This window comes from Lycium ferocissimum, chromosome 7 (assembly GCF_029784015.1).
Source record: "Lycium ferocissimum isolate CSIRO_LF1 chromosome 7, AGI_CSIRO_Lferr_CH_V1, whole genome shotgun sequence".
Taxonomy (NCBI): Eukaryota; Viridiplantae; Streptophyta; class Magnoliopsida; order Solanales; family Solanaceae; genus Lycium; species Lycium ferocissimum.
In genome coordinates, this window is record NC_081348.1 from 40,675,174 (window position 1) to 40,781,821 (window position 106,648).

General features: G+C 34.4%; 10 protein-coding genes across 12 annotated transcripts; 3 read left to right on the forward strand and 7 right to left on the reverse strand.

Annotated features, from left to right (window-relative positions):
- The first annotated feature begins 4,936 nt into the window (after nt 1-4,936).
- LOC132065039 (BEL1-like homeodomain protein 7) lies at nt 4,937-10,421 on the forward strand. Its single transcript, XM_059458259.1, has 5 exons — nt 4,937-5,248; nt 5,889-6,701; nt 8,204-8,583; nt 8,711-8,771; nt 9,555-10,421. The coding sequence occupies exons 2-5, from the start codon at nt 5,964-5,966 to the stop codon at nt 10,182-10,184; spliced, it is 1,809 nt and encodes a 602-aa protein (XP_059314242.1). The 5' UTR covers nt 4,937-5,248; nt 5,889-5,963; the 3' UTR covers nt 10,185-10,421.
- Nucleotides 10,422-10,742: 321 nt separating this feature from the next.
- LOC132065038 (protein CHROMATIN REMODELING 35) lies at nt 10,743-19,635 on the reverse strand. Of its 2 annotated transcripts, none has more exons than XM_059458257.1 (7): nt 19,423-19,635; nt 19,154-19,237; nt 17,238-17,821; nt 15,170-15,364; nt 13,487-13,645; nt 11,121-12,886; nt 10,743-11,039 (listed from the first exon to the last, which is right to left on the reverse strand). In XM_059458257.1, exons 2-7 carry the CDS (start codon nt 19,230-19,232, stop codon nt 11,036-11,038), a joined length of 2,787 nt encoding a protein of 928 aa, XP_059314240.1. In that variant the 5' UTR covers nt 19,233-19,237; nt 19,423-19,635; the 3' UTR covers nt 10,743-11,035. The 2 variants fall into 2 exon arrangements, with proteins under 2 accessions (XP_059314240.1, XP_059314241.1); XM_059458258.1 differs by having other exon boundaries at nt 19,556-19,597.
- Nucleotides 19,636-33,620: 13,985 nt separating this feature from the next.
- Nucleotides 33,621-42,656, forward strand: LOC132065041 (SUMO-activating enzyme subunit 2). The gene is made up of 11 exons (XM_059458262.1): nt 33,621-33,894; nt 34,000-34,089; nt 35,815-35,898; nt 35,989-36,207; nt 37,160-37,261; nt 37,870-38,328; nt 38,503-38,732; nt 39,310-39,403; nt 39,507-39,689; nt 39,782-39,879; nt 42,039-42,656. The coding sequence occupies exons 1-11, from the start codon at nt 33,862-33,864 to the stop codon at nt 42,400-42,402; spliced, it is 1,956 nt and encodes a 651-aa protein (XP_059314245.1). The 5' UTR covers nt 33,621-33,861; the 3' UTR covers nt 42,403-42,656.
- Nucleotides 42,657-43,217: 561 nt separating this feature from the next.
- Nucleotides 43,218-46,361, reverse strand: LOC132065040 (probable receptor-like protein kinase At4g39110). Its single transcript, XM_059458261.1, has 2 exons — nt 44,423-46,361; nt 43,218-44,083 (listed from the first exon to the last, which is right to left on the reverse strand). The coding sequence occupies exons 1-2, from the start codon at nt 46,359-46,361 to the stop codon at nt 43,371-43,373; spliced, it is 2,652 nt and encodes an 883-aa protein (XP_059314244.1). The 3' UTR covers nt 43,218-43,370.
- Nucleotides 46,362-49,097: 2,736 nt separating this feature from the next.
- LOC132065042 (26S proteasome regulatory subunit S10B homolog B) lies at nt 49,098-55,374 on the forward strand. The gene is made up of 10 exons (XM_059458263.1): nt 49,098-49,315; nt 52,662-52,781; nt 52,947-53,083; nt 53,190-53,351; nt 53,460-53,546; nt 53,630-53,716; nt 53,823-53,960; nt 54,146-54,337; nt 54,417-54,515; nt 55,015-55,374. The coding sequence occupies exons 1-10, from the start codon at nt 49,216-49,218 to the stop codon at nt 55,087-55,089; spliced, it is 1,197 nt and encodes a 398-aa protein (XP_059314246.1). The 5' UTR covers nt 49,098-49,215; the 3' UTR covers nt 55,090-55,374.
- Nucleotides 55,375-56,308: 934 nt separating this feature from the next.
- LOC132065043 (bifunctional phosphatase IMPL2, chloroplastic) lies at nt 56,309-60,510 on the reverse strand. Its single transcript, XM_059458264.1, has 9 exons — nt 60,186-60,510; nt 59,750-59,828; nt 58,768-58,862; nt 58,637-58,686; nt 57,602-57,726; nt 57,388-57,454; nt 57,118-57,207; nt 56,692-56,803; nt 56,309-56,578 (listed from the first exon to the last, which is right to left on the reverse strand). Exons 1-9 carry the CDS (start codon nt 60,508-60,510, stop codon nt 56,508-56,510), a joined length of 1,014 nt encoding a protein of 337 aa, XP_059314247.1. The 3' UTR covers nt 56,309-56,507.
- Nucleotides 60,511-62,126: 1,616 nt separating this feature from the next.
- On the reverse strand, nt 62,127-63,894 carry LOC132065044 (late embryogenesis abundant protein). Its single transcript, XM_059458265.1, has 2 exons — nt 63,296-63,894; nt 62,127-62,553 (listed from the first exon to the last, which is right to left on the reverse strand). The coding sequence occupies exons 1-2, from the start codon at nt 63,824-63,826 to the stop codon at nt 62,323-62,325; spliced, it is 762 nt and encodes a 253-aa protein (XP_059314248.1). The 5' UTR covers nt 63,827-63,894; the 3' UTR covers nt 62,127-62,322.
- A 1,425-nt stretch (nt 63,895-65,319) lies between these two features.
- Nucleotides 65,320-70,875, reverse strand: LOC132065045 (uncharacterized). Its single transcript, XM_059458266.1, has 5 exons — nt 70,780-70,875; nt 69,106-69,534; nt 66,932-66,960; nt 65,884-66,835; nt 65,320-65,697 (listed from the first exon to the last, which is right to left on the reverse strand). The coding sequence occupies exons 2-4, from the start codon at nt 69,431-69,433 to the stop codon at nt 65,903-65,905; spliced, it is 1,290 nt and encodes a 429-aa protein (XP_059314249.1). The 5' UTR covers nt 69,434-69,534; nt 70,780-70,875; the 3' UTR covers nt 65,320-65,697; nt 65,884-65,902.
- Nucleotides 70,876-83,269: 12,394 nt separating this feature from the next.
- On the reverse strand, nt 83,270-84,917 carry LOC132062843 (protein CASPARIAN STRIP INTEGRITY FACTOR 1-like). Its single transcript, XM_059455320.1, has 3 exons — nt 84,725-84,917; nt 83,939-84,000; nt 83,270-83,570 (listed from the first exon to the last, which is right to left on the reverse strand). The coding sequence occupies exons 1-3, from the start codon at nt 84,804-84,806 to the stop codon at nt 83,460-83,462; spliced, it is 255 nt and encodes an 84-aa protein (XP_059311303.1). The 5' UTR covers nt 84,807-84,917; the 3' UTR covers nt 83,270-83,459.
- Nucleotides 84,918-88,062: 3,145 nt separating this feature from the next.
- Nucleotides 88,063-94,644, reverse strand: LOC132065050 (chaperone protein dnaJ 10-like). 2 transcript variants are annotated; one of them, XM_059458274.1, is made up of 10 exons: nt 94,221-94,644; nt 93,810-93,931; nt 92,644-92,703; nt 92,382-92,464; nt 91,231-91,393; nt 91,023-91,152; nt 89,797-89,955; nt 89,506-89,675; nt 88,977-89,057; nt 88,063-88,323 (listed from the first exon to the last, which is right to left on the reverse strand). In XM_059458274.1, the coding sequence occupies exons 2-10, from the start codon at nt 93,894-93,896 to the stop codon at nt 88,240-88,242; spliced, it is 1,017 nt and encodes a 338-aa protein (XP_059314257.1). In that variant the 5' UTR covers nt 93,897-93,931; nt 94,221-94,644; the 3' UTR covers nt 88,063-88,239. The 2 variants fall into 2 exon arrangements, with proteins under 2 accessions (XP_059314257.1, XP_059314256.1); XM_059458273.1 differs by having other exon boundaries at nt 93,810-93,945; nt 94,221-94,643.
- Nucleotides 94,645-106,648: the final 12,004 nt, after the last annotated feature.

The following is a 106,648-nucleotide window of genomic DNA, read 5'->3' on the forward strand; positions in this document are numbered from 1 at the left end:
TTTTTTCCCTTCAAAATCGAACTTATCAGCCTTGAGGAGGGCGGGGGGGAGAAAAATTCTTTAAGAGCGCGGGGCATAATTTATTGAATATTATGATGCGAAAATAAAATTTTATGGCCGCGGAAAAGTTGTTTGTCACGAGGACAAAGTTAAAGAATGACAGAATTGCAAAGGACCCATGTACTTGTGGTTCTGGGTCAATATAAGCCCAAGGCTTAACGAAAGTGGGCTGACATATTGATCGTACTAGCGTTTTCTAACTTCATTTATTTGAATTACATTCTTGAGCAATGAAGTGCAAAAGCCACAAATATATGGTAGGATAGTACATACTACATAAGTGCCGGTAATACTTACATGCACTCAATACTTACACTAAACCAAGCAATGTATACTTGCGGTAAAAAATCAAAGTAAATATATATATATATATATATATATATATATATATCACTTAACCATGATTGAGTGATAAATATTCGTATGAAAAACACATGTCTTGTATTCATTGTTACATATTGACCTAACACAAAACACTTTCAATTACCTGCCTAGTTTTGAAGGACCAAACAAGTAAACCTTGAAATGTGACGCTCGAATGGCTCGATGTCCTAAGTAAATACATACATTGAGATTCTTTTATCTGATGTAATATTTGTATAGTTTGAAAGCTTTGATGTATTATATACCTTATTGTACCGGAAATAACCTTTTTATGGATTTTAAATTTATATGATCATCTATATAAAAGATGTTAAGAACTATGATGTTTAGAAAACTTATACAAGAAGAAAAAAATGTTTGTCTCCAAAAAATCATTTTTTAGTGCTTTATTTTTATTTATTTTTTAGGAATATACCTAAAGGATCTTACAAGTTACAACATCAGTCTTTTCGTTTCTCTTTTCATTTTTCTTTTGGTACGTATTAATTTTGCTCACAGTAGTGATAATATGAACAGTTTCCAATGAGAAAAAAAAAAAACTTTTTAGCAAGATCTACAATCGAAAGTTAATTTTCTTATATAAATGAAAAATGTAAGTAAAATAAAAGAACTTTTTTTTCAAAGAGGAAAAAAAAAGATTCAGTATAATCCAAACATAATTTCAATTTGCAACAAAAACTTCAAGTAAAATTTGCAGACAAAACCAAGAAAATCTGCCTAGACCCTCCGTATATGTCAAAGGCCCTTAACACTGGGGTTGTAAGGTTTATCCACGTCACTGGTTACATCACCCTACGGGTTTTAAGTGTTGATTAAATTGGGATAATTATTAGTACTAATATTATTTTGTGTAGAATTTTAATATTATAGGAGGTGTACGTGTTTGATAATTACAATATAGAGGACGTATCTATAGTTGAATTATATTATAAGGTATGGTATGAATATCCTATTTTAAATCGACGTGACCAATTATTTTCTTGTGCAATAAATTCAAATTTAAAACTTATACATATGTATATATATTTTAATTTTTTTCCAACTATACAGCTATATAATAGTATCATCGAGCTGCCTGCACAGTACTTGCTTTTAATATAACATGAATTCGCCTATATATATTATCTTATTTTAACGCTATGAAGGGGTCCCAATATCTCACCAAGACGTTTGATAATTGAATTATAATTAAGTTACTTCTAATTAAATGAGACAAACTACCCCAGTAGGTAATCAAAACCGCTCTTTCCTATTGACTGCGGCCACGTGTTTAATCAACTAGGTTAAGTTAGGAGTATTCACGTTAAGGTGGCCACGTTTTAAATTTTTTACATATATAATCCCGTTTTAGTTGAAAATCCGACAATCATATCAATAATTTAACGCAAATCTACAAGAAAAAGTCATAGTTGTTTTATTTAATGGTTTTTTTCCTGGATTTACAATAAGCTAAAATGCCGGCCTTTAGGCATATCCTTAAGGTGCGTGAATTTATATAATGTTGTTCAGTGTCAACACTCAACTAACTTTACTAAATTCATTTAATTAATTACTTGTTTTAAACCTTATCTCAATAGATACGTAGATGGTACTTCTATTGGCAATATGCATTTGTGTTTCACGTCATATTGTGGTAGCTAGAGAGGGAATTAATCTATGGATTTAAGTTATATGTACTGACAATGCAAAGATCTTTTATATAATCAATGTAATTTAACACGTAATAACAAATTAAGTTACCATTTTATCAGGTTACCGAATACAATATTACTTATCGTAATTAGAGCTATAACACGCAGAATATAGAATTATTCAAACTGCATCAAATTTCAAGAGTAGCTCGAACCCACGTTATTGCATGAACTTTCCATGTACGTAGCAGAAGTACAGTTTTTGAATCAAAAGGTAGGGCTAAATAGCCTAGCAACTAGCAAGATGCTTTAAAGAGTCCATGTAATTAGTTATCCATTTAAATAAGTTTAGTTAAACCGCTCTACTTAATATTCGAGGAGAATATAGCAAATTTCTTATTCTTTTATCAAATGTGAAATGAGTCAACGACACATGCAGAATAGAGTAATTTATATCTACTAGTCTTTATATACTCTATGGGTACGTGAATTAGTGAAACATGAAATATACAGAGAACTGTAAAACCTGATTTACTTGGTCTAACCCAAAGTTCTATCGTTGGTTAGGATTTAAATAAGGCTGAACTATAGAACTATATACAGGTGAAGTTAATCCTCTATTTGAGTACACACGTTGAATTTCTTGGTTCGTTTGTCTTACTTTTTTTTTTTTAAAAGAAGTGATAGTAAAATTACTATAATGACTCGTTGATTGTAAATATACCTGTAAATAAAAGACAGAATTAATGTACTTTGATGCGGGAAAAAGATAATAATCTAAATAGAAGGAAGCTAGATGGTTATCATCATATGCATGGTTGAACCACGCATGCTACAAGTTAAACATGAAAACTAAAGGGATAAGGCATCATTACCCCCCTCACCTAGTAGCGTTTTTGCTACGACACACCTTACCTAATGTTTGGTCCTATCACCCCCCTAAACTATTTAAAACCGTAATATTTTACCCCCTAAATGCTGATGTGGCAAGGAGAGTGTGTTTCACTCTCTTTGAGAGAGTGAGAAACATAAAAAATCGAAAAACTTAATTTTTTCTTAAAAATTTGTATTTTCTTAAAATATGAATATAAATATAGTTTTTCACATTTTAAAAAAATAATTAATTTTTGCAAAATTTTATAAAAATCAGCTTTTTTTTTCAAATTTTGACAAGAAAAACACTTTTTCCGGATTTTTTTTGAAAAATAAAAGTGTCCTAAGAAAATGAAATCATGAAAATCAAGATCTTTTAAGACATTTTAAAAAAATAATCAAGCTTTCCATATTATTAACAAATCCATTTTTCCATATTTTAAAGAAAAATCGTTTTTTAATTCGCATTTTCGTTTTTTTTTTTTTAAACGGGTTTTAAAAATGAATTTTTTAAAAGAAAAATGAGTTTTTTAATTCGACTTTTCAGTTTTTTTTTTTTTTTTAAAACGGGTTTAAAAATAAATTTTTTAAAAGAAAAATCAGTTTTTTAATTCGCGTTTTCAGTTTTTTTTTTTTTTTTTAAAAAAACGGGTTTTAAAAATAAATTTTTTAAAAGAAAAATCATTTTTTAAATTCTCGTTTTCAGTTTTTTTTTTTTTGTTTTTAAAACAGGTTTTAAAAATAAATTTTTTAAAAGAAAAATCAGTTTTTTAATTCACTTTTTTTTTTTATTTTTAAAAACGGGTTTTAAAAATAAATTTTTTAAAGAAAAATCAATTTTTTATTTTTTTATTCTTAAAAATTGACACGTAAAATTCGAATATTAAAAAAATAAAAATAAATGCACATAGCGTAAGGAGAGGTATGTCACTCCTCCCATACGTAGATGCGTCAGCGTTTAGGAGGTAAAATATTACGATTTTAAATAGTTTAAGGGGGTGATAGGACCAAACATTAGGTAAGGTGTGTCGTAGCAAAAACGCTACCAGGTGAGGGGGGTAATGATGCCTTATCCCAAAACTAAAATTAAAATATTCATCTTCATAGAAAAAAACTTTAAGGTTTAGTACAGGTATTTTAAAACTTATGCTGAAATAATTTCTTTTAACTTGTAAAAGAAAAATATTAAAATAACAATTGAAATATTAATTGCAAAAGTAGCATCATATGTATCAAAAGTTAAAATTTAAATGACCTCACTAGAAATAAAATTTAAATGACCTCACTAGAAAAACATATTTTTCACATATAGACCTTAATTTGTTGAATTTTTTTAAACAAAATACACAACATTAATGCTTAGATAAGATGGATGAGATCATTCCGCCATTAATTAGTGATCCAAGTTAGAGTTTGTGAATAGAAAAAGTCTTGATAGGTATCTTTTAATAATCCTACGCGTCATGAATCTGGAAGCCGATCCAGTGGTTGGAATATAGTTACAAAAAAAAAAAAAAAAAGATTTGTGGGAAGTCATGTATGGTGGATATTGCAACAAAACAAACCTTCCATACATGCTTAAGATGAGAGGAACATAACAGAAGTTGAGGAGTAAGAAAACAGAAACTTATAAAAAATAAGATAAAACAAAGAAGCTAAGGCAGGTTTAGTTTTAGGTCTATGTACCAACTGGTAGTTAGAGATTGCACTCCTTGACCAAACATTAAAAAATAAACTAAATAATTCAAGATACTAAGAATTATCAAGTAACAACAACAACAACTGCAACAACAAAGAAGTTGAAGGATAAAAATCCTATTAAGGAAAAAGATAGAGATTGAAAGTGAAAGCTTATGATTTTTCATGGTAAAGTTCCTTTTCAGTTCTAAAAAGGAAAAAAAAAAAGGACATTTGTTGAGCTTTCATGTAGATATAGAGAGAGAAACAAAGTGGAAAGAGATGTGTACACGTGTGATATTTTGTATGGTTGTGTGCAACTCTCACGTGTGAATAGATAAAATGATGGATAGAGAGTATATGATAAGTAAGTACTTTAGAAAAGTACTACAAGAGTGATGATTTCTTGTACTACTAGTTAGGAGCGTTAAATATTTTTTTAATTTCTTGGGTCTTTGGATTTTCTTATTTCTTGGTCATATTGACTTTGTTATGCCTGAGAACTAGAAAAAGAGTTGATATTTGAGTATAGGGATCAGAGTTTTTGCTTTCTAGAAATCATTTTTTGGTCGATCCAAGCTTTGCTGTTCCCCAGAGAAGACACAAATTTTGCAGGTTTTCAGGTAAAAGATTATTATACTAAATAAATTTCTTTACTTTGACTTTGTTCCTATCTTCTCTAAAACAAATGGATTCTTGTCAGCAGGCAGTAAAGAAGAAAAGAGATGCATAATTTTAAACAGTAATTCCCAGTTTGCTACTTTCATGTGACTATTATTGGGAAGTGGTTGCTGCTGAGTTTTAATATTGAATGGGTTCAGAACAAATTATCTGTTACAGGGTATTGTTTCTTTTAATGGATTCTCAACTTTTTGGTATGCATTTTTTGTTTTGGAAGGTATAAGCACTGGGAAAGATGGTTGCTTCAATAAGTTATTGGTCATTATTAATGTTTGAGTTGATTTTGAGTTTAGGTTGAGTCGAAAACTGAAATCACTTTAATTTTCTTGAAGAGACCATGTAAAAGTGAAACATATATAGATTAAACATGTGCAGCAGTTGCAACAGCTTTTGAAGTTTGATATTCGTCGCGTCTTTGATCATGTTTAGGTATCATCCTCCTAGAGTTTGAAATTTGTGAATTGCACTAAAACTTCGATAAGAGTTCAACCGATATGTTAACTAATTAATTTCATGTTTCTGCATAGTTTAGTGCCACAGTGCTTGTCATTTTCGTGTCAATGATATCTTAACTTTCTGCAGGAGACTGTAATTGGATAGTTGTAACTCAATAATTATTCATCTTCAAGTAAAAAAGTTATCGAGAAATTACCAAGGATGGCAACTTATATTCCTAGTCCAAACAATCAAAGAGATGCTGAAACATTTCAATATTTTAGGCAATCTTTGCCTGCTTCTTATTCAGAAGCTTCAAATGCTCCAGAAAACATGATGGTGTTCATGAACTATTCCTCTTCCGGGGCATATTCAGATATGTTGACCGGTACTTCCCACCAACAAAACGGCTGCATCGATATCCCACCAACATCACAACAGGAAATATTATCGAATCTTGGAGGATCGCGGATGGGAATTCACGATTTTTCCCTCAGTCTTGGCTCCAATATACCATCCGCAATTGGAATTTCACATGTCCAATCTCAGAATCCTAACCAAGGTGGTGGTTTTACTGTGTCATTCATAGATGATGATAGTTCCCAATCAAAACAACAAAGAAATGCAGATTATTTGCCTCCGGACTTTCACAACTCGGATGCTATGAAAGGGTATAATTCTACATATGGTACGTCGAGTATTGGAAGGACCATTCCCAACTCAAAGTATTTGAAAGCAGCTCAATATTTGCTTGATGAGGTTGTTAGCGTCAGAAAGGCTATCAAAGAGCAAAATTCTAAGAAAGAGTTGACAAAGGATTCCAGAGATTCTGATGAGGACTCAAAAAATAAATCATCAGATCCTTCTCATGAGTCGAAAAACAACCAAAGTGAACTTTCAATTACCGAGAAGCAAGAAGTGCAGAACAAACTGACCAAGCTTTTATCAATGCTGGATGAGGTATGACTCATGGAAATTAGTATTTTGTGTATCAATTTTGGGGGTTTTCAAGTGTTCTTGTGGCATGTATTTGCTGATTAGTCTAGGGTTTTAATCCTCTACACCCCAATTTCTTTTTTTTTTTTTAATTGATAATTGCGTAAAAGGAGTCAAAGTAGGCAGCAGGGCATTTAACTTTCCATTGAATAACTTGTCCAAGAGGACCTTTAACTGAATTATAAGTGCTTCTTTTGATATATTACTATGTGACCGAAGAAATTATGATGGATAAAGCTTCTTATCTGATGGAACTTCGACTTCCAGACAGCATTTAGAAAGCTCTTCGTAAATATATTTTCCATGAATTTGGTAATAATAGAGAGTAAACTGTTATAATAGTATCATTACTATGTTTCGAGTGAATGGCTTCTCTACCTTTACAAGGTAAGGGTAAGGTCTGTGTACACTCTACCTTCCCCAAACCCCACCTGGTGGGATTATGCTGGGTATGTTGTTGTTGTTGTTGTTAACTGCAGTAATACAAGATATAATCTTGGTCCTCAGATTCACCTGTCCATGTTGACAATGATGGTTGAAGAAATTTGAACTAATGAACTGTTAATTCAAAAGCAGCTGTAGTCATTTCTTGTCCTCTTTTTGCCTCCCTCTTTTTCATTCTCTTGCTAGAATGCCATTATATGTGTAGCTTGGTAGCTAATATCAGTGGCATAAATTTGTGGAAAGGCCTGAAAAATGTTCAGTTTCTTGAGCACGTGATGGAAACATGAGTGATACCATGGTGTTGTATGTATCTATCTTTGGTAAAAAGTCAGTTCCTAGTGTAGGATAATGATTAGTTGTGTTCAGTTAATGAAGGGCATTTCGAGTACATTGACATCCTTCTTTTTGACTCATCCAATATTGATAGAGTTTCTACTCCCTCCGTCCCATTTTAATTGTTGCCTTAGCTCTTTTCAGCCCATTAAGAAAACAATACATACGAAGTAAGACTGAGTTTTTCCTCTTAAATATTGTGCATACTTCTTATTGTTTAGCGTATAGTTGGAAACAATTGTCAACTTTAGTCTTGAATTCCTAAAGTGACATTATTTTGGGACATATTTTTTTAGCTAAAACGACAGTTAAAATGGGACAGAGGGAGTAGTAATTAACTTTATGAATGATACTGATGTTCATATGAGTTCACAACAAGGATGTAGTTTATACCTTTGTAGCAAGTATTATTCCTGAATGTAGATTCTTCCTTCACTTTTTTCTCGTACGAGTCTAGATTTGTAATTAGGAGCGAATATGTCAAGAAAGTAAGAAAGTTTCGATTGCATATATTTGCACAAAATGATTCTGCTTGTTATCACTCTTGCTTAGCTGCTACGATAAATGGTACCTCTTCTATCTGAGAATAGTGCCTTGAAGACTATGAATTCGGGAACTTAACCAGTTTGTCTCTTCAGCCACCTGTGATTTGAATATAGTGGAAATTGAATTATGGTGTATTGTCACAGATTGATAGACGGTACCGACAATATTATCATCAGATGCAAATAGTGGTCTCATCATTTGATGTGGTAGCTGGAGATGGAGCAGCTAAGCCATACACAGCTCTTGCTCTCCAGACAATTTCCCGTCACTTCCGTTGCTTGCGCGATGCAATCTGTGATCAGATTCGAGCATCACGAAGAAGTCTTGGAGAGCAAGATGGTTCAGAAAACAGCAAAGCGGTTGGAATATCACGCCTGCGTTTTGTGGATCAGCATATTAGACAGCAGAGAGCCCTGCAGCAACTTGGTATGATGCAACAACATGCCTGGAGGCCTCAAAGGGGTTTGCCTGAAAACTCTGTTTCAATTTTGCGTGCTTGGCTTTTTGAGCACTTTCTTCATCCGTAAGTTGATTAATTCATACAGCATTTCGTAGGCGCTGTTAAACTTTTATTAGGAGACTTCAGTCATCCAATTTATCCCCGAAAGAGAACTTTGGTTATCTAATTTGTAATTGTTTCTCTTTTCCAGCTACCCGAAAGATTCTGACAAAATTATGCTAGCAAGGCAAACTGGTTTAACGAGAAGTCAGGTATAAGATCTTTCTAACTGTATATGCTAAGATATATTAGTCTTTGTTGAAGCCAAAAAATGGCTGCTTTTGTTTCTTCAAAAGTATTATTCTAAACCTATAACAATGAGCAAAATCGATCTGTGCAGACTCTCTAAGACAGTGCCTCTAGGCTTATTATTGATCTTCAGATGGCATTTTTCCTTCAGCACGTGTATTTTTGCATCTGGAACATTTTCCGTTAGTCTTACTTTAGTGAATACATTTATACTATTTGGGACCTACAGAACTTAGGTACATGTATTATCGCATACATGGGGTTAACTTTAAGGATGTTCAGGAAACTGGAGCCATATATTTTGTTCATGAAAAGTGTTTATTCTCTAGAGATCATCCAGGTGAAAGAAGCAAGTACACATGTTGAAACTTCACTTTTTCTTACCATGAGCCACAGTATAATGCTGAGTTTGTGTAAATGTTATGTTTATTGGACTAAGGACGGTCGTTTATCAAGAATGGTTGGTTTTAAGTTTGAACTTAGTAGATGTTTACTTAAAAGGAGTTCTTAAATTTTAGGTCAACTGAACCATGTGAGTCCCCGTGGCAGAGGGCTCCTTCCTGCATCAGTGCAGTAACTCAATGTTCTTGAATTTGGTCAGGAAAACTTTCATGCGCTGAACAGTGTCTGTAGTTTCTAAAAAAAATGTTCATTTGGTTCAAAAATAGTATGCATTTGCTTTAATTGTGTTAATGGACGTCTGATTCTGGCTCAATATTCGTTGTCGAACTGGTGTCGTGCCTCAGGTCTCAAATTGGTTCATAAATGCACGGGTGCGCCTTTGGAAACCCATGGTTGAGGAAATGTACAAAGAAGAAGCTGGCGATGCTGAAATAGACTCAAATTCTTCATCAGAGGTTGCTCGCAGAGTTGCAACAAAAGACTCAAAAGTTGAAGGAAGAGAAGAATTGCACCACAATGCAACCTCAGAATTTGAGCATTACAATAGTAGTGGCCAAATCTTGGGGTCAAAATCTAACCATGTAGCTGATGTAGAAATGGAGGGAGCAAATAATGCAGAAACTCAAAGTCAATCTGGAATGGAAAATCAAAGAGACGAACCCCCGCCTGCTATAGATAATTGCACCCTTGTCCAGGACGCATTTGTTCAAAGCAGAAACAGGTTCTCGGAATTTGGTAGTTTTGGAAGTGCAAATGTACTTCCCAATGGAGTTTCACTTACATTGGGGTTGCAGCAAGGTGAAGGAAGCAACCTACCGATGTCCATCGAGAGTCACGTTCGTTATGTACCATTAAGGGCAGATGATATATATAGTACAACACCTACTACTATGGTCCCTGAAACAGCAGAATTCAACTGTTTGGATTCCGGGAACAGGCAGCATCCATTTTGGCTCCTACCATCTGCTACATGATTTTGTAGCATGATGTGAGGTAGAATTAAACTGCAAGTTTTGACAACATCCAACAAGCATTCATCTTCCATTGGGTGGTTAGTTTGAAGCTTACAGTAACAGTCTCATTAAATCACTGTTGTAATATAGCAAAATATTGGATGGGAAGTTTCCCAACTTATTAAATCTGTAAAGTCTGTAAAGGTATGTTGGAATTTGTTCTATAGCCAATCCCAACTGCTTGAGATTGAAGCGTAATTGGTGTTGTTCAGTTGGAATTTGTTGCATACATTTTCTAATCTCTTAGCCTCCGCCTAGTCCCATGTAATCTCTTCTTTTTATCCCTTAGCAGAAGTTTGAACGCCAGCTTCATACCAAGCCTTTTATTTTCACTGTTCAGCAGTAACTGTTCAGCAGTAGGATTAGGGGTAAGATTTCATAGTGATAGATCTCTATGTTCCAGACTTATTCTGCTAACCAAGCTTAATCGACCACATAATTCAAAACAAGTCCTCGAGGCGCAAAATAACAACAATAATACCGGGGGAGCGATAGCAAAGAAACCCCGGTGGAAGTGTAGGTCTACTAATTTCCTTTCAGATTTATCTCTAACATCTTTTACAGAATGACCCTAAAGAGGATTCACATTGAACGGAGTTGCACAAAAGAAGTCTTGGAAATGGAAAAATATTTACAATCAGTTTGAACTTTGACATATTCTGGATAAAACTAATTGTCAGATATTTAACAAGCAGTCTGCAAATAACACAGCATTTCCTGTCAGATTTCTAAAGCCTTCATTTGCAAAATCCACCATTTATTAGACGACCACATCTGCACTTGATGAGCTGTTGATACTTCTCAATTACTATCTACCTGAAAATGAAGAAAGAAATCAGAAACACTAGTCAAAATACCATAGAAATTATTCACTAGAAGGAAGTAGTTCTCACTGACCTTTTGTACAGAGCCACCACATCTTCATTAAGACGTGATGATTCCATGAACAAATCTTCACAGTTGTTGATATCAACAGTCTCCATCTCAAAATCGGGCTGAGCATAATTTTCACTCCACTCGAACCATAACTTTGCAATAGACTCCTTTTTAAAACAAGTTGCATGATCTTCCTCCTCAGGTGATTCTGAGGCCACCAATCTGTAAGTGAATACTTTCTTCTCCTGGCCTGGTCGGAATGCACGTCCTATTGCTTGACGGGTTACTGATGGGTTGAGATGCACATCCAATATGATAATCCGTGATGCACCGACAAGTGATATTCCTTCACCACATGCCTTAATTGAACCAAAGAAAACACGAGCATCCGCTGAAGTGTTAAATCTCTCCATTGAAGACTCCCTGCTGTCCGAGTCTGAATCACCGGTGATCATAAACATTTCCTTTCCCAGACTGTAACCTTTAGTCCTAACAGTCAACCTCTCCAAGAATTTCAAAGGCAAAAGGTACTGGCTAAACACTAGCATTTTCTCACCTTTTGATTCACACAACTGCAGCAGATTCAGGTAAAATTTGGCCTTTACTCCTTCCCTCAACTCCAAATTCTCTAATAGCATATCAATCTTTTCCTCATCAACTCTATCTTTAACAGAACAGTTTCTTGAGAGGCTCTTCAATTGTGGGTGCACATACAATGCACTTCCTTCAGCACTTATTTTGAACTTTCTTCCCAGTTTCTTCAGCTCTGCAACTTCACATTTCTGCTTAGGATGGAGCTTTAGAAGGACAGTGTAATCCACCAATCCTGGAAGTTCTTCGAGGAAATCTCCCTTGTAGTAATGAAGCACTTTTTCGGTCATTGCCCGCAGACCATGTATGACAGTGCTCTTCCTTGAGAAATTGTCATCCTTTAATAGTGTATGCTCCACCAGGTCATAAAAATCATTGTCACTACTTCTCTTCAGGAGGTTCCTTCTACCTGAGCTGGCCACTTTGCTTAGGATTGTCCTTTTAATGTTTTTGGATGTTTCCATCTTGAGAAATTTTGGACGCACCAGGTTCAGAATGTTAAAGACCTCTTGAACATGATTTTGGTATAATGTGCCAGAAAGCACCACCTTCAGTCGTGTCTGAACCTTCTCAAGTGAAGTCAAAACATCAGTGTCTTGGTTCCGCGGAGTGTGCCCTTCATCAAGAATGAGAATTGACGGGCACTTCAGCAGAATCTCCTGACAAGCAGCTGCAGTCGTACTACCAACATCGTCGCACACAATTGTTGAGAACTGCTTATAGCCTAGAAACAGAACACTTCTTTCCTGTGACCATTGCTTCAGAACTTCCAATTGTTGAGATCTATTATCTGCTTTTACTGAGTAGAAGTCATAGAGGGGAATTTCATCCACCTGCCACCTCAAGAACTCTTTCTTCCAGGTAGCCAAGATTCCTTTAGGTAACACCACCAAAGGCCTAGCTCTATCATTATTAGCCATGAAGCTTTGTAGGAAGCTGATTATCATGAAAGTCTTGCCAGATCCAGGGGCATGAGCCATGATACAGCCTCCTTTATCTCTCAACAAGTTGCTAACAAGAAAATTAAATCCGTCAACTTGGTGAGATTTCATCTGTTTCCTGTGTCTTGGATGAACACAAATTCCAGTCATATCAATGTCATCAGATGTAATGATGCCATCAGGAAAGAGTTCACCAGGCCCTATATCCTTTACTGACCGACCTTCATAGTGACATGTTCTTGTACTCCTGGCAGCCTATTAAAAATGCAAACTATGTCCTTGAAAATAATTCCAGATACTTAAAATAAAAGACATCTAATTAAGTCAATGATTTGTATTAAACCTGCCCAAAATGTTACCTCAAGACTTGTTAAGACGGGGTCACAGCATTGAGCTAACCAAAGCGTTTGATAACTTAACCACCTCCCAGAAAATTCTTGTTCAAAACCCATATCAGTTGTGAAAGAAGCCATACAATTTCTATTTTTAGTAACAAATCATCATTCATTTCCTACTGATGTAGTGTCTAAAAGTATTAGAAGTTCCATTTTCAAGTGAATGAGAATACCAAACAAAATGTGCACTCTTTGGACACAGTAATACTTTCAGTTCTAGCCCAACATTTATTCCTAAGTCAAAAACATTCATCTAAGACGGCAATAAACTAAGGTGACACCACATGATAGGTGTTACACAACTCAATATCAAGGTCAACAGCAGTTCAGATGGTTTAGCTACAAAAGAAAAACAGTTAACAGAATAATCATGATCAATGTACTAATTTTTTTCCAAGCTTCTAAAAGATGTAAAGAACAAGATCCAAAGCAAAACATGATCAGGAATTGACAGCCGAACCTTCGAATACTGAAATTCTATGATGGTTTCAATGCTTCTCTTAATGACTCCACATATACGACACACATAACCAATATCATCTTTCAAGATGAAGGAATGATCGCACTCGTCCTCCTCTTCAACTGTATGCTCATCTGATGAAGGTTCAGCAGCAACATCCTATTTTTACAAGCAACAGAGTTCAAATATTAACATAACATAGAATATCTGATGGCCAGGAAAGAAACAATTTAGATATACAAACAGGCAAAATTGATGCGTCATTGAAGCAATTTGACAAAAATGAATTCAAAAAATTTCAGAGAATAATTCTTTACATATTTGGGCCATATTGATCCTTCATGTTTGTCTTTGACATGCTTGATTCAACCATTTCTTTCCATTCATGTTTTCACAAACTTCTCTCGACAGGTATTCTCTAACCAAACATAATAGCGGGCAGGCATCTTTTTACTCTATAAGAAGTTCAGTATCAGCCTTCAAGTTTGCTCCAACAAAACAAAAAAATTGATTTAAAAAAAAAAATGGAGCAAATTGAGGAAAATTTACAAAATAGCCAGCTTTTAAGGTTTTCCTTATGCACTTTACCAATTTCCTTATACGATTATAGTCCAACTAACCTATGTAGTCAGTGGTTCGGCAATCATTAATTTGCCCGACTTACTGCATAATATAAAACTCATTACAAATGATATCTTCGTGATTCAACAACTACATATCATAAATATCAATAATTTCATATAAGTGAATACAACAACATACCCAGTAAAATCCCACAATGTGGGGTCTGGGGAGGTAAAGTGTACGCAGACCTTACCCCTATCTCGGAAGATAGGGAGGCTGTTTCCGAAAGACCCTCGGCTCAAGAGAAATTTCTTATAAATAAGGAACTAATTTCCGTTGGACCTACAAATATGCAGGTTTTAGTTGAACAAGTATTCTGCCTCTACATCTTTCTGAGCAAAGTCAATCCCGCTCCACTAAATGACCTTCTCTTGTAAAATCCCACAACCTAGTGATTAGTTGCAAAAAATTAAGCAGACCATTATCCCAGTCATTGTCATCCAGACAACATTTCTCGTTTATTATGAATACTTCTAGACGGTTTCTTCTTATCCATCATTCCCTACTTACACAATAATTCGTATTTCCAGCACGCATTTCATAAATCACATCATCATAGTGAGTATCAGAAGTTTCGTTCTCTTTGACTTTTAACACCTAAACATTTCTTAATCTCTGTCACCCCTCAAAGGAAAAAAAAAAATGAAAATTCCCAAATGCACGTTTACCACAATGGGGGGCCATATAGGCATACAGTACACACAATGGGGGGCCATATAGGCATACAGTACACACCTTTGAAGGTTGAAATAACTACAAAAGCTTTTCTGGTAAAGTGATGTGTCTATAAAAATTCAATGCTCAGGCTTAAAAGTTTAGCTAGGAAAAACAACAATACATACATAAACAATGGAAACACCCAAAAGCTGCTGATAAACTAGAACTATCTGCACAGAGAAGTATCAATTCTGTCCCAAATTGCTAGACACTATCCAGAACCCACTTTAATCTCACAAATATAGTGGCAAGAATCTAGCAACAAAGAGAGTTTTCATGGCTGTAGGGTCACATTACCGAAGGTTTGATTGTGGAGCTGAATACAATATCAAACAAATGTACCTTTGAGAATTCGAGAGCAAATGACATCTCATTCCATATGTCTGTCAAACCTTCATCAGGCTGCTGGGCACCATCATCAATCTCATCATCATCATCTTGTACACCGACATAAACACCTTTATCTTTCTCTATTTCAGCTACCCCAGCAAGGCTTACAGCTTCTATCGAAGTCTGTCTTTCAGCATAATCCCTGCCCTGGATTGTTCAAAAAGATTAGCATAAGAAATCTGACTGAATAAAAATGACCCAAGAGAACTTGGATCAATCATAAACAACAATATATAAAACAAGGTGGTTGCAAATTTTTTTTGGACTGGCCTTCAAGAATCTGTAATATCATTATTGAGGGGAAGGAGAAGTGGGCTTAGAGGAGAAAAGAACATTATTGAACTGAACGTGTCAAAGTGTCCTAGAATCCCTTCTAAAAGGCCGAAGGATCTCAAGTTAAAGCAGATTCTCCACATATTCTGTGGTTCTAGGAGCGGGGGGGACCAAAAGTGGGAGGATTAACGATCAATTGCTTTGTGGTGATAATCCTTTTTGCTATCTCAGAAATAATGAATGTATTGGGTGCGGGGGTAAGAAAAGGACTAAGGATCACTTGGGTTGTGGGAATAGAAAAAATAAATACATCGCACCCTAAAGTTGTGCTGAAAAGTCATCCTATGAATAGGAGAAAAAATGGAAAACTTTCAGTCCGATCTTGTTACTATTGAAACAATATGAGCCTAGACGCAGCAATTGGCCTTGGAATCTAATTTGAAAAACACTAGCTCCACCAAAAGTTACTTGTTTTGGGTGGTTGCAGCTTAGACTCTTGTATAACACAACAACAACAACATACCCAGTGAAATCCCACAATGTGGGGTCTGGAGAGGGTAAAGTGTACACAGACCTTACCTCTACCTTGGAAGGTAGAGAGGCTGTTTCCGATCTTGTATAAGTATAACACAATATAATCTAAAGAAAAGGGTTTAACTTGTGCAACAGATGTGCTATGTGTGAAGAGACCGTTGAATCAGTTAGTCATCTCTTCATTCACTGCAATTTGGCCTTGGCAAATAGGGAATATGTTCTTTAATCTTTATGGAATCCAGTGGGTGATGCCTAGGAATGTGGAGCAACTGCTTTGTAGCTGGAACGGACAGAAAAGTAAGAAGAGATTTAGACGAGTGCCGAATAATATTCCATTGTGTGTATTGTGGGTTATTTGGGTAGAAAGGAATAGGAGGATTTTTGAAGGGTTAAAGATTGTGATTGTATTTCTCATATTAACTTAAAATGTATTCTGAATTTTTATTGCTAGAGTAGTAGGAAGGATGAACTGATATACGTGATATCCTTGAACAGTTGAACTTATGGACCCCTTGAAGGCTTAGAAGGAGCATGCCATTTGCACCAATATCTTTTGTTCAAGTCCAGTAACTCGTTGGTACTTTTTACTGAATAAATTTTTACCCTTCATAAAAGAAAAAGTCTGTTACTAGGTGTACAGATCAAAGAGTAACAGTCTTAAAGAAATCATTTCCTGAGCTCAAGATCACAGAGAACTGGGACAAAATCTCAGTATTCATCACCAAGGAATCATAATGATCTGGTGTTCATCAGACTTGTATAGCAGTAGTTAGCGAATGCCCTTTCACACCCAGTATCAGCACCTTTACCCTCACACCACCTCCATAATGTAGGACGAGAACTCAATATCCAATGTAAATAGCAACTGAATTTATTGGGATAGCAAACATCGATACACAATTCAAGACAACTTAACTTTAACATGCTGTCTCAGACACTTGACAAAGTTCCCAACAATCCTATATTAAACACGCCTCACGATTTTCCAGACATATTCTGAATTCCTTTTGAATCAAATGCAAGGTGTACGATGATAGATTGGTCTGTCAATACATTAGAGAGAGTCTCTTTCTCAATCATCACACTAGATTGTCTAAATACTCAAATCTTTAGGCACATATATAGGTATTTTCAAACTTCCTATTCCACATATCTATACTAAATCATGAGCTTAACTCAACAGGCAAGATTTAACATTCTATAATGTACTTACCATAAAATCCTTAACTTGGAAGTCAATAACAGCATTGTTTAAGGGCATCCCTTGGAATGGAGAAATAGGGTTTTTCTGAGAGTGAATCCCCTGAGATGGAGAAATAGTATCTTTCTGAGTGTCTTCATCATCTGAATCAATAATAACCACCGGCCCAGCTGAAGGTCCAAAACATGCATAGGGAATCACTGGCCCTGAAGCAAGGCTGTTAGTTTCCTGCCCGTCGTCCAAGTCAATCACATCGGAGGAAAGCTGCTTTCCCTTGAAAGACCCTTTGTCACTGTTCATTTCCAATTCCAAGAGTTTGTTTGGAAGTGAATGATCACTTGCAAAACAAGAGTTCACTAACTTCATTCGCCGTGCAATAAGGTCCTCAATCTCTCTGGTGACACTTCCAAACTTCCCAGAATCTAACACTTCAAGCAAGTCAGGAATAGCAAAAGGATCAGAGCGGTTGAACACTCTTGAATACACCTTTTCCTTTTCATGTTCGCACTCTTCCCGCCAACCAGTGGCAGCAGTAGGGCTACTCTGGTTTCTACTTTCATCAAATTTCATCTTTTTTGTCCCCTTAGGAAATAAATCTGTTCCACCAATAAAAGTTTAATCACGAGGCATGAAAATTGAAGACAAGATGACAAAGGAATATATGATATGCATGAATAATCAGAATTCAACTGCATTACTCACTACAGATGTTTCCATAACTATTCTACCTTTTTGTATTGTACTTCATTCCTTTTAGGGTTGTGCCAAACTAGAGTCCACTTCTTTTAAAGGATGATCTCAATATGTTTGGTATAACTCAAAAAAGTTAAGTGGGATGCACAGTAACTAGTTCTTACTCCTTCATTTCGAAGTAAACATCCACCACTTATAGAATAATATCCACTTTGTAAAGAGAACTTAAAACATTGGATAATATCCACTTTGATCTTATACAATTACTTCTATCATTTACTCAACAAATACAAATAATTTAAAATTTTCAACTCCTTGTTTAATCTCTAGGGACAGTCAAATTAAAAAAATCAATTTGAACAAATGAAGAATATACCTTAACCTAGATTATGCTCCCAAAACACAAGTCAATATTGGGTGCACAAAAACCTATGTTGCTCGAACTCTTCAAGAATGCCACTGGGTGTGTGTCGGATCCTTAAAAATAATGTCAAATCCTTCAAAAGTGGTGCATTTTTTTTTAGGACACGACACAAGTGCGGCAACATTTTTGGAGAGTCCGAGCAACATAGCACAAAAACCATAACAAATACTCCTATTAGAACAATTCTTGTTTTCTAGTCCTTTCCTACTAGTCATGTCAAACTGAGTTATAAAATTGGAATGAAGGAGTATTACGTAAACACTTCTCCCCCAAACTCAATGTAAAAATCAAGTCAAAATATTTACTCCTAATCTGTCTATGTAAGCTTCCTGTAGATCTTCCACTAGGTCTCCAGATAAAGGAGAGGGTTGTGGTGAGTTAACGGCCAGCGTAAAAATGGCTAAATTAAGATGAATAATCTATTGAATACACCCCAAAATTAAGCAAAATATATATTGATGATTCATATGGCCGACCCCAACTAATTTGGGGTTGAGACATTGTTGATTAATTGATTAATTTACCATTAACAAAGGTGCAATCAAACTAGCTCATGTTTAATGCCACTCAATGAGTACATAGAAAAGACCTAAACATGTGTGTGTTGATCGTATATGTGTCCAGATTTTAAAGAAAAAACAACAACATACCCAGTGTAATTCCACCAAGTGGGGTCTGGGGAGAGTAAAGTGTACGCAGGCCTTACCCTACCTCGAAGATAGAGAGGTTGTTTCTGATAGACCCTCGGCTCAAGGAAAAACAGTTCAAAGCATCATTTAAAATAATTTTAAAAAAAATGAGGGGAATGTACCTCTAGGGCTATAAGGTTGTAACCTTTTAGCCATTGGGTTAGAATAGTTGCTCCTCCATCCTTCAGTACCTAAGTTCATTGTCACTGTAATTCAACCAAGAAAATGAAAGATCAATACAATGTGGGTTAATAATTTCAAACTGAAACCAGATATGCATGTCAATGTCAACACAAACAGGACATATCAGTCTATACTAATGGATGCATGATCAAAAACCCATCACAAGTCAACAAAATATGAAGTAGTATATGTGTTATTAAAGACTAACCCAATTTGGGTAGAACGCAGCTATGAATAAGAATAACCTCTATTTGAAGAGAAAAAACATTAAATTATGTAATTTGAGCAGCCAAAAAAAGGGGTTTTGTAGGACGAGAATCTGATTGTTGAGGTGTTGGCACCTGGCTGAAAATTGTGCTTTTCTTCTTTTACTGTACAGTTCCTTTCTCTCTCTTTTTTTTTTTTTTTTTTGCTCCGACTCTTTTTTCTTTTCTAATTCTATACAAAATACCTACTATAATTTCACCTTGAAATCATGTTTGGACATATAATTTCAATATTTTAAGTTATATTTTTTTTATAGATATAAAAATCTCATAAGTTGTGAAAATTATCAAAATATTCCCTATTCTTATACAATCTTACAAAATGAGCATGTCATAGTTCATAACAAAATCAATACGCTACTAGAAGGCCTTTCTAGAAACTATAACATCAATTGATCAAACTTTAGTTCAATAAAAACGAAAATTTAACATGAATAGTAATGTAACTACTCTTTAATATAATCCTCCCACATTGTAGTCATAAATAAAGGTTGGTGGAAGTTAATGAGGTTGGTAAATGGTTGGTGGGAGTAATTGTTCAAAATATTTACCAACTTATGGATCTTTTTTTATAAATTACAAACTTATGGGTCAAGTTTTATATTTAAAATTTTTGAAATCATGGTTTGAAACCCCAAATCATGCCTTTTTGGATGATCTGGGGTTTGAAACCATGAGATGAAATGCGTGTCCAAACGCTGATTTCATCTCATAATTTCAAATTGCATCTCCAAACGCCTACCTAATATTACTAGTTCACTTATCAACTATACAAAAAAAAAAAATCACCATTGTCATTTATTACTTTTATAATTCGAGTTATTCTTGTTAAATTGTTATTATAAATCACCTTAATATGGGTGTAGACAGTGAAATTTTATCGAATTTGAAATAGGACTCTACAAGATGAATTCAATCCATCTTCAAACTCTAAGGTGGGTTAAGGTTTCTTGGAGGCTACTTTACCCTAAACCTTAGCTCACGCCTATATAAAGGGACACATATTCCCTAAGAAAGGCATCTCGAATACCCCATAAACTCATAGGTAATCACAAAGAGATTAAGACATCAAATATTGTCACGAAATACCAAATGTGTTGTATAACGTTCTTAGTGATCAAAAATATCTGTGAGGTCCAAATCATCCTACGTTCTAAAAATACGCTACTAAGGGCCCTCGAATGTGTGTGAAAATCTAAGAGAGAAGAATGTGGAGTGTGTGTGTACCCGTTTCATCAATAAAATATATGTTTCTTCATATTTTGTTTGTGGTTGCAATTTATTTTCCGCATATCAAAAATTGTTGCAAACAAATTGGCACGCCCAATGGGACTAAATCTGCTCTTCATCTCTTTTCTCACAAATTAGATATGCCAAATCTAGAGCCACAAAACTGCAAAGATGGAAGCTCCATTTTTATGGGTACTTCAAGTCTCGTCTTCGAGTTTCAGCAAGTCTACACTCAGACAAACCTTGAAGTAAGGGGCATTTATAGACAGTGACATTTTATCGAATTTGAAATAGGACTCTACAAGATGAGTTCAATCCATCTTCAAACTCTAATGTGGGTTAAGGTTTCTTGGAGGCTATTTTACCATAAACCTTAGCTCACGCCTATATAAAGGGACACATATTCCCTAGGAAAGGCATCTCGAATACCCCATAAACTCATGGGTAATCACAAAGAGATCAAGACATTAAATATTGTCACGAAATACCAAATGTGCTGTCTAACGTTCTTGGCGATCAAAAATATCTCAAGGAGGTCCAAATCATCCTACGTTCGAGAAATACGCTACTAAGGGCCCTCGAATTATGGAGAAAATCTAAGAGAGAAGAATCAAGGGAATAAACAGATCTATATCCGCTTCATCAATAAAATATATGTTTCTTCATATTTTTTTTATAGTTGCAATTTATTTTCCGCATATCAAAATTTGTTGCAAACAGTGGGATAATAATGTAATTTCGGAATAAAAATATGTCACCCTTCAAGAGTCTAGTTCCAAATTAATTTAAGGCAGCTAATATTAAATTTGAAAAAAAAAAGAAGTTTATATAACTCCTTGAAGTTTGCTTATATTTAACTTCTTTTATCTTTTTTCAAGTGAGAAATGAGATATAGAAAATAAGAAATGCAATTAAACATGAGGAGACCGGATCAATAGAAAGGTGCATCTATCATATCTTTAAAACTATTATGAATATTATGCTTCAGGAATCCTTTAATTAAAAACATCCCAAACAAATGAATGAGATGATCAAATTATTGGAAAGTTACAAACCTAGGCTGAAAGTCACTAAAGTCATTTAACAACAAGTCTTAAAAGTATTCAGACCTCTAACACGTTGTTTATTAACTCCGTATTAAAGCTTCAAAGAAAAATTGACGCTATCTTCCCTGAACTACAAACCTTGAAACATGGTTTCTTCCACAACCTTATACTACCAACATTGATTTCTTCCACAACCCTTTTACTACTATCTATTCTCCTGGGAAGAATAACACATCATCAATTCTGATGCTTTTTTTGGATTCAGTAATTTTGATTTCATCCCGCGGACAGACATTTTTAATGTGAATTAACGTTGCTGATATTGAAGATAAAAAATACCATGGACACTATAGGTCTGATAAAGAATACCACGGCAAATTGTGATTCTATACTTTGATTCTCTTATTTTTTTACTATTTGTTCTTCTATTTCATAACAAATTTTGATGGGATATTTACTTTTTTTTCCTGAAATTTTGTTGGGTCTGGTGTGGGCACAAAATTACATAAGAGGGAGATGAGGATGAAAAGGAGAGATAAACTCATCTGATACATCTCCCCAATCAAATGGTAGTTGAATATTCATATTTTTTGTAGTTTGGAACTTTGGATACATTAAGTTGTTGTCAAATATATATTAAATATTTCATATTTTTACTAATTTGGCCATCATATTATGTTAGATAATATTTTTTCAAATATTTGTTGATGTAATAGTTAATTACTATATCTTTAAAGTTATATTTAATAAATCTTTTTAAGTGTACACATTTAGATCTTAAGAAAACAAGTAGTTTTAATCATTTAATGTTCAGATCTTGATACAACATCTTAACATTCAGATATGCATTCAGATTCGGACATCTTAATCTTAATGAAAACAAATGCAGCCTAACACTTGAGGCAGCTTTTCCCCTAAAATGGAGATGAAAAAAATTAAGCAAGCATGGACATCAGAGGAAACAAATATTTGGTTGAAGTTAGAATAAAATGATCAAGAACAATGAACAATCTTAAAAGTCCCTGCGCTTGTGTGCATGTCGTTCGTTTAATTTGTTTAGATTTATATTCTAAAGGAAAAGTGATAACCCATTCTCTGCTACTTTACTTAGGCTATGTTGTCCTTCTCCAAGACCACATTTATCACGATGAGGAACAACAAAAAGCAATAAAACCTTAACTTTAGAGACTAATTAACATATGTTTATGTTAGATAAATTTGATAGGAGGGTTTGCTTGATTCCAGACCAAAAATTATCATGCAATTCGAAAAAGCGGTTTTAAGGTCTATTGAATGTTTTTGTCTCCTAGTGATTTCTATATATGTGCGTTGCAGTAGTATAAAAAGAAATTTCAGAGGAACATAATCTAAGAGAAAAGCTCTTCGCTGGATAAGGTTTATAGGCCAATTAACCAATAGTTGCTCAACATGCTAGTGCGTCAATATGATTGGCCTTCGTACACTACTTAAACTACCTTCTAAAGCACCACAAACTACTTAAACTATCTTCTGCAACAACAACAATAACAACAACAACATACCCAGTGTAATCTCACAAGTGGGATCTAGGAAGGATGCTGTGTACGCAGACCTTACCTTTATCTTGCGAGGCAGACAGAATGTTTCCGAAATTACCTTCTAAAGCCGAACAATTCACCATTGACTTTAATTCTTTGTGAAATGCTGAATAAAATTTGAACAAATAAAGCACAAAAAAATATATGCAAATTGACGTTTTCAATACGTGAAACTAAAGACAAGAAACAAATGAACATTGGTTAAGAATAGGATTTTTCATTTTGAAGAAGAAGAGGTGATTAGTTCACTATATATATATATATATACAGATTACAGAGGATGAGATGTAACTTTTTACACCATTTATGGGTTCAGCTAATGCGATAAAGAAGAGAAAGATGAAAAATGGGAGGATAAGTTTTGACAAAGGTTGAAACGTAAACTTAGCAGCACTTATGGTGTCATCCAATACATTAGAGAGGGGAAGAGTAAAAGAAAGAATTAATTACAAGGACTAATCCGATTATGTTTGGATTTTTAACAAATATGTAGGTCATTACTTCCAAATGAAATGGGAAATAAATAGTATTTGACATGAAAAGTAGACTTAAAAATAAGAGAAATGCCCAAAAAAAGGATAAAATAGATAAATAGGAATTGTGGTCATAGAAAGGTGCCACATCACCTTGTCTATGCCTATATATATATCCCCATAAAGATGGATAATTTGTAACACATATACGGAGCTTCAGAGGGAAATCCAGGAAGGAGTGCCTATGTTTTTTTGTGAGGAACTCAGAAGGGGACTTGATCTATGCCTGGAGTTGGGATACTTAACAAACAACAACGACAATTTTGAAAGCTTTGGAATACTGTAGCAGCAATCAATTCAATTGCATTATCATTTAGACAAATTCAAAGCTTATTCAACAGATTTTATCAGAAGGATGAGAATCACTTGGAACATTGTTGTATGGATAAAGAAAATAGAGGATTACAAGTGGAATACAAACATAATTCGAGGGAAGGGAATAAACTGACAGATGCCCTAGCAAATCAGGCTTTGGATAAGAGAGAGGTTAAATGCCAAAACTTCATAGAGCTGGAGGTTGAACAGAGGATGATACTCAACAGTGATAAATCGCAGATGCCATAGTTGAGAATTAGAGCACACAAAGGTTGAAATCAGTACATGCAAACAAATAATAAGCTTGGCAACAAATACATAGAGAATACAGGAATTAACAACATCAATATCATATCTAGGTCATAGTCATGTAGGAACATCAGAGGATCAATCATGCAAATAACAAGAATCAATAAAGCAGAACAAGAACGATTCAAGTCACAAGTAGATATTCAGCTCAAACAAAACCAAATCCACCACGATTTAAGCTAAAAAGGATGATTTTCATATAGCACAACACATGACCAACAATAATAAAGAAGAACAAGAAAGATCCAAGTGGAGAACTGTTGAACACATACTTTTTCTAGCTGAAAACCACAAGAGCGACGAGGATGGTACATCATGCGAAGGGCCAGATTGAAGATCTTTAGCAGAAACCACTAGATTCCACCAAGTTCGAAGAAGCGAGGATGAATTCTCCATCGCCGACCAGAACGAAAGAAAAGGGAAAAATAAAAAAATAAGTTCGGAAAGTTGATTGTACAAAGATTTATGATTTCATTCCTTAAGCGATCATTGAATCGATAAAAAAAGGTGAACAAAATCAAGTGCCTCTTTCGTATCGAAAAAATTATTTGTTTTTATTATTTAAATCAAAAAGTCAACCAGCTTGAAAAGTTCAGTCGCTTTTTACTGATATTATTTTTTCACCGAAATTAAGCACTTTTTAATGATACTAGTTTCTCTGCACATGGGTTTAACGTGTATATCAAGTCATGTAGTACACAATTTTATAAAATAAAGTATAAGTTTGTGTGAATAATCATTGTGATAATACCGTCGTATGTGTGTGACGTTGCCTAGTACTTCTAATCAATTAAAGATAGGTTATTGACTCATTTTGCACATAATTAGAAATATTATCAACTCTGAAGTGTCCAATTTTTCTAATTAATACGAGTGAGAATTTTTTTGCTGGGGTCTTCTTTCTTTTCTTTTGACGTTAAAAGTATCAATTCATTCTCCTAATCAATCATGCAAAGAACAAGACCCAATAAAGCAGAAAAAGAATGATTCAAGTCACAAGTAGATATTCAGCTCAAACAAAACCATATCCATCACGATTTAAACTAAAAAGAATGATTTTCATATCTCACAACGCATGACCAACAACAATAAACAAGAACAAGAAAGATCCGAGTGGAGAACTATTGAACATATACTTTGTTTAGTTGAAAACCACAAGAGCGACAAGGACGGTACATTATGCGAAGGGCCAGACTGAAGATCTTGAGCAGAAACCACTAGATTCCACCAAGTTCGAAGAAGCAAGGATGAATTCTCCATCGCCGACAAGAACGAGACAGAAAGGGCAAAATGAAAAAATAAATTAGGATAGTTGATTGTACAAAGATATATGATTTCATTCCTTAAGCGTTCATTGAATTGATAAAAAATAGGTGAACAAAATCAAATGCCTCTTTTCTATGAAAAAATCACTTATTTTTTATTATTTAAATCAAAAGGTCAATCAGCTTGAAAAGTTCATACACTTTTTAAGTATATATTATTATTTTTTCACCGAAATTAAGCACTTTTTAATGACACTAGTCTCTCTGCATGTACGTTGCATTAGTATATCGAGTCACGTAGTACACAATTTTGTAAAATAAAGTATAAGTTTGTATGAATAATCATTGTGATAATACCGTCGTATGTGTGTGACGTTGCTTAGTACTTCTAATCAATTAAAGATAGGTTATTGACTCATTTTGCATAAAATTAGAAATATTATCAATTCTGAATTGTCCAATTTTTCTAATTAATACGAGTGAGATTTTTTTTAGGCTTTTCTTTCTTTTCTTTTCATTAAAAGTATCAATTCATTCTCCTGATCAATCATGCAAAGAACAAGAACCAATAAAGCAGAAAAAGAACGATTCAAGTCACAAGTATATATTTAGCTCAAACAGAACCAGAGCCATCACGATTTAAAATATAAAGGATGATTTTCATATAGCACAACGCATGACCAACAACAATAAACAAGAACAAGAAAGATCCAAGTGGAGAACTATACTTTGTCTAGCTGAAAACCACAAGAGCGACAAGGATGGTACATTATGCGAAAGGGCCAGACTGAAGATCTTGAGCAGAAATCACTAGATTCCACCAAGTTCGAAGACGGAAGGATGAATTCTCCATCGCCGACAAGAACAAGAGAAAAAGGACAAAATGAAAAAATAAATTAGGAAAGTTGTTTTTACATATATTTATGATTTCATTCTTTAAGCGGTCATTTAATTGATAAAATAGGTGAACAAAATCAAGTGCTTCTTTTGTATGGAAAAAGTCACTTATTTTTTATTATTGAAATCAAAAAGTCAATTAGCTTGAAAAGTTCAGTCACTTCTTAATGTATTCTTTTTTCACCGAAATTAAGCAACTTTTAATGATACTAGTTTCTCAGCACGTGCGTTGTACTAGTTTATCGAGTCATGTAGTACACAATTTTGTAAAATAAAGTATAAATTTGTGTGAATAATCATTGTGGTAGTCTTATGTCGTATATGTGTGACGTTGCTTAGTACTTCTGATTAATTAAAGATAGGTTATTGACTTATTTTTCACAAAATTAGAGATATTTTCAACTCTGAAGTGTCCAATTTTTCTAATTAATACGAGTGAGAAACTTTTTATTAGGGTCTTCTTTCTTTTCTTTTGACGTTAAAAGTATCAATTCATTCATCTAATCAGTCATGCAAAGAACAAGAACCAATAAATCTGAACAAGAACGATTCAAGTCACAAGTAGATAGTCAGCTCAAACAAAACCAGATCCATCACGATTTAAGCTAAAAAGGATTATTTTCATATAGCACAACGCATGACCAACAACAATATACTAGAACAAGAAAGATTCAAGTGGAGAACTATTGAACACATACTTTTTCTAGCTAAAAACCACAAGAGCGACAAGGATGGTACATTATGCGAAAGGGCCAGACTGAAGATCTTGAGCAGAAACCACTAATTCCACCGATTTCGAAGAAACGAGGATGAATTCTCCATCGTCGACAAAAACAATAGAAAAGGGCGAAATGAAAAAATAAATTAGGAAAGTTGTTTTTACATATATTTATGATTTCATTCTTTAAGCGGTCATTTAATTGATAAAATAGGTGAACAAAACCAAGTGCTTCTTTTGTATGGAAAAAGTCACTTATTTTTTATTATTGAAATCAAAAAGTCAATTAGCTTGAAAAGTTCAGTCACTTCTTAATGTATTCTTTTTTCACCGAAATTAAGCAATTTTTAATGACACTAGTTTCTCAGCACGTGCGTTGTACTAGTATATCGAGTCATGTAGTACACAATTTTGTAAAATAAAGTATAAATTTGTGTGAATAATCATTGTGGTAGTACTGTCGTATATGTGTGACGTTGCTTAGTACTTCTGATTAATTAAAGATGGGTTATTGACTTATTTTTCACAAAATTAGAGATATTTTCAACTCTGAAGTGTCCAAATTTTTCTAATTAATACGAGTGAGAAACTTTTTGTTAGGGTCTTCTTTCTTTTCTTTTGACGTTAGAAGTATCAATTCATTCATCTAATCAATCATGCAAAGAACAAGAACCAATAAAGCTGAACAAGAACGATTCAAGTCACAAGTAGATAGTCAGCTCAAACAAAACCAGATCCATCACGATTTAAGCTAAAAAGGATTATTTTCATATAGCACAACGCATAACCAACAACAATATACTAGAACAAGAAAGATTCAAGTGGAGAACTATTGAACACATACTTTTTCTAGCTAAAAACCACAAGAGCGACAAGGATGGTACATCATGTGAAGGGCCAGACTGAAGATCTTGAGCAGAAACCACTAATTCCATCGATTTCGAAGAAACGAGGATGAATTCTCCATCGTCGACAAAAACAAGAGAAAAAGGCGAAATGAAAAAATAAATCAGGAAAGTTGATTGTACAAAGATTTATGATTTCATTCCTTAAGCGGTCATTGAATTGATAAAAATTGGTGAGCAAAATCAAGTGCCTCTTTTGTATCGAAAAAATCACTTTTTTTTATTATTTAAATAAAAAAATCAATCATCTTGAAAAGTTCAGTCACTTTTTAATGATATTTTTTCTTCACCGAAACTAAGCATTTTTTTAATGATACTAGTTTCTCTGCACGTGAGTTGCACGTGTATATCCAGTCATGTAGTACACAATTTTTGTAAAATAAAGTATAACTTTGTGTGAATAGTCATTGTGATAATACCGTCGTATGTGTGTGACATTGCTTAGTACTTCTGATTAATTAAAGATAGGTTATTGACTCATTTTGCACAAAATTAGAAATATTATCAACTCTGAAGTGTCCAATTTTTCTAATTAATATGAGTGAGATTTTTTTTTTTAGGGTCTTCTTTCTTTTCTTTTGATGTTAAAAGTATCAATTCATTCTTTAAATTTTTTCATTTAAACACAATTTTATTGCCTTTTTGATATCTAGGAAATTTAAATATCACTTGAAGTAAAAGTGGTGTGAATATTATTTGATAGGACTTCTTTATGTTCTGATGGTGGACGTACTCCCAACGTATATTTACTAAGATACATAACATAAAAGTTAAGTAATTTTTTCATAATTAAATCATAAGCACAACACCAAATTGCCTCCGCGCTAATAAAAAAAAGGGCAGCTCGATGCACTAAGCTTCTGCTATGCGCGGGTTCCAAAAAAGCCCTGACCACAAAGTTCTTTTGAATGCAACCTTACCCTGCATTTCGAGAGATTTTCCACGGCTCCACACCGTGACATCGTGGTCTCGTGACAACAACTTTACCTTCATGCTGATCATTTCAATAAAAAAAATGAGTAATCATAGCTCAACAACAACAAAAAAAAAAGAGCCGATTAATACAATCATTTCCATGTGCTGCATATCCATGTTCAAGCTTGTAATGGGAACCGCCCAAGAAGTTTCTAAAGACAATTTACTCCTAATACAATCATTTACATGGAAATGATCAGCACCCAATTGCCTTCGTAGCGATCATTGTCGAAGGGTGAGTACTCATACTGTACATACAATATGAAGTTCATCCCCCCCACCCCCCCCCCCCCCAAAAAAAAAATTAAATGCCTACTAATGTAATCCTTTCCATGTGCTACATCTCCATGTTCAAAGCTTGCAATGAAAACCTTTCCATAAGCGCCTAAAGACAATTTACTCCTTATACGTGTGAGAATTGTTTGGTTAGTGGTGTAAGGGATAACAAATTCGGGATTATATGCAGGATTGTTTTATCCCCCATTTAGATATGGTAAGTCTTAATATATCTCTTCTTATTCCTCAATCTTCAGAGAAGTACGACATCGTATTATTGTATGTTCTCTGTTCCAAAACTTTTATAAAAATAGACGACAAGGTTTAAATCTTAATGCAGGCACACTAAGCGTAACCCAACCAGGGTGAGAGAGATAAGAGAGTGGGGACGGGAAGCCTTTCGCTCCATAAGTTGGTCCAAGATCCATCAAAGGCTCATTAGTCTCCGGAACCATTTTGTATTGAAATGGTGGGACTAGCTATCACGTCTAGAAGGTGGGCCAGGATAGCTAATCCCATGGGATATCCCAGACTCATGAAATTTGGGATATTCTTATTTATCCTCTTACGGTAACCAAACCACACTATCGAGGTTACATGGATTAAATGTAATCTCAAAAAAGAATTCTCAGTGATCCTACAAGTATTTAGGGCAAGATATTATAGATATGTGCAAGACTTTATCAACGTGGGGAATAAATGCAGTGATTTTTTTTTTCTTATTTCAAAAGCATCTTAATGCTAAAACTTTCACCAGTAGATAACAAAATTTTGAACAATGGTAAATAGATTTGAACACAAACAACAATAAATAATGGGAAAGTCAAAGTAGAGTCTCTAAACTAAAACATAAGTACATGTTAAGCCATGAAAAGAGAAAAGTAGAAAAATGCAACTTTTTCACTTCGATTTTAAACATTTACGTTTCTTTTCTCTCTTTCTTTTTTAGTTTAATTATTTATGATCTTCATTTAAACGATATTGTCCAGCATCCTACTTTTCTCTATATATATTTTTGCTTTTCATTTATATATTGGACTGTTTAGAATATAAACAGACTCTTCTTTAATTTTTAGATTTTCTTTTCCTTTTCCTCTTGATCAAGTGATACTCTAGTATATCCGACTTCATAAAAAAAAAAGTACATACATGATTATAATAAACTTTACTTAACTCCAATCAAGAAATTATCACAAAATCATGTATGATCTTGGGTTCTGTTGTATACTAACATTCTATTGAATATCAAACGGATGAAATAGAATTCAACAACAAATAGGAAGAAGAAGAAATTCTTGAAACCTGCGTATACTTAGATAAAAGTCTATACTTCAGAACTTTGATTATGTCTTATTATCTACTATAACAGATGACACTCATGAAATTCAAACAATGAAAAGAATACTGGATGGCTCACATGCATTGGATGTGATCAAAGTATATATGAATAGTAGAAAAAATGGTGAACTTCTCAAGAACATAAAAAAACAGAGTAAATAAAACAATTGCCTTCCTGACAAGTGTGACGACGAATATTTAAGGCATGTCATCAACATATTTATCAGTCGTGTCGTTAATGCCGAATTCTAACAAGTCAATGGAACATATATAACCCCATCGGTTCTCCGCCGCCTGCATCGACTTTTCTGATGATACCACATTCTTATCATCTACTTGAAATTAGTCAAAAAAAAAAAAAATCAATTACTCACGAAATAACAAGTAAATAAGTAGGATAGATATAAATTTGTGTGAACCTTTTGACGATTCGAAGAAGCTATTATTTACAGTAAAGAGTAGATATCAATAACTTCTTTTGAATAATTCTGACGAATGGAAGAGAGTAAGAACAAGGATGAAACGGTGGCTTAGTTCGCGAATTGGTTTGTGGGTGCGCTTTTTTTTAATTTTTTTTTTTAAAAAAAAAGGTATTATGGTATTTTCTTAAATTAGAAGGGTATTTTCGTAATTTAACTTTTAAGTTTGGGGTTTCATGCTTTTAATATAATATAGATATAGATGGCACGTGATTTTTAAGCCAAATTAGAAAACTTTAGCCCCAGTCAATTTTAACCAAAAACACCTCCTATCCAACCCCAAGAATAATACTATGTGGAGAAAAAGAATAGTATTGTCAAGGGAAGAAAAATATTAAAGGTCATCTTAATTCGATGTGGGTCTTAACTAACAAAGTCCTTTTTGTGATTGTATAGTTATATATTATAACATGACTATATAGAATTTTAATTAGTGTTTGTTAATGATAGTTTTGTATTGTCATCTATCATAAGCTGTATAATTTGAAGTTCAATCATTACTACATATTATGAAAATTCCTTTGTCCGCAACCTAAAAATCTCTTCGATGCAGAGAACTCCTCCAAACTCTAGCCGTTCTATTATCACGGAAAGTCACAACTTAAACACAAATAATGGTGTTTACATATACTAACTTTTAAGATTTCTCGGGGATGAGTAAGTAATGGGCTTGTGGGTCATCTAGCACCCTTTGTGTGTGGACCCGACTCAATAATTTTTTCTAACAATCTTGAATTGTATTATTTGAAGTTCAATCATTAATGCATATTATAAAATTCATCGAAATAATATTCAAGTATTAATGACCGTTGAATTTTTTTTTTTTTTTTTGAAACAGTTTTTTCATCGTGTATTATTCAAGTCAAATGCGAGTACATCGGTAATGAGAGACGGAGGGATAGTATTCCACTCCATCGAACCAGACATAGAAGCGGATACTCTAGCAAGACAATGAGAAACCTGATTCACTGATTTCTTAACAGATGACAAAGAGAAAAACGGTAACTCTTTGAGAAGAGTTTTACAATCAAACACTAAAGCATCAAAATAAAAGTAATTCACCAAATTTCCTTCCAGAGCTTGCTTCACGAGTAGATTATCAGTTTCCACCACAAGCCTCGTTGTACCGAATCGTTCCTTTAACCAAGTAAGAGCCTCCCACACTTCTATGATCTCAGCCAAAAAAGGGCTAGCAACACGACCAATGAATATAGTTTTTCCAGCAATAAATTGTCCCAAGTGATCACGTAGTACCATGCCTACTCCCGCCAAACTTGTATGTATATCGTAAGAGGCATCAGTATTACCTTTGATTGTGTTAAGTGGAGGCAGTTCCCACTTAGTATTCTTAGAATTCACTGCACCACCAGTAGGCCTCTCGTCCACCAAATTGGCATTCCTCCAGCTCCTTCTTTGCACGGTACAAAATCGCAGAGGGCGCACTTTGCTTATTATTCCAACATAACCACTAATAAATAAAAAAACTCACTTACATAGTCAAACTATAATTACATAGGGTAACTCAATCAAGCATATTAAATAATAAGTAAATTTCCTTCCTGCACCAAGCATATTTATTAAATCTAAGAGAATAAAAGTAAATTTCCTTCTAAGTTATTTTTTCTTAGTATATAATCCAACATAAAATAAGAAACAAAACTTGTTTCATAAACAAAAATAACACGTACCTCTAGAATTACGAGTAAAGAAGATAGAGAAGAGAATCGGTAATTCCACAACATGTAAGGAAAATTATAAAGTTCTCAACTTATTTGATGAGCGCCTTAATTAACGTCTTTTTTTTTTTTTTTTTAAAATCATTCGTACGATTACATCCTATTTTGAAATTTCACTGAACGTCTAACAATGATACATATTAATTAACTGAAACTAAAAAGACGAAGTTAAACACAAATTTCCAGTTTAGAAACTTGTTGCAAAATATTTATCAATTCAAAGTTCCAAAACCCCCACCATACTCGCCGGCTTATTCTTCTCATGCATGGTTTAGAGTTATTTCATAAGAAGTTATGTTTATCCTTGTAGCATAATGACACAAGGTATCGACTGTGGGTTCCAATGCCAAATAAAAATAAAAATAAAAAAAAACAACACCCACCATACTCTTTTTTTCCTCCAATATATTTACTACTACAACATTTTTATAGTAGTAAAAAGTTATAGAATAAAACCAAATCCACGCGTTATGCAATTAATTGATGAAAACGAGTAAATAAAGGACATAGGTTATGTCGAGGCTGTAGGGCACTTAAAATTGAGTCAAGAACCAGAGGTTCATCTTTACTCCCAAAATAACATTGGTGCTTTTTTTTTTTTTTTTCACTTTGGCGCCCTTTCCTCGAAACCCCTAAGCTAAAAGTCCATCAAGATTCCCTCTCACTGTTTTTCCCTTTCGATTCTCATTCGTCATTTTCTTTTTCTTTTTCAAAAGATTTATGCAGTCAACTTCATACTATATTTTCACAAAAGCAACACTTAATTTTTCTCTATCTTCTCAATGGCTTCCGAGGAACAGTTGTCTGCAATTAAGGTAAGCAAAAAATTGGAGTTATTGTTGAAGTTTTGGGTACCCTTTTTTCTGTAATCTTGATGGGTTTAAGGGAAATATGATGTGTTTTTTTTGTGTGTGTTTTAGGGTGCTAAAGTGCTTATGGTTGGTGCTGGTGGTATTGGGTGTGAGCTGCTTAAAACCCTTGCTCTGTCTGGGTTTGAAGATATTCATATTGTAAGTATGAATTAGCCCATCTTGGGTTTTGTGTATTTTGATATTTACTGTTTTTTAAGTAAGTTTATGATTATATTTTGGGTCAAGAAATTTAGGGCTTTGCTAGGGTTTCTTGAATTGTTAGGGTTTTTGCCAGTTATTGTATTGTGGGATGTGCATGAGGAGAAAGGGTTGTTGCTAGTGAAAAGTTTTCGGCTCCGACCTTGTATATGTGTGAAGATCCATTTAATTGGTACTGTATATATTAAAGGTGTGTTCGTTATGAAGGAAAATGTTTTCCAGGAAAATAAGTGGGTTTCTTACTTATTTTTTTTCTTTTGTCGGTACGTATGCAAAAAATATTACCCTAAAAGCATTTGTATATAATCTAGACAAATACTATGAGAAGTGGGGGTGTGGGGTGGTGGTGATGGGGGCTACAGGGGTGGGGTGATGATGAGTTGTGTTGGAGGGTCGGGAGGACACAATCAATGTGGAATGCCACTTGTGTAACTTGTTTTCACTACTTTTACTAGGGAAGTTATTTTCCTCATTTTTATGGAACTTGTTTTCCTAGAGAAAATGTTTTCTAAAAGTTTTGATCAATCAAACATGGGAAAATTGGTATTTTCCTCCATACTGAAATCTTAAGAGAACCAGACCCACTGCTTAAATAGAGCAGTTGCTGCATTAGACATTTTCTCCTCAACCTAGTATAACTTTGAACCCACTGGGTTCCTCCCTCGGGTTCTTTATTTGTGCATTTCATCTGTTATGGATGTCATGGTTCTAGAGGATGAAAGGACATGCTTGCAAAAGTTACGGATTAGCATTGTCTATATGAGCAATCATTTTGGTTGTGTGAATAGGGAGAACTGCTATGTGGTTAGCAAATATCTTCCTTTTTGGATTATTGACTAGCACAATGTGAGCTTTCTGAGCAAATTGATACAACAAAAAAAGTAGACAACAATTTGAGTCGGCTCATCAAATGATACAGCTGTCCCTAAGAAGGCCCATGCTATAGCACAGCTAGAACCTTTGTTCCCTGACTCTAAAGGTATTCTATCACAATAATACTAGTAAGGCCAATTGACCTTACAAATAGGCAACTAGCAGAGACGATAGGAAGATGTGTATCTTAGCTTGATTATCTCTGGGCAATGCTCGCATTGGAATGCCAGAGTTATAATAGCGGTTAGAAATGTATGCATGCAGTGTGATTATCTTTGTACTGCAATTAGGAAAGAGCTAGTCCTTATGTTTTTTATACATGATTTCCATCGATAAATAGGCGCTGCCTTGTATATTGGAATTTACAAGGATCAAAGCTTGCTTGAGTGAGATTCCACTATGTTGCTTGGTAGGTTGGAAGGCCGATTTATCTTGAAAAACCAGAATCCCTGCATTTTGGGCCTGGGGAGGGGGATTTTAGGGGCACACTTTATTTTTTTATGGGTAAAACTTCACCGCTTATCTTATATCGTTCCATTTGCTCTCAGGCTATTGAGATGTACATTTGGAGTCTGTAGAAGGGTGACAGGGCTTCTGAACCGTGTGCGGGTTGCTTCATGTTATTTTGATTCACTTTCCCTATACTGTTTCTTTATGAATTAATAAGATTTTATATAGAAAATTTTGCTTAAACACAGTTTTACCGTTTATTTTATGTGAGCCTGTTGTCTTGTACTATTATTACATAGAGGTTTCTAACCTGGTTTTATGATTCATTTTGTCTATTTCCAGATTGACATGGATACGATAGAAGTCAGTAACTTAAATAGACAATTCTTGTTTCGACAAAAACATGTTGGACAATCTAAGGCTAAAGTAAGGAAATCACATCAATTTTTTTCCAGTTTCCTTTTTCCATTTTCATGCAGATTCTGAGTCCTAATAGCATACTCAAATTTTTACCAGGTTGCTAGAGAGGCTGTCCTAAAATTTAGGCCTCATATTAAAATTACACCATACCATGCAAATGTAAAAGCTCCAGAGTTCAATGTGGATTTCTTCAAGCAATTCAATGTTGTGCTTAATGGCCTCGACAATCTAGACGCCAGGCGACATGTGAATCGCCTTTGTTTGGCATCTGATGTCCCATTAGTCGAAAGTGGGACTACAGGCTTCCTTGGCCAGGTAAAATTAACTTTTTCCGATTTTATTTGATGGGTATCTGGCAACTAAATTTCATTTGACATACTGCTGTTTATATCTTATATTTGCAAGTCTATATATTTCTTGACATCGTCAGATTGTTAGCAATGTTCAGACTGGCCGCAACCAGTTTAAAGTATTATAAAGGAAGTTACTTGAAAAAATGAAATAAAATAAACAATGTGATTAATCTATCTTATTGCCTTGTATGTGGTCGCGAGTCGTAGAGTGTCGTGGTTATTTAATCAGCAATTGAAAAGTGCTACTCACCGTCTTAGTTCCATCCTACTCACTGTCTTAGTTCCATCTTCTAGTGAAAATAAGCTATTATAATTCCAATATTTTGATGTTGAATGTACCATGTAAGACTAGGGAAGCAGACCCTGAAGGGAAAAGAAGATCAGTTTGTAGTATTTCACAGAAATTTATGGAATATACATGCTGGTCATTGTTACACTTGTTACATCCAATAAATTTTGATTCCTTTCTTCCAAGATTTGCTTGGAGAATTGGAAAAGGAAATATTTGCTACTCGGATGGAGTTGACCAAATGGGAACAGATTTTACGCCTTTTTCAAAAGAAACCCTGCAAAAGCTTGCTCTTCATGCGATCGAGTTTTTTATTTACCTCAGTCTTTTGATGGATGGAGCGATCATGATGTTTTTGTGCTTTTCTCTGGAGTTGTTTGATTCACTTCTAGCCAAAAGATCAACCTGTTTATGAACTATTTAAGATCATAGAGAATACATAATCCAGTAGCTTTCTATGTGTTGTTAAGGGGTCCAAGGGTCCTATCTGGCTGCTCTTGTTCTTGGTTCTGGTTCCAAAGTGTATTACTATGTGTTCTGCTGTGTCTATTTAACAACTGACTGAATTTCTTTTGACTCTTACTAGTTCTGAGATTCTCATGTTCCACTCATTTTTTGTTGGCAGGTCACAGTACATGTGAAGGGTAAAACAGAATGCTATGAATGTCAGTCTAAACCAGCTCCAAAAACTTACCCTGTCTGTACAATTACAAGCACTCCATCAAAGGTACTGACGAGTCCTTAATCCTTTTCTTTCTTACTATAAAGTTTAGCCGAGCCAATCTGTATATATGTATTTAATTTAATGTCATTCCAATACTGACACTTGATGAAAGAGTTTTAAAATTTTCAGCATATTGCCCAGTGCAGTATACAACAACTACAACATACCCAGTATAGTCCCACAAGTGGGGTCTGGGGAGACTGGGGTGTACGTAGACCTTATCCCTACCTTCGTGGGGTGAAGTGGGTGTTTCCGATAGACCCTCAGCTAAGACAGCGTAGTATGGTGCAAATAATAAAATTTCACTTATCACTAAAAAAAGAAACTACATTTAAGGAAAAAACTTATCACAAAAAAAAAAAAAGAAAAAAAAAAAGAAAAAGAAAAAGAAAATTGCAACATGTTTCTTGCCACCACATACCACTTGGTCTTTATCAACTACTTCTCCCAAGATATTAGAGGCTTATATGGGTATTCATCACAATAGTGCTGTTTTTTTTGATAAGGTTCTAAAAATTTATTATTTCATCACAATTGTACTTATCATGTCTATCTCATAATCTCACACGCTTTTGCCTTAAACTTTTTGTTTTGAATTGTTTCTGCCTTAGTTTGTTCACTGCATCGTATGGGCAAAAGATCTGCTGTTTGCAAAGCTTTTTGGAGATAGGAATCAGGATAATGATCTTAATGTGCGTTCAACTGATGCTTCAAGCTCATCAGAACATGCGGAAGATGTTTTCGATCGTAGAGCTGATGAAGATATTGAGCAATATGGGAGGAGAATATACGATCATGTTTTTGGTTACAACATCGAAGTAGCATTACGTAATGAAGAGACATGGAAGAGCCGTGACAGGCCTAGACCTCTATACACCAGAGATGTATTGCCACCAAGACCAGTTGAACAGAATGGTAACAAGGATAAAGCTTCAAACACCGGTGACCCCTCTTCAGTGTCTGCAATGGCATCTCTGGGCCTTAAAAATCCTCAGGATTTGTGGAGCCTAAGGGAAAATTCTGAAGTATTTCTCGAGGCATTAAAGCTCTTTTTCCTGAAAAGAGAGAAGGTTTTGATACCATCCCCACCCTCTGATTCTTTTTTGATAATATAATTATATTTTATTAGAAAAGGGAAAAAATTATCGTTATACTGTGCACCTTCTGATTCTCTTTTCTCGTACATATGTTTCTATTTCATTTAGTCTATGTTCTAATGATTTCTGTCTTTACCGCTGTCGCAGGAAATTGGCCAGTTGGGTTTTGATAAGGACGACCAATTGGCTGTAGAGTTTGTGACTTCTGCAGCAAATATTCGTGCCGTTTCTTTTGGGATTCCGTTACATAGCCTTTTTGAAGCTAAAGGTATTGCTGGCAATATCGTTCATGCCATTGCAACAACAAATGCCATCATTGCAGGCTTGATTGTGATTGAGGCAATGAAGGTGTTGCAAAATGATGTAAAAAGCTACAGGTAGGGTTGATTCCACTCTCTCTAATTTTACCCCGGTTTTCTTTATTTTGGAGCAGCTAATTATATTTTGGAGATCAACTAGAATGACCAAAATATCAGATATGCTCTCCAGCTGTGACTGATCTCCACAGGCTTTTTTAAAATTGATCTCGACATGCTTCCAGTCCTCGTCTTTTCCCACTTCCGACTGCATTTTCCTTTTTATTTGAGAAACAACTTACCATTTATCTGTTACCATTTTTTTTTTTTTAAAAAAAAACTTAAAATCTACTGCATAGAGTTCCCTAAAATGGATTTGACCTAAAGTTTCGCCAAAGCTTTTAACTAGCCCTTCTTTTCCTTTATGTTAGTATTAGCTAACAAAATAAGGACAGAATTCCTATATGCACTAATCTATCCAGTAGTTGAGAACAATGATGTGTAGAAGTGTGGTACATGGAACAATGACGGCTATGTCTTTTTGTTAGGCGCTGTTTTATAATATCATGTGCCAGCATACCCTTAATGCTGAGGAATACAACAGTACAGGTTTCTCAAAAAAAAAATAAAAAAATAATATCATGTGCACTCCTTGCAGGATGACTTATTGCCTTGAACATCCCTCAAGGAAGATGCTTCTCATGCCAGTGGAACCGTTTGTGCCAAACAAGTCTTGTTATGTTTGTTCTGAGGTATGATCTACGGTAAAGTACAATAGATTGTCTTCCCCCTGTGCTACCTTATAAAAGTTTATTTTAGCTACTACTTTCTGACTTAATGCAAATCATTGAGCAGACACCTTTAACACTTGAGATTAATACTCATCGTTCAAAGTTGAGGGATTTTGTTGAGAAGATAGTTAAAGCAAAACTTGGCATGAGCCTCCCATTGATCATGCATGGGGTGGCACTTCTTTATGAGGTGGGTGACGATCTTGAGGAAGATGAGGTTGCCAATTATGCAGCAAACCTTGACAAGGTAAGATACTGTCACGTCTTTGTACGTATGTGAAGGAGCTTTATAGTTATTGGCTGAAATGTTACTTGTCTGTGTGAATATAAAACCATTAGGTGTTGTCTGAGCTTCCCTCTCCGGTTACTGGTGGCACAATTCTCACGGTTGAGGATCTTCAACAAGAGCTGAAATGCAGCATCAATATTAAGCACAGGTCCTCCTTGTTCTTATTATCTGTTGTAGACTCATCTTGCAAAATGAAGGAAAGAAAACTGTGTAGTGTATTTCCTCGATTTGTATTTACATTGATTTCTACTATTCATGATATTATTTGGTATTAGCAATAGAGAGTTAGCTGATAATTTTTGAGAAGTTAAGCTGTTGGTGAAACTTGACATGATAGGTGATTTAAGTTTAACGACTCATGATTTTTCCTCTTGATTCATTCATATCCAAGTATCCAATTACTGCTCTCAGCTTCCTCACACCCCCAGAATATAACATTAATGGCTTGCTCCTGCAAATCTCCTTTTTAGTGCTTGTTTGTCGTAGCCTCCAGCGCTGGTAGAGCGCAATTTTGTAGACGTGTACTGCTTCACTCATAATTCTAATCTCTGCTGGATTAATTTTATGGTCTTGATTGATACATAAAAAGATAAAGAAGAGCAAATTGGTGTTGTTAAACCTGGCCTGGACTAATCTTGACTAATGGGTGAAATATGATACTCCCTCTGTACCAATTTATGTGGCACACTTTCCTTTTTAATCCGTCCCAAAAAGAATGTCACCTTTCTATATTTTGAAACAATTTAACTTTATGAAATGATTTAAACCACACAAATATCTAAGGCTTGTTTTGGACCACAAATTTCAAAAGTCTTCCTTTCTTTCTTAAACTCCGTGCCAAGTCAAATGGTGCCGCATAAATTGGGACGGAGGGAGTACGTAGTTAATGGGCAAACTGGATTCAGAGTCTTTATTAGATCTTTCATTTAATTGTTGAAGAGTTGTCCTTGACTTGTGGGACTGATTGCTCCTTTGGTCCAAGTGCCTAGCCAGAAAACCTTCAAGTCTCAGTGTGTTCTCCTGAAAAATTTCAGACCTTTTAGGTGCCTAACCGCTCCCTGCTCACAAGTTTACTACCCCACTTCCTTTTTGAGTTCTTCCAGTGTGTACCTAAAACTTTTTCTTTACACTTTTCTGTTATGGGCCCCACTTTTATACTGACAATCTTCCAGTATGTACCTAAAACTTTTTCTTTACACTTTTCTGTTATGGGCCCAACTTTTATAATGACAAAGGTTCTTAAAAGTATAATTGATTGGGCAGCACTTGTTTTAAGAAAAGTTCAAGTTCATCAATATATAAATGGTCGGGCCACAGTTTTAGATAGGACCTTGATACTGGAAATCTTTTTTGGTAGATATTTCTTGTTTGCCCATGTTTTGTTAACATATCCTCTTATCTAATTGAATACAATCAAGGCAGTACGGGTAGTTGTGCAATTAAAATGGGAAATAGTTTAGATGTTTTATTGAGATGCTACCAAATGAATGGGCCTTTGGCATTTTAAAATTCGTTTCTAAAATGAAATACGATAGCGTGCCAGTTCCACTAACCAGTAGATTATAATAGACTCTTCGACCATGAGCTTAGCAAATTAGAAAGCAAGCTTGAATCTCCATCTTGGCTCGATTAAGTTTTGATTGATATGTGGTTATCAAAAAAGGTTTCGATTGATGTGGTTATCCAATTTTTTTTTTTTTGGATTGATATGTTTGTAGCTTATTTAAAAAGGCGTTTGTGGTTATGGTTTCCCTGTGAAAAGATTTCTCATTATTGCCATGAAGAATATAATTCTTCCTGACCTAAGACACTGAAAATCCTAACAATAGAATCATTGGCAGTGACTTCTTCGATTAGATACTTTGTGCTGCGAATTGGACAAATCACTGCTGGATTTGGTTGGAGAAGTTGTATGCGCACATAGACTAGATGTTTCTTCACCAACTTGGTGCTATGGCTATTGTTCCAAATCATGTGCTTGTGCTTTGGTGTAGTTGGTTGTTCTATTTTCTGATTTGATGTTTTCTTGATTTGAGCTTTTGAAGGTCACCCATTCTGTAGTATGAAACATGAAGCATCCAAAACTTTTGTACCGGGTGGTTTGATCTCTTTCTTTTTGTAGTCCTTTTCGGGGGACTTGTCTTGGGAGTACACTGCTAATGAACATATTGAGGGCATTTAGCAAGCCAGTGCTTGCTTACGGTGTTTATTTTGTCCATTGACCTAATATCCTGAAGATTATTTAGTGTTTCCTTTCTGTTTGCTCCACGGCGTCATTTGAACTGTTATGTGATTTAATATTTACAGAGAGGAGTTTGATGAGGAGAAAGAACCTGATGGAATGGTTCTCTCAGGATGGACACCAGCTCTTGCAACAGAAAATAAGAACAAGCGATCGGACAATGGCGCCAGCTCGTCCAATGCATCTCAGACAGTTCCACTGGAGCCAGAGGATGATGATGAGGTTGAAATTATTCTCAAAGACCCTGAAATTCTTTCTGCTGGGAAGAAAAGAAAGTCATCTGACCTTTCAGTTGCTGCGGATTCAGAGATATCCGGTGTCATTGGTGAAATGCTGTCTAAAAGCAAGCCTGAAGAGGATGATAGTCATAGTGGTATTGTCATGGTTGATGGAAATTTAGACACCAACAAGAAAAAGAGGGTGCAATAACTTGTTCCTGGATCTTAATCATAGCTGTGCATCTGTCTAACTTTGTACAATATAGGGAGAAACAGTGATTCTTTGCGACTTCCTAACTAATGAGTTGTTGATTCTAGGTGTGAACTTTATGAAGTTTTGATACTGGCAGGATGCCTCTAGTGACTCCAGTTCTAGTTTTTTCACTTGGAGCAGTCTTGATTCCGACTTGACAGACATAGCCGTCTAAGAATGCAATTCTCACTATTTTGCATGGTACTCTCAAATCAGGTGACTTATTATTGTCTCCTGTATTTAGTTACTGTTGCTGACTGCGTTTCCTTTTTATCTTTTTTTTTTTCTTCCATGCATCCATCGGCTGATAAATTATACTCCTTTTTAAAATCGTCATAAAAAAAAAAAAGGAAAGATAGAAACCCCCATTTGATGGTCTCAAGAAAGTTACAAATCATTCGAGGGTTGACATGGATTAATTGCAATTTTTGTTCATATTATATGCATTCTTCAACTGACCTTAAGCTCAGATAGTACGTTGAATAACAAACTGAAAATGTAATGAGAATTTCTTTTATTTGATATGATGAACTAGCAAAATGTGATTCAAATTACTCAAGAACAAGTCAGCGTAAATAGTTACATAAAACGAGCATTAGACCCATCAAGACTGCAAAAAGCACGACAACAGAAAGAGTGCAAGAGAAACTATGAAGTAAATAATACTATACAATAGTACATTATTATTTAGTTCACAAACTTTTTTCCAGCTCTAAATCCACCATTTTGTGTTAGAAAATACAAAACAATCAAAAAGATAACCTCCGGCTATAGTGACTCATTCTTGGAAGAGAAAGTCCAACAAAAAACAGCAAAAAAGTCATCAGTAAAAGAGCTGGCTTCAACTACATATTACACATATATTTCACTGGGACATACCAATTGAGATTTTTGTATTATCATCTGTGTCAAAGTGAGTGTGGCAATCATCGTCCGTTAAGTTCAGCAAATTGAGCAAACATTGCAGTTCCTGAATGATCATCAATTGCTTGAAGTTCAGCAGGATTTCTTGTCTGCTCAGGTGAAGAAACTGGTCTGTTATCAGGAGCCGAAGGTGCAGAGGCCGGGACAGGAGTGGGGGCCACTATAGCAGGAGAGGCTGGAGCAGCAGATGGTTTGTTTTCTTCTTCAGCCTTCCCTTGTAATGAAGCTTCTTGCAGCTGCAAAGCATATTCCAAGTTCCACAACACATCACCCATACTAGGTCTATCAGCTCCATATTCAGCCAAACACTTTTCTGCTGCTTCAGCAAATTTCTTCATGGACTCTGGGTTAATATTACCCACAAGAGTAGGATCAATTATCTTGTCTAACAAGCCTTTTCTCTTCCATTGCATTGCCCATTCTGCTAAATTCACTTGCTCTCTTGGAAGTGCTGGATTAATTGCAGGACGAGCGCATAAAGCTTCTAGAAGTACAACTCCAAATGAGTACACATCAGACTTGTCTGTTAGCTGCTGCTTCCGGAAGTACTCAGGATCAAGGTACCCGAAACTTCCCTTCACAGCTGTGCTTACGTGAGTCTCGTTGGCAAGGCAATCCTTTGATAGCCCAAAGTCAGCCATTTTAGCGACGAGGTTCTCATCAAGAAGAATGTTGGTGGTCTTGACATCTCTGTGGATAATTGCTGTAGACGCACCTGTATGTAGGGGTGACAAAATTAGCTCATGAAAACATGCCCAACCCGCCCAAGTTTAGGCCTGTCATTGACCCACCCATTTATTAGCTCAGTCCATTTCAGCCCATCAAAATATTAGGTTGATATGTAACCCAAATTGACTTATGCGAAATGAGTTGGGTCATTAAAACTATCAGGTAGTAAAAAATTATAAAAGAACATACAAGAAAATAAAACTTAGTAAGAATTGGGCGGGTTGAGCTATGGCGAGTTTTTTAGCTCATTTCAACCCAAATAACTTTTTGGATGGGTCAATAACCCGCCCAAATTTAGTCTAACCCACCCATTTGACACCCTTACCTGTATGGAGGTAATGAAGCCCACGAGCGGAGCCAATGCAGATATCTAGCCTTTGCTTCCATGTTAAAGGTGGAAGGTTCTTTCCATAGAGATGATCTCTGAAGGGGCCATTTTGCATGAACTCATAAACCAATATCATCTCCGTGTTTTCATCGCAATAACCAATCAACGACACCAGATGGCGATGTCTGAGCTTGGATAACATCTGAATTTCAGTCTGGAACTCATTGATACCTTGCTCAGATTGCGGATTGCCTCTCTTGACAGCTACTTTTGTTCCATCGTCAATTTCTCCATAATACACATTGCCAAAGCCACCAACACCAATTATGGCATTCGAATCCCAATTGTTGGTGGCGTCTGACAACTCGGCAAATGAAAAGTATCGGCCTAGCCCCATAGTTGAAGAGAAAAATTGGCTCTTGCGCGACAACGAAGCCTTGCTTGCCATAAAGCTTGTATCTCCAGCGTGTAGTGGAAGCAACCAAGACGAGAAACTATTCCTTTTTTGCCAATCTTGAGGTCTTTTTTGCCACTTGAAAACTATAGCACCTAATCCAACAAACGCTCCAAACATCATAGCAAAACCGACATAAGCCACTGTTTTGCTTGGGCCACTACTTTTCTTTCCATCAACACCATATTCTCCATCAAGACTACCCAAAGAATTATTCATCCGAAAAACCTCAAGGCCGTTCAGGATCGCGTTCTTGAATCCTTGGACATCGTTCACCGGAGAAACCTTTACACTAAGCGGATTGGAAGCTGTAGAGGAATCTACCACAAAATCCTTGTAAAAAGCTGTGGACAATTGCTGTGTCAAAGATGACAAGTCTAGCCCGGAAATTGCCATCTTATCATTAATGTACACGTTGAAATATAGTTCATTAAGCGCTTTGCTTATGATATCGCAGAAATGAAGGCGAATTAGGTATGAATACGAGGTATCAATATCCATCGTCCACGATATGTTGAAGTTGGGAATTGTAGTTTCTGAATCAGCCATTTTTACTGCAGAACTGTAAACTGAAGGAGGCGCAATTAAAGGAGACCCACCCGCCGTTGGATATTGAATGATAGAAGGTTGAACAGAAACAACCTGTCCCGTGGCATTATTACGGAACGGTGCATCAGATAACCAACTTCTTCCTAAAGTGTCATTTGATCCATCAAGGTATGAACCTCCAACATTAAGCCTATAGGTTGTTTCGAAATTACTAGTGCTAAGATCAAATTTTTGTGAAACGGGGAATAGAAGAGGGACAGAATAGTCAAGTAATTTGCCTGGAGCAGTAACAAACTCTAAGGCGTTTACGAATGCAATGGAGCCTTGTGAAGGAGCAAATTTGATGGCGTAACGCTCTGTTGTAACATTTACAAGAAACTCTTTTAGAATCGCTTCGTTTTTCTCCATTTGGAAGTCTTTGAGGAGGGCTAATGTATCTGTTGAAACAGAGAATTTGGCGGTTTGGAGATTAAATTCGTTATTTTGTAAAGGGAAAAAATGAAGACGGATCCAATGCAACCCGGGACTAGTCACATGAAATGTGTAAGTGGCTTCACTAACGAAGACTTTCGCGTTGAGGTATATAGGTGAAGGTACATTCTTATTATCAGGTGCAGAAATTTGAATGTCACGTCCGCTATAGGCTAAATATTTGGCTGTATTTTGATCTGGTTGAAACGCGCGATTTCCTGGAAGAGTAGTAGGAGAAGTGGATCCACAATCAACAAGGTAGTTATCTGATGGTGTAAATGCTGGAAAAGATTTTGCTGAGGCAGTAGAATCTGATGATTGTGCAGAAACTGGAATTATTACACTCGAGGGGCCGAGGATAATGAGGCAAACAAACGCCACGAGGATATTAGCCATTATTTTAGACGATGAGAATGAAATAAAGGGCGGTGGTGGTGGTGATCCTCTAGGCATTTTTTTCATCTCCAGCCCCTCCTAATGAGGATTTGGGGATGAAATTTGAGAAAAAAATTGTCTAAAAACTATGAATGGAGGGTGTGTGAAAGAGAAAAAAAGGAAAGAGAGGAATGGTGGAAAAATTAAGGTAGAGAGATTTGAAATCAGTATGTTTTTGCCAATATTATCGCCATTGTTGTGGGGCGTGGAGATTTTTGGCTTTGGTTTCGAATTTCTGTTACCATTGGCGCACTTATTTTGTTTAAGGTTTTACGTGTTTTAGTGGTTGAAATGGTTAATGCACCGGTCTTTTCTCTACGTTGTTCATTTTAATTAGCGTCTAAATTCTGTTCACAAATTCTTTGACCATTTTATTTTCAATAATCATTGGTTTAAGTTTGTTCTCTCCTTTTCTTTCTTGTGAGTAGGAAAATAAATAAAAGAACAAAACGGCGCAAAAAGGGAAGAAAAGAAGTATGCAAATAAATATGAAAAAAGAAGTTTGCAAATCAATCGTAAAAAATTGGTCAAATTTTGTTCATGCATTATAATGTAAATTGAACAACTTTACTCGTGCGTTAAACTTTTTACAAAATCTTATTCGGCCAGGGCAAAAATGCTTCATTTTTGTTGTTGATCCAACTTAAACTTTAATCAAAAGTAGAGGGCTAAAAAAGAGACTTCTTTTCTGGAAAAATTTGGACATGTGAAGTCCACCGATTTCAAGATAGGGTTCCGTTAATGATAAGGACAAACACGAGATGATTTGCTAACAACAAAGGTATGAATGAATCAACACTCTAATAGAGAAAAAAATTTGAGAAATTTCAAATAATGCAAGAACAAATTTAGACCTTTTCCCTTAACAATTCATAAAAGGTTTAGTCTTCAATAAAATATTATCGGTTAGGAAGCCATATTTCACAAGGTGGTTATATACTTAACCAAAAAAGAAAGAAAAAGGAAAGAGGGTCTCATTTAATTTATTAAGTACTTTCTATGAGCTAGCAACTTATGGTTTAAATTAAAGAAAGGCTCAACTTCAAATCTTGCTGCTACGGCTTCAACACCAGAATTTTCCTTGTTTTGAGAGAAATAACTTATGTGATCACAATTCGAATCTAGTGTTATAAGTTTCGATTTTAACAACCTTGCAACCACTTAGCATCATTGTCCACTTAAATCTTACATGTCTAATAACATGAAAGGAAAACTGTTTCAATTATTATTTGGTAGAATCAAAAGGTCAAATTCCATTCATTTCATGTTACACTTCTCTTCCTATTTTTGGGCAAGATTAAGTTATTTCATAACATAAAAGCAGTTTTTTTTTTAAAACTTTTTGGTCACTTCGCTTATTGTGTATATTTTTTTTATTTTTTTTTGGTGAAGTTAAACATTTTTCAGCTTGGCAAAAATATTTATATATGCTAGCCAATATACATAATATACATAAATTATACCCTAATTATACATCTGCAAGTTATTTTTTGGGTGAACGACTATGTATTTTGATTTCTCTCTCTCTCTCTTTTTTTTTTTTTTTTTTTTTTTTTTGTTGTTGTTGTTTAAGAAATTGAACGGTTTTTCGTTCAAATGGGTGCTTTTTAATTTTGTCCTCACAATAGAACTTATTTCTAGTTGGGCATAAGTTCATCACATGAGACATAACTTGTGGGATATTATGATGTGAAATATAAACTTATACCCCGGGAAAAAATTATTTGTTATGAGGGACAAAAGTTAAATACCAGCACCGAAGAGAGACAAAAGTGCAAATGACCGCACCCCCCCCCCCCCCAAATTTGCAGAATTGCCCTTCTTTTGGGGTGGTCATTAAATTTTGTCTCTCATATTTGTGGTCTTTAAGTTTTATCCTTCGCTTGGATACCTCAGGTTCTGCGTTTGAACCCTCGCTCAGGCATAAAATAAAAAATAATTTTGCAAGGCAGGGCTGGTGGGAGTGTATGCCGGATCCAACATAAAGTCCTTAAGGAAAAACTAAAGTTATGCCGGAGGGGGCATAACTTTTCCTCAAGGCATAGTTTAGTTATTCCTTATGGGACAAAACTTTTCCTTAAGGAACTATACCTTATGGGGCTGACTTTTAATTAAGGCATAACCAAAAGTATGCCCCATAAGGTAGAACTTTTCCTTAAGGCATAGACTTTGCCTTACAAGGCAAACTTTTAGTTATGCCTTAAGGAAAAGTTCCGCTTTATGGGGCATACTTTTAGTTATGTCTTATGGGGCACACTTTTAGTTAAGGCATAACTAAAAGTATGCCTAAGGTGGAAAAACTTTCTTTTAAAGCGCGGCCTAAAAGTTTACTTGAAAAGTAAAATAAAATAAAATATATGCCTCAAGGCAAAGTCTGCCCCCTCCGACATAACTTCAGATTTTCCTTAAGGATTGTATGCCGGATCCGGCATACACTCCTCCCAGCCCTGCCTTGAGAATTTTTTATTTTTTTTATTTTATGCGACGGGGTTCGAACCAGGTAACCTCGCATTATCAAGCGAAGGGCAAAACTTAAAAATGCTACAAATATGAGAGGCAAAATTTAAAGACCCCCCCAAAAGAAGGGAAATCCGTGCAAAAAAATGCGCCCCCCCCCCCCCCAACCCCAACTCCTTTTTTTCCTTATTGGGCTCTACGCTGGGCTTGAATAAAGTAGCGAAAACCCTGAGCCCAACAAGAAGCTGCTCTGTACATCTTCTTAAGATGAGAATTTTTTTGTATTTAGAATTTAAAAAGAAACTTATATAATTACAAACAAGGGCAAAGGAAATTGTATTTTGGTAACAGGGATCTATCTATCTATATACGTTTCTTCCTCTTCAAGTCGAGAGAAAGGCAGTGTTGTTCAGATCTCTGAGTCATGTCGACCGAAGAAGATGCAGGACGACGCCGTACAGCACTCGCCGATTATCGCAAAAAGCTCCTTCAGCACAAAGAACTTGATGCTCGTGTTCGCACAGGTGAAAATCTTATAAACCCTAGTCTTCTTATTCTTACATTGATTTCGATTACTCAAGTGTATATTTAGGTTTAAGAGCATCAATTGATACTGTTATTTACTCCTACATGTAGTGAATTTTCGTCGATATTTATTCAATTCGATGCTCAGTAATTTCACTTTTTCGTTTTTCCTTTTATATTCATAGGTAAGATTAGATATTTTATGTTCTGTGGCGAAAGAGGAGACATAGAGATTATTAATATATTGCAGGAACTATTAATGTGGTTTGATTCTCGGAAATCTTAAACCCTAGTGATCTTATTGTGACTTTGATTTCGGTTATTGAAGTCTATTTTTAGGTTTAATATCATCTATTGATATTGTTATTTACTCCTAAATGTAGTGAATTTTCGTGGATATTTATTAGATCATCAATTGAACATATACAGTAGTATTTATTCAGTTCCAATGCTTAGGACTTTTGAAGTTTATTTTTAGGTTTTATTGCATCCATCGATACTATTATTTATTCCTAAATGTAGTGAACTTTCGTGGATATTTATTTGGTTAGATGCTTAGGACTTTTGTTCTTTTGTTTTGCCTTTTATTGTAGATAAGATTAAATATTGATTGTTCTGTGGCGAAAGAGGAAACATAGAGATTATTAATATGAAAAGTTTAATACAACAACCTAACCAGTTTAATCCCACTGGGTAGAGTGTAAGCAGACCTTACCCCTGCCTCGTGGAGGTAGAGAGTCTGTTTCCGAAAGATCCTCGGCTCAAATAGTGCATATCAAAGCAGTTTGAAAAGGAAAATACCAAAGTAAAGAAGACATAGCAAATAGTAGGGAAAACATTATATAGCACTCAGAAAAAAGGAACATTAACAACAACAAAATAATGCGATAATTGAAGCACAAGAAACAACAGTTAGTATCAGAAATCGAAGGACAAGAAAGTACGAGAATAGTGCTGATACTACTTGTATGAAAGGGGAAACAGGTACGGTGTACCAAACTACCACCAAACATATCCCGCATGAAATCGGGAAAACGCTCAACGGCCTACTAACCTTCTACCCTAATTCGCGACCTCCATAGCCTCCTATCTAAGGTCATATCCTCGGTAAGTTGAAGCTGCGAATATGAAAAGTTTAATGCTAGTAATATATTGCAGGGATTCTTAATGTGGTTAAAGTTGGAATTTGTACTAGAAAAAGAGTTTTAGCATATATTTTGAACCTACCTCACACGTGCGAAATTTGTTTTGTATTTTCATGGGTATGGCCAATGTGTCCTGAACCGCGATTGCTTTATTTTGAAATTAAGCATTACTTGAAACGAAGAAGATGAGAGAAAGCATCTTGTGTGTCATTGCTTGGTACAAGGTTCTATTTGGGTTCTATGCTACACTTGTGATGGCGCACAGATTAGCGGAAGAAAACTGACAAAGAATAAAAGATGGGGGTGAATTTGATTTATACGGATTAGAACAACGCAAACTCAAGTATTAACCAAACTTAATCCTTGTTATGAATTATAACTAACGATCATTCAAACCCAAAGAAATTGCAATGAAAATAAAGAAAGAATAGATAATAAAACATTTAATCAGTCAATTCCAAACAAATATGATAGAACCTACTCAACCTAGTACTAGTTAATATTCCAACTAAGATTCAATCCAGAGAAAGAAAGAAACAGGAGGGTAAAGAGATGAGCTCATACGAAAAATCTTACCTTAAAAGATTCAAGTTAGACTCAAGTTGAACTTCAAGAAGAAGAACAAAACATGAGATCAATTCCTACGTTTAGAAACGTTAAGTTTAGGCTAAGTCTCTCAACTTTAACTTTTCCAAATCTAAAACAAAGATCCTAACCAATGGGATAGGGAATTTTAAGAAGACCGAAATATCATTAAACTAAATGTTCCACGTTGGCCAGGCAGAAAATCCGTGCTGCATTTTTGCGCTGCAGTCTGAATCTACACTGGACTTTGCTACTCTGCGCTGTACATCGCACTTTAACTCCCATTTTTTGTTCATCCAGTAACTCCATGTCATATATCAATGATGTCACAAGCACTAGAAGATATTTCTAAGGTATTTCCTAGCCTTCTAGCTCATCTTCCACACACGCTTGCGTTGGAGCTCTCCCGTGGACTATCGATTTCCGACGGTTCAAATGAGCCGATGATTATGCTTTTTACTTGCTTCATGTTATTAGACAGATGATTAGCGTAAGAGCGATAGAGTTTGTATTTTCACATTTGGAAGCACTTTTAAAGATAAAAATGGTGAAACACCAAATAAGACAAGCCAATGCAAGTGAACAACTCCATTAAACTACATGTAAAAGTAAATTCCTTTTTACAGCTTCTGACCTCTGAAGTCCTGAAATCATTTTCAATCATTCCTTAAGTGCTTCATGTATCATAGTATCTTGGCTTAACTTTTTTAGTTTCTTTTTTTTTTGCATATGTATAATGTACTACGCACACTTATACATGTATGTATGTATATATATGATTTTGGAATGTACAATATTTGGGTGGATCTTCAAGGTTTGGGTAAAACCTGGTGGCGTATAATATAATGTAACCTATTGTAGAATGTTTCATAAAAACTCGATCTAACAAATGTTACTGCTACTTATCTGTTCTTAGTTATCAGTAACTCTTGCTTGTTGGAAAATAGATTCCTGTTCTGGTAATCAACAGGATTTTTTGCGGGAAACCGTGGAGTAGATCATGCCAATCCTTTTTGGTCTTTCCATTTGTTAGATTCTATTCTTTCACTAAAATGCCTTTCCACTCCACAAAGTACAAGTGCTGTAGGGGAGTTGTCATACTTCATCAGTCAACAAACTATAGCCTGATGATTTATTTAAGCATGCCTTGATGTATATAATCTCATGGAGTTATCTGTTCTTTTATTCAGAAAGGATGTTGTAGCTATTTTGATACCGATCCGCACTATAGAACTCTCATAAACCAATGCTTCTTATTTGGTTATATGGGAATGTGTCCTTAGTTTCCCAGAGTTGGTATAACCTTGTTTGTGATACACCATAAAGCGAGAGAAAAAGATATAGATTAAATTTTAGTTATTAGTGATTATGAATACATGTACACCACAAAGCGAGAGAAAAAGATATAGATCAAATTTTAGTTATTAGTGATTATGAATACATGTTCAAGTACTTTGTAATTGTTCCTTGATTTTTATTCCTTCTACTAGGTTGTTTTCCTATAAGCTGATAAGCAACTTAAATTCTTGGTCCTACAAAACTTCGTAGTATTCGTATTCTTTTTTATCTTTCTGTTATTATATTACTCCTACTTCTTATAAAGTTACCTCCTCAGTGAGAGAGAACTTGCGAGCTACCAAGAAGGAATATACTAAAACAGAAGATGATTTGAAGTCACTTCAGAGTGTTGGACAGATCATAGGAGAAGTGCTCCGACCTCTAGATAATGAGCGTTGTAAGTACTCTTTATCCTGACTAATATTTATTTACTTTTTTACTCCTAGGCATGCACTCTTAATCACAAAGTGTGGTTTTAGTTTCATTTTTTTGACATGAAAGAACTTACTAAGAAACTGCAGAAATGTATGGGACTAATCAGTACCTTCCATTACCTTTGCAGTGATAGTAAAAGCTAGCAGCGGCCCGAGGTATGTGGTTGGCTGTCGCAGTAAAGTTGACAAGGAAAAACTGACTTCGGGCACAAGAGTGGTTCTCGATATGACAACACTTACAATCATGCGGGCACTCCCCCGGGAAGTTAGTAGTTACTATTTTGCTTGCAAGTGTTAATCGTTTGGGTCTATATTTAAAATTATTATGTTTGTCCATCTCCAATTTCCTTATGATGAGAGATTAATGGCAGGTTGATCCAGTTGTATACAACATGCTTCATGAAGATCCTGGCAACATTAGTTACTCTGCCGTGGGTGGACTGTCAGATCAGATCAGGGAGCTGAGAGAATCCATAGAGTTACCTCTAATGAACCCTGAGCTTTTCCTCCGGGTTGGAATTAAGCCTCCAAAGGTAAGTCATTCAACATAATTTTTCCACAGTCTCATACATTTGTCGGCATGGACAAATATAGCTTTTGCTTGTAATATTACTTTGAACCAACAAAGGATTCTATCCCAGGGTGTTCTTCTCTATGGGCCACCTGGAACTGGCAAGACATTGTTAGCCAGGGCAATCGCTAGCAACATAGATGCCAATTTCTTAAAGGTTGGTGCTCTAGACTTTTAGTTTTATCCTCCAGTCCAATAGCATCTCATAATTTGGACCTCTACAATTGGTGATTGCTGCAGGTTGTATCAAGTGCCATTATTGATAAGTACATTGGTGAGAGTGCAAGATTGATCAGGGAAATGTTCAACTATGCTCGTGATCACCAAGTAAGGACTTCGTAATGAATTCATTGTATATATTGGGAGTCTTAGACGTGATGAATAATTCTTGAAGGTGCCTTAAAATGTTGACACTTATTATCTTCATTTGTAGCCCTGCATCATTTTCATGGATGAGATTGACGCAATTGGTGGACGTCGTTTTAGCGAGGGAACCAGTGCAGACCGTGAAATTCAAAGAACGCTCATGGAGTTGCTTAATCAGTTGGATGGATTTGACCAGCTTGGAAAGGTCTGGATTGACCTTCAATGTATTCTAATATGTGTTGCGATTTATTCCATAGGCTTAAGGAGGAGCGGGGGTTGACATACAGGCCTAGAAATGACCTGCTTTAACACGCTCATAAAGAAGAGTAGAATGCATAAAACAGGAGGGTTTGTTCGCCTGAGTCTATTTTATCTTTATTCTGTTTTCAGGTGAAAATGATTATGGCAACAAACAGACCCGATGTCTTGGACCCAGCTCTTCTTCGCCCTGGTCGGTTAGATAGAAAGATAGAAATACCCTTGCCTAATGAACAATCAAGAATGGAAATCCTCAAGATCCATGCTTCTGGGATTGCCAAACATGGTGAAATTGATTACGAGGCTGCTGTTAAGCTCGCTGAGGTTTGCTAATAATGATAACGAGAACACTGTTATACCGCTTCTATTGCATCAAACTTCTGTTAACTTGTTTTCTCCTCAGGGTTTTAATGGAGCTGATATGCGCAATGTTTGCACTGAAGCTGGTATGTTCGCAATACGCGCAGAGCGTGATTATGTCATCCATGAGGATTTCATGAAGGTATTTGTCTTCTTTTCCGAAATTTCTGTTTGTAAAGTGGCAATTTATTAATTTCACTGATTGGCTCTTTTCTGAGTTCACCTTATAGAGGTCTTCATGCTACCAAAGTGTTGGTGGTGTTTATTAGTCAAAGAAATTTAGTGACTCATGGTAAATCTGTATGCGTGTTATTATGTGAATCACTACTGCTTTTAGATTTTGTACCACTACCCTAGGTAGCACACTCGATTTCTTATTTTAATGAAAGCACACTTAAATATTCTTTAACTAAGAGTGTCGGTACAGTAAGTCCAATATTTCACATTGAAACCTTGTTTTGGAAGAGATTCCTTGTTTCTACTTCGTATCATGTGTGTTCTCCTAATTCCCTTTTTCCTATTTTTCATCGTTAGAGCGTTGTTCCAGAAAGAAATGCCTTGTTGCTTCTACTTGGTAGTGTTATTGTATTCTAAAATTCTTTTTCCAATTTCTCATCCTCCTGAGACAACTTTTCCTGTAGGCGGTAAGGAAACTGAACGAAGCAAAGAAACTTGAATCAAGTGCTCACTACAGTGCTGATTTTGGTAAGGAATAAGCACGAGCTCATGGGCCATGGACCAATTTCAATGGTATGACAACGCCGGATGCAGTCTTCGGTTGCTGTACCATTTGGGTTTCTTTATTCTGTACTTTAAATTATGTAAAGCAGCAACCCCCTTTCTCTGAAAGCAGCTGCATTTATTGTGTTTCTCGTGGCGTCTGTTGAAGGATGGTAGAATAGAATAGAGACGGTGGATGTTTATTTGCTGTATTTGCGTTTCTATGTACTGAAATTCTGATTGGCATTAGACCCAAAAAGAAAAATGAACTTTAAACTTAATCCTGAGGTGGTAGTATATTAGGCAATACAGCAGAGGGATGCGATCTGACTTTGTTCGCCTTAGGGTTGATTAAACCCTTTTTCCCCGTTCTTATATCAGTCAGTTCTGAAGACCCTAACACTTTACGTTTTGTGCAATAATCAGTCGATTAAAACAGAAGGAAGCGCAATTGATTAATTAATTGATTCAGATGGTACAGCACTATACTTCAGGACAGAAGAAAAAGTAGAACTCGGTATTTCTCTCTGCTTCCCCCTTTTTTCTTTTTTTTTTTTTGGGGTAGCAATGACATCGACTCCTTTTTCTTGTACTTTTGTGTTCTTTCAGTTTCTTCAAGTAAAATCAATTTTAGAATTGAAAAAGATTGTCATAAAATAAAGTGAACAGGAACTGGAAAAGCTACTGGTTAATTAATCTGATGAACCAAATGGACAGCTTATTGAAGGTTACAGCAGAGGACCATTATATTTCAGTCTGCAATTTAAATTAATGTAGAGACTCGGTCCCAAGTAATCAATTACTATGATATCCGCTCATGGGAGTTAATTGACCTTGTTCTTAGTCTCCACCATGAAGAAGCAACTATATATAAATTGAAACACAGCTGCCATCTTAGTCTCCACCATGAAGAAGCATCTATATATAAATTGAAACACAGCTGCCATCTATATATAATCTGATGAACCAAATGGACAGCTTATTGAAGGTTACAGCAGAGGACCATTATATTTCAGTTTGCAATTTAAATTAATGTAGAGACTCGGTCCCAAGTAATCAATTACTATGATATCCGCTCAAGGGAGTTAATTGACCTTGTTCTTAGTCTCCACCATGAAGAAGCATCTATATATAAATTGAAACACAGCTGCCATCTTAGTCTCCACCATGAAGAAGCATCTATATATAAATTGAAACACAGCTGCCATCTATATATAATCTGATGAACCAAATGGACAGCTTATTGAAGGTTACAGCAGAGGACCATTATATTTCAGTTTGCAATTTAAATTAATGTAGAGACTTGGTCCCAAGTAATCAATTACTATGATATCCGCTCAAGGGAGTTAATTGACCTTGTTCTTAGTCTCCACCATGAAGAAGCATCTATATATAAATTGAAACACAGCTGCCTCTACTGCCACTGCAATGCATCCAAAGCTTGTTGGTGAACTTGTTTATCACCTGCTGCCACTACATTGAAACCTGCAAGTGAAATTAGGATATTATTCACAAGTTGACTTGCAGGCATATTTTAAGACATTCAAGGTTAGCTTGTGTCTATGAAATGATAATTTATAATGAGAAATAAGAATTACTTGTGGCTGGTGAACCAGCAGAAGCTTTCCAATTAAATTGTTGTCCTGTCCAGTCGGTTATAGTTCCTCCAGCACCTTCTATTACTGGCACAAGTGAGAGGAAGTCGTATGGCTGAAATTTTTTGTTTTGACATCAGCATAGAGATTATGGAAGTTAAAAAAAAAACAAAAAAAAAAAACAATTCAATGTCATAAGGGAAGTAAAACAGCAAAATTTTCATCCTGCATCAATATATTTATCAGGAGGTAGGGATATAATCATATACCGAAATTCCAATCAGTTACCACTTCACTGATATTGGACATAGACAATGAAAATACGCTGGCTCTCCTCTATATGGAGGGAAAAAGCTCAATACACACACATGGTAAGCATAATCTTATCTTTACTAGTCTAGGCAATAGACCAGAGAGCGATTAACTGACCTTAAGACCAGACTCTATTACAAGATCCACAAATCCAGAAGCCAACAGGGCATATGCATAGCAATCACATCCGTACAGTGGAACTTTCACCTGTAACAGAAGTAGAGGAAGAGATAAGAATTCTCAGTGGAGGAAAGAGAGTGCAATGCATTCTCTTTTTCCTCTTTAGTTTCCTCCTGCTCAGATCTTCTCATTGCCCTCCTTCTTCCTTCCCCATTTTTTGCCTATTTTGCTTGCACATTAGCTAGAACTTGCCATAATGTTACATACCTTGCTTCTAACACGAGCAAATGCAATCTCAGCGTCTCCTTCGAACAAATGTGGGCTAGTAGTGTACCTGAACTTGAAAGAATGAAAATGAGAAGTAGATGCAGCACACTTTTCGTATCCCTGATAAATTAAAACAGATACACAGAATACAAGTACTTGAAGGTGAGTAACCATGTTCTGTTTTGGTAAGAAAGGGTTTGAAGGAGAAACATACAGGTAGGCTTTTGAAAGACTTGAACAACTGCGTGTGGAGATTTCTTGCCCATTCAAGGTAGTTCGTCGCCCACTTAAACCAGTCCACCTCTCTCTCAGTACAGGCTGGTCAATAATGCCAAGAATCTAGAAAAGCAGAAATGAAGAGAACATCATGTTGACCGACTCTCGGAATCACAGTTTACCTACATATGGGTCTCACAGTCTATTGTAGCATAGTATAAGGAGATTACATATGGTATCATAGGCTGGCACCCTCATTACACCAAGGGAAAGCTAAATTAAGTAGTTTGAGAGTTGAACACAATATTCCGAACACGAGTGATCCCAGATGGCAATAAGGAAAAAAGCACCTACACAATATTGAGTGGACAACTATTAAGAGAAAAAGAATAAAAAAAAAAAAATCAAAAGCACCTACTTGATATTGCTAATTTCTTGAATAAACATCAATATTCCAATTCAGGGTGAGGGAACATCTATACAGGACCACTAAATGGCTAACACATACAGGAACTACGCATCTACCAACCAATCTAGAACTTGGAAAGTGAAGAGGTGAGCCGAGGGTCTTTCGGAAACAGCCTACCTACCTTTCAAGGTGGGGGTAAGGTCTGCGTACACTCTACCCTCCCCAGACCCCACATTGTGGGATTCCACTGGGTATGTTGTTGTTGTTGTTAGTCCAAAAAGATGGAGGTTTTTCCCAATTTTCCTTTTTCTCTATTATTTTTTGTTTATAATTTCATGAGTATCTATCTCTTTTCCCTTTTTGATAAGTTAAACATGACAATATCTTCTACAGGGAGCACATTTTGACAGCAACAGTTACAAATCAAAAGTATGCCAACCGACGCCTGTTTTACTGTAAAATGACTCAACTACGCTTCCACCAGCAAATGCTGTCCCAATGCTAACAGAGTTTGGGAGAAAAAAGTTGACAGTTGACAGGACTAATAAACAAGCTTTCGTTGATCTAGTAGTGAGCAAGGTTTTTTATTGATACAAATACAATCAACTGGCTGGCGATTCATACCGGTTTACCTTTGTACAACAGAGCAATAAGAGTGCCAAACACAGGTTTCCCTGTAAGTAAAAAGTATTCCGATGAATGAATATTTGAGCTATAGGTTGAACAGAGTTGATAAGGAAAAGACAAGCAGGTACCTGTAATGAAACTCTTCGTCCCATCTATTGGATCTAAAACCCAAACATAGTCTGCAGTTTCCTCTTTACACCTCCATCCCCTCTCCTCTCCGTAACTATCACCAAGCAGTTTAAATACAAATTCTCAGCACACAAACATACAGAGACAAAATAAATCCAACAGAGATGTCAAGAGAAGCTTCATAATTGACTCTTGATCAATGATTTAAGGACTCAACAGCATCTAAAGTAAGGCCTTCCATTATTATTCGTATACACAAGCCATGACACATAATGAAATATCAAGACCAAAATGTATTTATTCTCCCAAAAGAAAAAAAGAAAAGAAAAATGGATCTGTAAGAATTGCACTGACTCGCATCTATTGAATTAGCAGCGTGAATGGTATTCGGCTACTACAAGGACGATCTTATGTATCGGCATTATACAAGTAAATAGAGTGGCTCTAACAATTAAAACTTATGGAAACCTCACTGGTATTCTATTACAGTCGTATTAAAAGCACACAGGCAAATGCTGAAAAGTTCAATTAGACTGGGGAAAATGTCAAAGATCATAGAAAGCTTATGGTTGCTTGATATTCCTTTCACCCAAAGAGGACTTCCCACAAACTGATTTCACCGAATAAGATCCATTTAAACTGTACTCTCTCTGTACTTTTTCTAGATAATTTACTTTTCAGCTCTGGATAGAACGAAATATGGCATGTTACAAAATAAGTTTCTAGTAAATGCATGACCAGCACGATATGGTGCGTTTTTCCTACGGTGAGTGTGAAGTTATATTCACAAATCTCTCATGCTAACCGTCAGTCTCTCTCTGAACTAAAGAGAGAGTGAGGCCAATGTTTTCTCCACTTTCAGCTCCGGCAATTAACTAACTACAAATGAGGAAGTTTAAAATTTAAACATGCAAGCTTGTTGGCTTTAGAATAAAAAAGGATAGCTCAAGTAGTACACTTGTGATAGCTTAAGTAACTCACATTGCATGGGAAGGGAAATTCTCTTGGATTATCTTCACCATAGATTCCTCCGCCAATTGATCAGCAATCGTTACCGGACCTTTAACCACAAATTTATATACATGTTCAAAATTCTCCAAAAAATTAGGAGTTAATGGTCAAAAACACACCTGAACTATCACTTTTTCGTGAGTGAGTTTCACGCCCCAACTATTAGTTGTTCATTGTTCGTTTTTCCTGCCTGAACTATAAGTCTATAACCATCTATGTAATAAAATAGCATCGAGTTTAGGTATGTATTAAAACACATGTCGATATTTCCTACCTGACCTACATATACGGTGATAGTTCAGCTACTTGCGAAAAAAGTGATAATTCGTGTGTTTTTTACTATTATCTTAAAAATTAAAATCCGCTAGCAATATATCAGCGTAAATAAAATTAACAGAAAACTCACTCAAATCTTCTTTATCGAGAATATCGAAGCTTTTCCGAAAGTATTTGCGGATGACGTCACCAGCAGCATCAGCTAATTTGTTAGCAACTGCTGCAAATTCGTCGAGCTCAGAATCCTCAACTCCTAAATCATCTATTTCTGCTTCATTCGACACCACACAATTCAAACTCATTTTAGGCGACGATAATTTGATTCTCGGAAACGAATTGATACCTAAATGTGGAAAATCAAGCGAATCGGAGAAGATTTTCCGGACGGAGATTGATGAGGAAAGAGGTAAAGAGTTGATGCGATTTAGAGAAACAAATTGAGATTGAGAGAGCATTTTTGAGGGTTTTGTTTAATTAATAGGCGGGAAAACAATTGGTTCACGAGAGAGCGATTGGCAGGAGTTGAGAGTGAGGAGCATTGATTGAAAAGAGGAAATATGGAAGATGATGCGTTTTCAACCGTCCGATGGTTTTACGGGTCATGGCATTTCACAAGCACACGACAAACAAACAGTGCGGCCCAACTGTATAAACGTGAAAAGAAAAGAAAAAAAATGATTTTAATGCACTTTTCTTGGTTCTGTAATGAAATGATTATATTTCCTACCCCTTAATTGTTTACAGGCTTTTCTTCTAAAAGATTAATACATAGCAAATTTAAATTAATAACCAATAAGATTTACATTAGATACCAAACCGAATGGATAAATTCATAAATCAAAGGAAATTAAAAAAAAAAAAAAAAGAACTAGCTCCTTTTGTTTACACGAAAAATCGGTATAGTTGAATTTGTTTACGTCGTCAAGGACAAGTAGATGAATGTAACTAAAATTATGAAATAATAAGTAATAATTAACAAGACAAGTGAAAGTAAAGCATAGCTAGTTATGTAGCCTGGGCCTTGAAGAAAATTTGAACTAGAGTCTTCGGCTGGTGAATTACTATAGCCTCAACGAATTAAGCAAGAAAGAGCGAATGCTAAGAATAATATGAATACTTTGCATTGTTGTATAATGTTTCAGATGCCTTACAATAGAATGAGATCGTCTATTTATACTATAGCTATAGGATGCATGATCCACAAATCATGCCCTCTTAATTACCAATATTAATGCTGCAATAAAGGGTAATAAAAAGATGGTAAAGGCCAGCCTCTTCGGACCTCTCGTAGTTTCTGCCTCCGGAAGGTGTTATTATCTTCGGACCTCTCGTAGTTTTTGCCTCCGGAAGCAGGTTATCAAATTACTTATCTGGCCTCTTTGAATACTTTTGAAAAAGTTTTTAGCAAAAAAAGACACCCCCACCGCTTGGAGACTCGAATCTGACTTGTCACCATCGTCACGTATCATCTTTTAATACGTGCACTTGGTGTCTACGGATTTTGCCTACCCACCTTTATATGCCAATTTCTCAACTAAACTCCGCTCAAGTTGGGAAGAAGGCGTATTCTGCATACTTTTAATTTCAAAGTGTTGCTCAATTGCGTTCAAGTAGATAACACATTATTACAGTTAACGTTAATCATTAATTCTTGTTCGAAGACAAGTCCCACAGTTCTCATCGCCTACTTCCCTCTTGGCCCTCATCATCCTCATCCCTCTCTGCATTCCTTCCTCTGTTAGTAATGTCTACTATTTTTAATTAGCAGAACTCATATATTAATAATATTGCACATGTATAGTTCTACTATCAAATAATGGAGTTCGTTTATCTGATCTAATAGAATATTATAATGTTAGATTATATGGGCATGCATTACTTTTCTTTTGTCTTTCATGTTTGATGGCCACATATTACATGAAAAAGCATCTTAAGAGCCTTAAAAGGCACTTGCATGAGGAAAGGGCCATGGTCCCCAAGTATAGGCTTCCCTCTGATTAATGACACCAGATTGGAAACAGACGCAGTATTGGCTAACACCGAAACAAACGTACATTATGTACAAGAAATATTAAACACTGAATCAACATCTCTTAGTAGGGAAAAGAAAAAACACACTTCAATCTTTGTTCTTAAACTTAACTACTCTACGATCAACCAAGCAAATGCTACAGCATATACCCACAAGCAACTACAATAATAAAAAGCTCCAACACAAATACAACATTCTTATATATTTCATTATTCCATTTAACTATTTATTGCCTCTAGTGATGATTGTGGTGACCAGGCAACTTCTCCTTGATCTTCTCCATCATACCCTTCTTCTCATGGTGCTCTGGAGCAGTACTAGTGGACATGGCGCTCGTAGTCGTAGTCGTTCCAGTAGTAGTAGTGTGTTGATGTGGCTCCTCCTTATGCTTCCCACCTGTTAATTTGTCTTTTATCTTCTCTTTCAGCCCTTTCTTCCTCCGCCCACCTTGTCCATCATCCTCAGACTGCACCACAGTAATTTAACAGTGTTAATAAGGTAATAATAGTTACTCCCTCCGTCCCAAATTATGGGGGGTGGTTCGGAGTGCGAGGGTAAATTTTTTTTTTTTACTATGAATTCCAGTATAAATTCTTCAAATGTTCTAAAATAAAATTTAAAATATTTGAGAACTACAAGAAAAACTCTACAAGTCAGACTTAACTAATAATCCCCTATAAATTCTTCAAGTAGTTTAAAATAAAATTTAAATATTAGTAAACTGTACGAAAAATTCCACAAGTCAAAGTCAATGTAGCTAATAATCGAACTCGAAAAACTCTACAAGTCAAAAATAGCTAATAATCCAAATACTTAAAAAATGTATGAAAAAACTAGTCAAAGAAAAAACGGTTACTTCCGAAATAGTAACAACTTGGAGGGAGTATTTTAGAACTCAAAAAGCTAAGCGAGGAAGGGATGGATTTGTAAATATCAAGAGAAAATTAGACAATATCAGGTTAGATGACCTAGAAAATAGAAAAATAACTTATCGAGCTTTATTGTATGAATCCATATATATCAGAGATAGTCTTTTAAATATAAGAATGTATAAAATAAATTAAAAAAGTTCGGTATACACAATGTATAGAAGAACAAAAAGTTTTGAATACAGAAGGTATAAAAGTAAAAAAGAAAAACCAAATCCGTCTAAGTTAAAAATTAGTTTGAACAAAAAATAGGATGAAAAGGCATGTAAGATATCATACAGAGCTAGAGCTTGAACTGCTTGAGCGGTGAAGCTCCTCCTTTCGCTGTTGCTGCTGCTTCTCGGAGTGTGTTTGCTGGTGCAATCTTTCACCAATTGTCGCAGCACCAGCACCAACACCAACACCAGCACCTAAGCCACCTAAGCCAGCAGTGTGTTGTAACTTTTCACCAGTTGTCGGAGCACCATATCCAGCAGTGTGTTGTAACTTTTCTCCAGTTGTCGGAGCACCATATCCAGCAGTGTGTTGTAACTTTTCACCAGTTGTCGGAGCACCATATCCAGCAGTGTGTTGCAACCTTTCACCAGTTGTCGGAGCACCATAGCCACCAGTAGTGTGTTGCAATTTTTCACCAACTGTGGTAGCACCAGTAGTGCTGGTCGGAAAACTTGTTGGAGCAGTAGAGCCAGCAGTGGTTGCAACGCCAGTAATGTGCATGGGGTTGCCGTGCTCATCGGTCAGCTTCACCGGGTGACCATATTGGTCAGTCAGCTGAATTGGATTTCCATGTTCATCACGTATGTCCGCCATAATTGAAAAGGAAATTTGGAATAAAATGGATATTAGTTCTTCTTTCTTTGTTTAGAATAAAAAAGCTAACTGGTGATTTTTAAAAGGGGGCAGGGTCGGTGGAGCATGAGCTGCTTCTGCATGAGTGCATTTAACTGGATGGATACACGTATGCCAGAACAGCACCGCGTAAGCTGCCACGTAGGAGTGTGAGGACACGTATTCGATCGGTGTGAAACGACAAAACAATTCTGATTGAGTCGATTCGATAACATCAGCTTGATTCTGCTCAATCCATTCAACAAGCTTCCCTGGTAGACCGGTACGGGACAATACACTTCTTATAGAGTAGTCAATTTTTCTTAAAATTGATTATTGCAGGTCATTGACACTTTTAAATTATCAATTTGTATTATTATAAAAAAATTAAACTTATGGGCTTAAATAATTGGAACATATTAATTTCATCGCCATCTATTGTATTGTATGATAATTAATAAAATTATCAGTGTTCTCTTTTCTCTAAATTTATATATGTTACATGTCAGTTGTAATCGCAAGGATATCTGGGACAAGGTGAGAGTGGGTCGGTGGAGAATAAAATGCGGGAAGCGAGGTTGAGATGGTCCCAATACGAAGGTGTAAGAGGTTGGCTATGGACGGTTTCAGGAGGCGGTGATAACGGAAGAAGTATTGGGGAGAGGATATTAAACAGGACATGGTGCAGGTCCAGCTTATCAAGAACATGACTTTAGATAGGAGATTATGGAGAACATGAGCGGAGCCACCTTAAGCGAAGGGTGGTCAGGTGTACACCCTTTGCCAAAAAATTACACGTTGAACATAGGTTAAATGTTAGATATTATGAATATATATTTAACTTTGCACACCCATAACACAATTGAAAAGAAAATTTGCACAAGTTTCATCAAATTCCTGACTCCACCACTGATAGAGAACACAAACTAGGATAGAAGGTTAATAGTTGAGTATTATCCTTTTCATATTAGTAGTTGTAATAATATCCTTATAGATTTCTTGTCCTTCAATTTTTGTTATTATCTGTTATTTCTTATACTTCAATTATCGTATTATTTTGTGATAGTAACATCTCTCCTTTTTCCAGTCTTTCACCGGGGTATGTTGTTGTTGTTAGATGTAACTGCAAACCATGATTAGCAGCTCTGTTACATTTCACGTTACGTTTATATGACATTTGTCTTTCACAGACTTTCTATCCACCCCCCACAAACCTATCCTCAGGATAGACCATTTTGGTTACTGTCCTTCTACTGTTCGGTCTTCTGGTGAAGTGCAACCAGTTTTATTATATTGTCAACGTTACTAGCACGTAAGACAATTATATCAGGTGCGGTGCGAGGCAAACGACAAATGAGGTTCCTGTACAATAATAACATTTACTAGCAATTTGTAAATGAGGATTGTGCAAGGTATAAGCTCCAACAGTCCTACGGATTCTTGAACACAAGATTGAAGATAAATAAATGCCCATATAGTACAATCCCACGTACAAGGGCAAAAAATCATTACATCTTTAGGCAGGCATATAAATTGTCAAGATACCTACTGCAAGTTTCGAGAGAAGCACTTAGAGCATACAAAAGTCTTGAGGATAATTTCATGCCCTTGAAAATGGAACAAACCAAATTAGAATGTACATCATGAAAAAACTACCAGCTGACACTACACAATTTTTTTTTTCTTTTCCTATATAATGAATTGCTCATTCAACTTGTATTGTATTCCCAATTTCTTACATTGTATACTTCAGACCCTAACCTAAATTCTGGGAATCCACATCCGCCAGCAAGATCCTGACGCTTTTATGCCTCTCTACTATCCTTCCAAGGTGAGAGCGCTGGCCGCGGCATCTGCAGATTTGACAACAATGGAATTCATCAGTCATAAATGAGATCTAGAATAAGTTACTACAGAAGGATCTTTGCGAATTAAATTAAATCTATCAGAACATAACCGCACAAGGCAAGAATAATAACAAGAGAACATAATGATATTCACAGATAAATTTCTCGTGTGAAGATAGTTCATGTTGTTACCATTATCATCCACCAAACATTACTCCTTGCTAGATCTTGTCCAGAAAAACCCCTTTTTCCTAGTAGAAGGGCTCTCGGAAAAGGATTTTGTCCCCTTTGAACCAAATGAAAAATGACGCAGCAAGAAGGGCTTTCCTGAAGAGCTCTTCATGCTAGAACTTGAGCTCATCTTGAGACACCTTCCGCCTTGTCCACTATTTTTCTGTCGATCAAATAGAGCAAGGTTGCCACTAAAATCACTGTCAACAACCCGATTCCTGAATCTTTTTCGAGCTTTCAAGTCCATCTGAGTTTTCATTGCTTTTTCAGACATCTTCAGTGCCTGCTTCTCCCCAAAAGTACAAACAGGGCAAGCTGGATCATACTTGTTGACTTCTGGTGTCATACTCTCCAAGCACTCAGCATGGAAAACGTGGCCACAAATTAGTACAGAAACAACAGCTAGTTCATTTGAAGACCATGAAGATCTCTCTGTTACCAGCTTTGTACAAGTGCCACAGGTTTGGAGATCTACAGAAGGTGAACTGGAACTTCGACCACTAGCTCTGCTCATCTTGTCACGATGGAAACCCATGGATTCACTATCAAATGACCACCTATCTCTACGAGGATTTGCAAGAAGGTCAGAGAATGCGGGAACAGACCATCCATCTGAGGATCCACCATTTGAGCCCCTCGTTGAGTCATTACTCCAAGCAGGGAGCATGAAGGATGGTGATTCTTCAGAAATTGAGAATGTAGGTGACTTTATTCCTGGTATATGACTATCAGAAACTCGCCGTCCCAGCTGGTGGCCGGAAGAATAGTGAGGCAGAGGAGTAGAACTGGCAGGAAGCAGATGACTTTTTGATGATAAAGGAGATGTAGATAATGATGAAACAGAGGGAGGTGATGGAGACAGCTTTGCTGGAGAGGGGTATGGAACTGCTGATGACTCAAATGATTCTTTGACCTAAATACCAAAAGAAAGGAAATCAGAGAAGTCAAAAACATACAATACATGCCTGGAAAGTATCTTCAGCAAAACTTAAAACTGCCCTGTTCTTACCTCTGCGGAATTTCTGACAACCGATGGCTCTGCAAAGGCAAGAAAACTACTGTTATCTTACAAAGTACAAACAGCATATTATTGTCAACCAATAAAGTCCATCAGTTTTTCTTTCATGTCATATAAAACACCGAGGCCAGGAAACAGAATATCCAATTTTAATGTCCTTGAATCTTACAGGTCACCAGAAGAATAATGCAAAAGACATTCCATTTCCTACAGAACTGAAAAATTAAAATCACCAAACAGTTTTTCCTTCACAATAATTGGTCATCCTCCGCCTCTGCTCACAATCAGATTAAGATATGGTGGGGTACAAAATGAGATGCCTATCTCTAAGACATGTAAAATAGGTCACAAAAGTACTCAAACATGACCAAATTCAAGGGAATCTGCCAATAATGTTCGAGTACCACAAAGTCAATAATGTCTTATAACCAGTTATTTCCAACTAACCGCCTTGACAAGATAAAGAATTAACAGATTTATGTGTCGTTACCGATATCAAAAAAAAAGAATTAACAGATTTATGTGATACTCACTAACTGACCATGCAAAATTACTTTGTCTATGGCAATTGAATACGAATTAAGACCAGACAGTTAACTAGGAAAAGGAAGCTGATTCAGAAGCCTCGTCATTATATATCAAGCTTTGTGGGATTTCACTGGGTATGTTGTTGTATAATTCTGTGGTATGAACAAGGGCAGGATGAACAAACCAACTTCCCGCTGCCTCTCCCCAAGTATGTATCAATATTATCATTCTTTTTTTTAGTGTCTACATCATTTAATCATAGAAAAAAGGGATTGAAAAGAAAGCCCCCAGGGCTTCGGTCTAGTGCTAAGACCGTAGCTTGTGATATGTGGGTTAAACACACATCCGGACAAAAGCCTGGTATTTCGGCGGAGATGGGTACGGGGAGGATTATCCATCAAATGCCAAACCATGCATCACTGACCCTCAGAGATTTCTCTGTTATAAAATAAAGGCTTCACAAATAAAAAAATTTTAAAATGGCAAACCACACGTCTGGTTTGGTTACCCTCCAACTCCAACCAGCATGTTTGGGATTCAAATCAACAAAGGAGCAATGAGGGGGAAAAGGCAACTGTTGACTCCTAGGCAAGAGGACATTGGAGTTTACCATGTCAAAAATTGCAAGCAAAATGGAAAATAAAAATTCAGCACTACTTCCTAACAGATGCAGAGAATGGTCACCAAGAGCAGAACAAAATCTACATCCAACGAAGAAGAAATATCAAGCAGCTTGCAGATCACAGAACCATTTAGTGCATCATTTTCATATAAAAGAAGGGGGAAGAAGAGAAAATGTAACCATCTTCTTTCACCAGTGTATAGTGTATACTTTACTGAAAATTCAAATCAAATCACTTATACATAGAACACAAGAATGCTTGGAGATAAAAAACAAAAACACGATATATCATGGATTGACAACAACAACAACAACAACATACCCAGTTGAATCCCACAGTGTGGGGTCTGGGGAGGGTTAAAATGTACGCAGACCTTACCCCCACCTTGGAAGGTAGGGAGGCTGTTTCCGAAAGACCCTCGGCTCAAAAGAAAACAAGAAAACAAGGGCTTGGGAGATCAAAAGCTTCTACTAGTCCAAGTATTTGAACTCCAACTTGATGAAAACTAACCAAAGCTTTTAAAACCAATTGTTTATATTTGCACTAACAGAACACTAAGTCCCAACGACCACGTAAATCATTTGAGCGAGTGAAAAGTTAATAATTTACTTTTCCTGGATGAATGAAAGCCCATTTTTTGTCAATGATGTAAACCAGCTCATATCTCTCTATGACCATTAATTCTTTGGTTTGATATCTTAGACCTATTGGATAGCATCTCACAACAGAAAGCAACATAAGAAAAGAATTTAGTTATAAAATTTCTCTCGGTACAGCCTGCAAAGACTATCATTTCATTCAATCTCGTATCCATACACATGGAATAGAACAACCCACATTTTGTGCATTTTAGGAGGGAAACGCGTGCAAATCACAAAGAAGGAAAAAACGGATTGCAAGCTCTTCAATATACAGTCAGTACTCTCACATTCCTTTTATCTTTATTTTGGAGAATCATCATGTATTAGCATCAAGTATCAAGCAAAGTGAAGATAGAGCCATGTTGAGGTTTACCAGATAGATGAAGTGTCGAGTTCCCTGTGTTGCAGTCAGAAGCTGGTGACTTCTGTAGTGCATGTGATCGAAAACTATCCAATGGACTACTCTCTTCAGATGCATATAGGGTTTCTACAGTTGTTCCAGATTTAAACTCTAATCTATCATTTCCACCAACTCCATCAGAAGACCAATTGACTGATGTCTCCTCCCCAGCAACACGTCCCCGATTATCCCAACGAAAGCTCCATGAAGGCGAGGATCGGACAGTCCTCTGTAAAGTTTCACTGGTTGATCCATTTATAACTGCTCCATCTCTAGCAGCAACACAACAAGCCGAACCCATGCTTTTTTAGGTATAAAATGTGAAATTCATAGGCAGCTAAAAGTCACACCAATGATAACACCAACGTCTTCACTCCAAGATGAAAATTTGAGATCTTAATTCTGAAACAATAAAAAGAAAATGAAGTCAAATCTCACAAAAACAATCTATTGAAACAAAGGATCATCCCTCATAACTTGTAGATGTGCTTATACCCACATTGCATAATCCTTGTGGTACACAAAAATAAGAATAAGAAATATCAAAAAAAAAAAAGGCACAATGCAAATGACTCCAGATATGTTGCTTTAATTCATTTTATACCACCTCGACAACTTCAAGGCAATTCAAGATCCTGCTCTCTGTCCTTACAACAAAACATCTTATAACTAACAACAACAACAAAAAAACATACCCAGTGTAATGCCACAAGTGGAATCTGGGGAGGGTAGGATGTACGCAGACCTTACCCCTACCTTTGTGAGGTAGAGAGGTTGTTTCCGACAGACCCTCGGCAGAACGATGCAATACCAAAAAAGGTTAAAAGGAAAACATCTTATAACTATTGTGGACCATTCAAGACACTCCTAACTCTAATAAATCACTTTGGACCCCAACAAATCCCACATAGAGCACTCACCCAAATATGGCTCCCTTCCAACACAATACTTGTGATCTACAGAGGTTGTGCACCGCAAAAAGCTCGGAATCCAGGCACACTCTTTAGAGAGAACATGCTTTCTGGACAAGCCAATATAAAATTTCATATATGCTATAGCAATAAGTTTTTTGCTAATCTCAAAGACACTTAATAATTGCACAAAAATGTCATATACAATAAATACAGCTCCCAGGATCCATATAGAAGATTTATTTCACCAATAAAAAAATAATTAAAGAAAAAAAAAAAGGAATGAAAACCTAAAAACGCAAAAAACAGAACCCAGTCGAAAAACCCCTAAAAGTAAGAACCAAACACTATGGAGATCACAGAGATCCGAAATTAAAGCCTAAAAAAACAGTCATAACAGTCCATAAAAAAGAAAAAAAATAACCACAAATAATCTACGAAAACCTAGGAATTTCCATATATATATACTCATTAAACAGTCATACTCGTTTCAATTCCTAAAACTTAAAAACACATTTCTACAGCTAAGATTAAGAAAATATACAAATAAATCCATATAGATACATTTTTTTTAATTTATTACATACGGGTAGGGGAAGGGAAAATCAACAAGGTAAAAAATCAGATAGTCAATCAACTGGGATATTAAGATCCTGATATAGATACATACAACACAACACCGACAATCATAAATATTAAATCGCCTTTGCAAACAAAAGGACATGATTGAACTTACCGTTTCACCGTTCGGCGAAGTGAAGAATAGTGAAGGGTTTTTTTTTTTTTTTTAGGTGGGAAATGAAGGGATGTGTGTGTGTGTGTGTGTGTGTGTGTGTGTGTGTGTGGGAGAGAGATATGTAGAGAAAGAAAAAGGTTTTTGTAGAGTGAGAAAAGGTTCTGATTCTTTTTTCTTCTGTTGAGTTGCAGTAGAGAGAGAGAGAAAGAGAGAGAGAGGAGTGCGGTCGTTTTAGACGGCTTATTTGGAACGGAGTTAAAATGAGGCGTCTTATAAGTGGTTCTGCTTTGTTTGTTATGTCTTGTTAGAGGAGGCGTTTGGTTTGAAAAACAAATATGATAGGGGTTTAGTTAATCTAGGATTAGTTATACATGAATTAGCTCCTGTTTGGTCATAAATTTTGAGTTAAAATTTGAAAATTTGAGTTTTTAAAGTTGTGATTTTAAAAAAATAAAGTTGTGTTGGGACATACAATTTATATGGAAAAAAATTGACGTTTTGTGAGTGTTAGTAAAATTTCTCGCAGTTTTTGGGTTTTAAAAACATTTTAAAGATAAATTTTTAAAATCTTATTAAATTTTATGGCCAATCATGTATTTAGAGATATATTTTTAAAATCTATCATTGATCAAATGTCAGCTTATTTATATTGGGATTAGTTATCCTCTTATTTTACTGTTTGATTTGTTGAATTTTTTTTTTTAGAAGAAGTTGTTTATTTACGAAAATATCCTCCACTTTATTTACTAGAAAAGGAGTTTGAGGGACATTTGGGGTATTATTTTATTAATCCTTATTCCACCATTTGACAGTAATAACTTATTTCGATATTATTTCTAATTCTAGTATAACTAACCTCAAAATTTGTAACCAAATAAAAAATAAGTATTAAATTTTTACTTCAGGACTATTTATGCTTGTCCAACATATACAACTACCCAGTCACCCTTAAAGTTACTCTTTTTCAAAAAAAGAAAAAAATTCGACTGGTGAAAATAACGGTTGAAAAGAAGCTGTTGTTGCTTTAATGGTACGTTGCGTCTTAGTTGTTGTACTCCAGGATTATGTGCGCTATTTCTTTATTTTGAAAATTTGTCAGAATTGGACTGTGAAAAAGGGGAGCTTTAAGCCTTTAAAGTGATTTCTTATGTCGTACGCCGAGTGCGTAGTACGCATTCCATAACTTTCGAGTCACAAGAAAGTATCATAAAATTTGAGAAATTAATTTTGGGATTGATTCCTTAACTTTGTCATGTGAATAGCATATTCATCAATAAATTGCAATTAATTGTGGGATTGTCTTCTTAATGGAATCTACAAGCTTTTTAGACACCTCAACTTGCTACTTCAGAGAAGCTTACTAGCACTAATTATTTTAAATTTATCTTTTATGCTTTAATGGTATAATTTTTTTAAAATTATTACAAGCAATTATCTTTTTTTCTTCATTCGGTATCCGGTTTTCGTTTTAAGAATTCGACTAATTTCACATCTCACCGAAAAGTCTCACTTTGGTTCAGACCTATATGAATCTTTATCAATTTTATTGCTCTAGTTAATCTCATCTCAAACCATTACCGTACAAAAAAAATAAAAAAAAATACTAAAAGTTCTCTATATTTTTACCTAACATATAAATCTGCAATAGAACTAAAATACTCATAGCAAATATAAAACTTAAGAGATTGTTGATTTTTTCAATTTTAGCATTGTGGTGTATATAACTCTATATTTCACTTGATCTGCATAAATTCTAAGGAATTGCCTGTTTTTTATTTATTTTAGCACTATTGTGTTTATAACTTCACGGGCAAAGCGTATTTGTCCTTCAGGCTTCAGCTATGCGAAAAGGTCTAATATATGATAACTTTGCATAGTTTAGGTGCAAATTTAAGAATGCATATTTAAATCTTTTCGCACAAATTTCACGAGTTTCCCTAACTTAAATCATTTTATAAATATTGCCTATAAGGTGGATGGTGGCGTGTTGGTAGGTTTTCAACAGTGAAGCAAAGGACAAGGATGGAATTTGGATGATTTTTGGTGGGATGTCGAAAGTAAGGGCTACCTGTCAAATCAGATGTGAAAAGATCGCACTAAAATTTCAAAGACAGAAGAACGAAATGGAAAGAAAAGTAATGGTCGAAAGCAAATACTATAAACGTAATGGTCAAAAGCAAATACTATTTAGGTATGACTCATTGGAAAATGTGACGAGGAAAAGTCTATAGTTTCCAATTCACAGATATGTCAAGCTAGCAATTGCATAAAAGCTTGGGGTAAAAATTCATTTCACCGCGTGGAAACCTCACTCTGCGTTTGACTTTCTTGAATGTCAATAAAATAATCATAGAATCATCTTAAACTTTGAAAAACCATGTGGTTTATTTTGAAATTTTACACTGTCGGCAGAAATGCGGTAAAATTTATTGTTAATTCATTTATTTACTGAGTAACTATTTTAATTCGTTGTGAATGAATGTATATATTTATTTTGTTAATGTTCTGATAGTGCACAATTTTATTTTTACTTTGTACTGTGTAAAAGCTAAACTCATGTTTGCTTCAGAAGCTTCAAAATTCGAACAGTACTCATGTATATTCTTAAGTGGCATTGAATAATTTATGCGGAACTTTAGAAAGCAGGGATCATTTATTTTTTAATTATAATTTGTATTTTTAAATTGCATTTGTTTGTATGCAGCATTTTATTTATTTCTTATATTTAATTGAATTCTGAAGAACCTTTTAAATAGGTACTCCTATAAGATACATTAATTGATACAAAAGTCGAATGGTCTGACGGCTGAAATGAGTTGCCGATACTTCGGCCCCAATTGGTGTATATTTACAGAAAAAATTGACATGTGGTGGCAAAAGACAGTTGAATATACAACATATTGGTAAAAAAGATTAATATAATTGGGGCCCATATATAATTACAGAAATAGTAATTTTCTTAATCAGATAACAAAATAAGCTTCTTTAAATACCGACTCTTTGTTCCAAAATAGATACAGTTTATGAGTTTTACCAAACAAAATACAAAGCTTCTACAGATATTCCACGTTACAAGCTATACATAGTACTTAGGAGTCGTTTGGACATGATTTGAAATAATGAGATGAAATAATAATGATTTAAAGTTGAAGTTTTGTTTGGATATGCAATTTAATTTTTTTAAGTTATATTTTTTCTTAGACATAAAACCTCACAAGTTGTGAAAATCATCAAAACTTTCTCATTTCTTATACAATCTTACCAAATAAGCAAGTCATAGCTCATAATAAAATTAATACGCTACTAGAAGATCTTTATAAAAAATATAACATCAATTGATCAAATTTTAGTTCAATAAAATGGAAAATTGAACATGAAATTATTGGTAAACATAATTGGGAGATATAACTACTCTTTAATATAATCCTCCTACATGATTGGTAAGAGTAAATTTGTTATAATATACTACCAACTTATAGATCTTTTAATATTTGATATAAATTATTGGTAAACATAATTGAGAAATATATCTACCAACTTATGGGTCTAATTTTATAAAATATAAACTTAACTTTTACATTTAAAAAATTTAAAATCATGAATCATGCGATTTCATCGCATGTCCAAACGCATACTTAGAGCCCGTTTGGATTGGCTTATAAGTTGCTTATAAGCTGTTTTCATTTTTTTTTTAATATTTGGCTGACTAGCTTATAAGCCATTTTGTGCTAAAATAAGCCCAAAAAAATAATTTGGCCCGTTTGGCTTATCTTATCCGAAGCGAAATTTATAAAAAAAAAAAAAAAAATTTAACCAACTTTTTTTATTTTTTTACTTATAAATTTATTTTCACTTATAGCTTTTTTTAAGCCCATCCAAACAGGCTCCTAATCAGCTGAATGTTCTCGTCAAAGGTTATGTGTTTCAACAGCTGTTATGATAATAAATAATAAAAAATAAAAAAATAAAAAAAAGGCCATTAAACTAAGGTGACGTTTACTCGTTCAGGAGAATTGTCAATGTCAACAAATGAAAGAAAAACAGGTCTATGGCTTTTTCAGTTAATACAAATACGTGCCAGTTTAAGCTGTCACCTTCATGCATTTTTGTTTTTACCTTTAAACTTTGTATTTCGGCAAATTAGCAATTGCCTCACGGAAGCTTATTATCTGAAAATAGAACTTTAGGGAAGGTTGTTTAGGGCAAATTTTATCTCATAGAGTGAAAGACATTTGTATTCTTATAGATCAATCGTTAGTCTATTGACAGTTATGCAAGACTGATATGTAGTGATTATAATTTAAAGATTAGTAATGTAGATACTATATTATAAATAAAAGTTAGTAATATAAAAATTAAGGAATAAATTATAATGCGTAAATGTAACAGTAGTTTGTAATATGTGGGGAGTCCCACATCGATGGCTTGTGGGCTGTGGCCATTGTATTGGCTATATAGAGCCAAGCCCATTTAATCCAATAAAATGAACAATGACATCTTTAAATCAAAATCTTATTTTCGTATTTATTTTGAACAGGTTTTTGTTTATTTAAAATTTAAACGGGTTTTTGTTTATTCAAATTTTAAATAAAACAGAACATTGCGTCTGTTGAGAAAAGGAGCGTTTCTTCATAAACAGTCTCCTTCTAAACTTCTATAAGTATGGACTCATCCCTGAAGAAACGATACAATTTGCATGTACGATTTCAGACTTTGTTCTATCCCGATAGAGATTTGCTTGTAATCCCCAAAGAATATACCGACAATAACTCTTAAAAGATAGTGATCTTTCACGCCTCAAAGCCTTAATTGTTCGGTTATTCTTATCTTCTTTCTAACACTAAAAATAATTGTTTTGTTTACTTTTTTTAGAAAATTTACTTCTATAACACATATGTTACCAATTCTCATATTCTTATTTTGCCTTTTTTCATTCGTATAATAATAACTAGCAAATTATACCCGTGCGATGCACGGGGCTCAGCATGATTAATTTGGTTACTTAATTTAGTTAGTCTTTATGGTTTGTATATTTTGCAAAGGATACTGCGATTCTCTAGTGAGTCTTCATATTTTTTTTTTCTTTTCCTCTTATTTTTCCCCTTAATTTCTCAATTGTTGTTAAAATTTGTGTTATTTTGGTTATGTCCGCCTCTTTTTATATTTAGTAAATTGACAATTCAAATATCCTACATGTCAAGTTTATAATCACAAGATTCAAAAGATATTTTATTATATTATACACATTTTTAATTTAGAACTACAAGATTCAAAAGTCTATCTTTATTTGTTAAACTCCGTGTCTAGTCAACTGAGTATATCATTTTAAATGAAGAAAATGAAAGGACAATTGAGATATTGTGGGTACTCAAAAAGTAAACACAAAAGAGGTAGTATTAATGTTAGACTTCTGAAATGTACACATGTTAGTCTCGGCTTATAGTACAATTTCATTGCTTTATGTAAAACTTATTGTTACTGTGTTCATCCACCTTGGGCATTTGTTGTTAAATAAAAAAAAATTATCTTATTTTGGTTATGTCCGCCTCTTTTTATATTTAGTAAGTTGACAATTCAAATATCCTACATGTCAAGTTTATAATCACAAGATTCAAAGAACCACAAGATTCGAAAGTCTATCTTTATTTCTTAAACTCCGTGTCTAGTCAAACGTAGACACTTAAATTGAGATTTGAGACATAGGGAGTATATGCCAAATGAAGGAAATAAAAGGACAATTAAGACATTTCTTGACCTAGTGGGGACTTAAAAATAACACATAAGAGGTAGAATTAATGTTCAACACGAAATGTACACGTGTTAGTCACTGCAGAGTACAATTTCGGTTGTTTTTTGTACAACTTATTGTTGTTGTGTTCGTCCACCTTGGGCGTTTATAATATATAAATAATAAATAAGAAAAATATAGAATACAAAAATAGACATATATTTTTAGTAAAATTGAAGTGCATATATGTATACATGATAACAGAATAAATATTCAGCAAGGACGTGAAAAGTCAAAAGTAAACAAGTAAAACTGCACGGAGGAAATAACTATGTGTCGGAGAATTAAAATTGAAGTGCATACGTCTATACATGAGAAGAGAATAAATATTCAGTACGATGACATATGTCCACGTGGGATTTATCAATTCTTAAAGAAAGTGAAAAGTGAAAAGTGAATAAGTAAAAGTGCACGGAAGAAATAAATTTGTGTAGAAGAATTAAAATTGAACTGCATACGTCTATACATGAGAAGAGAATAAATATTCAGCAAGAACGTAAAAAGTCAAAAGTGAATAAGTAAAAGTGCACGGAGGAAATAAATGTGTCGGAGAATTAAAATTGAAGTGCATACGTCTATACATGAGAAGAAAAGTCAAAAGTGAACAAGTAAAAGTGCACGAAGGAAATAAATTTGTATAAGAGAATTAAAATTGAACTGCATACTTCTATACATGAGAAGAGAATAAATATTGAAATGCATACGTCTATATATGAGAAGGAATAAATATTAAGTACTATGACATTTGTCCATGTGGAATAAAAAAGTAGTTGGATAAAGTGTACAAGTTATATAGCTTTTGGTACAAGCATTCATTCAGTGTACAATTTTTAAAGCTTTTGGTACAATAAAATATTGCGGTGTTGGTACCTCTTAGCCACTTATATATAATAGAAAAGAAATACACAAGTTTCTGCATACCTTATAAATATATTCTTTATGCCGACAACAAATACAATAGCCCAAAAATTTATCGTCTAACCTAATATTTGGATATTATTCAAACATCAAAATGTAACCAAACATTGTGTATAGAAGGGGAACTTAACCTAAAAAAAAGTATATAGAAGGGGGAAAAACATTATATTGCTTATGTGGATTTATACGGGTCAACGAAGGTGAGATAACGTTTATGATTGAAATAAAAGTTAGCTTTTTATTCAAAACAATGGTCTTATCTTTAGAGACGAAAGGATAGAATTTTCTATTAGTGCTATGCTGGCTTTTCATACTTGGTTACCTTTTGCTTTGCACTTATCTTATTTTGGTAGTCGATAGTGTTTTAGGGTCTCATTAGATGTTGAGAAGGAAAAGTAATGTCCAAAAAAGTATAGCAGATGTAGTATGACGAGGTGTTCCAAAAAAGCAGTGATACTGTGAGTGTGACCAAAAAATTCTTTGATCCTATATCACTATAATAACATCCGTTTATAGTTATTGGTGACATCTCACGTATTTATCCATAATATTATTTATGGGGCGACCCATTTTTACCTATGTCGGTTTCTAAGTTGGTGTCATTCCTCAAAGCTAATTCTATTTGCGGTAGTTAATGAAAATTGATTCGTTTCCCAACTTATTTAAGTCAACTGAAGCAATGGTTCATTCCCTTCTTTAAGAAATCAGGCTATGAAAAGTTTTTTTTTTAAAAAAAAATGAATAGGACCTAAGACGTAAAATAGCTTCTAAAAAGAATTTCTCCGGGGATACTGTCCTTCACTCAAACTATAGGTTATTGAGACAATTTCAAATGAAATGCTTATTTTAAATGTACCTTCAGTGAAATATTGAAATGCTAATGCAAGTATTTGTAAAGTTGTGTCTGAATACAAATTTATTTAGAAAAAAAAAAAAACGTTCTAGAAGTTAAAAAGTTGTTAATGAATGGTAGTTCACTTAAATACAGCTTGAGCCACTTAAAACATACTTATAATATTTGGATATAATACCTTCAAATTCAGTATTTGCAAATGCTCAATTACTAGTTTAACACCTTATATCTGTTTCTTATGGGTCACGTCGATAAGCTTTTGCTTGTATAAGTGGTTAAGAGCATAAACAATATAATTGTGCAAATGAGCACGATTTGTATGTATTAATTAATATTATCTGAAAATGATTAGTCCAAATCATTCAACCAGCACTGATCATTGCGTTGGTACGGCTCAGAAAATTGTGAGAATAATTTGAAATACATTCTGATTGAAAGTATAAGTAGTGAAACTGCATCATTCTTATATAGCAAGTATGATTTAATAACCTTAAACTTGTTCATCAATTATTGTGATCACATTTTAATTTCCACTAAAAATGTTTACTGAAAATGATAGCTTGCAAAACAAGAACATCAATATTTAATAGCAGAATTCAAGTTCCTAAGCATATGTTTCATCATTTGTATAACCTAATCAAAGAAGAAAATTATTGATTAGTTGGTGAAAGAGAAATACCTAACTAAGCAGAATCTTGCACGTAATTCTGAGTCCTGATTCCTAGTGATTCTTGTTCTTAATTGGCAAGAAATGTGGTTGAGTTTATCCTCACATTGGTCAACCAGTGGCGGAGCCAGGAATTAGGCGAAGAGTGTGCAAATTTTCTTCCCACTTGTGTTAAGGGTGTACAAAATCGAATATATACTCATAATAGCGAACATTTAACCCATGTATACCGTGTAATTTTCGGGCGAAGGGTGTGCACCTGACCACCCTTCGCCTAAGGTGGCTCCGCCTGTGGTCAACAATACCACCACACAGTATAGTGAAATGATTATAATTTCTCATCCTTAATTAGAATTTTCGAATTTGAGTGCTCAAGATTGCAAACGTTTGATTGGGAATATTCCCCTAGTATACTTATCCAACACAAATTGAAATTAATCAGGATGAGTTTCAGACATGGATTAAATGTTAAAAAAACTGATCAAAACAAGGTAAAAATGAACACTCGATATGCCAGTGTTACCCTTGTATATTCGTCAGCAAATTGGAATCATGAGAAGCAGAAGCAACCGGATAAAAGCGAAAATTAAATAGTAGTAAAAGAATAAAGTGAGGTGGTTTTGATTCTGATTCTTCTAAACTTTTATGAAAATATGGCGTGTGCCATAAATAGACGCAAATTACATAGTTAATATCTAATTGTATAGTTAATTATATGTAATTCCCTAATTATTTAAACTTTCCTTTTTCGTTCTTCTATTTTGAGATTAAATTACTTCATTCTATAGTTTATTATACGTAATGCCCAAGTTCAGTCAATGCCTAATTCTTAATTGAGGTTTAATTCCTTCAAATGTAGTAATATGTTGGAATTCAATTCAAGTGGCCGTCACTGGGTTCTCCACTTTACGCCAGAACAAAGAAACAGAGAAGTAATTGTTTTACCACTACTTTTTATCCATAAAGAGAAGTTCTCTAAAAATAAAGTGATTAAGAAAGGTGGATAAGTTCTCTAAAAATAAAGTGATTAAGAAAGGTGTCACTTTGATTAAAAGACAAAACCTAAGAATACAATTCTATGACGTAATTACAACTCAAATCAGCATGGATAAAAAGGGAGGGACCAATTAAATAGCCATTACATCAAATTTAATGATAAATACACAGATGATAGAAGCTGAAGAAATTACAAAAGGAATTGCTGGAAAAGAGCTAAGCTAGGTAAGATGAAAGTAAAGAAAACTATGAAACTAATAGTATTTTCATTGATAGCCTCTGCTACATGGCAATTCCATTGCATATAGGAGAAAGACTAAACTAAAATAAAGAGTTAGGGACAAAAAGTAACGAACTTATGGGACTGAAATGTAATACATAAAATTTAATAACTATCTCTTAACTAAAGCAGGTGCATACACTAATATACTATTCCCCAAACATTTTGTATATCCCCTACAACAGCTCTATTTCTAAATCGTATCAACAGTGGAAAAAGAACGAAGAGAATTAAAAGAATTTTTTATACATAGGAAAAATTAGTGATCCGTCGTTTCCTTGGAATTGGCAGAGTGAGAGGAAATTTATTTTTTTGATCTTACACAAGGCCCTCCAAACTGTTTGTGTTCCTACATTCATTATCCTCTTTTTAGTGGTTGTTCCAAGGCCGAATAGCAAAAAATTGTTACTCTTGTTTTTAAGTAACGGCCATATAGTTTAGGGTGTCTTTCCTCGTTCATTTTATATCAAAAGTAACAACCTTGTGAATACAACTATATTTAGAAGCAAAAATGAGTCCTGTTTTTTGACCAAAGAATTCTTCTTTCGTTAAAAGGATGTGCAAGTAAATTGCACACATGTACTTTGATAATTAAAAAAAAAAAAAAGTCTAGTCCACACCAACTTCAAATAATCAAATGCCTATTGTCAATAGTCTATTGTAGAAGTAGAACATATAAACACCTTTTAATTCACCTCTTTCTTGAGTATTCAGCATTTACTTATAGAAGCCCAAACAATTGGAATTGGATATCGCCTTCATGGGGCCCAAGAGAATAATCTCGGCAGGTTCCTTATTATTCCTAACGGGCTTTTACACACTTAAATTGAAGAGAAACTTACAGATATAACTACTTTATATGTGGCTCTTACTATACATAGCTACTATTTGCCAAATTACAATTCATAGCTAATGTATTTGACTTGGCCAAATACACTCATCTCATATGTATTTAGCTCATATGTATTTGAGCAAGCCAAATACGCTCATCTCATATGTATTTGGCTCATATACATTCAGATACAAGATCTTTCAGGCCAAATACATATGAGATACAATATAACCATCATAGTCACTCAACTTTATTTTATCTTCCAAAAGTCATTCAACTTTGCCTAGTTAGCTTCAATGGTCACTTTAGCCCTAAATATAATTTCTGATATCCATTTAATGACGTGATAGGGTTTATTTTGACTCAGTTATTTAATCTAATAGAATTTTATATTCTTAGAATAAATTCTTATAATATTTATGCCTTACCATATTACTTGAGACATATCGTACAAGTATATATTTATATGTTCATTATTTTATATATTAATGATGAATAATATTTTAAAATTTAGTATTATATGCTCCAATTAATTAGTTTACTTAATTAGTACAGTTTTTTTTTTTTTTTTTTTTTAATATTGTGTTTAAGTTGCTTTTCAATCTATTCTTTTATATATTTATACATTCATAATTTTTATGTATTAATGATGAATAATATTCTAAAACAAAGTAATAGATGCGCTAATTATGATGAATTGGATCCTTTTAATAAAATATAGCCACCGCTTAAGGTGGTCATTTATTTATTTTTCCAAAAAAAAAACCATCTAACTCAAAGTTGAGTGACATTTGGAAGATAAATCAAAGTTGAGTGACTATATTAGCCAATTATCCAAAGTTGAATGATCATCCAAGCTTCTAACTCCACCAATATAAACAACGTGTCTACCTTTGTATAAAAGAGTATAACATATTACTAGTTATAGAGACGCACTTTTTCTACAGTTATTGTTTCAAAACCAATTGAAATCTCCACCAAATGACTTCAAATTTTGTAGTCAACAGCTTCTTAGACTATTCCTAACAAAGTCTAAAGCAACATCGACTTCAATTTTTTTGATACAAAAATTAGATTCAAAATCAAAACCCAGTTCTTCAAGCTTGTAAAATAATGGCGGGTTACCATACTAATATAATTCCCCCCCCCCCCCCCCCCCCCCCCCGCCCCAAATCTTACAAAAGCAATACTCTAACAATGATTTGAGCTCCAAACACAATATCAAATTGAGTTTGTCAACTAACAATCAAGAGGTGAAGTAATTGGGGAAGCGATCTATCTTTCAAATTATATCTAATATTGGTCATTATTCCGAGTAAGTACTAACCTACAAACTTTGATTTTTACACTATTTTGTATTTTAATCTATTGTAACAGGTAATAGCCTTAGTTTGTTAGATTACTAATCTAACTTTATAACTATCTTTTACATGACTTTATAGTACAAAAATCTTTTTACATTGTATAGTGTATAGAAGTTGAACTAAAAAATATAGTTCTGTCAGCCAATAAACAAGTGATTTATCATTGAAACGGTACATTATTGGTAAACACCGAGGAATTAGCCAAAGGAAATAGAAACAAAATTTCAAAAGATATACTAAAAAGAGTTAAATCTGATGCTAGTAACAAAAATAATATAGTTAATTTGTAATGATCTGTTGTTCAGTTTCTAGTCAGATTAATTTAATTCTAAATTTTTTAAGTAAAAAAATCTCATCTCATATATTACTGGGTAAAACTAGTCGCAGCCACAGAGCCACATGCAAATTGATCAAGTCCCCTTATTGAAAAGTTATACTGAATAAATAGGTAAAAATAAATTTTGTAAAACATATAAATAGAATGCTAAAACATATATATAGAATGTTAAATCCCCTTTTAAGCATAGAGAAATATAAGTTTATACTTTATATCCCAGGTATGCTATTTTTAGATTTTGTTTTTTAATTCTCTTGTCGAAATTCTTAGCTTCGCCACCACCTAAAAAAACTTATTTCGTTATCAAGAATTGATGAGCATCCAATTTCATGAACTTCAATACGAGATTAAAGCAACATATATATAGCGAAACGGTTATCTGATAAATAAGACAAGAAGATACTGAACTTTTTTTTTTTTTTTTCTTATATATAAATTACACGGAAAAGTATATATTACAGACAAGAAACTAAATCCAGTACTCATGCAAAAATATAAGCATAGTTTACAAGGATAGGTATATCTTACAGTACTATATATAAAGCTGAAAACATACATAGCATAACACATACGTAGTACACTAGGATGATTCATCTTATTCAACTCATATTGGGGTCTCCACAAACCCATATCGAAATCACATGATTAATTTGGTATGAGCTTGAAAGGAGGTTTGGATAAAGCAGGCGTTGGATCATATCTCCCATAATCCTTTGTGTTCACTTTAAGAACCCTTTCATGGCGTAATTGCTCCTCCTGTTTACATAGAATTGTACTCTAATTAACACTCTATGATTAAGCTGGAAAATTTAAAGGAGAGCAAAGAAAACAGACACACAATACAAGCTTGTTTTTTTAAGTATATACAAATTTGAAACTTTCCAGCTTCATGATGGTGATCATGAAGGAAAAACATAGAAAATCCTAATAAATAAGAGAGATAGAGTTAGAAAATTAAATCATAATATGTCAAACTCTTTGGTCAAATTAAGCAAATAATTAGTACTAGCTAGCACTTTAGTAAAAAATCACTTTCAATTTCTTGATTATTATTACTCATATTCTTACTTCCAATTTATTGAACAGCCCAATATCTGTGATTAAATTTATGACTAAATACAAACCTCATCATGAGTTGCACCAAGCTCTTTCTGCTCAAAGTCACTTGAAAATACGGACTGTCGACCTGCATCAAATTGAAGTTGTGCTAATTAGTTTTACTTTGCCTTATTTATTTTTGCAGGAAGAAAGATCAAAAAGGGGGGTACAAATAGAGACTTGTGACAATGATCGCATGGCCGGCTAGCACTAACAGAATTATTTTACTGATCTCAGGAGATTGTGGAAAGTCTAACGAATTAACACTTTGTGAATCAACGAAATATAAACATAAAATATATACATTTACGAGCATTCTATAAATAAGGTTTTACATAATCAAAACCGAAAACTTATAAGAATTCACTACATGCATGCAGGAGCTTCGCCTTGGCTTCTGCTTAATAAACCATATTAATTCAGCTGCAGAACCAGAAAATTTAACGAGAAGATTAAAAAAAAAAAATGCAAGAATACGTTAATATACTCCCGGGATTTGAAAAGGAGGTAAAAAGCTTCAGACCTATGGTAGACTAATACATAGTATTATTGTCTTTGTTGATTCTAAGCAAAAAGACCTAACACATGAAATAACGGACCGTGTACATAATTCACTACGAGAAATTAAACACACGTATTCCCCACGAACATTTTGACAGAATCCGTCGAGAATATGATCATCAGAAACTATAATTTCCACATATATCTCAGATTACTGATGGCATTCCCACTGAACGTCCAGGGAAAATTCACAGATTTCTAGCAGTGAATCATTATAGTTAAATTTCCTTTGGTTCCTCAAATAGACGTACCTGCAAGTGAAGTTGAGAAAAGGGATGCAGATATGAGAAGGAAGATAAGACCAATTTTCTGGAGTAGCATGAGACCCCCCATTATCTCCTGTTCAGATTTATTTTTAAATTAATCTGCAATTCTCTCTTTTTCTCTGGCACTCTTTCTCTTTTCTATGAAAAGAAGCATAGAAGCAATGATGCCTTACTTTCTCTATGTTGTACCATAGAACATTTAAATATATAGTACTATCTTGCTTTTAAAAATAGTGGCATGCTTTGGATAGAAATTGAAGACAAATAATTTATTCTAAAGAATTGAATCCTTATTTATGCTTTTGGTTTTAAATTTGTAAAAGATCAAAAAGGTGAATGGCACCACTTTTCTTTTGTTGGGGCATTACAAGTCTAAAGAGTTAGTGGAATTAATATTTTAATATATCGTTTAATTAACTCCAAAATGGGAGCATGGACCCCTAATATAAGTTTCACTGTATCCCACTTTGTTTTTAGTGTTAAATTTCAGTCTTCAATTAATTAATTCAACCTCTCACTGCATATTGGGCCTCCAAGAATATCTCCAAAAATCTCACTTCCATTGTCAAATTTAGATTTGCCAATCACAGCACACCCTCCTCCTCAACGCATTAAGAACTAAAACTCATTAGAAGGGGAGAAAAAGAGAGAAGGATTTAATTAAAAATTGAAACTGAATATGTTTTTCACTATGAAAGAGCTAGTCGTATTAGAGCAGTTCCTGTATACAAGTACTAATTCTATTACAGGGACACTCTTTCTTCATCTGAAATCGCATCGCAAAAGTTTTGATTATGTGTTTAAATAAGATATATTTCTAGATAAATAAATATATAAGTGTATAAAAATTGATAGAGATGACTTGAAAATAATAAAAATTACAATAAAAGCAATTTAGGATAGAAAGTGAAGTCCTTAAATCACCACACAGTTCATAGCTAAAATCAAACCTACTTGAAATAGGCCGACACTGTTTGTGTAAACAATCTTGTATACACCCGAGATGCATTAATAAGCACTGATTTTAAAATCAACATGTTTACCAATTTCACTATAGTAGTTTGTCTTAGAATCCATAATAGCTTATGAATAAGCAATCACCGAGATTCAGAGATGGTTATTTTAGGTTAGTAATGATTCATTCAAATAGAATGTTAATACTTCTCAAAATAATTAATCCATATACTTATCAAAAAAGCGAAAGATAATATTGATCAATTACTCCAATGACAATAGTGAGAACAATAATTTGTACTTGTCAAACGATAGGATGTGTTGATTTGTTTTTCTAGGTCTAGCTACTATCAGTAGATTTGCACTAAGTATGAAAGGGAGCAAAAGACACCACCTTGAACTACTAGTAGTAACCACAAAGCTCAATAACAACAATGCTCGATGAATAGTAGGGTCTTTATAGGCGGGCTTTCATGTGTTTTTGACATGTAAATGGAGTTTCCGAGATATTTTTTCCCAAAGGTTGACAGATAAATAGTTTCCCCTTTCCTTTTTTTATAATGATAGTGTTTGGATCAATTTGTATGCATCTTCATTATTGCACTTAATATTTACTACCGTCAATTTGTACAAGAGCTATAATTGTTCATCAAAATTAATTCGATGCAAAGAAATCACATACTAGTAGTTTTCTGTGTCAATTTTTGTTTCTGTTTAAATTTAAACCCTGGTCACTGGTGATTTTCATCAAACTTTATTTGACTGTTAAGCAGTTCTCCGAACTCTTACCTTTTGTCAAAAATATATATCATTATATATATAAAGTTAAAATTATATTTTATGTATATATAATAGATGTTAAATCCCCTTAACTTGTTAGTGAATTTTCTTTTTCATAGTTTGAATTATCTTACGAAAAATTCTGATTCTCGGGCCTGTGAAAGACTTTGATAGGTAAATTAGGTAAGCATAAAATAGCTTTTTGGGGATTAGTGCTTTCAATTATCCAATACGACAAAGACGACCTACCAAATGCCATGTTTAAAGGACAATGGTGGAGGATAAAGTGAAGCACTATATACTCTCCTCAATTTGATATTTGCATCCCATTGGCAGATAAGATTATTTCAAAAACAAAGTTAATAACCCTACCTGCATGGTTTAATGGTTAGCAACTTGTCAATTGGCTATTGTAAAGAGTACTAACAACTTAATTAGACCAAATCGTGATGGGAAATCCCACTTGTTCAGTGAACGTTATTGTCCCGGTAATTTAAAACGAGAGTCTTTTGTCATTTTACGAGGAAGAATAATAAGGTAAACTCTCTGTTTGACACAGTTTAATTTACATTCTCCATAGCCCATTTCCCTCTCTTTTAAAACTCCAATAACTATCTTTCAGCTCAATCGTCTAAGTCTATGATTTGAATCGCAATAGTCATTCTTAACGAATTGACTTCTGTTTAATTTCCTAAAACACAAATGGACGAAATTATAGAGCTAATAATAGAAGGAAGAATACCTATGGAGAGCATTGATAGTTTACCGGATAAATTTAACAATACCTTTCAACTTTAAAAAAATGGTAATTACAATGACTAGTCGAATTTGCCGAAAGTCTAAAGTACTTCAAATTACCACCAATCCTCAACCTATACCAAAATGTTTAAATTGCAATGTCCTCCTAACGAGACAGTTTTCCTATTAATTATATTTTGAGAGAAGTAGTCGTTCCTCTCGCTGGCCAATAACCATTTGAAACTCTCCAACCCACACCTTTTTCTCTTACTTTCTTTAATTTAAATTGAAGTGCGCAAACTTGACTTTTAACAAGAATAACAGCCTGAGCAAGAAAATTATCCTCTTTATTCACCTAAAAAAGTTGGGAGTTAAAATAGTTCTCTGTGCTATGCGTTGCAAAGTCAAAGTAGTTGAATCAAAGTTAGTTTAAAAGACCAAAGTCTCATTTGTTATTTCTTCTTTTGCTTTTTGACAACACCTTCCCAATTTTGAAGTTCCTTCTTTGGATCCCACGTATCATCAGAAAAAAGAGGTTAACAAACTAAACTAATGCAACTATCATTATCTCATCTAATTATAGTTTTGTTTTTAACATTAAAAAGGAAGAAAAACTGAAGTGCGCAACAAAAGGTCAAAAGTATGCACTCAAGAAAGCAAGATTAGCCCAAGACTAAGATCGAGCAACTAGTTGCTCTACGACTGGATATTGATCTATCTCACCATGTTCCCCTACTCCAATACCAAACCAGTACACTGAAATGCTAATACGGATCAGAAATGTGGTCAATATCACGAATAACAAAAAGATACCACCTATACCCAAATAAATAGAAGTTCTCAACAAAATATCAGTCGACGGCTTTCCAAAAATTGAGATTTTGGCCATAGAACGATCAAACTGTGTCTGAAGAACAGGGAGATACATAAATGTAATAAGAGAGGCGCACAACATTGAACAAGTCTCGAGCATGGATGCAGCTGTTATAAGTCTCTACACCAAAAAATACAGTGGAGAAATATTAGCTTCATTTAGAGGATGGACCACTATCTACCATGTCTGTGTTTTCACTGCGCAAACTGCTCTCTCTTCTGTACATTGGCTTCGCACCCTGAGAGAACAAATAGAAGAGTGTTTACATACCATGAAGAATCTTAAAATTGATTGGTCCATTTAACAATTAGTGTACTAATATTTATTAATGAAGGGGAACATATGCTAAAAGCTTCTGTTCCCTTTTTTTTTTTTTTTTGATGACATGGGAACCCGCAGCCGCTACCCTTCGGGTGCGCACAGGGTAAACCCAGCTCCTGTGCAATAGCTCGCAAACCACACAGGAGAGATAAACCCGCACTAGGCAAGCCCCATGCGACGAGCTCGACCCAGAAGGCAAATCCCCTGCTATCGTAAGCAAGGGGAAGGCAAATCCCCTGCTATCGTAAGCAAGGGGTTTCGAACCTGAGACCTCCATTATGAAAGCCCCATGCTCAACTAATTGAGCCACCCTTGCGGATTGCTTCTGTTCCCTTTTTTATACCACGTAGTGTCTTTTATCACCCAAATGGCTATTGGATTTCAGTTATATTTATGTCATCATTGGTCTTACATCAAAATCTCCAACACCATCACGGGAAACTACAATTATGATCACCTTTTATAAAATTTCTAATGATTTTTTTTCTGGGATGAAAGCACACAAGTTAAAAGTCTAAAGCAATTTTGTCTTGTTGCAATGCTTAAAAAACACCTTTGATCCACACTCACCTGAAAAATTGTACCCAGCTTCTTCATGGCCCTAGCACGTAGCCTGAGAGTATCCTTAGGAACATTGGGCTCTTTAAGGACCTAAACAAAAAAAACAAAATAAATGAGTGAACTTCATAAACATGTAGAGGCTTCTCATTTCATAAATATGTAAAACTTGCACTATTTTTTGCTCTAAGTTACAGGGTGTTTCAGTCCATAGAAAGTCCACAAAGATGATATAAGATTATAAAAGGCTGGTGGCGTTCAGATTAATAAAAGAAAAGTGAAATGCTCAGGACAGACAAGACTAGACAAGGATTCTTAATCAACAAGAGGAGATAGATACAAATCATGCTGACAACACGGCAATAATGAAATATTAATTGAGAAATTTTTCTTAAGAAACTCATTTGCCATTTAATCTTTTGTCTAGGTGCACTCCCTCCAATTTGTAAGTAATCTACTTGATTGAACCATAAATTTGATGTGGTCAGCAGCATATGCAGGATACAAGAGAATTGGATAAGGAAGAAGTGGCAGTGCTTACTGCTTGGCAAACACGCGATAAAGTTAACTCAATATCCACGACGTTAATTTGCCAAAGTGATTTAATCATGATATCTTTCTTTTCTTCCATTGTTTTGATTGCATCTTCTACTTTGTTCTCCTCCTGATACCTCTTCTGTTCTTCTTGTATTTGAAGTAAAGACACAGCCCCTAAACATAAACCAAACGCATGTTACTGCTAAATGTATTTATCAGAAAAAAAGGGGGCCTTTTGCGGCATAATGTTATATACGGAAGTTGAAAAGAATAAAGCCTGTTCAATTTTTGTCACCTGAAGCTGCCATCGCTTGTGATTTTATTAGGTGTCCTTTGTCCCTTACCCATTCTGCCAAAAATGGCACCTTCATGAATCTTTTAGTTTTCCCAATTTCTTTTGCTGCTTGCCTTGTGTAGATATAACCAATAGTATGCAGCATAGCCTCACCAAAAGCTGAAAATATGACCATATAAAGAAAATATCATTTCAAAAACTGAAGGTCCTCAATATCTGATTGGCACGGCATATTATGAAAATAATTATTGCTGGAGTATGAATATTTTTCTCATCAAAAATCGGAAAGCTACTCGTAGTGATGTTAGATGACGAAAAACATATGGACTACATAACAACTATGATGAATGAAGGTATTAAAACAGGAAAGAGGTAGACCTAAAACACATGGGATGAACTAGCCTCAAAAGATCTACCTTCTCCCAAAATTTATGTGAAGCTAAGAGCAGAACACAAGGAAGCGAATGGATCCACAAAGACCATACAAGTTAGTCTGCATTGAGACTTAGCTGTCGTTACATTTACAATAGGTTCGATGCTTTCCAGGAGCTTTTTAGATTGATTAGAAATTTGTATGCCGATGCTAGGATTAGTATGAGATTTAGGGTGTATTTGGTATGACGGAAAATGTTTTCTTGAAAAATGTTTTCCAGGAAAATTAGTGGGTTTCTTACTAATTTTCTTGTGTTCGGTACGTAAGCAAAAAATCTTATCCTAAAAGCATTTGTATATAATATCGGCAAATACTATGGGAGGTGGGTTGGGGAGTAAGGGTGGGAGTGGTGGGGATGGGGTCTACAGGGGTGGGGGTGAAGATGAGGTGTGTTGAAGGGTAGGGAGGACACAATCAATGTGGAATGCCACTTGTGGAACTTATTTCCGTACTTTCACCAGGGAAATCATTTTCCTCATTTTTAAGAAACTTGTTTTCCTAGAGAAAATGTTCTCCAAAAATTTTGACCAACTGAACAAGGAAAATTTGGAAAACATTTTCCGGAAAATATTTTCCTCCGTACAAAATACATCCTTAGAGAACTCCTACCTTTCGAGGAACGTTAATTGTCTTAAATGAACAATTATTACATACTGGAATTAAATATGCCCAAAAAGAGCAGCATGCATATAGTGGATGCATTATGATGCCAACTAGTTCAGAATAGGGAGCGTCTTTAATTGATTAAGCTTTCAAGAAAGAAATAAGGGACAAGAAGGTGAAATAATCTAACCAGCTTGAGCAAGATGTTGCGCTTCTGTTTGTGCCCATTGTAAAAACTCATCCTTTCGGCCTTCGACATATGGTTGAAGACGTTCTTTTAGAATTGTTGTGAGCTTCTCTACCCTTTCCTTTTGCAATTTCTGTAGTTGAAAGAGGATTGCCTCAATCTATTGCATGAAGAATTGAACTTTTATTGAAACACTGTGAAGCAAAAATACCTTCAATTTCTCCTGAATGTTCTGCCTACGAAGCTCAGGAACAACTTCGTCCTCTTCGTCTTCAACAGATTGTATGGAAGCCAATCTAAGTTCCCCGACATAATCAATAAATACGTCACTCCCAAAAAGCATTCCAAATACAGCTGCAGGGTGCATCAAATCCCTAAAAAAGAAGAGACAAAGTGAAAACATAAAATAGTTTCCTCTACCTGAATTCTTAGAATAAAAAAAAGTAAACAAGTCATTGTTTTAATGATCAACTTGTTAAAGTCTATTCCACAAGATCATTAGAAGATTTTCAGTTTTCTTACTGCTGGTACAAGTTGACTAGGAGCCTCTTACTAATTTTTGCAGAAAAGTTTAAGTAGGTGTTTGGACATGCAATTTGGAGCTCAAATTTGAAATCAGTGTTTGTTTAAGACATTTGAACAAAACTTCAACTTCAATTTGAAATTTTGATTTCAAATCCCAAACCCTACTAAAAGGTAGGACTTCAATTCCAAGTTTGTAATTTCAATTTTTTTTTAAACTTAAAACTTGACCATAATTTAAATTTTGCAAAAAAATACTCATGCCCAATGTGAAGAGATTGTTCATACCATGCAGGAGGATTATATTAAGAATAGCTAGTTATTACTACTGTTTATTTATTGGACTGGTGGATCTTAGTAAAATTATGTGTATTTGAGAGTTTGTAATGGCATGTAATCACAAGCATTTATTTATAAAAGGAACATGAAGATATGCGATTTGTTAATGCAACACCTTAGGACATTCTGATACCTTGTTTATGAACTATGGCTTGCTCATTTGATTAAGATTGTAAGAATTGCGGAAGTCTAGATAGTTTTTACAAATTGTGGGATCCCCATGTTTATGAGAAAAAGTACAACTTTTGAGATCCACATTGCATGTCCAAACAAAATTTCAAGTTTAAATCGACCTGATTTCAAATCATGATTTGAAATCATGGCCAAACAGGACCTAAGTATGAACAACAACAACATACCAAGTGTAATCCCACAAGTGGGGCCTAAGTATGAAGTATGCCAAAAATAGTTTGAAAATTAAAATGAGGGCCCGAACAAATGGAAGTAGCTTTAAATAAAAGGGGGATAAAATGAACACGACTTTTCCAATTGCATACTTACTTCGGCATATCTTCTTTACCGTATTTGTCATAAAGTTCACGTTTCTCGGGATCACTCAGCACCTGATAGGCCTCCCCTAGTTCCTTCAAAAGTGAACAATAAGAGCAATAAAAATGAGAGAGAGGCAAAGGAAACTGTAAAGAAGTTGCTGCTTTCATGAAATTTAAAGTATGGCGACTCAAAGTGTCCAAAAGAGTTTGTTAATCTAGGTACCTAGTTGACAAGGAAAATAAAAAGATGTAACAGATCATTAAGGTTGTACCTGGAAATTACGAGCGGCTTGTGGGTCCCCAGGATTCTTGTCTGGATGTGTAGTCCTTGCCTAATAAATAACTAGATATTAGTGCAAGTGAAAATTTAACTTGAAGCTAAAAATATCTTGTGCGGACAAATTTCAAGGAAAACTTACTGTCCAAAAGAAATTCTCAAGGATAACTTAAGATTCGTTGCTAGGGTAGATTATAAAATAGTCGCTCGCTCTAGGCTAACTCCGGGTTCCCTTGACCTATATGCATCACTCACTTGAGGTTTACTTGAGGTGGGGAGAATGTCTTGGAATCTAAGTTGCTCGGACTCTTCAAAAATGCTGCCGCACCCGTGTCGGATCCTCCAAGAATACACTACTTTTGGAGGATCCGACACGCACCCATCGACATTTTTGAAGAGTCCGAGTAACATAGCTTGGAATCACAGACATATACTAACAAATAGTTGTTTTTCCAAACTAGCAACTGCTATATTATAGTTACGAGTTAGTCATAGCACAAAATTACTTGGTGCTATGAGTAGTATAGAACTTCAACAAAATGATCCTTTGGTCTTTCGGCATATAGATGCAACATTGCGGATCAAAAATGGAAAACACTAAGTAGCATTGCTATTGGAATTACAGAAATCCAACCTTGTTTACAGGGACGAATGTTGTGATAAACACACCAAACAAATGCACATAAAACAAAAATTGCGCCTCAGGCTCAACTATTTGAATTCTCACTGTCCATGTCGCTTCATTTAAGTTCATCCCGATCCAACGTTGTAAAAATTAATTTCTCAAGCACTAGAAGTACTTATTATTTCTACTAGCATATAAATTACTACTAACTAGTCTAATAGAGACCCCTAGCAAACATTGGATCTAGTACTCACTCCATTCACTTTTACTTGTCCACTTTGGACTTTTCAGTGCTGTTTAAGAAATAATAAATGGAGTACATAATTTACCAATGTACCCATATTAATTGATGCATATTTTTATTGGATTTGAAAAATGATTTGAAGTGAGTAATTAATACTATGGGTAAAACACAAAAAAAAAATTGTCTTATCTTGATATGCTAAAGGTGACAAGTAAAAAGTGAAAATCTATTTTTAGAATACTGGACAAGTAAAAGTGAACGGAGGGAGTAATAAGCAAAGGCTATATATCACCTTAAAGTAGTAAGCTTTCTTAATTTCAGCTGGAGTTGCATCAACACCAACCCCCAATTTGTCATAATACTCTGTGTCCTTCACCATAGCTGATCAAATGCAAACTTTCAATAGACTACAACCTGCAATCACTCAACTAGAAGCAGAAAGCAAAATAACAATTAGACTCTGAAATCAAATACAAATATAAAAGTTAGTCAGAAGATAACAAAAATTCAAGAACCAAAAACTAAATATCTAAGCCCAAAACATAATAAAGACATAAAACAGAACATCAAAATGCGCCGTTAAAATTCAAAAACCAGAATCTTATGGGGAATCTTGTTTCTTGAACACATAAGTCAGGGAAAGAAAAAAAAATTAGAATATGGGTTACCAAATGGAACATCAAATTTAGAAGGAGAAACTCACTATGTTGCCAAATTTGATAAAAGGGTCAAACTTTGGACAGATTTGGAAGAAATATGAAATAGCTGAATTAAATCGGGTCTTTGTATGAATGTATAAATCTTGATGATCTTCAAATATTAAAACGTGTGGCTGTAAGTTGCTTAAACGCGTAAACCAATCGCTAATGCTCAGACATAAAGAAAACTTAACCGCGGATTCTGCTAACAACAAGTAATTAGATGATACATAAATAAATTCTTGTTTAATAGATTACGACAAAATAGATTCTTTGATTCATAAACAAGTGTATGCAAAACGTGGCTTTGTTCTTGGGTCGGAGTCTTTGATTTACGACCGACAAACCACGTGCAAAATGAATGGGCCTTAGATGAAGAAACGGCCCATCCCTTCAAATTGGTTATTTTTGACCGGAACTTTTTCTTTCTTTTGAGTATCATTGTGATAGGAATAGATCCGTAAATAATGGTGTAAGAAATTATTTGGAAAAAAAAAAATGGAATTTTTAATATATCATCAGCGTTTCGACTAATGAAATTCAGTATTTAAAAGACTAAAATAATATCAGATGTACTCAGAGTGACAAAATAACAACTTCCAATCATCAAATGAAAAAAAAAATGGTGTATGATTTAGGTTCTTAATAGCCCATTTAGCGGCCCAATACAAAAAACAATATTCATAGTAGGTCAAATTTCAGTGGCTGCTTTAAGATGGATCGCAAAAATTTGGACCGTATTTCATTAGTTGGTGGGCTCTTCAGTTTTAAATGCTCCGAGTAACCACGGGCTTTCATATGGTCTGCCCCATATAGCCCATAGTCTTGACTAGGGTTGTACAAAGAAAAACCGACAAATCGATAATCCAAGTCAAATTGAGAAAAAAACTCAGTTAGTGATCTGGTTTGATTTGGTTTGGTATTGAAGAAAAAAAAATCGACCATCATTGATTTGGTTTGGTTTTAACTAAAAAAAGTCAAAAACCAACCCGACCCAAACCAACCCGACAATACATATATATAATTTTTAAAAATATTGTATACATAAAAATATTTATTTGTAATGTGATTTATAAATATTTCTTAATTTTTTTTATAGTTTTTGTCTTTTAACATATTATTTCAAGCTTGGACTTAGAATTTTGAATGGTCCAGTAAGTTTTATAGCCCAAAGAATGTTAGCAATTCAAATAAAGTTCAAACCAAAACCGAATCAATACTAATGCTAACAAAAGAAATTCAATTCTATAACTGAAAATTACAATAATGTTGGATATCTATTATTTACTTTTACATTGGTTTAAACAACGAAAATTCATTACTTTATTTTATTTTATTTTTGTCATGTAATTAATACTTATTAGCCGTACTTATTTTAGCATGACTTAGGATTTTTAAATTATGATCATTTTCATTATGGCCTAATTAGCAATATCCATTTTATGTGATTTCATCATCTTTTTTGTTGAATATTTTATTATAATGCCATCATTCATTTCACATTTTGTATTATTTTCTTAAGAAGCATCTTAATTATATAGTTGTATCTTACTATGACTAAAGAAATATTTGAAGTAAAAGTTATGTATTTTATATGAAGACTTTTCCAGAAAAAAAAATCCGAGAAAATCCGAGGTTGAAAAAACCGACTTATGTTGGTTTCGTTTCGTTTATAGATTTAAAAACCCGACACAATTGATTTAGTTTGGTATTTGAAAATTGGGAAAAGGGTCAAAAATACCTGTCTACTTTATGGCATACCATGTCCTCTTTTGGCATACTATGTCCTCTTTAAGTGTTCTAGCAAGCAGGTACAATGTAGATTCAAATAGAATGGAAGAAGTTGTTGTTATACAAAGAATAACAATACAATGATTAAAATAGAAGACTGTTATGGGATAGGCTGACAATAAAATGAATAGAAATTCTACTGAGACTAATTATATTATGAGATCGAATGTTGGGCATCTAAGTTTCAACTTGTGCATCAAATAAATGTCGTGGAAATATAAAGTTTATTAAGATAGATATGCAAGGGCAATTAGCTTTCGAAATGGTATTTATTACTGGAACCAATGGTCTGTACCCCTAATAGTCTTGGCATACCATGTCCTCTTTTGGCATACCATGTCCTCTTTTAAGTGTTCTAGTAGGCAGGTACAATGTAGATTCAAATAGAATGGGAGAAGTTGTTATTATACAAAGAATAACAATACAATGCTTAAAATAGAAGACTGTTATGGGATAGGCTGACAATAAAAAAAGAAATTACTGAGACTAACTATATTATGAGATCGAATGTTGGGCATCTAAGTTTCAACTTGTGCATCAAATAAATGTCGTGGAAATATAAAGTTTATTAAGATAGATATGCAAGGGCAATTAGCAGGAATGCCCTTATTACGGGGTGGTCTTTAAGTTTTGCCCTTCAAAATGGTGGTCTTTAAAGCTGAGAACCGCTTGCTCATTTACCCCACTCGGCTAAAAATTAAAAAAAAAAAATCGCAAGGTAAGTTCGAGAAAAAGAGTTATAACTGCTCAATTTGCAAATTCTACCCGCAAATTCGCCGGAAAAGAATTTGCAAGTTCTTCCTTAAGGAAGAAATGCAAGTTCTTCCTTAACGAAGTGCTTCGCCTTGTGAAAAAAAATTTAAATTTTCACTGAGCGGGAGTTCAAACCTGTGACCAAGGGTCCCTAGCGAAGGGCAAATCTTAAAGACCACCAATTTGAAGGGCAAAACTTAAAGACCACCCCAAATGAAGGGCAATCCACGCAAAAAAAAAAAAAAAAAAGGATATGCAATTATACAAAATTAAATAATGTTCAAGATGATCACACATATATGACATTATAAGGTGCAAGCAGTACACAAAGAAGATAAGACCAACTCATCGTCTGACCATGTCATATATGTAATCTTCATATTTGCCCCGGTCTAAGTGTGAACTGCAAGTGTAAGATATTATCATTTTAGAAGGTAGTAATAAAATGGGACGAGATAACTCTAAAATAAAATCATATGGAAGAAAGGTGATAAATCGAAAATTTTGATGCATGTGATGAGGGACCATGCCCAAAAAAGTCGGTGATTTTCTGAGCCAGATTGTGCATTTTCTTGTAACTGAATACGGCTTTGCCAAGTAATAATACTTCGACGGTTGAGCATGCTTTACCTTTTAAGTCTAGACTAGACTTTGGGCAGCAAGTTTGTCATTTTAATGTCAGCATAGTGACTGGTGATCAAAAGCCTAGAGCTGAATTTTACTTTCTTTACTAATGGATGGCCATGACACTTCACCTTCTCTGACATGTCTTATTACCTGAATTCTAAGTCATTTTGTGCATGCGTATCACTGCAATGTTTATTTTTAAAAGGAATCTTTGGTCCAAAGTTTTTCTATTCGGAAAAGGGTCATATTTGCCCATGTACTCTAAAAAAAAAACATGTATTTCTTTCTTCGTTATACTTTTTTGATATATTTGCCCTTGTCATTCAATTTTAGGACTATATTTGCCCCTATATTCTATTTTTGGGTCATATTTACCCTCCATCCGTTAAATCCCTTTGTCTCCGCCATTCATTCATGGCGCTTATGTGGAATTTTTTCTCTTAATTTAAATCTGATCCTATTTTTATTTTATTTTTTCTATTCTTCTTCATCAATTTCCTTCAATGGAGACCACTAAAGCTCAAATTTGGCCAAGTTACAATGGCCTTAACATTACCAGCCGTGTACCTCAGCATTTTCACTGTAAAAGCTATGACAGGCTCTAAAGCTTGTATTCAACTTCTTTAGATACCCAATGATAGCTAGTTTTCATCAACAAAACTTACAAACTTTTTTTATGTAAACCTGGCACGTATAACTACAAAATCAGCAAATTGAAGCATGTTCTACTTTTCAAGACCCGACTGATCCCTTTTAAATTGTTAAACCAAAAAACTTTTGATACATAGAGTGGTCAAAGTGAAGTATAAAGTTATGGACCTCAGAAAAGAAAAAGAGAAAAGGGTTATCGCAATTGAATCGGTTGCTGGCCGCCGGTGAATAGGACTTTGAAGTTCTTAATTTTTTAAATTTTTTTTTACTTCATTTAGTAGTACTAATACTAGTTATTCTCCTACTTCATTTACAGTGAACCTAACATCACCAACAACAAAATCTCAGTGCCTGAACGCCGCCGTGTACCTCACCATCTCCATTGTAAACTTTGCCAAATTTGAGCTTCAGTGGTCTCCATTGAAGGAAAATGGTGAAGAAGAATAGAAAAAATAAAATAAAAATGGGACTAGATTTAAATTAAGAGAATAAAAATTCCACATAAGCGCCACATATGAAAATAAAGGTGCGGACAAGGAATTTAATAGACGGAGGGTAAATATGACCCAAAAATAGAGTACAGGAGGAAATATAGCCCTCAAGTTGGATGACAAAAGCAAATATATCAAAAAAGTAGAACGAATGGCAAATATAGCTTTTTTTTAGAGTACAGGGGCAAATATGACCCTTTTCCGTTTTTTCTCTTACTATATGAGATATCTTCGTTTACTTTATTACAATATAATTTGAGGGTATATATATATATATATATATGTGTAACATTCCTTTAGCGAATCATCTTGTATTTTCCTAAACTTTGATCGAGCTCCAATATGGACTAGATGGATTTCTCGTGCATGTCATCATACGTTAACATAAATGAAATAATAGCAATGAACTAGAAATAATAGCAATGGTCTGCTAATTGCAATGGTATGAAACGACCCCAAAATATAACAAAGGTACAATAAATGTTTCATAAAGTAAAACGTTATTTTTACCATCTTCCCTTTCTTAAATAGAGCTCAACATATGTCTGACAATGAATCTTAAAATCATTTTAAATTGACCTGGAACAATAGGCGGCAGAGCTAGAGGGGCAAAATATGAACTCTCTTAGACGAAAAATCACACTATATATAAGGTTAATCATTTTTATGTATATCTATTAGATTATTAAATGCTTTCGTGAAAATTTTACCAATGCCAGTGACAATATGACTCTTTGTAACAAGTTTGATGATATGGTAACATGAAAAATAGAATAATAATATGACAAAATCAGTTAAATTGCATTGATAGTGTGCACCTCCACGCACTAACTACGTACTTGAGCCACTGCTTCCTAACTTTAACTCAAACTCCCAGATTCTAGACCAAAAATGGCTAAAATCTATAGTGGAGCCCATATTATATTGTGTAGGCATTTTCCCCACAAAGGAAATTAAGCAACCATATAGAAGTAGAAGGGGACCCTGTTAAGAAAGAGATGCACCTAATTCCTCTGTTGGTCCAAGATATGGCAGGCTGGGAAATTCTGGTAATATTCCTTTAATCCTTTCTGCAAATCAAGAAGATGGATTCATATTTGGAGTAAATGGCCAATTTGTCTTGTCACTATTCATTACCATCAGATAAGAACCCTTTATGACTATGTATCCTCCTTTCGTTCTGAAATTTTATGCTTTCCACGTCCTACATTGCTAAATTTGTGCTTTCTCAAGTGATTATACTGTCCAAGACATATTTAGAAAATCCGCCACAATGATCTTATACTTCCTCACACTGATTTTTTCTTGGATAAAGGTGTAAATATATCCTCGTTAAAAAAGTGGTGCATATATACCTGTGCCGTTACACAAATAGTGCAAATATACCCCAGACATTACACAAATGGTACAAATATATCCTTTTTCTCTGCCAGAATTTTTGTGAAAAATTATTTAGCTTATCTTTTAATTAAGAAAATGTTATGTGGCTTTAAAAAGATAAGTGTACCGATATTTTTTTAGTAAAAGCCACGAGGTAAACCTTTTTTTTTTTAGTGTGTTGTCTCATTCGTTTAAAAAAAAATATCTCCTTGCCTTTAAAAAAAAAAAAAAAAAAAAAAAGAATCTACCCATTTTTTTAAAATGAACAGATCCGACCCAACAGGAAAACAATTACCATGTGCCTTTAAAAAACTAAGTCTACTGAAAAAAAAAAAAAAAAGGTAGACTTATTTTTATACAGCCACGTGATATTTTTTTAATTAAAAAACAAGCTAAATGATTATTATTTTTTAAATTATCAGCAACAAAGATATATTTGCACCATTTGTGTAACGGCGGGTGTATATATGCACCACTTTTTTTTAACAAAAAGATTTCTACTCTAAATCACAAAGTTGAGGGGTATATATGCACCTTTTCCCTTTTTCCTTTGGTACATCTCACACTGATACTTTTGTAGATTTTATGTTACATCAATTTGTAGATGACTACAAGTTGAGTTCGAGTGATCTTCATAATGAAGAAATTCCTAGCAAGAGCATTTCCCTCTTTAATAAATTTTTTGTGGCCTGAATTTGAATTAATCTGGTCAGTAAGACTGAATAAACTAGTTTAAAAAAAACATTATATATATATATATATATATATATATATATATATATATATATATATATATATATATATATATATATATATATATGTAAAACCCCTTTGGCCGAAAGCTATATATGTTGCTTATACAAGGTCACCATTAATTTTTATGTATATATAATAGATATTAAATCTCTTGTGTTTTTTGTATATTTACTTTGAATTTAAGTTTTGTACACCATTAGTACAAACTATTTTTTATACTAACAGATCATCCAAAGGATATCTATATGTATGTCTCATTAGCATGTGGGATTTGAATAAGATATGTTACTTGTTACAACAAATAAACATGACCTTGTAGTGTAAAAATAATTTACCCGGACTATGCATATTACTTAATCCACCTAGTAAAAATCCTAACTACCCTACTAATTAGTCAAAAGTTAACTAGCGTGCATGTCAAGTAAAACTTTTATGTAGTTAATCATGAAATTAGGATTTCATTGCACTTTAATAAATTATAGGGAGGACCTCTCTGCATTACCATTTTTAACTTTTGCTTTGGCTTCTTGGATTAACAAAAGTCTTCTTCATATTCCGTCCAGAACATCATGATAGATGATATATATGCCTCTATCAGGGCTCTTAATTAATTACTATTTTACTCAATGTTAATTAATTCATCACTAATTATAAAACAAAACTTAACAAATTAAGAGGCCGTCTTTTTCTGCATTGATCATGTGAAGATTTTCAAGTGTATGGCTGGCCACATGCTACACAAGCACTTTAATTTGATTGTGTTGTTAAATAATCTTTGCTAATATTTTATCAAATCTTGAAAAACGACATTACATGAGATTTCATCATCTTTGTCCCTTTTGTAAAATTCATGGGCCGAATTTTAAAAAGTAACAAACTGCCATAAACCTCCCTGCCACTTCATTATAGAAAACACAATTTTCCACCAGTCAACATGAATAAAAGTAGAATACAGAAAAGTATCCCAGATCATCTCTTCCCTTCGCTTCCAATACAATATTTCTGCAACAAAATAAAAGTTATAAAAAAATTCTAGTGGTGATATTGAAAGCTTTTTCCATTCTACGATATGTCTATGAAAGTTCTGATCCGCAGGTATATTTAGATCATAAGGAATATCGTTTTAATTTGACGATTTATATATGCCACAATCTGGTGGTGGCTCTATTGTACCTTCCCAATTCAGGAAATTAAACTCAAAGAAGATTATCTTCTGCTACTTGCAAGATCATTGTAATTGTTTGTTGAAATTGGGTAACCAACTTATCGAAAAGTTTAAATTGTTATTGAGACCATATTTTTATTTATATAATTATATCATTGTAAATCCATAAAATTTAAATTTTGAATCTGTCTAGGTTTACATAAATTTATCTTCATGGGCCACGTAAAAAAAAAAAATTGATATTGAGTAACGAAAAGACTTGATACACTCTTTTGGTGCAACTTTTCTGTACTATAAGTATATAAATGTGGCGTCAATAGCAATTATAGCCAAACATATAGTTTGAAGCATCAAAGAATTTTTGTGGATGTGAGCTTCATATATCACTTGCTTTTTTTATGCTAAATAAAGTTGTTTTACCAGAAAAGAAAAAAATACTAAAAAAAACCTTAGATTTGCTTAGTGGAGAGCCACTTTTGAAAATCTTGATCATCAAAAAATAGCAGGATGTAAATTTGTGGCTCAAGTAGGTTTTAGGAAATTAGTTTATTGGGAAGAATATTTTGGACAAAGTTATTCTCTGAAAAAAAAAAATAGCGAAAAAAAAGAAACCATTGGATTTCACATCTTTAATATTGATGATGCTATATTCGAGATGATGGAGGAGTGGTGCTCTTTAACTCTCTTTAATTTATATATACTTTATTTAAATTTGCATGGAAAATTTAGGTTGTACGCCAATTGCCATTATGGATCCATATTTATAACATTACTACTCCGTTAGCTTTTGATTGTGCTTTCCTTTCTTCCTTTCTAATTGCCAAACTTATGAAAAAAATTCCAAAAAGAGATCTTGATTAATTATTCTCTTTAATTTTAATGAACAAGCGTTGGTTATTCAACCTAGAATTGAGTACACCCATGTTTAGAAGGCGGCTAGTCTAATCTAGAGCTGAAACTAGCGATGCTAAAACAAGTAGGCTGGTCGGAATTTTCATTTAATTTAGCGTCAACATTGAACATATTGATAATAAAAAATAATATATACTATCAGGTCATCTAAAAAATAAATTAAAGTAGTAGCCCATAAGAAAAGAAATTAATAATTAAAAAACTAATAAAGTAGCTTATTTGGCCAAGCTTTTTGAAAGTCAAAATTGCTTATTTTATAATGTTAAACTATTAAAGTGCTTAGTCAAACTTTTAGGGAAAAAATAAGTACTTTTGAGTAGTAGCAAAAGTTATTTTTTAAAAGACAAAAAAAATAGGTTCTCGCTAGAAGCAATTTTTAAAAGCTTGGTCAAACACATATTGTTGCTTTAATATTGGCTAGAAGTATTTGTCAAACTGATTAGTCAAACACAAACTGTTATTCTAAATAATATTTTTTTTAAAAAATATTTCTAAGAACAGTTTTCAAAATAAGCATATTTAAAAAAAAAAAATTGGCCAAATTAACACCTTGTTACACTCATAGTGGAGTATAAACAATCCTTATCAGCTTCGAGTGTACATAATTAGTTAAATCCGTCTTCTTCTTGTTCCTTTGTTTAGACAAAGATTAAATTGAGGACATTTTAGTGATTTATGGGGAGGCACTTTAATTAAACTACTTTTTCACGCGTGATAGTAACAGGGATTCTTGGAAATAATAAGGCATTATTGAAAGTGATTCAAGTTAATAATGCGATTACGGAATCATGATTGGAGCGTTTGGTTTGTGACTATAACTTGACAGCCTTAGTCATGTCTTACGTCAATTTTTTTGTTTCTTTTCTCGAAGGAGAAAGAACTAAGAAGAAAGAAAATGAGACGTGAGATAAATGTAAAGAGTACAAGATGGGTAAATTAAATTCCACTAAGCATCTTTTTCTTACATTATTTTTAATTAGTTTATTATATTTTACCGGACATAGAGGTACAAAAGTCATTGGAATATAAAGCGAAAAAATTACCAACTCCAGTAGTTTCGCCCGTGTTAGATCAAGTTGCAGACCCATTTACCATATTCTCTTCGAGCACTTTTTCACACGAAATGAAAAAGTAAAAAATTAACAATAAAAAATGAGTAGTAAAAAGATGAGTACATTTTTGGGATTAAAGACCCATTAAGTAGTTAGGCTTTAAATTAAAGTGATGTGAATGAAAAATGAGTTAATTCCTCAAATGGTCATTGAACTTATAGAAAAGTTCTACTAAAGTAATTTTTAAATTTTTTTGGACAATAAGGTCATCAAACTATGTCCTTGTTTCCAATACAGTAAATTAACCCATTTTTAGACATAAAACCCTTAACTCATATATAAGTTATAAAACCCATTACCTAGGCACAATTTTTAGATACTCCAAAATTCTTGTTCAAGTTTTAATAATAAAATAGAAATATTCAAATAATATTTCAAGCTATAAGAATAAAACACTATAATCGTTCAAACTTTAAGTATGCTATAAGCTGATTTTCTTTGTTATATCAATATCTTTTGAACTATTGTGATATTTTTTTATTGTTCAAAGTCGGAAGTTAAATATTTTACTGAATAGAAGTGGTTGGACATAATTGAAACACATGAGACGTTATATAAATCCATGATGCATGTAATTATTATTTTCGGTTTATATATATATATAGAACGAGATTGGTTTATTGGTAGAATATTTGGATAAATTATCTCAAGAAAAAAATTGTGTTGGATAACGACGTCGCAAAAATGAAAACACTTTTAGCATTCGTTGTATATATGATTTCTAAAAATATAAAACGTTTACATTAATTGTAATCCACTTATTTATAAAACTTAAATAAAATCAAAATATTACAAGTTCACCTCCAAGAAAATAAAAATACTAAATATTTTCTTTTATTATTGAAAATTTAATATATCAGGGAGAATAATTTACAATCAGTTAAAAAACCTATAGTTAAGCTTTGTGCTCAGTTCTATTACCATTCAACTGTATCCTCTTATTTTCTACTGAGATATAATTTTGCAATACTCTGAAATTTTTATTCGAATTAATATTTCACATTTTGAAAGTAAAATAGAAATATTCAAATGGTTTTTATAATTTAAAAACGAGGTAAGGGGTTTTTATGTCAAAAAATGGATGGTTTCATTTTTTGAAAACATGGACATAGTTTGATGACCTTATTGTCCAAAAAAATTCAAAAGTTACTTTAGGGGGACTTTTCTACAAGTTCAATGACCATTTGTGGAATTGACTCAATGAAAAATGGAGGGAAATGAGTGCAAAGACACTTTTAGTAAATACACTTTGTCCCACATAGGTGAGAAAAAGCATTTGCTATGTGCTTATATAGAGAGACACTTCTCTTAGCTCTTAAAGAGTTGAGAAGAGGGTCTCCTGTTGTGTTGTTGTCGCTCGGATCTGATTGATTGGTAATTTTTTTAGACCAAATTTATTTAATTCATTTTTTCATTTTTGACAATAATTTCTGCGGAAAATATTAAGTTAAAATATATTTCGCGGAATAAATAATTCCCCAACGGTCATTTTTATTTTTTATTTTTGAAAAAGGCAAGGCCTTTCTGAACAGGCACCATACCTGTTCCGAACAGGTATTTCCACCCAGAACAGTGGCTATATAAACAACGGCAATGCCACATTTTCTGCACTGAATTTTTTTAGCATTCTGCATACTTTTTGCAAACAAAAATATATCGAGTCATTCTGTGATTTGTTGCCCAATTTGAGTTCGACGAAGTCGTGGACGTTTGAGGTACCGCTACTTCTGCGACAGGTATATCCATTTTATCATGGGAGGAAGTAATCTATAACCTCGGGTACAATGAAGGGATTAAATTCCTTAAGGACACGCAGTGAATTCTGTGGTCTCGGCTATTTTCTAATTTCTGTTTTAACGTTCTTTTTGTTTCTTCAAAACAGATACTGGTTTTACCAATTTACTACTTTGAACACAGTTTGCTAACATACATTTCCTTTTCACTTACCCAAGTTAAGTCTAACTTTAGCATTTGCAAGTTTAATTATAGGTTCTTTGTATCAAAGTTACATAACTTTATTTTGTCTTTTGAAAATTACAATACTAGTGCTTCGGTTACCAAATTGTTACCAAAAAAAAATTAAAAAAAATACGTGACTTCCGGCTCCTTTTTTTTTTTTTTTTTTTATCTTTAACCTTTTTAAATAGCTATTGAATAATACAAATAATGGAGATTCACCAATAAACTTTTGGCTAGATTACCTTCTGTTTCAATCACTTCTTTTATATACGTTATCAGGATAAATTTTACAATCAAGAAAATAATATTCTTATTTTCATCATTACTAATATAAGTTAAATATAAAGGAAAATAATGACAATAACCTCTGAATTCTTCTAATTTTTCCGAGAGAAGAGTTATAAGGCCTAAAATTAAGGGGAAAAAATTTCAATCTCCTACCTTAACTCTTCTCCGGCACTATTCATGGATCCATCCCACCCTAAAATAGTTTGAAAAAATAAACTATTCATGGCAGTTAAAAAAGTGGATGACAATATTATATGTTTATTTTTTGTTTTTCAACTAGAAACATGCAGAATTTAACATGTTCGTTCTCCACTAATAATAATTATTATATGTATTATTAACACCGTATAAATTTTCATTTTTGGGGGGAAGTAGAGAAAGCATCGAATCACGTTGTATTGTTCCTGGAACATGGACTTAATTATGGCCATTATACAAGGATCTAGTGATATTACCAGTACTTATATAAGTAGGATTTGTACTTGTGCTGAAAACTTTGTTCCCTGCACGTGCGACTTGTTCTCTACTTTTATTTTTATTTTTTATAG

What these genes read in the sequence shown, in the direction of transcription:
- LOC132065039 (XM_059458259.1), top strand. Translation starts at nt 5,964, where the DNA reads ATGGCAACTTATATTCCTAGTCCAAACAATCAAAGAGATGCTGAAACA. An exon ending in TTTTATCAATGCTGGATGAG is followed by an intron (nt 6,702 to 8,203) that starts GTATGACTCATG and finishes GTATTGTCACAG; the next exon opens with ATTGATAGACGGTACCGACA. An exon ending in TTTGAGCACTTTCTTCATCC is followed by an intron (nt 8,584 to 8,710) that starts GTAAGTTGATTA and finishes TCTCTTTTCCAG; the next exon opens with CTACCCGAAAGATTCTGACA.
- LOC132062843 (XM_059455320.1), bottom strand. Translation starts at nt 84,806, where the DNA reads ATGGGGGGTCTCATGCTACTCCAGAAAATTGGTCTTATCTTCCTTCTC. An exon ending in TTTCTCAACTTCACTTGCAG is followed by an intron (nt 84,001 to 84,724) that starts GTACGTCTATTT and finishes AATTTGATGCAG; the next exon opens with GTCGACAGTCCGTATTTTCA. An exon ending in TTGGTGCAACTCATGATGAG is followed by an intron (nt 83,571 to 83,938) that starts GTTTGTATTTAG and finishes CTATGTAAACAG; the next exon opens with GAGGAGCAATTACGCCATGA.
- LOC132065044 (XM_059458265.1), bottom strand. Translation starts at nt 63,826, where the DNA reads ATGGCGGACATACGTGATGAACATGGAAATCCAATTCAGCTGACTGAC. An exon ending in GCAGTTCAAGCTCTAGCTCT is followed by an intron (nt 62,554 to 63,295) that starts GTATGATATCTT and finishes ACTGTGGTGCAG; the next exon opens with TCTGAGGATGATGGACAAGG.
- LOC132065038 (XM_059458257.1), bottom strand. Translation starts at nt 19,232, where the DNA reads ATGAACTTAGGTACTGAAGGATGGAGGAGCAACTATTCTAACCCAATG. An exon ending in ACAACCTTATAGCCCTAGAG is followed by an intron (nt 17,822 to 19,153) that starts GTACATTCCCCT and finishes TTGGTGGAACAG; the next exon opens with ATTTATTTCCTAAGGGGACA. An exon ending in TAGAATTTCAGTATTCGAAG is followed by an intron (nt 12,887 to 13,486) that starts GTTCGGCTGTCA and finishes CATTTTTAATAG; the next exon opens with GCTGCCAGGAGTACAAGAAC.
- LOC132065041 (XM_059458262.1), top strand. Translation starts at nt 33,862, where the DNA reads ATGGCTTCCGAGGAACAGTTGTCTGCAATTAAG. An exon ending in CTACAGGCTTCCTTGGCCAG is followed by an intron (nt 36,208 to 37,159) that starts GTAAAATTAACT and finishes TTTTGTTGGCAG; the next exon opens with GTCACAGTACATGTGAAGGG. An exon ending in AGCATCAATATTAAGCACAG is followed by an intron (nt 39,880 to 42,038) that starts GTCCTCCTTGTT and finishes TAATATTTACAG; the next exon opens with AGAGGAGTTTGATGAGGAGA.
- LOC132065045 (XM_059458266.1), bottom strand. Translation starts at nt 69,433, where the DNA reads ATGGGTTCGGCTTGTTGTGTTGCTGCTAGAGATGGAGCAGTTATAAAT. An exon ending in CTCGACACTTCATCTATCTG is followed by an intron (nt 66,961 to 69,105) that starts GTAAACCTCAAC and finishes TTGCCTTTGCAG; the next exon opens with AGCCATCGGTTGTCAGAAAT. An exon ending in TTGTCAGAAATTCCGCAGAG is followed by an intron (nt 66,836 to 66,931) that starts GTAAGAACAGGG and finishes TTTGGTATTTAG; the next exon opens with GTCAAAGAATCATTTGAGTC.
- LOC132065050 (XM_059458274.1), bottom strand. Translation starts at nt 93,896, where the DNA reads ATGGTGAAGGACACAGAGTATTATGACAAATTGGGGGTTGGTGTTGAT. An exon ending in AAGCCGCTCGTAATTTCCAG is followed by an intron (nt 92,465 to 92,643) that starts GTACAACCTTAA and finishes TCACTTTTGAAG; the next exon opens with GAACTAGGGGAGGCCTATCA. An exon ending in GCAACATCTTGCTCAAGCTG is followed by an intron (nt 89,956 to 91,022) that starts GTTAGATTATTT and finishes TCATATTTTCAG; the next exon opens with CTTTTGGTGAGGCTATGCTG.
- LOC132065043 (XM_059458264.1), bottom strand. Translation starts at nt 60,510, where the DNA reads ATGCTCTCTCAATCTCAATTTGTTTCTCTAAATCGCATCAACTCTTTA. An exon ending in AGTCTTTCAAAAGCCTACCT is followed by an intron (nt 57,455 to 57,601) that starts GTATGTTTCTCC and finishes TTTCAAGTTCAG; the next exon opens with GTACACTACTAGCCCACATT. An exon ending in TGCTGGTTCACCAGCCACAA is followed by an intron (nt 56,579 to 56,691) that starts GTAATTCTTATT and finishes TTTCACTTGCAG; the next exon opens with GTTTCAATGTAGTGGCAGCA.
- LOC132065040 (XM_059458261.1), bottom strand. Translation starts at nt 46,361, where the DNA reads ATGAAAAAAATGCCTAGAGGATCACCACCACCACCGCCCTTTATTTCA. An exon ending in GCTTCATTACCTCCATACAG is followed by an intron (nt 44,084 to 44,422) that starts GTAAGGGTGTCA and finishes CCCTACATACAG; the next exon opens with GTGCGTCTACAGCAATTATC.
- LOC132065042 (XM_059458263.1), top strand. Translation starts at nt 49,216, where the DNA reads ATGTCGACCGAAGAAGATGCAGGACGACGCCGTACAGCACTCGCCGAT. An exon ending in TGATGCTCGTGTTCGCACAG is followed by an intron (nt 49,316 to 52,661) that starts GTGAAAATCTTA and finishes TTACCTCCTCAG; the next exon opens with TGAGAGAGAACTTGCGAGCT. An exon ending in GATTTGACCAGCTTGGAAAG is followed by an intron (nt 53,961 to 54,145) that starts GTCTGGATTGAC and finishes TTCTGTTTTCAG; the next exon opens with GTGAAAATGATTATGGCAAC.